The sequence below is a fragment of the Dunckerocampus dactyliophorus genome, chromosome 8 (genome assembly GCF_027744805.1).
Source record: "Dunckerocampus dactyliophorus isolate RoL2022-P2 chromosome 8, RoL_Ddac_1.1, whole genome shotgun sequence".
Classification (NCBI taxonomy): Eukaryota; Metazoa; Chordata; class Actinopteri; order Syngnathiformes; family Syngnathidae; genus Dunckerocampus; species Dunckerocampus dactyliophorus.
The window spans coordinates 11,896,219-12,008,463 of NC_072826.1; the positions used below are offsets into that span (position 1 = coordinate 11,896,219).

A 112,245-nucleotide genomic window follows, 5' to 3' on the forward strand; every position below is an offset into this window, starting at 1 on the left:
GTAAATTCGACTTGGCGTGGCGGTTGTTGTTGTCCTGTGAAAAACACAGAACAAAACACCGCGACGTTTCCCGCGTTATCCTCCCGAGCGCGCGATTTGTATTCCGAACAACCCGTTTGCTGCAGAGGGGCGGTGCTTCCGTGTTTAGTAATCACTTATCCGGCAACGTTTTTCGTGTAGTAGCCCAGCTGGAAAATGTAAGTAATTGGTATTTCAATATATTGCCTTTTAAGTTTAAAATGTTAGTGTTGGTTGCGGTAAGTGAACCACACACGAGCTCAATAGTGTCGTAAGGACTAAAATCAAACAGCTACCGTTCTACTGATCACGTGATCCGATGACGTTTTACGTAATCACTTCATAACAGTGGTGGGCAATACTATACATTTTCGTATCGATCCGTTACCGATACTTACTTTACTTCGTCATTTTCAAGCTCATCGAATGATTTTGTGATTTTTGCCTTTAATTTGTTGATCATGATTATAATCACAATAACACTAAAGGACAAAGGTTGTATAGGAAGACAGGAAATACCTATTTATCAACACACGTATTTGAGAACAATTTAACAATGTTTAATGCAACAATATAATGTAATGTAAAAATACCAGCACAATAATAACATTTTTTTCCTTATTCCCGTCCCTTTATTGCATAAAATTCTTCGAGCAAAATAAAGTCAATACTGTAGTGCAAAATAAGTAAAAACAAAAGCAAAAACTACAATTAGTACTTATTCCAATCCTTCGCCATTTCATCCCAAAGCCCCACTTTGTCCAAGAATGTATTCCCGGGCTTTGTAAATAATATAACAATATAATAATATATACAACCTACACAAAAAAACCCACATATGTTTGTGAAAATAAACGTAAAAGAGAACGGAAAAATATCAATCTCTCCACATTGTTCATGATATGAAGTAGTGAATAGTACCGACAAAAAAAGATAATATTTTAAATACTTATCAAAACACAGTCTGGCTTTTAATAGCAATTTCACAAAATCACAATTATGTGGTTTTCTGTTTGTATTTATATACAGACAATATATAGAACGTAAAATGCAATACACTGTATATGAGAGCCAAGGTTTTCAAAGTGTAAGGCGGACCTGGAGGTATCAGAAGACTTCAGAAGAGTCGCAACAGCTTCAGAACAATAAAGAAAAGCATCCTTTTGTAACCTTTCAAGCTACCTTCAGTTATGTCAAAGTCAAAGTTGATGGATTTTTAGTTACTACAGTCAAGAAGTAAAATAATTATGGGTTGAACACAAAAACCTACAAAATGTGCTCCAAAAAAATAATTTTTGTGGGGGGTAGAGGAGGACCCAACCATATTATATTATCTGAGAGGATGGTGGCACACTTGTAAAAACTGCTGTAATTATCCATCCATTCATCCATTTTCTTCTGCTTATCCGGGTCCATGTCGCGGGTTCAGCAGTCTCACTAGAGAAGCTCAGACTTTCTGGTCCCCGGCAATGTCTGCCAGTTACACCCAGGGTACACCGAGGTGTTCCCAGGCCAACTGCGAGACATAATCCCTCCACCATGCACTAGGTCTACCTTGGACATTGCCTTGTGCGTTATTACTGTTGGAATTAGAGGAACAGAAAAACAAAACACTTGGACAATACGCAGTACAAGTGTGGTATAGTTACCAGAGGTGTCTGACTCCAGTCCAAGTCACAAGACTTGAGTCACAACAAATATTCCCACAGAATCTGCTGCATGGACTGCATCTATTAACATCCAATCAGGTTTAAGAACAAATGGAGGTGTGGCATACATTTCTGTGTGCACCAGACTGCTGGAGATTGGTGGTAGAAAGTTATTTACATGCACAAACATGCACAAACACAAAGTTAATTAGCTAAAATGAATATATCTTGGATGTCTTCAGAAGTTCATTTGTTGTTCTACTGGTTTGCACTGATGAAATCCTGAATGCTATGACAGCATTTCTTTTTCTGTCACTAAAAAGTCTTGTTTAAAAAAACAATTCGAAATCCAGTGTATTCAGTGTCAAATTGAATGGATTGTTACATTGTTAAAATGGCATTTTATTTGCTAAACGCTTATGACTTGTAAGGACTTGAAAATTTCAAGCCAATGACTTGGGACATTACTCGACCATTCTTGTTTTGACTTGTGACTTGACTTGGACTTGCACGTTTTTACTTGAGACTTGCAAAACACCCACTTGCTCCCACTGTTGCCAACTTTTCAGTAAGAAAAATAGCTATTGGTTGTCCTGGAAGTCGTTATGGCGACAATATCGCCAAGTTGGCAACACTGCTTGCGCCCACCTTTGGTAGTTACATACATAGATTATTACTCCCACCTTCTGGACAATCTTGTTTTTTACTTGTGCTATAGAAACAACACAAGTAGAACAAAGTCGACATCCATCCATCCATCCATCCATTTTCTATACCGCTTCTCCTCATTAGGGTCGCGGGGGCATGCTGGAGCCTATCCCAGCTGACTTCGGGCGACAGGCAGGGTACACCCTGGACTGGTCGCCAGACAATCGCAGAAAAAGTAGATAATTCAGGTGTAAATATACAGTACAATAGTCTGGCGTACATTGTTGATTTTGATGAGTTTTCAGTCATAGTGTATTTTATTCAACTTTGCAACTTTTTTTTCTGAAATCCTCAAATAGACATAATAATCTCAGTATCGGGCCGCACGGTGGCCTAGTGGTTAGCATGTTGGCCACACAGTCAGGAGATGTGGAAGATCTGGGTTCAAATCTCTGTTGGGCGTCTCTGTGTGGAGTTTGCATGTTCTCCCCGTGCGTGCGTGGATTTTCAAGATTCAAGATTCAAGAGTTTTATTGTCATGTGCATGGTAAAACAGCAGTTATATCATGCAATGAAAATCTTATTCTGTTCATACTCCCAAGAAAAGAAAGGAAACACAAGAAAGAATAAGAACATAAGAAACATAAACACATAAACATATATACCAATAAATTAAGCAACAACAACAGAAGAGACATTAATACAAGCAAATCTCCTGGTACTCCGGCTTCCTCCCACACTCCAAACACATGCATGTTGGGTTAATTTGCAGCTGACATAGGTGTGAGTGTGAATGGTTGTTTGTCTACTGTATATGTGCCCTGCGATTGACTGGTGACCAATCCAGGGTGTACCCGAAGTCAACTGGGACAGGCATAGAAAATGGATGGATGGATGGAAATTCAGTATGGAGACTATATTGTAATACTGTAATTTCGATATGTCACGGCATTCAAGGAATTGCTACAACTAGTGCATCGGTCTGCAACGTACTACATTGACATACATAAATGTACATATTTCCCTGGAAAGTCCAGAGGGGCTAATTGCCGCCTAGTAGTGGTATGTGCAGTCAGGTGCTGTGTGGGAAGGATTTATTCGTTCCTGGACTCCTCTGTTAGCACATGAGGAGTCACATGCAGTGTTGCCTCAGAGTCTGGCTAACATGAGACTTTTGAGAATGAGAAGCTGTGAGGAACCACCAATCACTCTCATCTACTACGAGAAAAGTGTATTGTGTGTTACTTTGTGAATGTTATTTCTCTAATATGTGATTTAGTGCTATGTGCATAATCTATATCTGACAGGGGCATCCAAACTTTTTCCACTGAGGACCACAGACAGAAAAATTAAAGGATGCAGGGGGCCACTTTGATATTCTATCATTTTTTTATTTTGTAAAAAGGCGGAAAAAATATCATATATATATTTAAAGGCAAAGCTTTGTTATTGTTATGATTAGTTATTAGTATCAACATTTCAGCTTTTTCTTCAGCTTTGTTTGTTTTATTTCCACAGTGTGCCACTAATGGCCCATTTGTTGATCATTTTCTTCTATTATCAATATATAAAGTTAAAGGCATTATAGTTTACTTCAGACAAATCACACTATTGCTCTTGCATTTCACAATTTAAATGAATTAAAGTAATCTACATGTGATTGAAGTATAAACAATCAGCTTTAAGTACTTCAAATTATGATGATTATTTACTCAATGTAATTTCTTTCAAATATCCCCTGAAATAAGGCTGTTATTCCAAAATGGTAAATGCCATACTTTTGTGAATAATAATTTTGGTGTATAAAGGCAAAATTGTCTGAAATACTTCAGATACTTTGTATCTGAACAATTTCAGAATGGGATTTTAGTATAGTGACTTCCAGCATAAATGGATGCTTGTTGTCATCTGAATGTGACTGCATAAAAAGGGGCAGGGAGGTGGACTAGTAAACGAAGCACGGGTCCATCCATTCCTGACTGACGATTAATTCTAAGAGCAATCACAGCCTGAGGTGGACATCGAGGATGTCAAAGAATGGTGGATGAAATAAAAGGATGCTATTGAGTTGCAATCTGCCCTTTTTATCTTGTGACAGGCATGCACACATAGCTGCAAAGTCACACGTCAGACACAGGCATGAGATCCACCCTAGGTCCCAATTCAAACCATCCTAAAGCATATTAAATCATGAAATTAGATTTTAGATTTCCTTTTAATTGCAACATTTTGAAGAGAGTAAAACCGAACGCCCTGATGTGGTACAATTTCAACCAATGTTTTCTGGAAGAATGTGCCCCAAAAGGCAAACGAAACTTGGAGTTGAAGCCATCATCATGCTTGACATCGGAAAATCCAGTGAGAAAGTCACCACAGAAGGGTACCAGTGAATACAAAGAGAGAAAGTGTGATGATAACCACAGAACCAGAAATGGAACCTTCTGTGACATGGGTCCTGTCTGCTCAGCAGAATATGAGCAATACAAATAATTACAATTAATACATGAATGTGCTGATTTTACACAACACTTTATTCCCAATTTAAAAACACCTCCCTGTCTGTTCATTACTTCATTACGTGTCTGCCTGGTATCTTCCAAAGGTGATACTTACTGTGCAATGAAACCATCCATCCAGCTATCCATTTTTTTATGCGGCTTATCCTCACTAGGGTCGTGGGTATTTTGGAGCCTATCCCAGCTGACTTCGGGCGAGAGGCAGTGTCCACCCTGGACTGGTCGCCAGCCAATCACAGGTACAATGGCCTTATTTTTAGTCATTTGTTTCAAAAAGTATGAAAACTACAAAAAAGTATAAATTTTTCCCATTAAAAAGACCAAATAATCCTTTCCAGAAAGCCAAAAATATTAACACAAATTTTTTCATAGAGAGTAATTATAGTATTACATAGAGAAAACAATGAGAAATAAATATGAATGACTAATGAAATGGATAAATGAACATTTAAAATCACTTTTACCTTTATTGAAGACTCTTTGTACTCTCTTTTTTCTTCCAAAGGCTGGCACTCACAACTTTCTTTTGCCCCATGGTGAGTTATTTATCAGTCGCATTTAATAAAAAAGTTTCAGATGAACGCACTGGGTGATGCTTGCTCAATGAGAAACAAACGAGAGACTGAGACACCAACGTGCGGGAGGCTTTGTTTGGGTTCGCGATTTCGTGAAATGATACACGGGAAAATGGCCCGTCTGGCCATACGCAAACCGAGACTGAAACAGAAAATTTCATCAAAAACTGTCATAGAAAAACAAATCGGACGAAAAGTATAGCATACACAAAACAAAATTTGGCTCTATTTGAGTTTTATTTTATTATAGCTATTTTTACACTTGTAAGAGGATTGTGGATGTTCAAATATGGCTTTAAATGATCTGCACAGTACTGTTAATAAATGTTTCATGATGGCGACAGTTTGAGCCAAGAACAAATGAATTCACTTGACATTATTTCCTATGGGAAAAATTGTTTTGAAGTCAACTTAGGAGTCAGCCAACCACAAAGAATGGATTGTGTTGGACTTTCTATCTGTATCTGCGCTAAAAAAAATACACAGTGTAACTTTAAAGTATTTCATCATCATTTAAAAAACAAAGTGAATTAATTTCTGTACAATTAAAAAAAAACACTGCGTATGTTTATCAGCAAAGAGGGCGGTGCCTCCTTGCGGACTGGCAGTGATGTCATGAAGGGGAGAATAACTTTTATGTTAATTCAAGTCCAGGAGCTTCTTAAAGAGGGCGAGGAAACTTTTCCAAAGTCTCTCTGGGAGTTGTGCCGGGGTTTAGGAGCGGCTGGTGAGGTTCAGGGGATCTGAGAGAGGAGACACACCACCAAAGACAAGATGAAGATTTTGCTGCTGGTCGTTCTGGCCTTGGCATCTGCAACTGCACAAAGTGAGATGGTCAACATTGTGTTTTCATAGTTTGTCCTTTTGTAAAGCTACTGAATAATCTGATTAATTTAGATGTGGTTTTTAACTAAACAAGTTGAGTGTTGGTAATTGCCATGACTAATCTGATTCTGCATGTTGCTTTTTCATTCAGGCACGTCTGTCTTTTTGACTTAATGATTGTTTGCGCAACTAATCGAGTGGGAAATTGAACAATTTATGCTTGAGGTAGATAGATTTATTGAATCGGTATCTCTAAAAGTTTCTTTAGACACATTCATGAAGAATATTCAACATTTTCATTGTTTTCTTGCATTTTGAAAACTATTGCTATCCCTATTTACGTCGGTTTACAGTACATACAGTCTTTTGCCAACGTCTTTTCAGCCAGAAGACACCCGTTCAACAAATACAAATTCACTTCAACTAAATGTAACTACATTATGCCAAGAAATGAACAATTTTAAATTCAACTGTAAATGGTCAGGGCGCCAGCACTTCATTGAGCAGGACACTAGTTTACATCATTGGATGGAACTCCATCAGTTACTACATGCACCTACTAAAACCATAAAATCAACACACACACACACACACACACACACACATAGACGTAGGGGTGTGGGATCCCTCATTCCTGCAGCTAAGATTACTGATGTTGCTACTCAGCTGATGGTCACATGAAAAGGATTGAAGGGGATTGGAGGTCGTGTGACTCACGGCGCCCAGAACCCCCACAGTCCTCAACTACAAAGTCATGGAGCAGCAGTAGACAAATTACTGCTTTACTTTACTACATCCTACTAATAACTAGTTTTCATAAATATTTTTTTTGCACCTTTTGTGCAGTAGGTGACATAGGGAAATGGTACATAAGCATCATCTGGTATGCTATAAATTACCTACAATTGTTTTCATTTTTTGCTTTTTCAGAGCCCCGTAGTCAATTCACACGTTACCGCTCATGGAACTCACGCATGTACCCTGTGTGGAGAGATGGAGACCCAAGATTTAGGAACTGCTGGGCTGGTGAGGACAACTCCCCAATTGAGAAAATCTACTATTAATTCTCTCAACCAGTATAACCCATAGAAGTCTGTTTTTTTTTTTTTTTTTAAGGTGGTGAAGTCACATTTGATCTGAAGAACGACGCCCCCACGCTGGTTGGAGCAAAAGCAACATTTAATATTAATCTTAATTTCCCTTCGAATCAGACAGTGCTCCCCAATGGGCAGGTGGTCTGGGCCCGTAACTGCACTGTTAATGGTAAGTTCACAAATAAATAGGGGTGTTATGACACAGGAAAGCATAGATTTGGTGAAACCATCTTGTACATCATGCATAACTGTGAACATTATTGATGTACAGTAGTTTTCAGTGGTGTAGAACTACATCTCATCATATCAAGAGCTGTTTGTGAGCTGTTTTTTTGGCCATCTGTTGAAACAAATTTAATTTACCAAGCTATAACTCCATTTCCAGGTCAACAGTATCAAGCGGGCCAGTCTGTGTATCCCGACCAAAATGAGGAGCGGAGTGCGGTTTTCCCTGATGGTACACCTTTCACCAGCACCCGGGACAAGAAACCTCACTATGTGTACGTTTGGAAGACTTGGGGTAAGACGACTTCAGTTCTACAGTAATAAATATAAAAAGCAAGCCATTTTCCAAATGCTATAATGAATAAGTTATAATGCATTAGTTAATTTTTATAGTATATAAATAATTACATAGGAACAAATAGCTCTTATAAAATATTATATTGTGATGCTGGAGAAAATGTAAAGTTAAACTTGTGAGAGCGTTTGACTATACAAGCACAAGGAATTAAGTTAATTTCATTATTAACCTTACCAAAACCTTGGTGGAGTCTTTGCTGTATGCTCAAATTCTATGTAGGAGTTTCTGAAGGTGGTCAACGGCATCTGTACTTGAAATCATTGTTAGCATGGTATTATCCTCCATCAAATACATGGGAAAACAAGCAATAGAATACAAATGTTCTCCTTCTTCTTCTTCTCCAAACAGTTCTCCTTTCTTCCAATTGACTCATGCATAGCTACAGACAGATATTTCTGACACTAGGAATGCATTCTTTGATGTCCCTAGATCAACTTTATTATTTAGGAACTTTGGGCATGTCTTTTGGGGTGGTTTTACTTGTCATCAAGACAAAATTAATTATTTATATCTTTTTCCAAGACATGCATAGCCAATGTTCCTCATTGGTAGTTACTTTGAATGTTGTAGATTGTTAGATGTTACCAGGATCTTTCAAAATGGTGCTAAAGATAGTGTTTCCTCAAAATTGATGAATGAAAATCGTGAATATTTTTCATTATCATCTCTTAGCACAACCTCTTAAGTTGTTCCTACAGTGGCAATTTCGTGTGTCATTTCCAGTCAAGAAGATACCAATTGAACAAATACACCGTTATTTTAAGTCGAAAGTTGTCCAGTGTATGAATAATGTAGGACTTAATTGTGCATTAAAAATGGCTCCATATCTTACTCAGGCTCAAGTTTAATCAGTTTGTGGTAGTGTTATGACTGGATATATATTAATTATGCTCTATCCTGCAATAGTACCTCTTTTTTCATCAGTAGTTGAGTAATTTTTTTTTTTCTATTGGTAGTTGAGCGAATTTCAGCCTGTTTTGTGATATCAAGTATCTATCACTCCAAATCTGAAAATACAGCTGTTATGACAATGGCCAATTTGTTCTGAGATAACAGTTTCTTTAAAAGATATCAGTAATATCTCGATAAAGTGAGTTCGCAACGTCATTTCTGAAAAAATGTTGTGTTTCAGGGAAGTACTGGCAGGTGGCAGATGGACCCTCCTCCTCCCTCACCATTGCTACAGACAATGTCGCCCTGGGATCCTACAACATGGAGGTTGTCATCTATCACTGTCGTGGAAAAGACAAGTTCGTCCCACTTGGCTATGCCTCCACAGTCTTCACCATCACAGGTCACCCACTAAACCATGGTTAACCTTTCTAACAGTCGTATTTACTCACATTATGCTCTCCTATCTCTCCATCTTCAGACCAAATTCCCTTCACCGTAGCCCTCGCCCAAGTCAATGACATCAACCAAGACGACTCAAACTTCATCCAGAACCGGGCCATTGCGTTCAGCGTGAACCTCCACGATCCCAGCCAGTACCTGAGCGGTGCTGACATCAGCTTCAGCTGGGACTTTGGAGACAGCTCTGGAATTCTGATCTCCAGGGAACGCACCGTCACACACACATACCTCTCAGTGGGCACCTTCAATCCTCAGGTGGTCCTGATGGCGAGCATCCCCAACGGCTGCGTAAACCCCTCTGCTGGTAAGATTTTATATATGGAATTGTTAGGTTTTACACACATTCAAACACATGACTCAGTGGGAGAGATTCAATGTACAATTTCAGACACATTTTATGGCATATTCATCAGCTCCATTAAAAATCATGTCTGGCCAATTCAAAGTAATGGCCCAGTTAGAACAACAAAATGCTTCTGTTTCCCACTTACTGTATAATATACACATTCTGCCATTTAAATTAACTGGTTTTGAGGGATAATTGACAAAGGAGCAGAAGTGCTGCTGGCTTACAATGTCACAATATCTACCATCGTACTAGGAAGCGTTGTTATCTTTTTTATTTCCTTTCCTTTGTCTTTGTGAAGAGTTTTGATTAAAAAAAAAGTTGAAATCGAGGCAAGATTAAATATCTGAAATCATGGTCAACACTTCTTATTTTTTACACTTTTAACCTTAGACCCATATGCTTATCTTAAGTTACAGTATATGTGTACTAAAATCTGAGATATTAGTATTACATGCAAACAGATATATGTAGCAACCTCGATCTCTACCAAGAAGACCAAAATCCTGCACCAGTCTGTCCCAGACGCTCCCTACGTAGATCCCCACATCATTGTCAACGGTCACAGGCGAGCAGTAGGAGAAGAAGTTTGTCTACCTTGGCAGTGCTCTGTCGCGCTCCGTCGCCCTCGATTAGGAAGTTGCATACAGAATCGCTAGAGCCAGCGCAGCCTTCAGCAGAATGATGGACTCGGTCTGGAATTGCAGAGGACTGAGCCTTGTCACCAAACTCAAGTTATACAGAGCAGTGGTTCTCTCCCTGCTGTACGCCTGCGAGACATGGACAGTGTACAGTCGTCAGGCCAATCAACGCAATGCCTTCCACATGAGACTTCTCAGAGCTGTGCACCCAATATTGGCCAGTGACTGTAAATTCATTCACAAAGTCACACTTTCATTAACATTTCTTGATTTTACAGTTATTTACATTTATTACATCCTTGATTATACATTTTTGCCTGTCATGGATGAATTGAGTTTACAAAGTACATTTTTCAAAGTTGATTTTCACTTTCTCCCAGTGGTTCCTGTTGATGCCTCTGCTGCCTCGGTTGTAGTTGTGACCCCTGCAGCTGATCCAGCAGCAGCAGATGTTCCTGCCTCTGACACTGACCTAGCAGCAGCAGATGTGCCTACCTCTGACGCTACCCCGGTGCAGCCATCTGAAGCAGACACCAACACAGATGACACAGAAGATCCAGAAACAGAAGAAATAGAGGCTGCCTCTGTTGCACCTGCAGGAATTGACACAGCTATCGTTCCAGCAGAACAAGATCCAGCTGCCACTGCTGCTACGGCTGCAGAGGTCGCTGCAGAAGACACAGATGGTGAAGCTGCCACTGCTGAAGAGACATCAGATGCTGCTGTGGATGGAGCAACAGAAGAAGCCGTGCCTGCAGTTGACGCTGCTGCTTCAGTGGCACCTGTCGCTGAGGGAGAAGAAGCCACAGTAGATGTGGCAGCTACAGTCCTCCCTGAGGCTGCCGATACTGTTACCACCTCCCCAGAAGTTACTGTAGCAGAGGAAGGTGATGCTGTGGCTGCTGCTGAAGATGCTGATGTTGCTGCAGAGGTGGTCCAAAATGAAACAGAAGCCCCTGATAATGTTGTAGTTCCTGCAGCCACTGAGAGCACAACTGTAGAAGAAGCAGCAGAAGAAGCAGCTGGTGCTGAGGTACCTGAGACTGACAACAACGTTGATGCTTCCATAGCGCCAGCAGGTGTGTCAGTTTTAGACATTTTATGGATGGCTTATGGTCATGGATTACTAAAACCTGGATGACTGAAAATCTACACAGTGTTAATTTATTATTTTTTAGATTTTTATGTGAAAAGATTGCATGCACACAAAATACTTACCAAAAAACTACAGCACTTTAACGCTTTTTTTCTGATTCATTATGTGTAGCCGTCTATTTCTTCGTCAAGTTTCGCCTGAGCATTTGTTGCCAGGCAGAATGGAGCACAGATACAGAAAAAAATTAGAATTTGGAAAATTGGACAGAAAAATAGCGTCATAACTGCATGCTCTAATTTTACTCAAAATGAACATGGTGCATGTTTTTTGCGGCAGGTGATGAGGCGGTTCCAACTGAAGGAGAAGGCCAAGCTGAGGTAGAAGCAGATCCAGCGCAAGTGGTCCTCGTCGTCAAAAGACAAGTACCAGAGGTGTCAGCGGACTGCATGGTCTACCGTTACGGCTCCCTCTCCACCTCTGTTGATGTCATCCGTAAGTCACCACACGTCATGCAGTTGGCTCTTTAGTATATGCCAACAGAAACAGTGTGGTCACATGATCTTTCTCTTTTCACCGTGCAGAGGGCATCGAAAGTGTTGAGATCGTACAGATGTCCAATGTTGTGTCACTGGCAACTGATTTGGATCAGAATGCAGTGGATGTCACCATTAGCTGCCAAGGAAGGTGAGCGTGAAGCTTTTAAGTATGGCCTGAATCGCTCATACTGAGCAGTAAATCAAATATTTTAGCCCCTTTCATGAAGATAATAAAGTGTAAATAATTTTAGAAGCATCTCTCATACAATACAGTGCAGTTCTACAACCACAATAATAAACTTTTTTTTTTATTATTAAGAAATCCTAGGGACATTTTGTGCCATTCATGTTTTACCATGTTGGCTGTGTCAAATTAATATAAATCAATTTAGCTCTAGGATATTTATTAAAAACTTCTCACCTTGTTCTTTAAATTAGCCTAAAATGGCAAAGCTACACTAAAGCAGTATTTGTTCTTAATGACAAAAATATTGTATTTGAAAACCATTGAAAATGGGATTTTTTTGGTCCTATATTCATATTAACACAAACTAATGTCATCATTTATGTTCAGATTTCAGATCGGACTACAGGCCTTCAAGTTTTGTATTTGTCCACCAGATTATGCTACTTTTTCCAAGGCAAAGCATGCAATTGTTTCCAATAAAAACAGTGGAGCTAAACAAACACTGTAAACGTACTGGCATTTAACAGGTTAAAACAGCAGAAATGCAATTAGTATTTGTGTAAATTTCAGGCTCAAGTCATTTTAAAAGATTGACTAGTTTAAAATTGGAAAATTAGGAATAACAAATATTTACAGTAGTTTTTGGAAGGTGACATTTTTTGCCATTAGGACGTTGCAGTCAATCAGTCACTACTTCCATCCAACCATCCATCTTCTATGCCGCTTATCCTCACGAAGGTCGCGGGTATGCTGGAGCCGATCCCTGCTGACTTCGGGAGATAGGTGGGGTACACCCTAGGCTGGTCGCCATCCAGTTACTACTTGTACATGCACAAACAAATCTGAATTATTGCATGAATTCAGCTGAAACCAGCTTTTTAAAACGCATGTAAACACCTTAATTTGATCGTGTTTGATGTTTTAAGGGACGACGCATAGACGATTGGAAACCAGATCCTTCTTGCATGTATGCACTTTGATTGATCGATCATCGGCGCAGACGTTCTATGTATGCGCCAGTCTCCGTGGAGGCTCTTGGCGCCGCGCTTAACAAAATTAAATCCACAAGAAATAAGAGGAAGCCGGAGAGAGATAGTCTTTTTGCACCAACAAGGAAACAAATTAAAGCTACAGAAGCTGAAATAAGTACAAATTGATCAACTAATGTTTACTAAACGTTAATTAACTACAGTATTATTTGTGACTTTTTCGGAATCCAACTGATTTAGTGCATGTAAATGTACTGATGGACCCATCTCAGGGCCAAATGAATAAGCAATACTCATGAGATGTATTTTGTGAAAATGTATTTGTTTTTTTAGTAGAACAATGTAAAAATGTGTGAGTTAAAAAAACCCTAAATATAAGTTTTATTTAATGTGTAAAATTTCAGGCTGAAGTTGTTCTGACTTGTTTGAAGTGGAAAAAAATAATATCATGTTGTTATAAGCAGCAAATGAGTGAAGATATTTAAAGGACCTCTTAAGGGATAAATGAATACATCTTTGTGTCTCAGCATCATTCAAAACTGAGCTTTTGTAAAAGCATAATGTTTGTCGTCCGTGTTTTCTACCCCAAACTCTTTCCCTCAGTTTACCAAGCGAGGTCTGCACAGTCATTTCGGATGCCGACTGTATCACACCAGTGGAAACTGTCTGCAGCGTGGCCGCGCCCTCTCCTGACTGTCAATTGGTCCTTCGCCAGTTCTTCAATGACTCGGGAGTTTTCTGCCTCAATGTCTCCTTGACCAATGATGTCAGTCTTGCTGTGGCGAGCGCTCGAGTCAGCGTGGCAGTAGGTGGGTGAATGAAACGTTCATGAAAGACACTCATTCATTAGGTCATTATGTTCCCTCCTCATTAGTATAATTTGCCTCCCATCACAGCCTCCAGTGGTTCCCCAGCTGGAACTGCTGCTACAATCCTTGGTGTGATGGTTCTGGCCTGTGTGGTCTGTTGTATTGGTTTGATGTACAGGTGAGTTTTGGCTCATTTGGAAAAGCTCACCCGTGACGCAATGTGATATAGGAGTCCAAAAATCAACAAAATCTCCAGGGCAAGGGAACAAAATGTAATATCCTACAAGCACAACGAATTCAATAATATACGTATATAGCGTATATAGTGTAATATACTGTACATAGTCTCTGACCCTCCACACATAGCAAATTTGAATAAAATCAGATGCAACAAAGGTCTTTCCAAAAAGGTGACCTCGTTTTTACCGTGGTGGCGTTATGTTCTGGAAATCAAGGGTTCTCCTGTGTGGAATTTGTCAAGTCCTCCCTGTGCTTATGTGGGTTTTCTCTGTGTGCTCCAGCTCCCTCCCACATTCCAACAGCATGTTAGGTAAATTGGAGACTCTAAATTGTCGATAGATGTAAATGTGAGTGTGATTGTTGATTTGTCTATATGTGTCCTGTGATTGGCTGGGGACCAGTCCAGAGTATACACCGACTCTTGCCCATAGTTATCTGAGATAGGCTTCAGCTCACTCATGACCCTAATGAGGACAAACAGTATCAGAAATGAATGAATGAACCTCATAAAAGGGCCATTGATAGTCTAGTGGTTTACATACCGCTAACTGACTCAATTCGCATTCCACATCCCATTGACAAGCATTCGGAGACTGAGTCAATGTGTCATCAACTAGGATAAACTCTTGCCTTCCAGCAACCTTGAACAGGATAAGCAGTGATTTATTTCATCATGACATAAACAAGGCCTTGTGTATGCTTCACTGACGCATTTTTTTCTAAATATGAGAGCCAGAGCAGACTTTAATCCAGTCAGCAAATGCCAGAATTTTACGGTCCTATTCTGCAAATGACTGAAAATATTTTACACCGCTGATCAAACAATGCAGTGAATGCACATTTCTTAATATTAAATTACTACTTCTTATGAAGGAGTGTGGTTCCACCACATGCACACTATAAATATAAACATATAAGTCACCATCTAGGTTCATTCCTTAAATTCACACTCATATCACATTTAGATTATATTTTTAATGGTTATTTCTAGCATGTAATTGCGCATCGTATTTTATTTTGGAGAGGAGGAAGTGTTTCATCTCAGTGACAGAGCTATTTTTGGTCACTACTTTATGGTAACGTTCAAGAACAAATACTGTAGTCTTACATAGCAGTCAACATTCTTTAATTGAATATTACACAAAATACCAGCTGTAAGTATTTTCTTTCATTATTGATTGCGTGGTAGCTTGTCAAATGCTGTCGGAAGATGAGTCATTTTGACAATATAAGCTCCAAGCAACTCTTTGCTTTTCATCCGGACATTTGACAAAATAAACATTATTTAAATAGCGTGACTCACACTGATCTCCCTTTTTTATTTCTTGATTGGAGGTGTGACCCTTGTGATGTAATGACACGGCTCCCCAGTACAATGGAAAATGAATTGGGGTGTAGAGCCTGTTCATGGCCAACACTGGTTCGACTCCAGCTCTGAACTAAATCTGCACCAGCACCAAAGTTTGCTGCAGTGGAAAGGACCTTCATATCAGTCCAGGGTGTAGTCCACCTTTTGTCTTCAGTCAGTTTTGTCTTAAGTCAGTTAACCTTAAACAAGACCAGCAGTAATGTATTTTGTATGTAATAAACACGGCCATTTGTGGTGTTGTGGTTCACAGAGTGGACTTTCATGCAACTCCCCATTCGCAATTGCCCAGAAACCAAGTTAGGTTCCCTCCTCCCGGCAATCCTAAATAGGATAAGCATTATAGAATATGGATGGATTGGATGGGTGTCATACATGTGTGGAAAATATGATCCTTGGTGTGATGTCTACCCATCTTTTTAAAGAATAACAAACACTCAAACCGCAACTTAATGTTCTTGGTCGATGTAATAAAGCGACCTTCAAGGGGCAATAGTTAATCCTGCTTGATGATTATGATTATCAATATTTGACTCTCATCTACTGTAAGTTGTTTTCTTTTGCCTCCCATGTATTTCTTATATTATATATAATATATATTATACAATATTGTTGATTATATTATACATTATATTATATATTATCAAATTTGAACAGGATGTACACAGACATTGAAGCCCTTCTCTTGTCTGTATGATGAAATCTCATTATCTTCTGGCTTCAAACAGGCGCTTCAAGCAGTACCAGCCGCTGAGAGAAGACAATGATGGAAGCGGCACGTCAGTAACATCCGTGCCTTTGCTCCTGTGGAACTTGCTGATGCGACAGTCGCCTGGAGAGAGCCGCCCACTGCTTCAGGGGAGGGTCGTGTGAATATTAACATCATAATGCACTAAATGTCATTTTTAAATAACATTTACTGTAATTATATACTCTGTGATCATCGTGAAATGCACAACAGAGCCCACACTGTTTTGAAGGATTTATGCTAAAAAAGACATGATTTAAAAAAAAGATTGCTCCAACAATTTAAATTACGTTGATATTTATTTTGACCTCCAGTATTTGTTAAATTGGCCTTTTTTGTATATTTAACCTAATGTTAATTTGTTAATTTGCTTTCAAATGTAATCAACTCTCCCATATCACAGACCACATTTGTGTTGTAACATGAATAAAATGGAACTTTATCACCTTAACATGTGTTTGTTTCCTCACTATTTTTCTTTTTCTCATTTGTCCCAAACGACCAAAAAAAAAATTTGGGGGATAGCTGTGCTGTGAATACAGGTATATCAATGTTTTTCCACTCAAGCCACTCTTATACATATCATATGTGTGTACAGTATTTTAAACCTTTAAAGGTCATTATGTTTTAAAAAAATAAATAAATAAAAATAATGAAAATACCACACAAATACACACACACACACCTGTAATTTCAGTAGCAAGGCACCCTTAAAGAAAACTAAAACTGAACTTTTTCTGCATGCTTTGAATTGGAAAGAGTAGCACTATTTAGTAGATGAATATAAAAGCTAATGTAAATTAGTATAAAATTGTATTACAAAAGTATTTTGCAGTGTGTAAGTGTATTTTGATACCCACATAGTCTGTATGGTACAGCCACATTGTGTGTTCCACATTTACCACGTGTTATTTTTGGCTGCACCGTGAGTGAGGTAGGTATTTGCGTTGATAAGCTCCTGGTGGTTAATATGCAAGGGATCCAGTGTACTGTGGTCCAAATTGAAATCTTAACAAAAAGGACTAGATAACCGCAGGATCAAAAACAGCACATTCAATGGTTTTCAGTACAATATGTCTTGTTAGGGCAATGTGTCATTTTTGTCGAGCTTTGCCAAATCAGGCAAATTTAATGAACAAAGATGATTTTTTTTAAGTGAATATCTTCTACCAAATCCAACTTATATTCATTCAACACAACCAAAATTGCTTGAAAATCAAAAAACTGAATGGCACAAAATGTGTCTGGGAACTCTTAACGTTACTACACCGCAGAGTATTCCAGGAATGGATTTCATAAAATATGCAGAGCCATATCATGGCCAGAGGGCTCCACACCGTCTGGGGATGCATGTCTCTGACAGCATGCACAAAGACCTGCATGCTGGTAACATGCATGTCACATGACAAATTGCAGTGCTGGAAGACAGGCTGACGTCAGTACAGGAATAACATGAGGTCAGCTGTGGACCAGCTCATTTTAATTACATTGCAAGCATATAACGTGAATCACTTTGAAGCATGTTGTGTTTTGTCCCCATGTCTGATATGATTTGAAATGTATCGTGAAGCATCTCTTAGGAGGCATTTTCATAGTGATGCCTTTCTCTTTCCGTCGCTGTATTACCTTGCTTTTATTTCCCAATGCACTCCATGTATATCTTCCTGCACTGCGGTATTGCATTACTCTAATTACCAAACACTGAAGCTATTGATCACTGCTGGCTGATGATAGGTCTCTTGGTAACTTGTTTCCATTTTTAACTGCCATTTGCAGTTCAGGAAAGAACCGAGGACATAATTTTTCACAGCCAAGACCACAACATTGGGTTGTTTGGACCTGCAGAAAGGTTATCCTCAGGTGATGCCATTTAGGCATAGAATGTGTCATGTTGCAAATAAACTCTCCCTTACGCAACATCCATAAGTGTTGCTTTATGTTCACTTTGCCCTTGGAGCCTCAAAGCCTCTTTATATGCCCAATTTGCTGATATCAAGATATCCATTTAGATATGAAACCCGACACACACTTTGTGGAGTGGAAATGGAAACAGACATTCTAGCTCGATCCTGTCGATGATTGGATTTATGGTTCCTCTGGGGATTCTCTGAGAAGAAGAAGGATCAATCCTTAATGGTAACATCTGGCAGTTGGTTTGTATTATTGCCGCAGCTGAGTCCAATAAAAAAAAAAAAAAACATAAAATTCTGCGGTTTTTGAATGACTGTGAGCTCCTGGCATGCCAAAAGATAATAGCCCAAAAGATCCATACGTGCAGGTCTGAGTTGGATCTTCTGTAAAAAAAAAAAAAAAAGGCAGAGCAGGAAAGGGAGGAGGGTAGTGACCATAACACAAGTTGATTAGATTACAGAAGACGAAGATGAACATGGGCAATTCATGACACACAGAACCTGACCTCGGCAGTAGCAGGCATGTGAAGAGCAAGATGGAGGAAAACTGAATGTAGGTCTGTTACATTTGGATAACGTATGATAATGCTGTTATTGTGTAGACGCTTCAGTGGAAACCCGTTGCATTTAAAATGCAAACGTAGATTAGATGTAAATATAAAAAAAGGAGAAAGCGCTGCTTATGCTGCCAAGCCACACCCAATTGCCACTGACCGTACCCAGAATGATGTCATCTTTATGTTCTAGAGGTAGTCTGCCTGCAGAGCACAATTAAAATTATTAGAGAGCACATACCCTGCAGCAAGTGTGTCCATCACTTCAGTGGACTGTAAGCCACAGCCTGAACAAACCAAAAGGTCAAAGAAAATGTAATAACTGTTATACAAACACTAGTACAATTTCACAGGATTACATTTTAACTTACTACCCCACACTGTATTGGTGTGCCAGTGTCTTGCTGCATGTCTTAACATCAGTTTAACTCAGCTCACATGATTTCAATCAGTGTATATATATTTTTAGTAAGTACTACATAACAAATGCATGCTGCAGAAAATACTTCAATAAAAACCACAAGATATAATCATCCTATGGTGTATTTGACTAACATGGGAGACTGTACGTAGAGCATACAGGCTATTGAATAACTGCAGAGTCATGGCGGTGCCCCAGACGCGCAGCATATCCATTAAGAATCGAGTTACTATAAAAGGAAAGACAGTGGAGAGAGAGAAGAGAGAGGGAGGGTGAAAAGAATGCAACTATCACTGGATTCCAACATTCCTATTACAGTATTAGCATGTGGACACACTGATGTAAAAGTAAATGACATCACAAGTGACTGGAATCATGCATAGAATGTGGATGGCAGTATTAAAACTAGACAGGAGCCAAAGAGGACGTAACTCAGATGAGAAGACATCTTTAGTCATTAAAGGGGTAACGTGAGGTTCTCTCGTTAAAAGGGTGGAGCTGTCCAGCCAGAGAGTGGTGCTGGAAGGACAGAGAGGCCGTCTCCATCTCTGAAGGATAGGGAGTGGCCAGAGGCGACATGCTGAAGAGTGATGGAGAAAGGAAGGGGTGGGGTGAGGAATAATAAGGCAGCGTGTGAGTATATAAAGCTCTGCACTTGCTTGAGGACAGTCTCCAAGCCTCAGCACTCTTTTCTCTCCTCAGAGATCAGACCAAGACACCAACCATGAGCCATTCTTCCATGCAAACCTCCACTTCCTACAGGCGCACCTTCGGAAGCCCACACCCTATCTCCATGTCCTCTTACTCCAGTGTGTCCTCTCGTCCGCCCATCTCCGGTGGTCGCTACATGCGCTCAGTGTCACCGATGGTGTCATCCCGCTCCACCACCTACCACCAACAGCGTTCCCGTCCCAGCGTCCAACACCAACGCCTGGCCTATGACAAGGTGGATTTTACCATGGCTGAGGCCATCAACCAGGAGTTCCTCGCCACTCGCAGCAACGAGAAGGCCGAGCTGCAGGAGCTCAACGACCGCTTTGCCAGCTTCATCGAGAAGGTGCGCTACCTAGAGCAGCAGAATGGTGCACTGCAGCAGGAGCTGAGCCACTTCAAAGGCCAGCAGCAGCACGGCCAGCCCAACCGCGCCTCTGAGATCTTTCAGGACGAGCTGAGGGAGATGCGGCGCCAGATGGATGCCATTGGCAAGGAGAGGGACCAGTACCAAGTGGAGAGGGACAACCTGGCAGAGGACCTGGCCCTGCTTAAGCAGAGGTTGGTACCAACATAGACATAAGCTTTGATACAAGCATACATGAACACTTGGATAGATACCATACATAGGTTGATACATAAAGACAGAAAATCGATACCGAGACACATAAGTCTAACTATCTGTATGTGTATATACAGTATGTATACAGCACCAGTCAAAATAGATGACCGACCAACAGACACACATACATACATATACTTATGTATGTGACTGTTACTGTAGATACACACAGATGGACTGACGGACGAATTAAATGACGGACAAAAAAACAATCAATAGAGAGTAATGATGCTGTAGGGCGTGGCTCGGCAGACTGTATTACTACTACTGAGCATTGTATTGCTGTACAAACAAAAAATAAAACAAATTTACTGTATAAGTTCTTTAATGAGTTTCCTCTCATGATGAACATGGGTTTCGTGTTAATCGGACGCACTGGTGTCAGGTGCTAGTATTTTTGCGCCCTCCAGGGTCGCTACTGAGCAGGTTTTGGATGGAAGTGTCCTGGACCCCTAAAATGCGAGACAGTATATACCCTTTCTCCAGGATTCATCTGCTGTCAAAATTTTGTGAGTTTTTGAGTATGTTAAGACCCTCAAAAAGGGAATTTAGTTGCAGGAAAAATAATAATTATCAGAATATTTATAACAAGAGGAATTTCAAGAGGGTCCTTGCCCTAAAACTGTCAGGGATGGGTTTGGGGTCATGGGCTGAGCTCCAAAATACAGACACCTTAGTGTGAGCAGAGGACGTGAGTTTATTGATATTCAGAGCACATGAATAGGTGTGGGCTAAATCCTCGGTGGGCAGTGCGGGGACAGCTGGGACGTGAGCAACAGCAGCAGAGTCAGGCAGAGAAGAAGGTGAATTCCACTGCAAAAAGTGCACCAAAAGCAGGAGGTCAAAAGGAGTGTCAAAAAACACAAAGAAACAATCTTACTTGAACATTGAAATGAGCCCGTGTTACCAGTAGAGAGTTACTAACAATCTGGTGATGTTTCCTCCTCTGGGCGAGCCTTTACAGGATTTGTCATCAAAGAAGATGTGGTGATCACTTCAAGGCCTTCTAAGGCAGTTGTCGACAACCTTTACAGTCAAAAGACCCATTTTGCCCCCTCCCCCACTAAAGAAAAATAGTCTTGAGGCGCAATTCATCAGACTAAAACATCTTACAAACTTTTAAAATATATTAATCTTTCTTAATTTTACCAGTTATAACAACAGAATACAACAAATAGAAGTGCAGTGTGCATTTGTAACGGATGCCAACTAGTAGGTTGGTGATAGTATCTTGGTTAAACCTCACAGCCTGATGCCTCAACAAATGTGCAGCGCAGTGAATGGACAGCCTCTTTGTTTTAGCTCTCCGGCTATGGCGACAAGGAGCTGTGGCCAGCGACACCGGTGAGCGACGCGCTCGCATCCAGAACGAATTACAAGTCTCACACGTTTTTCAAGATTCAAGATTCAAGAGATTCAAGAGAGTTTTATTGTCATGTCATGATGCTTGTGCATCCTCTGACTTGCCGTTTTTGTCTCCTCTGAACTACTTTGATACCCCCAAATGCCCTCCAAATCTGACTGCCAGTCAAAATGACATGACATGACATATATTCATATAAATATATTCATATATTATATTCAAGCATCGTGAAGGGAGCCACAGCAAAGAGGCTGAAGAGCCACAGGTGGCTCTGGAGCTGCGGGTTGCCGACACCTGTTCAAACGTGTTATACATCAGGATGCTGCAACAAGCGGATGAAAGGAAGGGGAGAGGAGAAGAAGGAGGAGGGTCTTGACAAAAACAAGTGAATCTGTGCAAATGTTATGGGTTTCAGAAGACTTTATCATGTGTTGCAAATTAGAAGGTGTTTGGTGCAATATTATCTGAAACACATATATTGAAATAGCAAAGCCTATTCTTAAAAATGAGGCCTATAACTCCTTGGGCCGACATCATCCTCCACCCCCTACATTCACATTTTAGGCAAACAGGAATCTCAGACTAATTTAACTCCTCCAATTGCTCCCTGTGTGCTAGAAAGCTTCCGAGTGTGTCACTACTATTGTAGGCTTCCTGTATTTACTGTGGGAACATTCATCTTCATTTTAAATCACATGCATGATCCGTGCGTAGAGGAAATGAGAGTGACTAGACAAAGGGTGGGGTCAGTGGAGGAGCAGGGAGTAAATGGAAGCAAGGAATCTCAGACTAACTTAACTCCGCCAATTGCTCCCTGTGTGCTGGAAAGATTCCCATTGTGTCACTACTGTTCTCTGCTTCCTGTGTTTACTGTGCACACATTAATCTTCATTTCAAATCACATTCATCATGCGTGCATAGAGGAGATGAGCATGACTTGACAAAGGGTGGGGTCAGTGGAGGAGCAGGGAGTAAATGGATGCAGCAGGAAAAAAAAAATCAATATGACTCTGTGGCTCCATTAGGTGAGTTTTCAGTGTCCCTTTACACTGATTAAATGGTGCCAGAGACCCCATTAGGAGAAGAGGCCCCCTTGTAACATAACATGAATTAAAGATGAGAGATGTGATGCTTTCCCGTTAATCTACTTAATGTCCAGCCAGCCCTGTATGACATTAGCTGGACAGAACAGATGGAACAAGAGACATTGATCACATGGACAACCAATCAGGTTGAAGAATTAGCAAACTTTCATCACTGGGATATACTGAGAGATGTCTCAGGAATTATAACTACTTGCTGCAGCTTTACACAACACTTCAGAAATGAAATAACACCATCTTTATGCCACTTTGATCTTAGGGCATTTTGTTCTTAATACTAATTTTGATTAGAAATAGAAGATGGGCTGCATGTTTAACCTTCTAACAAGAGAAGATGACCTTATTGAACTGCATTAGTTGAAAACAGCAGCTGGTGTTCCCACTGGGTGCACTTCCAAAGCTTTTTGCAGGACAGTGAATCAACAAATTGATTATTGAGAGTGCTTTTTTCCCCAGCTGATACCCTTTGTGTAGAAAGATTAGTGGTGCATCTAAAGAATGTGCGTGCGTGTGTGTGTGTGTGTGTGTGTGTGCATGTGTGTGTCCTCTAGACTGGATGAAGAAGCCCAGAAGAGGGCAGATGCTGAGAATAACCTGGCAGCTTTCCGCAAGGTAAACACACGGTTCTCTATTCGGAAACAAACAATCTCTGTTGTCTGCATGTCTACAGTATTGTTGTAAGCAATACAGATGATCTTATATTGTAACTAGGGATGCCCTGATCAATCGGCCGCTGATCAGTATCAGCCAATCTCTGTGAAAAAGCACGTGATCGGCATATGCCGATAAATGCCTTTCAACACTGATTAGAAAAGCCAATCGCCTGTGGCTCATGCTATTGCAGCCTGTAGCAATCTCTCTGTGCAGCGTAGTGTCTTGGGTAGCATCCTCATCCCACTTTCCTTCACACTGTACAGGCGTGCCAAAACAAAAACAAACATGTCTGCCATGTGGAACTTACCTGCCAACACATGCCATGAAAAATATCTTTCATAGGTAGCTTGTTAAAAAGCTTTAATTTACTACAGCATTTGAAGAATAACACTTGACGAAGTATGGTGAGTCTTCAAGGGTCACGATGTGATCATCAGTCAAACAGCAGCTAACGCAGCCATGTGAGCAACACTCGCCTGTATGTGTGATATGGCGAGGGGGTAGGGGCATTCAAGTTCTGCTTTTTCTTACTCCTTTTTGGGCATGTGGAACTGTGAACATGTGACGTATTTCAGTATAAACTTGTACCCATGTTGGAAATGAACTAAACTAATCTAAACAAAAAAATATATATATATTATTCTGGCAAATTTTTTTTATATTAATTAGGGGTGTCGTAAGAGCTCGTGTCACAAGATCTTGCGGGATTCAAATGTGAAAAGTTTTCTTGTTCAGAAAAAAACTGTCTCGTGGGCACGAGGCCCGGGACGATAATAAATAAATAATTCATCAAACAATAAATGAAAATGAATTTGTTATTTTTGCCGGCCTCAATATATTGTCATGTGCACTCGTGTCTGTTTTCCTCGTCTCCCGCCTCCAAACAGGCAGGAAGAGAGTTCACTCTGTGCATTGATTTCAGCACTTTGGCACGTTTGTTCCATAGAATAACGCCATGAATGGAGTGAGCCCTTTTGTCAGTCATACAGTCTCTTTGTCTCGTTGGGTGGAGGCGGGGCCGCTAGCATACACACAGAGTGCAGAAGAGTGTAGCCTTGTGAGGAGCAGTGCAACGTATTGTGGTAGAAATTAAATTAGTAGATCTAAATATATTGTCATATATTTTTTAGATTTTTTCATTGTACTTTTATTAAAAATATTGTTAATTTCATGTCGTCCCGTAGACCCAATCTTGTGTATCGTCTCGTCTCGGGACACCCCTAATATTAATTCAACCCTTGCAACAGGTGTGCATGTTAATGGTTTGTCTACATGTGCCCTATAATTGACTGGTGTCCAGTCTAGGGTCAGTTGGTATAGGCTCCAGCTCACCTGTGACCCTGAATAGTGTTAAAAGTGTGAGAAAATGAATTAATTCATTAATTCATATTTTGGATAGCACATGAAAAATAAAGCCAAATATTCTCTATTGTATTCCAGGATGTGGATGATGCCACATTATCCCGTCTGGAGCTGGAAAGGAAGATTGAGTCTCTGATGGATGAAATTGAATTCCTCAAGAAGATGCATGATGAAGTAGGTGCAGATTATAGATAGGACATTTTTTAAGGAATTAAAACTACAAAGTACAAGTCAGCACTGGCATATTTGTTGATCCATGCAGTTTGAGAGTAATATGTGTTCATAAATATCAGGAAATCCAAGATGTTCAAGTAAGTGTGCAGACACAGCAGCTGAGCCTGCAGGTGGACAACAGCGCCCGACCGGACCTCACTGGTGCTCTGAGGGACATCAGGGCCCAGTATGAGACCATTGCCATGAAGAACATGCAAGAATCTGAGGACTGGTACAAGTCCAAGGTTGGCAACCACAAACACAAAGATAATTACAAACAAATGAAACAGACAAACAGATGCACGCACTTATTATCTTTACCTGTGCAGTTTGCAGATTTGACTGAGTCTGCAAAGCGCAATGGTGATGCTTTGAAACAGGCCAAGCAGGAGGCCAGTGAGTCCAGGAGGCAGATCCAGTCCCTTAACTGTGAGATTGATGCTCTGAAGAACACGGTCAGCAATCAACACTTGATCTTTTTTTGGGTGATATCATCACCCAACCACATACCACATGCATCAACCTCTAAACCTTGATGTTCTTTCACTGCACCTTTTTAGAATGAAGCACTGCTCAGGCAGATGCGTGACATGGAGGACCAGTTCAGCAATGAGATTGCTAACTACCAGGACAACGTAGGCAGACTGGAGGACGAGATCCGCCACCTGAAGGATGAGATGGCTCGTCACCTTCGGGAATACCAGGACCTCCTAAATGTCAAGATGGCTCTGGACATTGAGATTGCCACTTACCGTAAATTGCTGGAAGGGGAGGAGAGCAGGTGAGGGAGACGTTGTCTCATTTTCAATAATATTTCACTTTGTCCAAATATTTTTGTAACATTTCTTGTTCTTGTTTAGGATCACTGTACCTATGCTCAATATTGGTATGACAAATCACTTTGGTGAACGTGGTGAGTTATAGTTTTCTATTCAAATAATTATATCGCTAGGGCTTAGAACATATGGTGACGATACACTATCTAGGTGACATTTAGAGGACTCGAGAACTGAATAAACACTCCAATTAATACTAATTAACTGTCTCCTATAGTCGCCTAGTGTGTGGTCCACAAATGCAAATAACTGTGCGGGTCTCTAATGAGCATCTGGTCGGAAAATATTGGCATCAACAGCTGTGGCTTCCTGATGTAGTGTTTATTAACTCCACAAGATGGCATGAAGCAGCTTTATCTATCTCTGCATGCTCTTTAAAAATTGTATTGTGTTTGGTGTAAAACTTATGGATGTTACACTTGCCATAATGTTGTTAACAGTGAACTCATCAGTCGTATTAATGCTGGCCGCTATTACCGCTATTATTATTAGTACAGCATTGTTTCTGCTGCTGCTATGTTGTTACAAAATGAACTTATGTCTAATGAGTTCTGAAATTTCACAAGCAACGGTCTCCCTGTGTTGTTTTAGTTTTAAAATTCCAATACATTTACTGTAAATGCAAAACAGAATCAAGCTGTCATTTTCCAGATTATGAACCCATGCCAGACACTAGCACCAAGAGGACCGTTGTGATAAAGACTGTTGAAACCAGAGATGGAGAGGTATGCTTTTTTAGATTTTAATTTAAAACAGCAACTTTCAGTAGGAATATTAACATATTTTTTTCCACCAGGTGGTGAAAGAATCCAAGAGGGAGAAGGAGAGAGACTCAGGTCACTCTGACAAAGATGACAAGGACAACTGAAAAGAATCGGATTGGATAATGTGAAGGCCTGTGCCATGACAAAAAAAGCATATAAAAAAAAAGTCCTTCTGTGTTTCATTGTCTAGCAAACAGTAACTGGATGCAGGTGCAAAGTTAAAATCAATAAATTTAGACAGTCTGTCACTTTGGTGCTAGTAAAGCCACCCAGCTGTTCCAAAACACAGCTGTGTCATCTGGGGGACAAAGCAGAACTGCCCGATCAACATACCAGTTGAGGCCTTTATTTGCAGTGCAATCCCGTGGAGTCTCTTTGATGGCCACATGTTTGTAGCTTGCTATATGTTTAAACAGCAGTCGAAAAACAGTGTAACAGCAGCAATTTGCAAAACAGCTATACATATATTCCTCAATAAAAAAAAAAAGATTAAAACACCCTTTCAGAGGCTTTGCCTTGCCTGCCTAAACCAACCATATCACATGACAATAAAAACGTATGTAAAATGGAATGGAAATAATGGTTTGAAAATGATTAGAAAATTGAAATGTTTCGCATTAAATGGCTGTGTGTATTTGCCGCATTAATGAACGATCAAGTGCAAATAAACTTGAAGCAAGTCTAAAGTGTCACTCCTCATTGCCCAGTTTGAACTAAGAAGTAAGAAGAGATACTGAATTTTATTTTTCTATTATTTTATTATGTGTATCCTGCATCTTGTTTGATGTTAGGGTTTCAGTACCACCCATCCATCTACAAGTACATACTGCATAATATTTCATGCTGACACATGTGAACACATCTCTAGTCAATCACAGGGTTGAATGAATTGAGAATTTTTCCAGGCTTATTTTTACCACACTAAAATACAATTACTTTGTTTGTGACATGAATTGATAAAAAGTAAGCTAATAAATATAATTTAATCTTAACAATATCCAAATAGCTTAACTAATATATGTTTCTTATAATCATTTTTAGCAATTACATTAAAGATAAATAGCATACAGTATTACTGAAGTTAGATAATATTCAAATGTTATTCACTTAAATGTGGATAACGACTCCCAGCACTAGATGGCAACAATGCGCTCTACATGCCTCTCATATTAAATTGCAAAAGAAGAACTCAATGACGACATTCTACATCCGGTTCTGTTGGCGCCAGACTTGTCAAGCTGATGGAGAGTGGTTTGTCTGCGGTTGATTTTTTGGAAAAACAGCACCCTTCTGTTGTCAATATTTTTGTACTTTGTGAACCTGGACCGCTATAAACCAATCTGAACTATTACTTTTGATAACGTAAGTAGAACACGTGTACCTTCCTGGTATAGTATTGTACTGTTTAGATGTACACATTCAGCAGCCACAACATTAGGTACTACTGCACAGTATGTATGCACAGTATGTCGAAGATCCCAAATTAAATCCACTTTAAGAGTGTTATGAACATTGTTGCCTCTCAGTTTTGACTAACGTTTGGCTGTATGGCAGGACAAAATATTAGAAACACTCCTCAATATGATGCTGTGCAGTGTTACACTACCAACATAGTAAACATTGATAAGTAAATGTGTTTAAAACACTTAAATTAAACATTATTTATCAATGTAAGGATATACTGTTCGTTATGTAATGTATTAGCTGTTTCGTGTTAATACCACTGTGTAGACAAGTAATAGGCTATTTAGGAGAAGTCATGATGTAAACATGGGCTCCTATTTATTTAAATTGCACGTTTGTCTTTAACAATCTATTTTCAAGTGTCTAAAACATTTAAAAAGCAGTTAATTAAATTATTTATCCTGTATTCTCTGGTGACATACTGGACCTTGGCCCTGCAGAAGTGTGTGTGAAGTTATTCAGGATGAATTGTGAACTTCTGGCAACATGCAGCGCTCTAGGATACCTGGAAGGAGACATTTATCACAAAGAAGCCGATTGTTTAGGTGAGTGGGTTTTCCAGCAGTATTTGTACAGTATATTGTGATAAAGATCTTAATAAATAAATATGTATTTTGTATCTCAGAGAGTGTGAAAGACTTGATCAGATACTTGCGCCATGAAGATGACACCCGTGATGTCCGCCAGCAGCTGGGTGAAGGCCACATTGTTGAGCATGACCTTCTGCCTATTATCACTCAGCATGGGCAAGACAAGACCCTGTTTGATGCCTGCATAAGGTAAACGCTCAGAAACTTTTTTTGGTGCCTCTAGTCTTGTAATGGGCCGCACGGTGGTCTAGTGGTTAGCACGTTGGCCAACACAGTAACAGCTTGGAGATCGGGAAGACCTGGGTTCGATTCTCCCCTGGGCATTTCTGTGTAGAGTTTGCATGTTCTCCCCGTGTGCGCGTGGGTTTTCTCCGGGTACTCCGGCTTCCTCCCACATTCCAAAAACATGCAGGTGAGGTTAATTGGCGACTCTAAATTGCCCATAGGTATGAATGTGAGTGTGAATGGTTGTTTGTCTATATGTGCCCTGCGATTGGCTGGCGACCAGTCCAGGGTGTACCCCGCCTGTCGCCCGAAGTCAGCTGGGATAGCCCCCGTGACCCTAATGAGGAAAAAGCGGTATAGAAAATGGATGGATGGATAGTCTTGTAATGTCACTTTTGCTCCATATAGTGGACAAACTATGGATCTTGATCCTGTGGACATGTTTGTTATTTTGCAGGCTTATGGTCAATCTAACACAACCTGCTCTGCTTTGCTTTGGCAAAGTTCCTGACGACCCCGTGTTTAGACACCACTTTCTGAAAGTGACCTCTCATTTACAAGCTTACAAAGAGGTACTACTTTTCTATCATTTTATGTATTACCAGTTTCCTCACAGGTGCAAGTTACTTTGTAGTTAACATCCACTTTATTTGTATTGAAGGCATTTTCGAGTGAGAAGGTGTTTGGCAGTTTAAGTGAGACGCTGTACAACCTGTTACAACTGGTATGTGATCGACCGGTAAACATCTGTTTTGTCACACACCTGCTGTTATTTATTGGAGTGTTTGCTTTTCTTCTCCCCTTCCGTGCTTTTCTTTCAGGAGTGGGAGCAGAGGGAGGAGGAAGACAACCTTCTGATTGAGAGAATTCTGCTTCTGGTCCGGAATGTGCTTCATGTACCTGCAGATCCTTCGGAGGAGAAGGTCAGCATGCTTGTCAGTGTGGCAAAATTTAAATTGGTTGGACTTTGTTGTATTAGGGATGAGAATACTGATTACTGCTTAATCACACAAAATTGGGTGCACTACTTCGCTGCGACCAGCAGAGGCGATTCGTTGAGTCGATCTCAACCAGAAACCAAAGACACTCGAATTGAATAGGACTGCCAACTTGGCATCCACTCCCGTGGTATGCCTTGCGCGGGTTTGACCGCCATGATCGTGAGCAGAATCCAGAAACATTGCATTGTAAACATGTCCTCGGCACACTGCTCAGCCATTAATTTCTCTAATAGACGATCCAAAAGGCCAGATTTGTAATTTTTCAAGTTCCCCAAAAACAAAGACAGGTGTGTGTCGTAAAAATGTTGTAGATTTATAACACTGGTTGTTGTAAATAAACAGGACAGTGGACAAGACTCTCAAAGTGTATATTGTGTGGGACTCCCAAAGAATATTATAAAGCTTTAAGCTCATTTGTTTCTCTGGGTGATTAGTTGAATTCATGACAAGTCAGTGATGATAATGATTTACGCTAGGGTCTATCAAATGTATTAACAATGCCATTACTGAAATAAATGTTGCATTGTGTAAATACTTCTAGTTAATTATCCATTTAAATATTATTCTTTTGTATGTTGATTAAGCATTAGTAACACTGTAAGGAAGGAAAAAAGTCAAATAAAGAAGGAAAAAGTTTCTTTCATACTGCAGCTCAGGTTTTTGACATCTACATGTAGGTCATACTTATGCAGTATAATGGATTTTTACACATTTATGTATATACATATATATTCATTGTGTTCAGTAAATAACATTCATCCATTTCATCAAAGTGTACGCACAGCGTATAATTTTTTTTATATACTCGGCTCAGAGCTAGTGAATACATTGTACACTCTCTTGCGCACCATCATGGCGGACTTTCTGCTCCATGGTGTACTACACTCTGTTCCATTCATTTGCGGCCGAGTCGACAGACGTATTAAATTTTAGTATGGCATGACGTCAACGATGAAGTTTAGCAACATTCACGCAGACCTCCGCTATGGCACAACTCCTCCAGGCCGCATTTTACTCCTCAAACCAGCCTGGAAATAGGAGTTCAGAACATTCAGAGAGCTTCTCCCATCCCCTTAAATGTAATATTTAAAAAATTATGAATTAATTAATTGATGGTTCTTTTCCCCTTATGGCTCACGGAAATGTATACTTCATTTTAAAGGGGTTGAATCATTGGTTTCACAGGAGGCACATCTGATCTGAGTGTTCTTGTCTCTCCCTCCCAATGTAGAAAGTGGATGATGACGCCAGTGTCCACGACAGGCTGCTTTGGGCCATTCACATGAGCGGTTTTGATGACCTGGTCAAGTTCTTGGCGTCAGCCCAGAGTGAGCAGCAGTGGAGTATGCATGTGTTGGAAATCATCTCTCTCATGTTCAGAGACCAGGTAAAGCCAAATCACTTTTCCTGAGTCATTCATGTGTACTGTATCTAAGTAGCTGCTTTGTCTTTGAGCTTTCTTTTGGCGTGTTGCAGACACCAGACACGTTGGTGAGTGCTGGGCATGCTCGCTCTGCAGAGGAGAAGCAGAGAGACACTTCCGAGCTTGAGGGGCTGAGGCAGAAAGAGCAGGCAGAGAAACGATATCGTACACTGCAAAGAGGAACCAGGTACATCAGAGGAAAGCTGTGCCAGTGTTTAAAGTTTTTCATCCATCAGTTTCACGTGACATTATACCAGCCACACTGAAATGTACAGTTTATCATCTATGTTTTTTTTTTATTATTATTATTTCAGACATTCCCGCTTTGGAGGCTCTTTTGTTGTGAAAGGCCTCAAGGCAATCGGAGACAAAGATGTGATTTATCACAGAAATATTCACAATGTGAGTATAGTATCTGAAGTGATACTCACAAAAGTAATTTAATTAATGATCTGTTTACGGTGTTCCTTTCTTAGTTCAAAAACTATACTCATGACACGGGTAAAGCTGTGAGACGTGTTCCTAGGCGAAACAGACAGGCCCGGGAATGTGTGGACAGAAGGCGCTCAGCTTTAAATGTTCGACTCTTCCTGCGTGAGTTTTGTGTCGACTTCTTGGAGAACTGCTACAATCGTCTCATGTACCTTGTCAAGGTCAGCAGCAAAGCCATTTTTGAAATACAGTTGACTTATTTATAATTCATAAAAAAAAGTGTTTGTTTGCCTCCTCCTCTCCAGGAAAGTCTGATTCGAGAGCAGACCCAGCAGCATGATGAGACCTACTACCTTTGGGCGCTCAGCTTCTTCATGGCCTTTAATCGTGGAAACAGTTGCCGTGCGGATTTAGTTTCTGAGACCATGTCCAGTCGCACTTTCCATTTCATTGAGCGCAACATCACCAACTACTATGAGATGATGTTGACAGACCGCAAAGAGGCCACGTCCTGGTCGCGCAGGTAATTGGAAAGCAGCATTCTCAGATTGCTTGAAATATGTCAGTCCTTATGTTTCTCCTTCTTGTTCATGCTAGGATGCACCTGGCGCTGAAAGCATATCAGGAGCTGCTGCTCACTGTGAACGAGATGGACCGATCACAAGACGAAAGCATCCGTCATAGTGCCAATGTTATCAAAAGTATGACCCTAATCCATAGTTTATAATGCAGTCAGCCTCTACAAAGATAATAATGCTCAAAATAATATTAATAGTTAACCAAAACATGCAAAGCACCTGGTGTGATGCAGGGAAGTTCTACACTGCTGCTAACTATAAAATAAACATACATTGCATTGCTAATTAATACATATGTCACTGTCAATCAAAACTGACTACTAATATGTTTTTTCTATTTCGTTTTGATCTTTAATTAAATTTTTTACAGGTATCTGCAGTGAAGAGTGAACTGTTTTCCATGCTTTGCGTAAAGCGATAGACAGCTATAAAGACTATTAGTATTGTTGATGTGTAACTATAATTGTTTGATCTATACCTTCTAGGTAACATATTCTACCTAATGGAATATAGGGAGATATTTCTGACCTTGCTACGAAAGTATGATGAGACCAGACAGCCACAGTCCTACCTTAAAGACTTGGTGGAGTCAACGCATCTCTTTCTACGTATGTTAGAGCGCTTCTGCAAAGGACGCAAAAACTTGATAGTGCAGGTAAACTTGAATTAGTAAATTTGTAGTATTTTCTCCCTTTAAGTGTGTGCTTGAAGTGTTTAACGGTAGTTGTGGTCAACTCTATAGAGAAAACGTGTAAGGCGGAAAAAGTCCAAAGGAGATAAAATTCAGCCTGTTGTAGAAAGGAGCCCAGAAGCTCTGGCAGAAACCTGGAGGATTGTGGAGGACGAGCTGAGGGGAATACATTTTCAGGTCAGTGTCTCCTTCTTTGTCAGGCTTTATTTTATTGTATGCACACAATTCTACATTAGTGAACTGAAGCTCTGTGAAATATTACTGCAGAAAAACTCAATCACAGGGTACATTTAGACAAAAAAAAAAAACATTCACACGTATGTACAATTTTGAGTCTCCACTTAACCTAACATGCACGTTTTTGGACTGTGGTAGGAAGCCAGAGAACCCGGGGTAAACCAAATGTGTCATGACCCTGACCATTAACTTTAGGTAATAAAGTACTTAAAATAATAAATACGTTAATGCAACCTTTCTAACCTTGATCTACAGTTGCCAGAGTCTTTAACTGAGCACATCGTGCCTTTTGATGCCACATCTGAAACACCGTTTGAGGATCAGCGGACTGAGGCCATGGTGCGGGTACAGGACGCTCTACTGGCCCGAGTGGGACCAGAGGCCTTGGCTCTCCTGCGGGCAGCCAGGTCAGTAGTTACGCTCCAAACTGTTAGCATTCGGCACCAATCCAACAATTCTACCATGAGTAATCTACTACGTATAAGAGTTGTTCTCCTTAATGCATTCAGGGAGGTGTGGCCTGAGAGAGACGTCTTTGGCTCAGCTGATGTGGAACCTGAAGAGGAATTGGAACTCCTCAAGCAGCTCTTGCATGCAGACCTGCCAAGTATGCCAACAGTATTTGCACGACATCAAATGTCACAACATATGAAGCATTCACTTTTTATATTTGATTTCAGGGCCAACGCCTCCTGAGACTCAAGTGGAAGAGGATGATTATGATGTAGTTATGGAAGAGGAAGAAGAGCTGGAAGCCGTCCAGGTTTCGGAAACAGAGTTCAAATTTCTGGACTTCATCAAGAAGTGAGGAAATAGTTTCTTTACTCGTCACCGAAAGAGACTTACACACTCATTGACTACAACATTAGGTACAGCTGAGCAATGAGACGTCCAGTACGGTTCCATGTATTGTACGGTACTTGTGTCACTGCTCATCCTCTGATGCCAAACCAGCTCCATACCAACATACAGTAGCTTCTGCTTAGAGCAATCTTTTAGTCAGCTATGACATTATATGACACCTCGCTGGTCTTCTGTTTTTTCTCAGGTTTGCCAACCCCAGCATTGTGCGGCCATATTTGCTCTTACTCAAATCATACTCAAAAAACACACCTCACACAAACCACTGTGTTGCTCGAATGCTTCACCGTGTGGCAGTTGACCTCAAAATGGATGCATTACTATACCAGCTGTCAGTCTTCCATCTCTTCAACAAAATCCTGAGTGATGCTGCTGCATGCGCTTACAAGGTTGAGTATTAACGTGGGTTATGGAATGAGTAACAAGACCACAGTGGTGGTAAGAACCTCCTTTCTGTCCTTCACAGGAGCTGGTCACCTTTGCCAAGTATGTGCTGAACCGTTTCTTTTCACTGGCTGCAACCAACAATAAGGCTTACGTGGAACTGCTGTTCTGGAAAAATGTTGGAGCTGTGCGTGAGATGACAGAAGGTTACAGCAAGGACGGGTTGGTGCTTTTTGTTTTGCATCTGCCTGTGTTTGAATGTAAAGCTGTACATGTAGATGCAAAAACATTGTTTTAAAACATCTCAATCTCCGATGTTATCAGAGTGGGAAAGAAGCCAGCATGGACTGAAGAGGAAGAGCAGGAGTTGCGCAGGCTCTATGAAGAACATCGTCATTCTGAAGGTCTGTTGTTTGCAGTCATGTTTGTAGTTTAAATAATAACATGTAGAAACTGTGAGAACTGTCCTTTATTGATTACTCTCGCCAGTGCCAGACATTGTGGAGACCCTGTTGCCATTGCTAAGCAACAGCACACGCACACGGCGGCAAGTAGTGACACAGCTTGTGCATATGGGTCTGGTGGAGAGTACTAAAGAGCTGAAGAAACCTAAGTATGCTCTCTGGATTGGCTGACTTGTTCTTTTGTTTATATAGTTGGGGATTTATGACTGATTGTTTTTTCTGCAATACAGGAAAGGTACTGGGATTGTTCTTTGGACAGAAGAGCAAGAAAATGAGTTACAGATGCTCTATGAGGAATACAAAGACTCTGATGGTAGGCTTTGGGTGCTTTGTTGTCATTGAGTGACCGAAATTGCTCATTTTGTGAGATAGTCAAACTGATTGTGCGTCTCTCTGCAGATGTGCTCGGTAACATTCTGAAGAAGCTGACACACAAGCGCTCCCGTGCACGTGTCGTGGATAAGCTGCTCAGTATGGGCCTGGTTTCTGAGAGACGAGAACTTTACAAGAGGAGGAGTCGTGGTGCTCGTCCAAAGAGTTCTGGCACTGAAATGGCAAGTCCTACTTTAAAAGTAAGAACAGTTCTTTGATGAACACAGCAAGGATGAGTGAGATTTTGGGTTAATTGTTTGTATAGACCGAGGAGGACTTCCTAGCTGGACTCACACAGGGCTTTCCAGATGATGATCTGAACAGAGAGGATGAAGAGCACGACTCGTCAGAGAGTGAGGATGATGATGATGATGAGCTGGAGATAGAAGAAACACAGAATGGCGACAGGAGGAACCAAAGCATTGTGCCTAAAGGGGAGAGGCGAGCTGACGTAGGCGCCATGGTGAATGCGCTGCATCAGGGAGGTCAGACAAACTCATTAAAGGAGAATATTGAATATTATTGTACAGTATGATGTTAACACCCCATGTATATTATCGGTTTTGATTGACAGAAGTATTCATTTCAAAATCTACGTATTATTTTGGTTATACGTAACTGAAATAATATGAACAGCCATCAGTAATATACTGTACAGAGGAGAATGTTGCTTTTTGCATGCATTCCTAATCTTATGTTTTAAATGTGAGGATCACCTTCATTTTGTTTGTTGTTCAGGCATGTCTGAAGCCCTTGCATGGTTGCAACGCTCTCTGGTCCGAACTGCACGTGACCGTATAGCAGATGGTAAGACGTAACTGCAAGGGCTTGTACTTATTTAAAAATCTGCAGTATCCACTTGTTTGAATGTGCTACTTTGGTTAGGTTTCTCCCAGCCTGTGGCTCTTGTCCCTCTGACTGAGGCTTGTGAAGAAGCCATGGAGGACAAGAGCTTCCAGAGGCTGCTGCGCAAACTAGGAATGAGAGCGCCTGCAAATGAACAGGTAGGCTTTAAATGTATAAATCTAGCAACTCTGGCTCTTGCTTGAAATAGTTTTCAGGTAATAAAACCAATGTTTGTACAATTAGGAGTCATTTTGGAGAATCCCAGCAAAGATCAGCGCATCTCAGCTCCAAAGTACGGCCGACTCCCTTAGTCCAAATAATGAGGAGTCTAAAAGTGAGAAGGTCCTTATGGACGTCGGCAGTCCCCCTGAAGAACCTCAGGAGGAGAACGAAGAAATGTTTAGTGAACAGCGAACAGAAGCTCTGAGAGCACTGCTGCTTGCACGCAAGAGGAAACGGCACAGCATTGAAGATGCAGGTATATGAGGACGCTATATGCTCTGTCACGAATCACATTTAATTACAGGTACATGATGTATTTTGCTTTGTCAAATAGCAAAAAGAAGCTTGTGGGAGTCGCTATTGTTGCATTCTAAGCTATTAAACATAATGGGAAATCACACCCCTTTTTTTTGTCTACCCTTATTTTTTCAGCTCCTGATATGAACTCAGACACTACTGAGGATCTAGAAAGTTCATTTGAGAGGTGAGGTCATAGAAACATGTGGGTCAATCTAATGAGCCCAATCTATTCACGGCTCTAAAAGTACGTGGTAACTTGTAAAATTCCTCAATGTACTTTTTTTTTCTACCATTTATAGTAGGCGCAAAGAGAAGACTGCCAAAAGAACCAGAGTTATGGACGACGGCGATGAGGGTATTGTATTCTATTTCATGAATTTCTTATTTGAACTTGTTTATAATAGGTTTACAGTGTCTCAATATGACTAAGGCACAGCTGTCATTCCAGATGATAGCTCCACTACTGTGATGAATCCAGATACAAATGGCGATGCAGATTCAGACAAGGAGGACATTGCTGCTCCTGTGAAGCGTCGACGAAAGATGGTGTTGATTGATGAAGAAGAGGATGACGATTAATAGACAATCCTTTATGAGTGCAGTCTGTATGTGTAAACAATTCCAGAAAAAGTACATCTTCTTATAGGCATAGGTGAGTCTTATGAAACATTTTCCTTAACATTGTATTCATAAGCAACAGATATGCAGTTCTAATGTTATAAGTGAGTTGCAGTTTTTCCTCTTTAGAAATCTACAGGCAATCAGCATAACATCTTGTAAATAAATCTGAAAGCTGATGTCTTTTATGTATGAAACATTTTTTGTTTATTCATGATTTCAAGTTGATTTTTAAAAAGTTATGCGTTCTATATTATTGGTCCGGTCAGTGTACGGTTCTACCATAATTGAACACTAGATGGCACACAAGCAGATTGCTGCTGATAGAGCTGTGAAAGTGGTGCACTCTTTTTCTTACAAGTTTTTTTTCCCTATTACAGTTAGAAATAAATATAAAAAAATATGAAGAGGCGGTTCAGCAGAGCTTATATCACTTGGCATGATCTATAACTTTCCTTGATGTTGGTCTGATTAACTCAGTATTTCAAAAACACCACATTGATAGATTTGGCCGATGTTATTTGATATAAGAAGCTATAGTATCTGTTGCATTTTTGGAAATCATTCAAAGATTATGGGCAGAGGGGCTCCATCAATGACCTGTTGGTGGCACATGAGGGTTCCAAGAAAAAGTAGGCCACAACTATTAGGATCACATACTGCATCCTACCAATATAAAGGATAGTATATTTCAAAATGTGAGGGTATGCTACAGATCCCTTACAAAGCAGAATAATGACCACAATGGGAGAGACACAAATAAGACCTCTACTTGACACACACCTGCAAATGTCACATTCCATATTAACTTTCTTCAAAACAAAGAGTGTGTGTGTGTGTGTGTGTGTGTGTGACAGCAGTTGCTGCCTTTGGTCATCCTCATATTCCAGCTGTGTGAGAGGTGGTATCTTGTACTCACATCTGGAGTATGTTAGCAACTTCCTGTCACAGCATCTGCTCTGCCCCCACCTCGCAAAAAGCCGGAATCCAACCTGATGATCCGCAGAAAGAGTGTGTGTGTGTGTACATATGTACAATGGTGGGTGGAGCTGTGCAGTTAAGTGCCTGAGGTTTTTGTCACTTAATTGGTTGGAACAAAGAATACATATGTGCCCATTAACTGTTTTTCTGTCTGTTATACCATCAGGATGAATGGTTTTGTGTGACCCTAACATAAAAGTAACTTTTATTGCATACATCTGAGTAGCAGATGCAGGCAGGGTGATTACCGTACATGTTGCATAAACTTTCTGTGAAGAGATGCCAGATTTTTATCTCTCAAAACAAAGGCTGGCCTTTCCATTGGAAACCAATGAGGACTATATTTAAGTTTGTTTGGGACACAATGTTCATTTAACTGTTGCTCTCTCATTTTGAGCAGAACAATTTTAGGAATTCAGGCACTTTCATTGCCCATTCATTTCATCAGCAGCTTGCTTTACATTACATTTTGCATCCAACATTCAAAGCACTCATTTACAGTGGAATAGTGCTCTTGGAAAGGCAAAGGCAGCGGTTGACAGCGACAAGCCTGGGCATAAACCTACCAGCCATGTCAAACACTTACAAGGTGTAATCTCTTCCATCTGCTCAGTCAAGTCAAACCTGATGGAGCACCTCGTATATGATCTCTGTGTGCACACTGATTGGGGAAAATGGCTAATGTATAGTTATCAACTCTTATATACAGTATTGTGAATATACAACTTTTACTTTTGTAAGTGCATGGAAAGCACATGCTATAAAACATGAATTACATGATAGGTGTCGGAGTGTGTGTTAACAAAATACATTAATTGTGTTATTGTAAATACAAGTTGATCTAAAAATAACCCAATGTATTTCAATTGAAGAATTAAGTCTAGCTATCTATTTTTCAATCGACCTACCAACATATTATTCACTTTAGAAACAAATCAAAGTCCAAATTACATTTCTCAGTGTAAATGAAAAGGATGGCAATGCTATAAACCGAAGGTCACTACACAGAAGTCACTTCTGATATCAGACAACATAGTCCATATAAATACTGTATTGATCCTAAAGGAAATTATGGATTTATCATTTATCCACATTTTATTGTTTTAATGAACATTTTTCACATCAATGTTTTGGACCGAAAGGACAACATAATTAGCAGGATTACACACAAAAAAACCTAAACCATTTCCACCAAACTTTGTAGGGTGTCACATGGACAAAGGAAGCAGCCAGTACGTTTTGGTGAGGATCTGGGTAAAGGTGCCAATATATAAGTATATATATATTGTAAGTTTGAATATATTGTAAGTTTTGAACTTGTAAAAAATCTATTATTACGCTCTTAAACATTTAAAACATGTATCACAGCAGCTCTTGGCAACTTTAGCTTTAGCTTAGCTATCGACATTAAACCTTGATCCCACATGGACAAATGAACACAAATACATTCCACCTTTTGTTTTTTTTTCAATGTTGTTATTTATTAAGCCTTGGTGAATGTCTGCACTCCGCTAAGTGACATTCTAGTTACAGTATATGTGGTCATAAAATTATTGGACGTCAAATTGTGTACTAAAGACTATTGCACTTTGCTCTATATTTATTTATTTTTAAGGTTATTGTTAAATCTTTGCTAAAGTGTTTCAACGCAGTCTTTAATGCAAGAAGACGTAAATTAGATCAGTAGAATTATGCAATCACATTTAAGAACTCAATTATTTGGTCCTTAAACATTTTATATGTAACTTTATTACAGCAGCTCTGGGCAACTTTAGCTGATTTATTAGCATAAAATGGAGGTCTTCCTCAGTTCAAACTGGATACCCCGTCGCTCGACCCCTCCTCCTGCTTTCCTGCCCTCCAACGGATTCAGTTCACTACGACGCCTGGAGGTGGGGATTGAGAGGGATTTGCCTCTGACGGGGGAGGGAAAAGTTTCCTCCTTTTCGTTTTTAAACTGCCGTTTATACAGAGAGGGACGGGGCAAAGGGGTGGCGCGTAAGTGGGGAAGACTTTCCAGAGAGACTGGTCCAAAGTGGAGACAGAACCCCCCCTAGTCTCCACTTCCACGGCTAACCAACCTTCACAAAGTAGTTCGACTTCCATTCTTTCTTTTGGACCATTTATTGTTAACCTTTTGTCATTGTAGCCTTTGCTTAAAAAGTAGTCGAAGTAAAAACCAAAAAAGTTAGGGAGAAACCGGTTTTCCCTGGTACTACACCACCGCTTTTGTTTGTGAATGGTCTTTTAACTCTGACAGCACCAATTGGCCCGGAGAAGTGAACGTTCCAACTGGCTCGCTCCTAGGTAAGTTTCTTTTTTTTCTAAGTTTTTTTTTAAACCATATTGTTCAAGCATATGTTTACATTCGAATGGCCACTCTTGCTTATAATGTGATCACAAAGCTGTGCTTTGTTACACTTTGTGAGTGGACATTTGGTGCCTGCCTGGAAACAATATGGTAATTGATTCAGCTCCTACTCATGCAAGGGCCAAACTCCACAGCTGAGAATGTGAAAAGATGTGCCAACCATTTAACAAAAACCACGTTAAACTTGACATGTAATTGAATATAAATAGCAAGACTGTATGAAATAAGTTGAGTAGGAGTTTACCTCCAGCTTTTTACTAAGGAAAATAAGGATGCTTTAATTTTTATTCCTCATCTGCATTCAACAGGTTATTTATTTATCTGAACATATTCCATGAGTACGTAACACTATTGAAATGACAGTAGTGGACAGTGTCATAACAACAGACGAAAGTCACATCAATGCTATATGAAGGATTTTCAATGTGTGGCATAGTGAGCCCCCCCTCAGAAAATATAATATGGTCTATTATGGAGTAATATACACCACAAACCCACACTGTTTTTCTGAACGTATTTTGTGGTGCTTTCTGCTCACCCCAGTCTCTGTTTACTATCCACCATTGAAAAAGTAAAAAGCAGTTTCCTCGTCTTTAAACGTAACTGGTAAACATAACTAACTTCTTGATTTTTCTCAAGCTGCTGCGCAATAGTGAATGGGCTGTTTATTCTTTTTGACCTCCATCCTTTTTGTATACATAATAAACAGGCATGTGCATCGCTGTTGAATGCAAATAGGAGTGTTTTAATGTGATATGTTATATTTTGCTTATTTGTGTGCTTCTTAGATGTGTGTATATTTTTTTACACATCTTCATAATATAATTTCTGCTGATATATTTTCTTAATTTAGAATTGGTACATGTTCATAACTTTTTCTGTCCTGTCATGCAGCCGTAACATGTAAATTTCCCTGAGAGAGTCTCATCTTATCAGTTGTATTAAAATGGTAATTTACAATAAGTCATTCTGTACTCGCCTATAAAATAGCCATCTGACTTGATCTATTTAAAACACTCAATTTTAGGTTTCCACATTCTATGCAAACCATAAATACATTCTTCACTTCACAAGGCCAACATTTCTCTTTGTGGCCTACATGGCGTGCAGGGAACTCTGGGCCCTTGCGGTTGTGTTCTGTGATCCAGGGTTGGGAGTGCCTCTTGGTTTTTTGGTTCAGTCAGAAGACAGCCTATGGTCCTGTCTTTACCAGCATCTGAAGGCTGTAGTTACTAACAACCCCCCCAGTGCACCCCTCCATATCCATGTGACCTAGTCTGTCAGCCTGCACCAGATGGTTATGCCCCTTTCGAAAAGGAAGAGAGGAAAGCCTTCCCTGCTTTGGGGTAAAAGAGACGGCAGGAAAAGAGGCAAGACGAGCTACAGGCAATGAGAGTCAGACTACGCATGTTGTTTTGCTCCCCACCTTTGAATTAACACAGACATCTTATATCTTAACATTTTTAGACTATGTAACATGCTTACTTGTTTTCACGAGTGGCTATATGCCTATAAAGAAGTATTATACAAGTCATAGGATGTTTAAAATAAACTATGTTTGGTGAAGAAAATGTTTTAAACTGACATGGTAACTTTTAAACTACTACTGTTAAACAAACTTGGAGAGCGCTGAACTCTGCCAAGTGCCATAGTTCCCCCCATATTGTGATTCACACCAAAATAATAATCCTACATTTTTTGGATCAGTCTTTGATATTTTGTAGAACCTGTTGAAAATTTGCCTTGTATTTTTTTCCCAAGTTCTATGACCATTTTTTGTGGAGTTATATGCACAAATGCGGAAAATGGTCTTATCTCGCAATGTTAAAGAATCCTTTAAAAAAATTCCTGGATCCAGACGGTGATAAGGATCACCCCCAAAATTTTACAAGTTCTTCCTTATCCTATTTCCGACAATTCCTGAAAATTTCATCCAAATCCAATCAGAACTTTTCATGTTATTTTGAACACAAACAAACAGACAGACAAACAGATAAATGGTGGCAAAAACATAACCTCCGCGCTGCGCTTGCGCTTTGCACTGCGCTTGGCGGGGGTAATAACACCTCCCTAAATCCAAGAACCTAGGCTACTCCTGACTCTTAGTTATTCATTTTGAAAATTATATACAATGTCTACATCTTGTAGTACATTATAGCAGAAGACCTGAAGATGATGTAACTACAATGTAACTAATGTAGATCTGTACATATTTGAGTCGTCATCCGTAAGCAACTGCCTGGTCTCTTGTTACAAAGGGACACAGATGTCATTCAGGATTGCAGTACCTGCAGTTCTGATACACTTTTGATGAATAATGAAATTAGGTGTGTGTTAACCTGCAAAGGTGATGGGGATGCTGCAGTGGTTGACTGCATGCTCAGAGGCCTGTACTGCGAAACCGGCTCACCATACCTGGTCTTTGTACTCATGATGCAGCTCAACCAAACCTAAATTCCCCAAACAAAGTTAAACGGTACCGTGATGGTGGTTATCAGTTTACTTTGGCAAGTCCTCAAGTTCTCATCTTTGTGCTCAGTGTTCGTTCACATAAAAGGGGGCGTATGACGTTCTTTCGTATTTCCTATTTTTTCCTTCCATGTCTTATTCATATTGAATCTACATGTATAGCTTTCTTGTGTTTTCTTTCTTTTCTTGGGAGAATGAACAGAATAAGATTTTCATTGCATGGTATAACTGCTGTTTTACCATGCACATGACAATAAAACTCTCTTGAATCTTGAATCTTGAATAATTATCGAACATGTACGTCACATGGTGTACCTAGAGTTGACCACTAGGTGGCAGTGTTGACGTGTTTTGTGACAAGTTTTTTGTCACAAGTTTTACCTGTTTGTTAGAATAAAGTGTTTTTTTCAGTTTCTAGATGCCAAGGAGTACTTATTCTTCCAGAAAATATTCTAATATAAGACCAAAGGGCGGAGTATTCACGCAAGGACTGTTGCGACATATAAGTCTACTAACATGGGCCGAATACATTTTTCATATTGCATCTTATTCCTGGCACTCGGCTCAGAAAGTCAGCAAATATAGCGTATTCCCTGCCTATCTATATCTCTTACAGAGAATTTCATCAGGGAATCCTGGTGTGATCTTGCTGCACGAATTATTCTTGCTTCCAGGTCCACAAGGTTCTCAACAAATTGTGACACCATCACCAAATGAGTTAAGCAGTGGAACAGCAGACGATTTTAAGATGAAACTCTTGACATAACATGGTCGGGACCAGGTTATGAGCTAAGCCTCAGTTACCATGGTGATCTAGCCAAGTTAAAAGAGAGCCACCTTCGTAGTACAGGCAAGCCTGGTTTCAGACTCAACAAACCTTGCTAACCCACTAAACTTGCTTTGCAAGTGACCTCTCAGACCTCCCCATTTTGTGCACATGCAGAGCACATGGGCACATCTAAAGAAAGGAAGTCTGAGTTTCTTTGTGAACATTACAGAGTGGTGGCTGTTCAAAGAGTGTGTGCAGTACATCATTTGCTACAGTGTATTAATTGAAATATGAGTACAGTATTGTTTTTTGTGTGAGCACTAGGCAGCTAAGCACACAGAGAGGTGATTAGCAAAATATAGTGATTGATATTCACAAGACTAAAGTTGACACAGACTTTCATTTTCAGCATTTACTTGGAAATGTAATGCTGTTGTTTAAAAAAAAAAAAAATCTCCATTTTGGCACAAGCTTTTTTTTTAATGGTTGCATTTTACATCTACAGTGGTTCTCAACTGGTTTGGCTGTGGGACCTACCATCACTCTTCAATGACAAGCAGCGACCCAAATTATGGACGTTTTTTAACGTAAACTTCTCAAATATCTTATTTATTTAGTAAATTACATTTACTTGCTCATATTTTAAATGTAAAAAGACTGTTGGCAATAGTTACGGGACTGCCTAGAGGGTGCCAATGTTTGTGTTTTTGCTGCGCCCCAGGTAACACACACATGTGCAGGAGCCTTTGCTAAGTGCTGGCAGTGTCATTTTGGTCCAGTTGCCACAGTCCTTTTAATGAAAAGACATTAAAGGAAAACTGCTCTTTTTTTGGGAATTTCACATCCACAGTCCTTATGTAAAACGTGAACACATATGTCTTTCTCTTTTCTCTGCATTTTAAAGATCTAAAAACAGATTTAAAAAATGCAATGCTGAGAATGGCCGAAACACAAAATACTGTAAATATTACATGTTATCATGAATGTACCTGTTACTACATGGTCACAGCATGTATATAAAACCATAAAACCTTGTTGGAGGTCTTTGCAGGCGGCATACTGTAGGTGTATCTCATTACATGCACTACTGAGCTGTCGGTTTTTATCTGTTTTTACGTCTTTAAAACTCACATAAAATAGAAAGACATGTGTGTTCACGTCTCACATAAGGATTGTGGATGATGGGCAAAATTCCAAAAGTGCAGTTTTCTTTTAAAGTACAGTTTGAATTTGAGGTACGGTAGTCCAAAATAATACGGTGGTGCCAGCACAAAACAAGTTTCATGATCAGTTCAGCAACAATATGTTTTTATCCACAAATTCAAAAAATTATTTGAGAAAATTAGTTGACAATCACTCATCTGAAACACTGTTGGAATTAGAGCCCGACCAATATGGGATTTTTGAGACCGATAATGGGGCCAGAAAAAAAGCCCATAACCGATATATTAGCCAATATATGAAAAGAGAGCTTTGATATACACAGTATATATACTGTACATGAACATAAATTCTCCTAATACCCAAAATACGATTCAACGCAAAGAAGCAGAAGACTACTACGTAAATGAAAATAAGGAAGTTGGAATTAATAAGACTGTCAACACACGGACATGCCTCTTTGTGATTTACTTTTAGGTGTTGCCACAAATTTGTAGTGTTTTTTGCTTTGCTGGTGATGGTTGCCTGGCTAACTTGCACACTGCAGATTTTGCATCTAACGTAACACCTCCACACCTTACTCTTCCCCTCTGCCTGTCAAATGAAAATATATACATTTAGTGCATTTTGGTAGTTAGCCTAGAATTTGATACTATAGTTGAGCATTTTAAAATAAAAGGTGGCTGCATTGGGCTGAAAGTGATAACACGTAGGCTAATGTGCGGTGTTTTTCACATGCTGTGTTTTTAAAAGGCATAGCGCATAGAAAAAGGATGGATGGATATTAATCAAAAACATGTTACCAATATCAGTCATACTTACTAGCTATTGAAAAGTTCCATCTGCAGCCACTGAGTGTTTCAGCTCAAAAACAGCTCAAAAACAAAAGCTGAAGTAAACATTATAAGTGAAAAAAGTTGATTATGAACAAAGCACGCATCACGTTACCAGACTTAATACAAAGGACTAAACTACCGTACATTGTATGTTACAACGTAGCTGCTTTCAAAACATGCAGTATATGAAACGACAACTAAATGCATTACTTGGAACATATTGAAAATGATTTGCATGAAGACATTAACTTGTGAATGTATGAGCCCCTGGAAATCCTGCATGGAAGTATTAAGTGAAATGGGATGCTGTGTATATCTGCATATATCTTTATTTCACTTTAAAACACTGTATAATACTCTTAGATAATGATGGACATGTGAATTAACATTTGCCATCTATGTTTATCTCACAGAGATGCAACTTGTACGACGATAAAGCGCTCTAATACGCTCTCGAACACTGATATACACAGATATACACAGCATCCCATTTCAGGATTTCCAGGGGCTCATACATTCACAAGTTAATGTCTTCATGCAAATCATTTTGAAAATGATTTTCCTACTCCTCCCCCGCCCCACCCAAGTCCAATGCAGTTAAACTGCACATTGTGGAGTGTTTTTTTTATTGTGGCCTACCTGAGGGAAGCACACCTGTGCAATAATCATGTTGTCGCATCAGCCTCTTGATATGCCACACCTGTGAGGTGGACAGATTATGAATCATGAGTGATGCATGCGGTCTGCACGGTGGCCTAGTGGTGAGCATGTTGGCCACACAGTCACAGTCAGGAGATTGAGAAGACCTGGGTTTGAATCTCCGTTGGGCATTTCGGTGTGGAGTTTGCATGTTCTCCCCGTGCGTGCGTGTCTATATGTGCCCTGCGATTGGCTGGCGACCAGTCCAGGCTGTACCCCACCTGTTGCCCAAAGTCAGCTGGGATAGGCTCCAGTATACCCCAGCAACCCTAATGAGGAGCAGTGGCATAGAAAATGGATGGATGGATGGAATGAGGAATGCTCACTAACACAGATTTAGACAGATTTGTAAAGAATATTTGAGAGAGATAGGCCTTTTGTGTACATAGTAGTAGCAGCACAGTGGTTGGGAATCACTTTTCTAAACCATTTCTTTCAAAAGACAATTGCTTGTCTCTGAAGAGTGATCCCAAATCACATAAAATCACAAGTCATGTCCAATTAGTGCTTGTTTCATAGTAGTGGTTTGGGCGAGTGGATTTAAGTGGCTTGTTATGCAGCAATAGATACTGAAATATGACGTAACGGACACCTTCTTGTTATGTGAAGCTCTTTTGGTGGAACAGCGAAACTACTCTCTCAGGAAAAAAAGGAAATAGAAGATTTAAGATGTTCTACTCAAATGAAGAAGGTGCTACACCCAGCTAGTATTCTAGCCCTGCTTGTTGTTTTACATTTTAATGTACATTTGGTAGTTTTACTGTGGATATGTTTTGCCCCAAACTGTCTGTTCATTTTAATAACCTGGATGTTTGGATTAGAGGTTATTTAAAGTAAATTGATGCTTTATTTTCCATGTATGCTAACTTCGGAGTAAGTAATTGTTGTGTTGTTACAGTTACAACCAAATGAGAGGTTGGCTTGGAAAACGTGATCTTTGGCATAGTTATTGCCAGTGGTTGACATGCAGTAATTCTTATTTGAGGACACCTTTGAAAGTGGTGAGCTGCAAGAGTTTACAACACTTTAATAATATACATTCTTGGCTTGTTTCCAACCTGTAATGTTAACCTAATTTTGCACATAGCGTTTTACTGCCACACCCAACGTAAGAGAGAAGCTCATCCCCACCGCTACTGTTATACACATGCCCAGCCTTAATGCGTACACTACGGCGTACACAGCTTCGCTGTGAACATCACCTATCCTACTTAGGCTGAATTTGAGGGTGTTAATGACCATGTGTGTTTCTGATGTACAGTAACTATGCATGCATGCAGACTTGCAGACATGTGACTGCCCTCTTAAGACACCTCTTTGTGTTTCTGTTTTCATGCCTCTTGAAGTCAGTCCTGGATTGAAAGGCCTCTATTGTTTAAACTGAAGTCAGGCAGGCTATAATTTGGTAAGATTAGATACTGTATACAGTATGTGGGGGTGTGTTGGGTGTGTAGCTAATATAATCTTGCCAAATGAATTAGAATGATAGATTTAATTTGATGTTTTGGAGATAAAGAGTCACTTAATTAGCTCCCAGATATTGCAAACTTGGGTGATTTCAAACTAGCACCCTTTGAGCCACTTTGTAAAGAAATTTGTTTTACTCTTGGTGGAGCTGGTTTGGTCGGGTGTAAACCAAATAAACCAGTCCGGCCATTTAGGTCTTGGTGCGATTACGCTGTAGCCTGCTCCATTGTACATATTGTAATTATTGGTCAATTAGCCATGTTTTGTTTTCTGATGTTGTTTCGCTCACTACTCCATACATCAAACCTTCTTCCTCATTTTTGCATTGCAACTAATAACCAATAAGATAATTACTTTGTTATGATTACGATGTGGTTCTACTGTGTTTTTTTTAAGGTACAAAAAGAACCCAAACCCGGGAGAATTGGACCAAGTTTAGAATCCCTTCCCAGAGAACGTGAACCCATTGTTTTTGTATCACTTCAACCCTAAGGCCCCAGGGTAGCCCAGACATACAAGAGCGTTCCTCGCCGGTTGTAATTGATCACCTTTTCTAAAATAAATACATAGAAAGGCAGCAAAATTATCCACAAATAACAATATGTAAAATAATGTTGTGTGCAATGCAGGGAGCAGAAATGTAGAACAGTAAACATGCAACCATGTAGAGACAAAATGGCATGCCCTGGATTAAATAAGATGAATAAAATAAGGCTATTTTTCTTTTGTTAAATAAAAAGGATAAGGTATCAACTTGTTCTATAGGAAATGTAAATCTATAGATGAGGGGTGCCGTCCAAAAATATAATCGGAGGGGAAACACTGTTTTTTTTTTTTAATTTTCTGTCACCGTTTTAAAACCATTCTGTTTTCACGCATTGAAATGCCGTTCTTGTGTAGACAGACAGCCCAAAATGCAACACAACTTTTCAATTTTCACCCAAAAGCGCTAACAGGGCCTATGTATACTTTGTAAATGATGGGAATAGATTTATTTTGGGAATAGATTTTGTTAGCCGTGTCATTTCAAAAAGTGTCCCAAATGTAGACATTTGTTTCGGATCATCACTGTCCTGGAGTCACTGCTGGGAGTTGAACAGCTGATGACGAGACCACATGAGACAGCTGAATGAGGACAAACACAACAGAATAACTGGCATTTTTGGCATGTCAGTTGGACAAGGGTACAAAAAAATTCTAGGTGTGTTGAACAAGAGGCTATGCTGCCAACTTGCCTTCAAATGGAATACTCCATAGGTGTACTTTGGTAGTTCATTAAGTATAATTGCATCCTTAACCAATATCCTTTAAAGAAAAGACCAAGTCAAGCTGTATACTGTATATTTTCACATTTCCAATCAATATGTTGTGTTTTCATTGCATGAGGGTTGACCTGTCAACTTTGAGCATTAAGAATTTGGTAAAAAAAATCTTGAGAACACCAAAACTGCTAGAATAGCAACATGCAAACAACCTCCATCATGTTAGCAGGATCACTTGGTGACGTGTTCACTCGCAAGATTAGCAAGTGATCCAGAGAGATTGTGGGTTACATTTTTTTTCCTGCATACTTCAAGACTGTTTTGAAAGTTCCTTTCTGATTCTGACATTCATCCCTTCGGAGTGACAGTGCTAATGTTCTCAGCAGTTTGTGGTACAAAGCTTGGCTGGTGTCAGTACTCCATGTCACAAAAACAATGGTAAGCCCCCCTGCTGAAGCCTGATGTTCCACTTCCTCATCAGGTACTTCCTGCTTCTCCAAAGCAGGAAGCTCAGTTGTGACCCATAAAATGCTCTGCTCAATAATCTTCAAGAGTCAAGGCAGATGTTATTGAGAGGACGGGCTGTAATTTATTTGCCAACTTTTTAACCCCCGCACGGCGTTGAAACCCATATTAAACCCCACATTGATACCACAATTTATCAAAGGCTCCTGTTGTCTAATTTGACGATTCTTTTGGCTTGGCGACGTTCTCAGTAGAAGAATGCATGATTTATGGCTACAGTACAAATGCAGAAAAAAGCTTGCATTCTATGGTGGCTTCTTCAATGCAGGCAAAGACAGCCAAATCATAACGCTAACGTTATCTTCTCAGCTGGTCCTGGCCATCATTATGGTGCCCAACACAGGCTCAACCCTTGATTAAACACACCCAAATTAGCTATGTGGGGAACTTGTAGCCAGCCCTGCATTCTCAGCAGCTGAGCTCTCAAGTCTGCATTACTCAGCCCCCCTGCTGTGTTTGTTTGTGGGGAGTATCCTCCTTAGCAACGTTGCATTGTAAGAGTACAATAATATATCGATCGGACTATCATATGCTGTCCAGTCCCTGGTGGTGTAATGGTACACACTTCTGCCTTTCATGGCAGAAGGCATGGGTTTGATTCCCGGCAAGAATTGAGTCAGGAAGTGTATCCGGTGTGAAAACTAAGCCAAAACCATTCATGTTGTGATTTGGCGACCCCTGACAAAATGGAAAAACAACATAGAGTCCATTACTGTCTGGTAACAGCCAAGCCCTATCTGACCTAGAAATGCACAACTGTACTACAATGCACCCCCCACTTAATGGTTTACACCATAAAATAACCAGTCAAACAGAGTAATCACATTCCAGGGCCATTGGTGGCGTAGAGGTTCGCATAGCTGCAGCTGGCGCAGGCTCAATTGTCACTCAATGGCCCGTTCACAATTGCCCTGTGATTGACTGACAGCCAGTCCAACCTTTCCATCTAATGGTTGAAGAAAATGGATGGATGGACAGTTAGCTTTCAACAATAGGTCCAACATCAGTTATTAACAATATACTGCTTAGTAACAATTTCCTTGTTACATTACAGCAACAAATTCTGGGTTCTGATAGGGATTTTTCTATGTAAAGTTTAAATGTTGTCTCCGTGACTGTTCCGGATGTTAGGATAATGGACCCCTAAATTCCCAGTAGTTAAGTGAATGTGAATGGTTGTCTATATGTGATTGACTGATAGCATATAATTCTGCATAGTGAACCATAACAGCTAAAAGAAGCACATCTTACAAATTTCAGTGTATTGCCAAAAATATATACATACAGTATATATACATAGTTTTGTATTCTTTACTCTGTATATTTTAATTGCCAACTTTAGACTGATGCAGTTTGTAAGTTATTCAATAAACATTTTGATCGAAGAAAGTATTTCCAACTTCATCTTTGCTACTCTGTAATCTTTGCTACACTGAAGGCAGCCTTAAATATTTGCTTGCTGACTGTTTATCTTGTTGACGCCTATTCAATTAGTTGCCAGGTGACTTGAGCAGGTTTACAAAATTCAGTGTGGCGTTCCATCTTGAAGATTGATCGTGTTAGTCCCTCCTTCCATCACTCAGCCGCCATCCGAAGGCAAACACTTGGCACCCATTTTAAAGCAAACATTAGGCCTCCACCAGTATCCCTGGTGCTCCCAACCATCGTCATTCGGGCCCCCGTTTCACGTGCATGGTTTCCTCCAAGTGCCACTAGAGGTCACAGCGTGGGCCTCAGGGTCTTTGTTATGGCCCACAATGGCTCTATTCTCCCAACAGCGGTGAGACTTTCTAAGAGCTGCAAGACATTGGACACCATTGTGGCTCATGGTAACATGAGGCAGCTGCACAGACACATGGGAGTGTCTGCGGGTGTTCATGTAGGCTTAACTAAATTACATTTGAGATGGTTTGGGAATGCTCACATGCTAAGCGATACTTGAAGTAGTAAAGCAATTGAGATATTCTATCACATTTACCCTGACCTCTAAAATGATATCACTTCAGGCACTGGGTTTTATTAGCTGGCTGTTGATTTCGTTTCATATTGGCAAGTTACTCAATGACATCAGATTTTACAAGCATTAAAAAGCCTCAACATCTTCTTTTATAGCTCACTGTAAACTTTCATAGAGAGGCCCAATCCAATGGCAAACATAGCACTTACAAGTGTGAGGTTCTTGTCCATGTATTAAATGTAATGTAATGTATTAGTTTCATTTTTCATCTCAGTTGGAGTATTGCAAGACTCGCCTTATTTATTTATTTTTGTCAGTGGGTAAGGTTGCAATTGAGGAATTGACAATGTTTCTCGGAATGTGCTAAACTCCTGCTTCCATGTCAGTGCCATATTGAGCTGCCTGGAGAGGTTGTGCCATAGCAGAAGGCTAGATAGAAGCCTTTGCCTTTAGCTGATGTAATGTTGTGCTTCTTTGGTTCACAAACTAATTGAAGCTTATTCAACAGTGCCATTGCTGGTTGCAGCCAAGTATTGCACTCAGTATAGTTCAGTATTTTCCATACATACATTTTTTTGTGGCGGCCCGCGACAAATAAATTTGTTCGCCCTCGCTCGTCGACACATTATAATGCGACTGCCTGTGAATGTAGCTTGCTGTTCCAACTCCGTACAGTAGATGGCATTGTAACTCAGCTTCTTAACACACCTCAAGCGCACAATGTCTGCCAGAGAATACGAATACGTAGCAGGCGGGATCAGTGTTGGATCAGCTGTTGCTATATTTAGGAAATATTCAGACTCCTCTAGCAGAGAGAGAATAAGAATACGTAGCAGGCGGGATTGGCCGTGCATGAGCTGGTGCATGGCAAGTCTTGCACCCAGATGCAATGTCTTTTTCGGACTCTAACAAAAAACACAGCCACACGGCTGACATCACTCCTCCTTGCTAAGCATGCTAGCAATGCTGTTGTGATCACATGGGCGCTGCATGAATACAAGGACTGCTGCTGGATACAAGTGCTGGCGTGGAGTCTGGAATGGACTGTTTGCATTGGAGCGTCAATATCGGAGATTTTAGATTCAAGCCAATATAATTTGTTTTTGTCCGATATCGGACCGGTATCAATATTGGATTGGGACACCCCTCATTTGTATACAGATTTATTTTGCTTTTCATGTTTTTTGCTCACTTTTTGTCTTCTACAGCGTCTATAAGAATTACACGCACATGCATCATGGCCAATTACGCAAACAACATATACTGTAGATCAGGGGTCACCAACGTTTTTCCTTGTGAGAGCTACTTTTACAAAATGAAAATGGCCAAGAGCTACTCATTTTTGTAACATTTATTTTCAGAGCTTATTTTAAACCCAAACAAAGCGAATATGCTTGTTTTACCAGAACATGAACAAAATGCTGGTGTCCACAACTCACATTTTGTATTTCAGAATGCATTTCTTTCTACTGTTCTTTCATTATTAACTGAAAACCTGAATGAAAAGCAGGCTTGCGGGCACCTCATGTGGTCGTGGGGGGCTACCTGGTGCCCGCGGGCACCACGTTGGTGACCCCTGCTGTAGATATATACTGTGTATAGCCCCATCCCCCACGACCAATAGCCACAAATAGATTGCAGTCCTGTGATAAACACTGTAATTGCTTATTATCTCCAACCCTAACTCATTTGACTTCAGATTTACTTCATAATATAAGTTCAGGACAAAGTTTGGCCCTGAAAATGGTAAATGGGATTAAAGGAGGCTGGTCGTTAGTGCAGTAGTACATTTGGACCTTTATCCTCCTTGTTCGTCCAGTCACCTGCATGGCTATGATGGAAATATCCCTTCGCTTTTATGTGCTATCCTTCATTTGACAGAAGTCAAAAACAGGCAAGAGAGAGAGAGAGCAAAAGTTTCCAACGAGGCCTCATTTTTTCCATGTAAAGTCATTCACAGTGAAAACACATGAAAGGTACACGTTTTGTGTCAGAAAACTTGGACTGTTGAAGTGGAATTACTTGTGAAGTGAAGGACACTTCATGAGGCCAAGAGGCAGAGGTAGCAAACTAGCATGCCTAACATCTAATAGAAATAGCCAGTCCGAAAGCCCCTGACTGATTGTTTGTCTCTACTAGAAAACGTGAGTCGATTGTAATTGGATCTCTTCTGTGGTGAGATCATGTCGGAGGCCTGCCAGTGGTCCTCCCATACGATGCAACGTGTGGCTCCCTCACATTAACCTCCTAAACGTCACAATCCTTTAAGTAGTAGTAGTCGCAGCTTTAAGTTTGCCGCAACAAAGACATTAAAAGAATGTAAAAAGCTGATTCAAGCAAGAGTAAGACATTTTCCCAAGCCTTTTTGCAGCAAGCGTTTAAGCCTTGTTGTAATGCAAATCAACCACATTTGTTGACCGGCTGATTGACGTGAAGCCAATAAATGTACATGCTCAACAACCTTGAACACAACACCTTTTTGCACTTTAAAACCATGCCTTCAAATATCCGTTTTAATGTGCGGCACATGATCGCAACACTGGAGTTGCCACGGCTTGTCCACCATTATTAGAGACCACAAAAACAGCTGAACTGTGGTTGCCAGATGCTGTTCCAGTTATTAAAACCTAGTGTGCACACAATGTTGACGTGTGTGTCAGCTATGTATCCACACCAACAAAACAACGTCACTGCTGACATTGATAGTTTTGCATTTTCTGTTTATGACTTTATTCACACTTATCCACCTTTTCTCTTCACAGCAACCAAAGCACCTCAGATGGACCTGAGATAACCTCACCTAGCCAGTCTTTGTCCCGGTCTTCTTCTGGACCCTGAAGCCCGTCAGGATGACAGATCTCGCCGGGCTGAGCCCTGAGACGGCAGGGACCGGTGGGGCCGAGGTTGACGCCTGTAGTTTGGAGTTAGAGAGGAAGTATGACATCATCCCCGCGGTCATCTGCTCCATGTGTTGCCTGTTTGGCATCATCTACTGCTTCTTTGGTGAGAACCCGCTTACGCAGCTCTACATGAACCACAACTCAACATGACACCTGACATCCATGATAGGGTTGGTAATGGCAGAGTTATGGCAATAGGAGTGCTCCGATCAGGGTTTTATGCTGCCGATTCCAATACGATCATCCATGAGTGAAAACGGCCGATACAGATGCCGATCACATAAATTAGCTGTCAAATTTTCAATTTGTTTATGGTGAGTGCTATTTGCCAGGTGCGCCGTATAGGGCAGAAAAGGACAGTTCTCCAAAAAATAGGTAATTATTAGAGAATAAAAAGGGGGGGCCCAACATGATTTATTTTATATGGGGCCCAGAATTCTGACTTCACCCCTGCTATTGGCTACATGATCTGAAAACATGAGCCATAAAATCACTTTATCCATCCATCCATTTTCTATACGGCTTCTCCTCATTAAAATCCCCTTAATTGAGACAAAAACATTTGACTTACGGGTACTTTTTCCAAGAGAACCTATATCACTTGTTAAACTTACAGAGGATGGGACGCCGTGTTTAAGGAGACTTTAGATGAGTACATTGTCTGATGGAGCTCTGGCAGGACTTCCAGGTCACACGTAGCTGGGTTCCAAGTGAGCAAGCATTGGGCGGAACCCAGTGTCTTCCCTGTTCATCTAGCATTTTTGCACAGCTGCTGAAATGTGAATTGCTCTTGGAGATTACCGTAATAACGTATCTATCTATCGAGAAATAAGACAAATATTCTTGATATATTCTTCTTTTTCAAAGTAAAATGGAGACACCCTCTTGTTCCATTACACAAGTATTGTCTGCTAGAAATGAGCAGCTACTGATTAGTGGGCTAAAATGTTTTTATTTTCCATCTTAACCCACGGCGCTGTGTTTTTGCAGATGAAATAAATCCCGTATGAAGTCACGTCACCATCGCAATAAAGTGCCACGCATTTGACAGCAGTCGTAATTGAGAGAAAGTCAGCCCTCCACACAGCTAACGTTGTTAGTAAGGTTCATTAACCTTAATCTCACTGATTTGCGCTACGTTATATCTTCTCGGGAGGAGATGATGCAACACATAAGATGTGCTGTTGTGGTATGTAAGTGCCACGTCACGGCGTTTCATTGCTTTCTCTCACCTCTTCAGTTGTGTCGCGCCTTCAAACATTAGCTTCCTTCTTCGTCCTCGCACGGGTGAGTTAAGCACGTTGGTGACGTAAGCAGTTCCTCGGGGCAGAAAAAAAATCCTTGATTCTTTCTTGTAATCGAGGTACCGGAATTATTCGAGGAATCGTTGCAGGTAAATAAACATGCTGGCTATAATTAGAGCATTATTTAATGGTGATGCATCCATGCTGAACAATAAGAGAGAACAATATGATACATTTCATGATTGATGCCTGTTAATATTCTCATTCAACTACGTCTAGGTATTCTCAGGGAATTCAATCGATCGCAACTGGACTGTTCAGTCCAGACTGAACAGTCCAGTTGCGATCGATTGAATTCCCTGAGAATTCATGGTTGACACTTTTCCGTCATTTCGTAACCCCTCTTTGCATGTGTGTTTTCCTGCAGGTTATCGCTGTTTCAAGGCGGTCATGTTCCTGTCTGGGCTGATGTTTGGCTCCGTCATCATCTTCCTTCTGTGCCACAAGGAGCATGTGCTGGACACGCAGCTCAGCGTGGAGGCCAGCGCAGGCATCGGCCTTGGCATCGGCCTGCTCTGTGGCCTGGTGACCATGCTGGTGCGCAGTGTCGGCCTCTTCATGACGGGCCTCCTTCTGGGCCTCCTCCTGGCTCTGGCGGCCCTGTTGGTTACTGAGCAGTTCTACACGCCCACCACGGTGTGGGTGCCCCTGGGGGTGCTGCTGGGATCAGGCATGCTGTTCGCTGTGCTGACGCTGCAGTGGCAAAAGATCTTCACTGTCATCTCCACGGCGGTGTTTGGCGCCGCCATCATGACAGTGTGTGCTGACTATTTTGTGGAGATGCTGGCTTTGGCCACGCATGTGTACGAGTGCTTGCGCCTCACTCCTGGACCGCCTCTGTGCTGGTACAGCTGGGTCATTCTGGGCATCTGGCCTGCCCTTAGCCTCATCGGAGTCCTGGTGCAGTGGAAACTGACAGACAACAGCTTCTCACACACCGAGGGTAAGGATGAACTCGCGATGGGGCTGTTGATGATGAAGCTAACATCCTCACTCTCCTAGTTGTTTTGAGCCGGCGTCAGAAGAGAGTGCAGCTGATGCGCATTAGAGAGAAGGACGCCAAGAAGCGACAGCAGGCAGGTGGGCAGGAAGGCACGTACCGCCGTAAACCCACCCCAGTGAAACGTTACGCTGGGGACCTTCTGGCACCGGTCAGTGTCACCCAACATGGCGTGTGCTGTGGTTTCTGTCAGGCTTGTCTTTTTAATCCTTGTCAATCTTCACTTGCTTCACATTCCAGTGGGCTCTCGGAACTCAAATGCATTTTTTCCGACACAAAGCTTTTTCAAGGAAATAGAAATAGATATTCTTTTCATTCCATTAAAACTTTTGCAAAAATAACAACCAATTATTTGAACATTAATGCCCTGCGTTGTCGGTCAAAGAAATGTAGTTAAATGTCCATCCCTAATACACAAACAAATGTCTAAAAAAAATAACAATAAAAATAAAAATACTTTGGGTTCTGAGGGTTGCACTACAAATTTCTACTATGTTTCTGTCTCTGATGTCCCAACCACTGTTGTGCTGCTCACACTATTCTGCCTTTGCGTCTTTGTCCCTCAGAGCTATCTACAAAGTCTACGGGACAGACAAATGGGCACCGGCACTTCCCTTAGCAGCCAGAGCACGGCCAACCAGACCATGATCGACTTGGACTGTGACACCAGCTCCACTGTGCCCCTCACAGCTACAACACCTGTCATCAGGGTCTGAGCAGCAACATTAAAACACAAAAAGGGACATTCTGGTTCTGCAATACCATCATAAAAAACATGTGAGCCACTTCTTGCAGTGTGTTTTGTTTCCTATCTTCATGTGGTTATGAAAGAGGGATGCTGCTTTTTACTGGGAAGAAAGAACATTTAAAAGCCACTATGAAGACACTAGGTAACTAGGCACAAGGCCCTACATTTCCTCCCATCATCTACAAGTATTCCATACATAACGGAGCCTGGCTATGTATTTCCATCAGGTAGTAAAAGCTGACATGTACTGTACTTCAAAGTTAGCCACATTACCATTAAGTGTTGCGTTATTACTGTGTGTCGTGAGAGTTTACCAGTAACGCAAATGTTTGTTTGAGTGAAATAGGAAATATGACATGTCAAAGTTAAACATTACAATCAGTTGCAAGCATGTAATAGCTTTTTTTTAGCAGTACTCTGATTCTGTGAAGAGTCTTAGTTGTGTGCGTGCGTGTGTGTGTGCGTGCGTGTGTCTTATAATTTATTTGTCATACATCCAAGTACATGGTAGTGATGGAAAAAATGGTAATCGGTAGCTGTTTTAAAGTTGTCTTGCATGTTGTTTGACTTTTGCTGGGACAATTGGACTTCTTACCTGACTGTGTAAATACCTGTTGATAGAATTGAATTAAATACATGTGTTTGATACTTGTTATTGGTTGCTTTGTTTTTCCTCTTTAGGCTCTTAGCAACTGGACTTTTCTCAGGCAATAAAGAGGTCATTGGAAGGATTTCCTATTCTGGAGTTGGTTGTAGCTGCCATGCTGTGTGCAGCCAAGATTTTTTTCTTCTTGCTCACACAAGGCAGGACAAAACAGCCTTTCATTACTACTCTTTTAATGAGTGTTTGCATCAGAACACCGTTTTTTTTGCTGCTGGCATCACTTTTGTTTAATTGTGCAAAATATCAGCAGATACAAATACAGTGCATGCTGTTTTGTAGCGACCCAGTGGGAATAATTGCACAATGGAAGCACAGATCAAACCAGCAGAAAGAGCACACTCCCATCATCGTGTTACATGCTCCTCCAAGCATCAAGACTCATAATGCAACACATATGTTTGAGAGAAAAAACAAAAGCCTCACTTTAATTTCTCCATGAGCTCATACAAAACCTTACATAATCGTCACAGTCAAGAAAATATCACAATGTGTTGCAGGTTAGTGTCAATAGGTTGAAGGACAATCCTCACTGCAGCACTGCATGTCTGGCGCAACAACCAGCGCCCTCTGATATCTGCTGCCCCCTTGTGGCCACTCCTTAGCATCGCATCCAGCGCTCTTTCTTGCTAAGCGGGTATCCTCTGTCCACAGTCAGCAGCTCATTGACACGCCAGTAGTCATCTCCCCTGAAGAAGAACACCTTGCCGTTGGTCCAGGTGAAGGCGGCGTCTGGGCTGGACGGCACGCCGCTGAAGAGCATGAAGAGTGGCCTGGGCCTGTAAGCTAATATGTTGTACTTCAGTTCATCCCACTGCCAGAAGTTCGAGCCCTGCAGGTAAGGAGGTGCCATGAAACAACATTCCTGTAAAGCAATACAGTAACGCAATGCTGTTGTAAGTTGTACCTTGATGAAGATTAGCTTTTTGTTCTTCTCCAAGTACAAAGCTGCATCAATGTTGGGAGGGATACGCTGCACCTTCTTAGGGTAGCCATAATCCAGCACAAAGCCAGTGTACCTCCACACTTTATCACCTACCGCCAGAAACAGCGCGCTCTTTTAGAACACAATGTAATGTCACGTGACAACAGGGCTTGTACCTTTCAGAAAGTAGGTCTTATTAGTCCTTGGAGAGTGCACTGCTGCGTTTAAGCTCCCAGGGAGCTCCTTCCACAGGCTGTTTATCTTTATTGGTGTGTTGTGTCCAAGATCGGTGATGGTCCACATGTAGTTTCCACTGAAAGCAAAGGTTTTCTTCCAAGGACCTGAGTGAAGAAGCAGAATGATCCTAATGTAAGATCTAGGACGCATCAGGAACATCATCAGGAAATCATTATTATCATCTCACCTTAGCACTAACCTCTAAACTTACTAACCCTTACCCCTCAACCTAATAACTTTTCTCATTTTAAACCCGTTAAACCCTAAACCCACTCTAATGCCTAACCAATCATAACTGTTCGTTAACCCTACCCCATAACCCCAACCCTAAACCCACCCTAACCCACCAGTAACTTAAACATTATCCCTAACTAGAAACCCTAACTATAGCCCTACCCCAACCCTACCTCTGCCCCTAGTATGATGGTCCATGTATTAGTTGGTTGACATCGTACCCAGCATGATGGCATCCAGCGTGGCAGTGCACGGGTTGGGGGGGCTGTTGGTGCTACTGCTACCCTCAGTAGGAAAGACAGTATGTGACGTTGTTGGACTGGATGGAGTGCTGCTGGTAGTGCGTTTGCCTGCAACAAAGAAAGTTGTACTGTTTTTGGACCCTTGGCTTTATTGCAGTAGACAGTAGAGTATGTCTATTCTATTACCATGAATAACAGTGTTTTCAGTGACTCACCATATAGTGCCTGGATGCCGTGAACATCATCTAAATGCAGCTGGAAGTTGCCACGGTAACCAATATAGACCGGTGCCATCAGCGCACTTCTAAACTGAGAGTGACCCAGCCCGAGAGCATGGCCGATTTCATGAGCAGCCACGATACGCAAATTAGAGCCATAGTACGACCCCTCTGTCCACAACTCATCTTCGTCGAAATGGACAATTCCGGCTTCTGGGGGTTCTGCATGTGCCAATACCCGACCTGCAGGGAGCAGGAGGCGTTAATGCAGGACATGAGGACGTGTTGCTGGAGCTGTACAGTGCAAATAGAAAAGCCTAACCGAGGCCATCAAATGGGACGGGACAGTAGCCGTCTCTCTTATGGAAGGAGATCCTGATGTCGCCCCTGCCATAGTCGACCTCTCTGAAGGTCAAATCAGTCACGTCACTCCAGTACTTGAATGCCTCCTGAATGGCTGTTTTCACCTGTGTCTTCTTCATGTCAGGTGTGTAGTTGTATATGCGGTAGGTCAGACTCTTCTTTCTCCAACGACCTGATACACACACACACACAATGGTTGTCTGTATTTCAAAGGTCCCCCATTATGCAGTCATTTTTATTGTGTCCCTAGATCCTGTTTATGAGCATCAACCATGAAAAAAATGTCATTTTTTGTGCCACTTTTGAGAGAAGAAGCATTTGCTTGCTTTTGAAGGAAAAACTTCCTTCCTCATGGATATGACTGCACGGAGGACAGCTTTGCAAAAAAACAACAAAAAAAACAAAACAGGCTTCACCACACATCTTAAAGCAAAGCCTGGAGTCAGTGAGCCACAGACGTCGGAGCTTTAAGTTTGTTTTACTTAACCAAACCTAGCATGAACATGTGAGTGTAATGTTAGCAATGTACCTCACATAGCCGTACGCTAGTGTTGCTAACCTTTGTGTCCTCCTGTTCCACTCCTTAAAGGGATAGTTTGAATTTTTTGACATGAAGTTGTATGACTTCCCCATCAGCATTGTAGTCCAATAACGGCGACTTACCCCCCACTTGGTCTCCTAAGTCCAGTTCTGGTCAGATTTCCGTGATGAAGAACGTAGTTCCACTTAGTTGCTGTGGACAATTAAGTCAAGAGTTTGGCTTCCCAAAACAATATGCGTTCAAAAGATGAATACATTTGCGTCAGAAAAGTGCCTTCTCAAAAAAATCTGACCTCCCAAAACGCTTGGCGTTACATCTGTTGTTATTGGACTACACTGCTGATGGGGATGTCACACTAATTCATGTAAAAAAATCTGAACTATCGCTTTAAAATGAGGTTGTTGTGTGTGATACACTGTATAGCATCTATCATGTTGGACGAGTGCAGAGTTACGAAGTTACTAAGAGCACTTTTAAACTGTTTAAATTCATCAAGGCTAGATTTTGGCCAACACACATCTAATACTCTATTGTTGAAAAATAATATGAGACCTTTATCAAGTTCTAACAAGAACTGCACCCACATATTAAAAAGTTACTGTTTTTTTGTTGTTTTTTTTTTTTTTATCTTTCCTGCATTTCTGTGCAACGTAGCCACAGACGATCATTGAGTGAATCACCCATCAGTCTGTATTTGTGATGCTTTTTGTTGAAGCGGTCCTCCAAGCCACAGCGGGGCTGCCTCATCACATCCAAGGTGGCTTCATCCAACTCTCCGCTAGAGGGTAGATCATTCACCCTTTGGAAGACCCTGAACACAAAAGTGGATCAAAACTATGCCACTCAATGTAAACAGAAGGAGCGGTCAGTCCACATTTGTGGTTGATGAGAATGAGAAATGCACGTGTGTAGCCAAGAAGACAAAACTGCATCTTTCTTCATATTGTGACAGAAAAAGTGCGGCATGGAATTGACAAAATGCCAAAACAAGTTGAAGTTTAAGCCATGGTTTTCAGTGATTTTTTCATGTATAACAAAAATATAACTGCAAAAAAGCAATACTATATGAATTTTTTACATTAAAAGTATAAGATACTGGATATATATTTTAAAAGATACTGGTGTAAAACAATGAATTTAATATTGTTACCATACCGAGTTAAATTTAGCCTGCAGACAAAACAGCATTAGCATAACTTAGTTAGCAAAATGTTAGTGTGATGCAGTGCTACCTTGAAAGTTACCTGAGAGCTTCAATGACCTCCTCCAGGTAGTGGGGGTCCTGGGGATCGGTGGGCTCATTCAGGTAGCCATACTGCTTCAAATAGGCCTGCGGTGCAAATAAACAATGGAGATAACGCTCTGTAATTGTAGGTTCAATAACATACTTTCCGTGTCCTACCTTTGCCTCGTTCAGTTCTGTCCACTGCACCAGCGCACACAAGAGGGAACCACTGCAGGTGAGCACCACAAGCAGCACTAGCAGCCAGGTGTGCGCCATCCTTGAAGTTTGATCTTTCGAATGCCCACACTCAGTCGCGTCAAGAGTGAGTAGACTGAAGCTGTACTCTCTACTCGGAGCTGCAGCGCTTTTTAAAGTGGACCCGGCGTGTGACTCAGCCCCGGGGAGGCTATGAGCCATCAGTGAAGAATGAGGATTTGGGGATCTGCAGTCAATGTGTGTGTGTGTGTGTGTGTGTGTGTGTGTGTCTGTTGTTTATCACAGAGGAGCTACAAGTGCTGTCTATACAAGCATTTGTAGAGCCCTCGGTACAGTTGCGGTCTTAAAAACCCTGGAGAGATCCTGTGGACATTTTGTGCCATTTCATTTTTTATTTTAGCTTTGTTAAATGAATATAAAGTCGAATGTTTTCAAGCATTTTAGAGTTGAATTAGAATTCCGTAACTTAGCCCGTGCGACACATATATTTGTGAGCCCACACGTGCTATCGACAGAAGTAATGCAATCCTTAATGTTCAATTTATATATATTTGTCCATCAGATGGCGCTACTTTTCCCATTCGATCTCGCTGCTAAAATAAGTGTGTATTGTTTGTGATGTTGAATAATGGTGTATATGTAAAGATAGTCTATAAGTGTGTTTTAGCTTCTTTTTTTCGACCAAATAAATAGTTATGTAAACCTCCCTTTAAGGGTTGAAAAATATGCATAATTCACATTTGATATGTACTGTATATTTCAGGCTAAAGTAGTTTTAAAAGATTGACCCGTTGAAAGTGGAGACAACGACAGTGATCCCTCATTTATCGCAGTTAATTGGTTCCAGACCTGACCGTGAAAGTGAATTTGCACAAAGTAGGATTCCTTCTTTATAAATGCAGTATTTGTGTAGTTATGGCATAGGAAACCTGTTTGAGATCTTCTAAGGACGGTTTTTAACATTATTAGAGCCCTCTAGACATGAACTACCACCCCTATAGTCACCTTTACACTGGTTTTACCCAATATCGTAGATATAATCGGAGAAAAGAAACAAAACTCGTCACCTGTGATTCAGAGTTGGGTTTTTGCTTGCCGTGTGTTACGGCCGCATCAGTTGCCCATGTTGTTATTATGATTGTTATTATTATTATTACGATTATCATGTTATTATCATTGTGCCTGTTGTGAGATCATTTAAACCTGCAATAAAAGTCTGTTCCAGCGATGCTTGTCTCACTGAACACTGAACAATTACAGCCACCTAGTGACCAAAGTAGAATACTACATTCACAATTTGAATGAGTCGTCTTAATGCCTTGTCTTTGTATTTTAGTTCATTTCTCATTTTGAAGCTTGACAGGTTGTTTGCTTTATTCATAATTTTAGCTGTTTGAAAGTTTACCAAGTCAGCAAATTTTAATAATTGTGATTTTTTAAATTAAGGGTTTTTATGTTCTCTATAAGCAGCATTATGGATTATCCTAACTGCCCTTTTTTGTCCAGAACAAGATTTGTGGTCCAGAACAAATTTTGCTATTTAGCATGGAGGTATTTCTTGCCACTTTAGGGTGTATATTTTTAATGTGAGCTGGCGACCAGTCCAGGGTGTACCCTGTCTCTCGCCCAAAATCAACTGGGATAAGCTCCTGCATACGCCCGCGACCCTAATAAGGATAAGCGGCAGAGAAAATGGATTTATGGATTTTTTTGTGAGATTTCCAGTTCATATTGTCATCTATTATGACCCCGAGAAATGTATTTTCGTTCACTCTGTTAATGTCCACGGCGTCAATTTGTATTTGCGCATGCACATCCTTTGTGCTCTTACCAAATAACATTAGCTTAGTTTTACTTAGGTTTAGGGATAGCCTGTTTTGATCAATTTTATATAAATGTTTTAAATAATCTGTTTTTTTGTTTATTAGTTCTTGCGTGCTATCACCAGAACAGAATGCAGCTGTATCGTCTGCAAATAATACGAGCTTTAGGTCTTTCGTGACTTTACAGATGTTTATATATAGATTGAACAGTTTTGGTCCCAGTATTGACCCCTGGGGTACGCCGCAGGGTATATTTAAGCTCGGAGATGTATATTCTCCTAGCTTCACATATTGCCTCCTGTCTTTTAAGTAGCTTTTAACCCAGTTCAAGACTACTCCTCTGATTCCATATATTTCTAGTTTTGGTAATTAGGATGCTGTGATTGTGTTGAAGGCTTTTGTTAAATCCATAAATACTGCAGCTGCGCACTTTGACAACTATAGCGTTTATAATTTCCTCTGTTATTGAAATTAGTGCCATGGAAGTTGAAATGTTAGCTTATCCGTGTATCCATATTGGCTGTCCGCGAGTAATTTATTGTTATTGATAAATTTGTCCAACCTGTTGTTGAATAGCTTTTCATCGATTTTAGAAACCTGTGGTAAAAAGGAATTTGGTGGTACTGGAAATTGGAAATGAAATGGTGGTATATAAAGGTAAAATCATAAAAACTGTTTTTATCCTTAAATCACCTGTGACGGTTTATTCTCAGCAGCACACAAACACACTCATGACTGAGTCTGTTTTCACCCTAAAAGCAACAGTGTTCATTTTCATTTATCAAGTGGCTGCACCCTAAATTTTCAGTCAGTCATGAGTAAGAAAGAGAGATCAGACATGATTTGTCGCGGTTAATCGGCTTCAGACCCAGCCGTAAATAGGATTTCTTATTTATAAATGAAATATTTTCATAGTTATTGCATTAAAGCTTTTTAATGCGGGTTTCAATATCATTAGAGCCCTCTAGACATGAAATAACACCCCTATAGTCACCCTTACACTCGTATTACCCAATACAGTAGACATAATCAGAGAAAATATACCATTTGTTGCAATAAATGTGTTACAAACATGTGGAGGCCAGGAAGTGACGCCGGTGGTTATGATGATTATTATGTTATTATTATTGTGCCTGTTGTGAGATAATTCAAACCTGCAACGAAATTGATCAAGCGATCAAGTCTTGTGTGTCCCACGGAACATTACAGTAACATTACTGACATCTAGTGGCCAATGTAGACTACTGCGTAGAATCATGTCTTTGAATGCATCTTCTGAATGCCTTATATTTGTAATCACATTCATTTTATGCTTGAAAATGTGCCATTTAGGCAAAAAATATGTACAATTTGCTTAAATATTCATGTATATATATATGTATACACTGTATATATTTGACCAATAATAGGCTGTATTCAACCACAAAACAGCCTGATTTATTAAATATATTTTTGAAAAATAGAAAATAAAAAAAGAAGCTGCAAAATGTAGAATTTTTTCATAATTTTGAAACCATTTTATTACATCTTCTCAAGGAACGGAACTACAGAAATGAAACAAGGACAGAAGTAGTCAGTGTACACTTTCAGCTTCCTCTGCAAGGCAGTTGTCATCTTGGAGGTGTGGTTGGGCTACGACTAAAACCATTTTCCTTCCCATCATGCTCTGCTCCACATTAGTCACACTACATGCTGAAATATGTTTCCCTCAATGAACAGCAGGTCCTCAGTGCTGGCAGTTTTCATGCAGCCACAGACGATAATGCTACCACCAGCTATTTATCCAATAATGGCTGTGTGTTGACTCTTTTTTTAGTGGATAGGAACTATAGACCGCTACACAAGCTGCACTGATGACTAAAAAAATGTTTGAATAATAAATACAAGTTTCATTTATCTGTGTCTGCTGTAAAATAAAGTCAACCGGGTGATGGAACTTTCATGATGAGTCCTGCGGAACATCAGGAGAAACAGATGGTGATGTAAGCAAGAGGTTGTACAATCCTGTACGTGGAAGAGACAAGAGTTCAGACAATAGAATATTGCGAGAGGCCTCAAGCCAAAATGACAGGATTCACCAAACAGGATGTGGCAGGAATTCCCAGAAGTTGTCTTGAACCAACGTCATTAAATATAAGATTGTGGGGACAGCTTTCTCATAAATGACGGTCAAAATCTTTCAATCTGGTGTTTGTGACGGGTCGCAAAACTGGAGGGCTAACTTTAGCAGAACCAGATTCAGCTTGTAAAATGTGTCACCAACATGTGAGTGCTATCTCATTTTTGAGAACAGCAAAGAGGCAACAGCCAACGGTCATCATGTGGCTCACTTTCTTATCTCATGATCATGAGGTAAATGCATGTGGATATTTTCCTCATGAAACTAAAATTAATCTAATGTGAAAATATATAATTATTACAGTAGAGCCCTGCTCGGAACGGTGGTTACGTTCCAAGCCAAGTTCCAAAACATCACAACGAAAACCAAAACGTATGAATGCAGCTTTATATGCAGAAAAGAAAGTGAGATAATTATACTTGATGTACTGAATGGAACTTATTGTTGACGTGGACGTCCCCCACACCCCGGCAAGATCAAACTCAATAGCGTTTCTCACCTTCTTTATCAACTTGTTGGCACTCACAACTATTCTTTGGCCCCATGGCAGGTTATTTAGCAGTTGCGCTATAAAAAATGCACAGAGTTGCTTTGTTCGGGCACTTGGTTTTGCTCAGTGATACAGAACAGGGCAAACAGACTACTTTGTTTAGTGCACTGAACGAAAATGAACAGAGTACAAAAACCGAGACAAAATTTTAGCAACAATTTTCAACGAAAGAGGAATCATACAAAAACTGGGATGCATTAAAACTGAGGTGTGTATTGTACGTTCAAAACATGTAGTTACACACAACTTGTCAAAGTATCTTCCTGCTGGCAAACTGACTTGTGCTGGATTCTGCAGCACTCTTTTTCCCCCCTGCAGGTAGTTCCATCAAACCACTCTATTTTTAAAGTTACCATAAAAAAAACTATTATTTACAATTTAAATCACAGAAAAGAAATCCACGAATATGAGAATGCTGAAGCGCAATAATAAAACAACCTAGCTAGAATACATCGAAAAGCACCCTTTTAGCTCTAAATCTCAAGATGCAAACAAATCACAATGACTCAAGTACAAAATTGAAATGATTTATTCATTATTGGCATAATAATTTCCCACTAAAAACACAGCTCCCAGTGCTAACTGGTTTGTTATTCCACAAGTCAGCAAATTGTCTTTGCAGGATAATTGTCATATCAATAACAAAAAATAAAAGAAAAAGTTTAATAATGAGCATATATCGAGCTTTACTATTCCAATGCGTTTTGTCATGTTCTGCTCCTACTAAATACTTGCATGTGAGATCAATCCAGACAATTGTACTACATCATAGGTTCCCAAAGTGGGGTACGCATACCCCCATAGGTACACCAATTGTCATCGGGGGTACATGAATAAAAATAAAAACAATTACCGTGTAACACTCACAATTATGAGTGCGCCTGAGTACGTGACTGTAAAAAGTTTGGGAACCACTGTGCTACATGACTTAACAAGTGGAAATGCTAAGAAGACACAAAATGACCGGTAAGCCATGTCTTTTTACAATGTCATTACATTAGTTCAATTAAATCTTACTACTAGTACATTGTTGAAATTCAAGTGCTTGGTAGACCTTTCTTTGAAAGAAATAAAAATAATAGAAGCATAATTCCATTTAAGTGTGGCTGACATGTTTGGCTTAGTCGCTTCACTCCTCTAAATACTGCGGAGAACGTAACTGCACAACGCACCTTCATCATTTCGCGAGAGATTTATGAGGTTTATTCCTCATCGTCACTGATCTTCACCTTCACCCTGTGCCAGGCATTACTCAGCACCCCTCTCAGGTTCCAGATGGGAGCAACCGTGTCAGGCTGCATGTTGTAACTGTTGTCCACGGCCTTGCAGACTATTTCCAGCTGGTGAGCCTCTGGAGGAAGCGGGGCCGTGAGCTCCCAGAGCTTCCAGGCCCAAGCTCTCCCAGGAGGGGGTGAAACTTCTGGATCTTGCCCCTTGTCGCTGACCCTCAGCTGGGCCACCTGCCACGTCTTCCCTCCATCCAGAGACACGTCCACACGCACCACTTCTCGTCCTCCGCCGCTCCAGGCGTAGCCCTTCACCGTCAGCTCCTCGCTGCTGCGGGAGATCACAGTGCCATCTGTGGGTGTGGTGATAGCAGACTGAACGGGCAGCTCTTGGATGGCCGGAGCTGACTTGAAGTCGACTGTGTCCCAGTCAGTGGCGGGGGAGAAGCCCTTATAGTCGTTCTGCTGCCAGTGGCTGCTGCTCTCCTCTGCGCTGACTGTGATCTTGGAGAGCCACTTGACGTTCCGGGCACCCACCGTTCCCGGCACCACGACCCGCACAGGGAAGCCATGGTCGGCCGGAAGAGCCTCGCCGTTCATCTCATAAGCCAGCAGCACGTCACCTTCCTCGCTGACGGCCTTATTTAGAGGAATAGAAGCACCATAAGTTGTCCCGGTCAAGTCTTTGTCCAGTCCCTCAAACTGAACATGCCGAGCCCACTGGGCCACATCTGGACTGTAGCCAGCCGCCTGCAGCACATCCCTGAGGCGAGCACCGCCCCACGTGGCGTTACTGATTGCAGCGATGCCCCAGTTAAGTCCTTTCACCTGCTTGACTGTGTTCATCTCAGAGCGCCGGTTTCCAGCGCACTGCAGCGTGGCTGTGAGCGTGTGCTTTGGGAAGCGGCTCTTTAAGTCCTCCAATGAAAGTCGCAGAACTCCTCCAGGGAGTCCCTCCACCTGCAGCTCATATGACGCAGGGTCCACCTGAGGAACGGGCAAGTGGTTCCTCTTGAAGAAGAAAGCAGAGGGTGTGATGTAGCTGTCAGAGAGGATTTCAGGAGGGGGCTCTGCGTTGAAGGGCTTCAGGCTATTGACACGCAGGACAGGATGACGCTCGGGGTCGGAGGAGTAAGGATCTGATGATGTCAAGTTCTGCTGCTTCTTCTGATCCTCTGCTTTCAGCTCGCCAACCTTGTAGGCAAAGAAAAATTATTTCATGATATTCAGGTTGATGATATTCAGGGTCGTCTTATATTCGGGTAGGTATGTTATAATTTCATGTTTTTGCAACACCATAAAGCTATGGTATATTTCCATCCATCCATGCATCTTCTTCCGCTTATATGAGATCGGGTCACGGGGCAGCAACCTAAGCGGGGAAGCCCAGACTCACTCTCCCCAGCTACTTCGTCCAGCTCTTCACGGCAAATCCCAAGGCGTTCCAAAGGCAGTTGAGAGACATAGTCTCTCTAATGGGTCCTGGGTCTTCCCCGAAACCTCCAACCGGTCGGACATGCCCTGAACACCTCTCCGGCGCGGCATGTAAGAGGCATCCTGACCAGATGCCAAGCCCCCTCATCTGGCTTCTCTCAATGCGGAGGAGCAGCCGTTCTATCTGGGTTTCTCCCAGATGACAGGGTTTCTCACCTTATCTCTAAGGGAGAGCCCAGCCACCCTACAGAGAAAACTCACTTGTACCCCCAATCTTGTCCTTTTGGTCACTACCCAAAGTTCATGACCATAGGTGAGGGTAGGAACGTAGATCGGTAAATTGTGAGCTTTGCCTTTCGTCTCAGCTACCTCTTCACCACTACGGACTGATGTAGAGTCCGCATCACCGCACCAATCCACTAGTCGATCTCACATTCCATACTTCCCTCACTCGTGAACAAGACCCCGAGGTACTTAAACTTCTCCACTTGGTGCAGGGTCTCATTCCCGATGCGGAGATGGCACTCCACCCTTTTCCGAGTGACAACCATGGACTCGGACTTGGGCCGCTTCACACTCGGCTGCAAACCAATCCAGTGAGAGTTGAAGGTCAGGGTTGGATGAGGCCAACAGGACCACATCATCTGCAAAAAGCAGAGACCCAATCCTGCAACCACCAAACCGGAACTCCTCAAACCCCCGGCTGCGCCTACAACTTCTGTCCATCAAAGTAATGAACAGAATTGGTTACAAAGGGCAGCCCTGGCGGAGTCCAACCCTCACAGGAAACAGGTCCGACTTATTGCCGGCAATGTGAACCAAACTCCAGTACCCCATATTCCCGGAGTACTCCCCACAGAATTCCTCGAGGAACACGATCGAATGCCTTCTCAAGTCCACAAGTCCTATGTACTCCAAAACATGCATCAAATTAAATTCAGGTTTATGTCAAATAGAACAAAAATCGTTTCACACCAACAAAGGAAAATAATTACCTATTTCCCAGGGGCCCTTGGAATTGTCTAACGGCTCCCCTGGACAATACCACTCAGAATAAATAAATACAGTTAATCCATGTGACCGGTATTGGTCGATCTCACTCATGGACGATCGGAATCGGCAGCATAAAACCCTGATATGAGCATCCCTAGTTTCTTGCCCTATAAATGACTGTAGCATTATGCCCACAATTTAAGCTCTTTTCAATGCCTAAGAATACGTACGTTTGAAAGCTGCATTTACAAAGCATCTAGGTTTCATACTCTGTCTCCATGTCATTACTCACAAGCGTACAGTATGTCATCTCATCCTCGAAGCATTGTCATGTTGCAGAACATGTTAGCTTGTGTCCATACCTTGTATTCAGAGAGGATGTCGAGCACGTGCTCCTGGTTGTGCACTGCATACAGAGCCCAAAAGGGTTCCAGGGCGCCTCCTGCTGCCAGCAAGATTTTATCCCCACCAGGGTGCATTGTGACAAACTCAGTGATGTCATAGACGCTGCCTTTGTAAGTGACCCACACACCATCTTGCAAGGTGCGGTGCTTTGTAACCTCCTCTTGGCTGAAGATGGGAAGAGGAGAGGTCTGTGCTTTGGCGTGAACGCTAATGCCGTCTGTCTGCTCCGCCTGCACAGGAGACAATACACAGCAGAACTTTTAAGGTATGGTCGAAAAGTCAATTGCAGTGAAACCTTGGTTTTTGTCATTAATCCGTTCCAAATGGTCCAACGAAAACGAAAAACACAAAAAGTGAATCAATTTTCCCCATAAGAAATAATGTAAATCCAATTCATCCATTCACACCAAATATTATAAACCCAAAGAGCATAAATATAGTGGTATATGCAGAAAACAAAGTGAAATACATATAAATGATGACTTAAATGGATAAATGAACATTTAGCATGACTTCTACCTTTATGGAAGACTGGCAAACACAGAGATGAGTGGAGTGAGGATGGGAGGGGATGCAAGAGTTTTATTATATATATTATATATATATATATAATAAATATATATTATATATTATATTATATACAGTTTTATTCTAGTCTGTTACAAACTTGACTTCAAAGAGTGGACGCTTAGAGCTGTATACTTGCACACTTGAACATTATTGTAAACTTCAGCAGCAGGTACAATCATCATTATACACACTCGCCCAGCTGTTATGTTATGTGTCTCTGTTAAATCATTCCCTGTGCAACCAGTGTTAACTCGGAACCTACCTTCATACTTCACTGTGATTTCTTTCATGAATTCTAAACTTTTTCTCACATTCTTTATCAAAGTTCTGGCACTTGCAACTTGTTTTGCAGCCGTATTTAATTTTTAAAAAATTTTTTTTTTAAAGAGATTCCTCTAACACTCAAAAATACGCAGTTCACTTGAACGCCTCATCAGCACACAGCACAGTGCTTGAAAGGAGTGGTTTGTCGTTCCGTTCTATGAACAAAAAAGACACACAATAAAGATGATTTTAAAAAATTCCCTGTCCAGAATCTTGTTCCAGCTTTAAAAAAGAATCACTGTCCATTCTTCAAAGTGACTGAGTCACCTACGTGTGAATGTTTTGGTTTGGGCACTTGACTAGTTTGTTAGGGCGCACATTGTTTGGCCGTACGATAACCAAGACAGCGTACGAAAACCGAGACATATTTGTGGCAGTGATTTTAGTTAAAAATCAAATCATACAAAAACAGAGGTTCCTCTGTATTTAGTTAGAGTTTACGTAAAAATACAAGGTGATGGGCCCAGTACTGAATCAGTTCTCATCAGTTTAGAGTCACCATCAGTGATCCAAACTGGGATTTGTACAGTCTGAACTTCCTGTGACTTTAAAGAGATCAGACAGGGAGGCTGAGCTCATGGTGTGCATGCTGAGTCACACTGGAAGTGAGAATCCAAATCAACAAATATGCTGAGTCGGGCTTCTGAATCACTGTTAGCAAAAACAGTATTTAGACGGTGGGTGTGGCAGCTAATACAACTATCTATTCTTTCTTGGGCTTGGTATATTATCCTGGACCTCTTTTCAAATCAAACACTCAATGCCATGTCTTCTAACTGCTTTATGATTTCATTGTCATGGAAAGCAGACCTTGTGGTGGTGGAGACCATAAGCCAGTACAGCTCCTGTGCCGGCCAGCAGACCCGCTAAGGCTTGCCTCCAGCTGGGACTGTGTCCAGGGTGCTCCGACCTCTGGTCATGGCTGCTACCGCTCGCGAGACGAACCGCACTCAACGCCGCTGCAGGTGACGCTTGAGCTCTGTGGAAATTAGGAAAAGCTTATTAGGCTGTAAAATAGGGATACACAAAAACGCTTCAAATCTTAAGCCAGACTGAGGTAAAGGACAGAAACTATTCTGATCAGCACAAGACCGAAGTACCTTTGAGGAGTGAGGCAACCACATCCAGTTAGACGTTGGCAGCGTCTAAGCAGCAGCATGGCATTGGTGTTCTGTGGAACAACCAAATTGAGAATAGTGTTTTAGTCAGACATTCCATATATCCTCAAATAGTCGATGCATTCTCAGAGATGCCCTGCCCCAATTAATCGTAAATTGTACCGTCCACTTGAATGCCACACCTCAAATAGCCTCCTGTTTTCCACTGAAGTAAAAAGATAACAAGGGAAGCCACCAGATCAGTGGTCGGCAACCTGCGGCTCTGGAGCCGCATGTAGCTCTTCAGCCTCCTTGTTGTATCTCCCTTCGCAATGCCTGAATATTTGTCCAACACCCACATGGGGAAAATGCGCATTTGCCAAAAATAATTTGTCAAAACAAAATGTAGTTTTTAATTCTGACAGACTCCTTTGTCTTCTCTGCCAACGATGCTGGCTTACCTATATGCTTGATATGTGGCGAGATAAACCAGAAAACGACATTTTCAAAACAAGCACTCAACACTTTCTGAAAAGTAGTATATTTATTTCAAAGTAGACCTACATGTGTAAAAGTGGTCATCCCTGCAGTCCAGCCCTGCACACGTTGGGCTCGTTACTGGTAAAAGTAAGAAAGATACAAACTTTGTTTATAAGATGCTGTTTTAAGCTGATGTTTTGCGGCTGCAGACTATTTTTCTTTAGTGGGCAAGGGGGCAAAATGGATCTTTAGATAGTAAAGGTTGCCGATCCCTGCACTAGATGCGGGCAAAATGGCTCTTTTGATAGTGAAGGGTGCCGATCCCTGCACTAGATGGATGTAATTACTGTACCTTTACTACATCTGACATTGACATATTTACCAAAATACACAGCCTGCACAGCAAAGGTGGCATCTGTAAAGCTTACGTTTAAAGAGTATAAGGAGAAAGAGCTGCTGTATTCCACAACAAAGGCTGACAAACATTTCAATGTTGACCCTAAAATAATTTGAAATGCAGTATTGAATCCATCATTATAGTTCAAAGACTGTAATACGCAGTATTCAGTCTAATAACATAAGACAATTCTTGTGCATTTTAACAAAACATGTACAAACTAAGTTTAATGTTTTACTTTTTTTCAGGGTTTCACTTGCAATGAAAAGGCATTTTTTGCACACATTGAACATTTGTGAAGCTCTGTGAAATCCCTTATAAAATCTACATCCGTTTGAGTGTCTTGTTGGCATTTTGATAAATACATGTTTTATTTTTCAACGTAATTTACTGTGCCTAGGACATGTAGTTACTCAGATATTCATATTTCAAATTAGGTCACATTTTTTGGGACACCCTGTATCAATCATTTACGTTCAGTCTATACTGAATGTGCCCTGTGATTGACTGGTGACCAGTCCAGGTGTACCCTGCCAAAGTCAGCCGAGGTAGAGTCCGGCTAAGTGGCATAGACAATAATTGAATGTATGTATATGTGGAAAAAGTATTAGAAACATACATCAACTCATGGCCACTATATGAGAAACTATGGTATCAACTTCAAAGGTTTTCAACTTCATTTAAGAGACATGAGTTTGTATTATCTGTGCAGCGACAGTTAGACATTTGGGATGAGTGGTTTAAAAAAAAAAAAAAAAAAAAAAAAACACAGCCTTACACATTGTAAATACTCATCAACAATGATAGTGCTTCATAGCCTGTACAATATATACAGTATTCGTGAACCCGAACCTTTAAACTGTTTACCTCCTCCTGTATTGACCAATCAGCAGCCACTCAGCTGACCTCCTCTACTAAAATAGATGATGTAGTAAATGTATAACTTTTTATGTATAACCCGAAATGTTCATTTATCCTGGCCTTGGTACTTTTTGCAAAACTAAAGTTGTACAAGAAATGTGTACAAGTATGATGTATTGCAACATTTACAGATGTTTAAAGCCTTATGAATATTGGCTGTTAATACATTGCACAGCAACGAATTACACAGCTAGGTAAATAGCTGTGTAATAGCTCAAATGCCACAGTCCCAGACTACACATCGAGATCCAGGGCCTGCTCAACAGAAGTACTGTAATTAGGAACCCATGTACACTAAGTCCCCTACTAATGAACATCCGACGTGCGAACATTCGGAGATACGAACACAAGCCGACTGGTCTATTTTTTCATGTGTTTTGGCTTATAAGTCCATATTTATACTGCTACATGCTTGACGGGCAAACCCATATTTATACTGATACACGCTTGACCAGCAGAGGGCACTGTGACACTGCTAATGGGACCAACAGATAAAGGAAGCCGAGGAAGAGGAGAGAGGAAGGCTAAGAGTTTTATGATACAACCTGGACAGAGCGTGTGATTTTAGTTTATGAAGAGTTAATAGGCCTGTTTAATTCTACACCACCCACAGAACACTACGTCTTTTAGAAGAGTCTAACGACGACGACCATTGTCCTTTTTTTCAATAACTCCTCCTCCTCCACCGCAACGACGTATGCTCGACCATTCCTCTTCAAAGGTAAATAACATTTATCATTACCTATTATTATATCATTTTTATTATTGTTTTTTTCATTAATTATCCTCGTTTAATATTACTACTTCATCCAAACTCATATTTACATACATACACATATACTGTATATGTATACACGTACATGTAGTACCTATATCATTGGTAATATTACCTTTTCCCCAACTTAAAAACAATTCGACTTAAGAGCGGTCGTCTGGAACCAATTGTGTTCGTTAGTTGGGGACTTAGTGTTTCTACATTCAAAGACTCTCACAGTGCAACACGAAAGACAGCAGGACAGGAAGACCTGGAAGTGGATCCAGACAACAGAGGAAAAAAGAGGAATTGTTTTTTTTGTTTAAAAAAAAAAAAGTACTATTATTATAATAACTGTTTTGATTGTATGGAAGAATAATGTAAATAGTGAATTAGTGCATGTTTAATAAAGGAAGTGAACGTATGTATTAGCAATTGATGTGATACGGAGAGTGGGTAGGGTTAAATAAACTCTGCTTCTTTCTACTCCTTTTCGAACATGTGGAATTGTGAATTGTAACATGAAGCATTTAATGTAAACTGTGTGCATGTTTGCAATAAGTTAAACCATAACCACTTAATCATTTCTACCTGTCTTATCAGCTTTTCAGTAGCTTTTGAGATTACAACCAGCCTTATCTTGCAGCAGCTTTACCCCACCAGCAAAAACCAGTCATACCAAATGCTACAAAATATCCCCTATTTCTACTGAAGCTCTCCAGTTTTGCGTTGATACATTAAATACTACTGAAAGTGCATCGCTTAAGGAGCATTTCACTGTGCAATATGTAAGCGTGGAAGATATACACCTTCCCATTAATCTGCCATAAAATCTGTTGGTGTCACCATCTTAATATTATAACAACCTCTATTATATGACTCGTACTGTAACGAAGCTAGCAATACTATACTATACTTGCATACCTGGCAGAGAACTTATTTGATTCCTTCGTCTAAAAAAAACATGCACGGGCAATGAATAGATGATGGGGGGCACTAGATTGTGACAGTGAAGTGCTATGACGGGCTGCGTTTCCTACCAATACACATGACGATGATAAGCATGTGGATTATAACACGTTACACCATCTATACATCTAAAACTGGCATTTCCTACGCGTTTTCTGTAATTTGAACTTCAAGTGGGGTACTTTTAACTCAAAAGAAACAGTAAGTTATGTATTTACTCACATTTAACTACATTGAGTATGCATATTGGCACTATAAGAAAAGGCTGGGTAAAGCAAGCGTGTGTTTCGTAACTTGTTTGTAGAGACACGTCCTGCTTACAGCTAACTTTGCTAACACTACAGTTAGCGAGGTTTGCCGCTGATGCCAAAGCGAACGACATCACCCACTCGTGAAAATTTGCACACAAAGAAGACCTGTAATTATTTCTTATTTTTGCTGTAAATAAGCAAAAAATTAAAACAAACTCAAAAAACTCACATGTGCGCTGTCAGATGCCTGCTTGTATCCCGTGTCACTACAAAAAATGTGAAACTCAGCCGTGGCGATGACATGGTAGCCCGGAGGCGTTCAAGATAACAAACGTGGTGCAGTGTTGTTAAAAAAAAAAAAAGTAACCTGAAGACGTCTGCTGCACGATCAAAAACATTTTTGGTCTTGACAAGAAATACATTTTACTGCGAGTATGCAGAATATTCTGGAATGTAAAAAATGGGACAGTTACAGAAAAGTAATTTGGTTTACGTTGACTACAAAGCTGAAAAATACGCAATTTTTATGTATCCTACATTGAACACAACATTAGGTACAGCTGCAGATCATCACGAGATCCAATATAAGAGCTACGTGAATACTCTGCCTTAGTCGGTTTCATAGTTAATATAATTGCACTTCCAGTGTGCAGCATGACGATGTGGTACACATTGCAAAGTACAACCACAATACTGAACATTTTTGAAGTGATGCCTCTCTGACAGTGTCAATCAAAACTACATGTTATCTTTGCAAACATATATTTTTCAGGTTTAAGTACCCAGGTTAGTCTTTGTGGAAACTGCCTGAGGCCAGTTTTTTGCCTATGTTTGGACTCCATTATTGGCCGTGCCCCATTAGGAGAATCTTTAAATATATATAACATGTAAATACAATGTTGTAGCATTTACACCTGATTGTCTTGTCAAAGGTATCCCGAAAACATTTGAAATAAAAAGATGATATCACCAGAGGTTAGCTTGTTTCTTTTATTGTATAGGCCCATTAACTTTTATTATGACATAGAGCATTCATTTCCCCCTTTCATTTTAACATAAAACTGTAATATCATAATAGAACTATTTCCCCTACCTACAGTATTTTAGATATTGCAGTTCTTGCAGCTTGTATTCTTAGATCCTGCACATGGGTTGCCTTTTATGCATTCATAGTTCTATTCTTAGATGATGCCTCCTTTTAGTCTTACATTTTGTAGTTGTTGCTGTTTTTATTCTTAGACACTGCATTTGGTTATCTTTTAAATCAGCGGACATAGGCCTCCACAACAGTATGATTTTAAATATGTTGAGATGGTATGGCGGATGCAAATTATGAAAGTTTTTTTTTTTTTTTTAAGTAAATTAGGATTTCAAATGGTCTGGAAGAAGTTTTGCTTTGTATACCTTACAAGCATTACCCAAATGTGTGCCAAGTGTAGAAAAAAATTCAGGAAATCTTGTGTGTATTCTGGTTTATTTGAAAAAGATTTGCTACACAATTTAAATAAAATAATCTGTTAAAACTGGAAAAAAGGGGGCTCCACCATGTAATTGTTGACAGCACAACACGGGAAATGCCCCAAACAGACCATCTTGTGACATCCAAGGCAGCAGGACTGACTTCCATTTGGCATCAAGTGTTCACTGCTGTGTCATCTTGGCTGCTTCAGCTTTTATCAGGGAGATGAGCTCCAGGTTTATTAGGAACACAAAGCGAAGACCTGCAATCTGTAGAAACATTCACTGTATTACTTTGAATTTCAACCCGAGACAATAACTGCAGATTATTGCCAGTTTCATCACTCTGTTTTATTGCTTCGTAGTAAGGCAAAAGTTTAATTTTGAGCACTCCCCATCATTTATGGTTTTCTTCCTGATAAAAGGGAACATGGTTCTCTACAATACAAACAACTTGGGTGACATCTACCACGCACCTCCACCACTGAGTTGTTGTTTAGTTTCCACTTATTGCCCGACAGGACTGGTCTGCCATCAATGTAGATGGGTCGTCTTCCCTCATTCGCGATGAAGAAATCTCCATTATTCTTTAGTTTAATAATTCCTGCAAATACATCAATTTGAGGTTATTGTCAAGCAGCATCACGTTAATAGTTGCTAAGACTGCTTCCATCATCATCTTGCGTCACCTTGTTTTCTTGAGATTTTCCAGGCAGGTCCCTCTAATGACAGATCCACATCTATCTGTTTATCTTTGGTTGCCCTGCCCAGTGTAATCTGAGGGAACATAAATAAAAAGAAAATAAGCATCATACTTTAAAATTCACTAATGTACACACTCTGCCTCACTTACCTCCCGCGATCTCATCAGGTAGCGTACCATTCGTCCTCTGAGAGCCGCCAGCGTCTGATTGTCAAAGTCAGGCATGCTCATCCCTGGTGACCCAACACCAACAAATTCATACAAACACAGTGGAATGTCCAAATTTGAATAACCCAAAATTCAACTAACATTTCACGTGAAAAATGGCTTCAAAAATCTCCTGTTCGTCTACGTCTACTGTTACAGCATTTTTTCGTATGTACTGTATGAAAGTGGAGTTAAGACAGTCTTTAAAGAGATTTATTGCTGCCATGCATTAATATTACAGTGGTTAGCTTACTTTCACACTAACAGTTAAGTTTGTCACACTTAAATGTTTCAGATCATCAAACAAATTTAAATATTAGTCAATGACAACACAACTGAAAACAGTTCAGTTCAGTTCAGTTGTGTTGTCATTGACTCATATTTAAATATGAGTCAGACAACACAACTGAACACAAACTGCAGTTTTTAAATTAAACTTTTATTATTAAAGGAGAAAAAAATTCTAACCTACATGGCCCTGTGTGAAAAATTGATTGGCCCCCGTTAAAACATAACTTCGAAAGAGTGCAGCAACGACCCATCCAAGAGGTCACAAAAGACCCCACAACAACATCCAAAGAACTGCAGGCCTCACTTGCCTCAGCTAAAGTCAGTGTTCATGACTCCACAATAAGACAGACACTGGGCAAAAATGGCCTACATAGCAGAGTTCCAAGACGAAAACCACTGCTGAACAAGAGAAAATTAAGGCTTGTCTCAATTTTGTCATAAAACATCTTCAACCATGAATTTTGCTGTCTACAAAAAATCCTGAGGAAGAATGTCCGGCGATGTGTTGGTGACCTCAAGCTGAAACCAACTTGGGTTCTGAAGCAGGACAATGATCCAAAACACACCAGCAAGTCCACCTCTGAATGGCTGAATAAAAACAAATTGAAGACTTTGGAGTGGCCTAGTCAAAGTCCTGACCTGAATCCTATTGAGATGCTGTGGCATGACCTTAAAAGGGCTGTTCAAGCTCGAAACCCCTGCACTGTGGCTGAATTACAACAATTCTGCAAAGATGAGTGGGCCAAAATTCCTCTACATTGCTGTAAGAGACTCACTGTTAAGGGTGGCCCAACTAGTTATTAGGTTTAGGGGGCATTGTTGGGCACTTTTTTTTTGTACGCAGGGCCATGTAGGTTCGGATTTTTTTTCTCCCTTAATAATACAAAGTTGCATTTCAAAACTACATTTTGTGTTCAGTTGTGTTGTCACTGACTTATATTGACATTTGTTTGATCATCTGAAACATTTAAGTGTGGCAAAAAATAAGAAATCAGGAAGGGGGCACACTTTTTCACACCACTGTACTATACTTCCACTGTACTCATTTATAAGCCATCGATTTAGTATAAAACTTATTGATACCTGTAATACTGTCCACAAGAACCTGCCAGCGGGGCAACTCCTGCTCCAACTGTCGAATCTCCCTTTTTTGGTGACGATCAGATATCATCAGTTCTGGAAAGGACAAGAAGGAATTGATGTTTTCAAAATAAACACAATTGTTGATGGAAAATACAGACTTTAAAATTGACTTTCTTACCATGTTCTAGTACTTCATCTCTGCTCTCTCTGCGTGTGAGAAAAAATGACAAACAATAACAAGAATTCAGGCATTATCATGTCATCTCAATCTTTCTTCAAGTTCCATACAATATGATTTAAAAAGCTGTCTTACTTTAACTTGACATCATCAACCATCTGCTCAGCGTCAGAAAAGTTCAGGACTTGATCGCCCTTTGGGAGTGGCTGGACTGCAATTAAAAAAAAAAACACTATTACCGTACTAAACATATTTAATTATTTGCTAGATTAACTTTCTTCTTTTGTTTGTTCTCTGTTCTGAATTAAAATGCAAATGTTTATCATAAATAGTGTCATTGTCATAAATTGATTGATTAATAATATTAGAGCATGTTAAGATGGAAGTAAGCCGCATTGGTGGCCGAGTGGTTAACATGTTGGCCACACAGTCAGGAGATCTGGAAGATCTGGGTTCCAATCTCCGTTGGGCATTTCTGTGTAGAGTTTGCATGTTGTCTTTTCTCCGGGTACTCCGGTTTCCTCCCACATTCCAAAAACATGCATGTTAGGTTAATTGGCGACACTAAATTGTCCATAGGTATAAATGTGAGTGTGAATGTTTGTTTGTGCCCTGCGGTTGGCTGGCGACCAGTTCAGGGTGTACCCCTCGCCCAAAGTCAGCTGGGACAGGATCCAGCATACCCCGCGACCCTAGTGAGGATAAGCGGCATAGGAAATGGACGGATGGAAGATGAACGTAATAGTAATAGCACATCGATGCTCAGTCTAATGGACTATAGAAACAATATTGTAAAACACAAACAATATTAGAATAATTCAAGTAGAGAACATGTAAAGGAAGTAGGATAATAAATAATTTGGGGGACAATGAACATTTCAAAATGAACCTGCATTGTTTTGTGACTCAGCCATATAAGTCTGTGTCCAGTCATACATTTTATGTTAAAATCGTCTCGTACTTGTAGACCCTGTTTCATTGATCGTCTTGTCTCGTGAGGGGAGTGTCTCGTGACCCCCCTAGTAAATAGTGTCAATTCATTGTGTCCACATAGCTCAAACTCCACAAATAGAAGTGTTGGTATAGACGTGTGAGCTGACTCACCACTAGGGGGGTCCGTATACAACTTTTTCTCTTCTGACCGATACCGATTTTGCAGCCTTGAATATCAGCCGATATCGATATCAATCCAAATCATTCATACTTTTATTACGTATTTGTATTTGTACCTAGTTAGAAAAAGCTTCATCTTGTGATATTATTACTCAGAGAACAATAATCAGCAATAGTAGGTATGAGAAAAACTGACCCATTTACTACTTTATGCATGTGTGGTATAGTTTTATCAACAATGTCATGGCAGCTAAGCAAAATACAGTCGTCCCTCGTTACATCTCGGTTTGAACATCCGTCCCTCGCTCTATCGTGGTTTTTAAAAAATTTATTAATTTATCAATCTGTGTTTCGTGGTTGATTATGGCCTATTATTAGTAAAAAAAAAAATAATAAAGTCATATGTAGTATTCTGGTCACTAGCCATCAGTAATGGTATGTTGATGAGACATTACAGTACCTAGATACAACACTGCATGAAGTCAGCCATGGCATATCTGACATGATGGTGAAAGATGTTCTCCTCCCATTCCATGTGGAAGTGGTACATTTTTGGCTTTTTACTTTGTCCTTCTTCCCTACTCCGTTTGAAACACTTCTAAACAAGTTTAGAACAAATAAATTGGAGGCTAACTAGTTAGCTCAGTAGCTTGCTATATGCTATGAGCAGCAGCCGTCCCTTATGTCCCTGCAGTGATTCCGTAGCCTGCGCAACAGTGTTGCACAATGTAGTGTAAACAGAAAATAATAGGAGTGTAAAGGTGACTATAGGGGTGTTATTTCATGTTTATTTCATGAACTTGACTTATCGCGGTCGGGTGTGAAACCAATTAACCACGTTAAACAAGGTAGAACCGCATAGCGAGGTTCCAGGTGCTAAATTAAGCGTTTAACCCCGACTTTACTCACTGACAGCGGCTGGTCAGCTTTTCTGTTATAGCTAATGACTTCATGTCGTCCCGTGGGAGTTTCCTGTGTGATGCTGCTTCAAATTCACAATGAGTTTCGTTGTTGTAAACTTGCCCTGTTCTGTGCCACCTCTGGAAACTTGCGCTTAACAACTTTTGCACTCAGCTGCAACGTCTTTTTCCAGATAAAAAATACACACAGCCGACATCACTCCTACTCCCTGCTACTACTCAAAGATGGCGCCCTCCGTGGCAGACGTCTCTGTGACACTCTCCCGTGTTTTTCTATTTTTTGCTATTTTATTGTTCATTTTGGACATTCAACACACTCACGCAGTACATTACAACAGAGAGACACTTTTGAACATCGGCAGGGTTCACCATGAACTTTCATTTAGCCTCACAGACTTTGCCTTTCTTCTGCGCCGAGAGAACGCAGCAGCCTGCGGGCCTGGTGAGCTGAATACCCGGCGAGCAAAGCATCCGAGGCGTAAACGAGGCAAGCGAGCCGGCCTGCATGCTAGACTAAAAGCTAGAGCGACGAGGCCACCGCTACCAAGCCTGCTGCTAGCCAACGTCCGCTCTCTTGAAAACAAGATGGACGAACTACGAGCAAGGATTACAGCTCAACGTGAGATCAGGGAATGCTGTGTCCTCACCTTCACAGAAACCTGGCTGACGGAGGATATACCGGACTCGGCGATCCAGTTGGAATCATTTGCTGCTTACCGGGGAGATCGGACTTTAGCGTCTGGTAAACACAGAGGTGGCGGTGTCTGTGTTTACGTAAACAAACGGTGGTGCACAGACGTACAGACGATGGAAAAGCACTGCTCGCAGGACATTGAGCTGCTGATGGTGAAATGCAGACCTTTTTATTTGCCTCGTGAGTTTAGCGCTGTGTATTTAACTGCTGTTTACATCCCACCACGAGCTAACACTGCTAATGCACTAGGCCTCCTGCATGACATCATTGATAAACACGAGACCAAACACCCAGACGCTGTATTCATTATATCTGGCGATTTCAACCACTGTAACCTCAGGACTGTTCTCCCCAAATATTACCAGCATGTGAGCTTTCCCACAAGGGAAAATAACATCCTGGACCAAGTCTACTGCAACATGAAAGGTGCTTTGAAGGCTGTTCCAAGACCCCACTTTGGTAAGGCTGACCACATCTCTATATTCCTTTATCCAACATACAGACAACTTCTTAAAAAAGCTCCCCCTGTACGTACAGCAGTTAAAGTATGGAATGAAGAAACTGATCAAGTACTTCAGGACTGCTTTGGCTGCACAAACTGGGATGTGTTTAAAACTGCAGCGGGGAGGGAAGATTGTACTGTTGATTTGGATGAATATGCTTCTGCTGTTACTGGCTACATTAGCACATGCATAGAGACTGTTACCACCACCAAGTATTACAGAAAATACCCTAACCAAAAACAGTGGATGAACTGTGATGTAAGGGCTAAGCTACGTGCTCGTTCGACTGCATTTGTCATGGGCACCGCTGATGACTACAAAAAGGCCAGATATGACCTGAGGAGGTCCATACGAGAGGCCAAAAGACAGTACAGACAGAAGCTGGAGGGCTACTATTCCACCTCAGACCCTCGGCGCATGTGGGCGGGGCTCCAGCACATCACAGACTATCGACAGCAGAGTAGCGTAGCCACATCCAGCCATACCACACTTCCAGATGAGCTGAACGAGTTCTATGCCCGCTTTGACACCCAAACTCCTGATGAGCAGAGAGGGTGGCTGAACCTGGGGAGCACACAGGACTCACCTCTCATGGTGACATCAGCTGATGTGCGCAGGGTTCTAAACAAAACAAACCCACGAAAAGCAGCAGGCCCAGACAACATCTCAGGACGTGCACTTCGGGTTTGCTCATCAGAGCTAGCTGATGTGCTTGCTGACATATTTAACCTGTCGCTTGCACAAGCATCTGTACCGACCTGCTTTAAGTCCACCACCATAGTGCCCGTACCCAAGAAGAGCAACGTGACCTGCTTGAATGACTATCGCCCTATAGCACTCACTCCTATTGTTATGAAGTGCTTTGAAAGAATAGTCATGACCCACATCAAAAAGAGCATCCCGGCGGCAACTGTGGACCCTCTACAGTTTGCATATCGCCAGAACCGGTCCACGGATGATGCAGTCAACACTGCCATCCACACAGCCCTTTCTCACCTACAGGGCCAGGACACATACGTCAGAATGCTATTTATAGACTATAGCTCTGCTTTTAATACAGTCTGCCCCCACAAACTCACAAATAAGCTCCTCACACTTGGCCTGTCTCCCTCCCTCTGTAACTGGGTGTTTAACTTTCTCACAGGCAGGCCCCAGTCAGTCAGAGTCCACAACCGCACATCCAGCTCAAGAATTGTGAGCACTGGGACCCCACAGGGGTGTGTGCTGAGTCCACTCCTCTACACGCTCTTCACCTACGATTGCGTGGCCTCCCAGAACAACACCAGCATCATTAAATTTGCGGATGACACTACAGTCATCGGACTGATCACTGGTGGTGTTGAAACATCATACAGAAGAGAAGTGGCGGACCTCATAGCTTGGTGTCGTGATAACAATCTCCTTCTCAATACAGATAAGACTAAAGAGATGATCATTGACCCAAGAACAAGGGAAAAGGAGCCGCATAGACCCCTGTTTATTGATGAGACTGAGGTGGAGAGGGTGAAAACCTTCAAGTTCCTTGGCACACACATCAGCGAGGACCTCACCTGGTCTCACAACACCCAACAAATTATGAAGAAGTCCCAAAGGAGACTGTACTTCCTGAGAAGACTGAGGAAATTTGGCATGTCCACCACAATCCTGAGTTGCTTCTACAGATGCACTATCGAAAGTGTCCTTACCGCCTCCATCACTGTTTGGTACGGTAACTGTACAACACGTGATAGGAAGGCACTCCAGCGGGTGATCAAGACCTCACAGAACATTGTTGAGGCAGCCCTCCCCTCACTGCAAGACATTTATAAATCTAGAGTCCTACGCAGAACACACAACCTCATCAAGGACAGTACACATCCACAACACTCATTATTCACACTCCTACCGTCAGGCAGACGCTACAGGAGTTTGAAGTCCAGGACCACAAGGCTGGCAAACAGCTTTTACCCACAGGCCATCAGGCTTCTCAACGAAGCACTCGCACACGCCGCACGCAACACACGCACACACTCATAGCACTTTATTTATTTATTTATTTGTATTATTTGCTTGTATTAATGTCTCTTCTGTTGTTGTTGCTTAATTTATTGGTATATATGTTTATGTGTTTATGTTTCTTATGTTTTTATTCTTTCTTGTGTTTCCTTTCTTTTCTTGGGAGTATGAACAGAATAAGATTTTCATTGCATGGTATAACTGCTGTTTTACCATGCACATGACAATAAAACTCTTGAATCTCTTGAATCTTGAATCTTGAATCTACTTTGTTAACAAGTTAGCACACAATGTTGTGATCACTTGGGCCCTATCCGTCCGCTGCTGGATAGACGTACTGAGGCAGAGTCTGGAATCCAACTCATTTTTTGCTGATATCGACCCAATATCCGATATCAATATCGGACACCCCAACTCACCACTTTGGTCATCCAGTAGGTAGTACTGCTTTAGAAGCTGCCAATGGACCAGCAGACTTTTAGGGGTGCGGGACTGGTGGAAGACGCTTGGGTGTTTACTCAGAAGCTCCTGGAAAATGTCTAGTTTGGGTTGACTTGTCTGTTTATGGACAAATAAAGATTAGCTTACTGTGTAACATGCAGGACACACCTGAAAGAATGACTTGTACTGACCGAACCAATCTTGGCCAGCAGCGCTTCTTCAGCCTGACTGAAGAGTGCTTTGCTCTGTATCGCTGCTACGGCTTCTGGATGAAGCTGCCTCATAGCCTGCCATGCTAGTCTAGACCACCAAGATAACAGACAGCTGAGTGAAGGGTGTCAACACAGCAAGAAGGAGAGAACATTCTGCTTGCCTGGCATCTTACTTTGAGATAACAGGATCATAGAGGAGTGCATACCACCTCTCTTTAATTTCCCGCAAAGTGAAACGACAGCTGAACTTGACCCCCAAATGAACTGATGTGAGGTCTGTGGTCTGCAGAAGAATAAAAACGCTACATTAGCACTGTGTTGATACACCTCACTCTCAACATCAGTTTGGTTCATTATAGGTACAGTAAAGGAACAAAAAGAAAAACATACAGTTACAACTGCTTAGCTTTTGTGTACATATCTTTAATGATTTTTAAATGAAACAAAAAACTGCAAAATGCTAGAAGATAATGTTTCTTTTGTTCACAAACAGGAGAATTTAACGAAGGAAGAGGGTTTTCAAGCTCTGGCTTTCCTTGGCACTATCGCTCCACTAGTGAAAGGAAGGACTGCACAGTATTTGTTTACTCAGTGGACGCTAGGTGTGGGGGAAACAATCGATTCTCAGATGCATCGTGACGGTTATGAATCGATTCATAAATGTCAATAATCAATGATGATGGAACAAAAAAACAGCACACAAAGATGGAGAGCGGAAGTGCCGCCAGGACAGTTTATGGTGGTGCACCTAAGTGTAAGACACTACCAGAATGGCTGAGCGTGAACGCCGACCCGCACCCGCTGGATTTAAAGAAAACGTCTGGAAGCACTTTGGCCTTCACGAAGTTGATGGTAAAAATGAGCTGGACAAGAGTCAGACATTATGCAAGCTTTGTTATACAAGCTTAAAATATTTTGGGAATATGACAAATACGAGAAACCACTTAACACGTTTCCACCCGAACCAGGTGGAAAAAGTTAACCAGAGAACCATCGAGCAGGTGATAACTAATTTTCCACCCAACTCAGATTTCATAACGTTATAGAGCGCTTATGTGCATATTATTCACACCATACGTTATCTTCTCTTTGAAAATAAACTCCAGGCTCATGCTGATGTTGGTCAGTATTAATTTTGTACTTATAAGTATTTCTCACTTTCATAGAATCCTTGTAAAAGTATAATTTGGATGCAGCTCTTCAGTATTAGATGAATAATAATGTGGCACGTACCTGCAGCACTGCATTGATAAGCAGCAGGTCATCAGTAGGTTTCCATCGACCCAAGTCTTTTGTAATATGTAGAGGCTGTTTACTTTTCTTCACTCTTTTAGTTATTGGGGAAGGATTTAGCACCATTGCTAGAGGGGGCGTTAAAGCCGTTCCTGCTTTAGCCACCTATGAGAGAATGACAAACGTGACCATCAATCCTATGATAGTGTGACCTTTCGGCTTTTCAGAAAGAATCTTCAGTGATTTTGATTTACCTTCTTTTTCTCACTGGATGAAGGTTCACTACCTGAACAGCGTACAGGCTCGATGAGAGGGGGACCTTTAACACGACTTGATGATTTGACAAGGCTGCTTTCCACCAGCTCATCATCAAACTTCTTCCTCTTTATTGATCTGCGGATGCATTTAGGCAACATTCACACAGCAGCTCTTCGACTAAACCTACATTGTAAGCAGCAACAAGTCATTTTGCACCCAACAAGGATAACCGAGCTAGCATACACCTCAGACACAGAGTGAATCAAACCTGGAGGAACTTCTGCGTTTGGGAACACCACTACTGCTAAATGCTTGTGTTGCGCTCCTTTTCACATCTTTCACGCCAAGCGTCTCTTCATCTTCTGAGCGGCTATGTGAACCTGCTACTGCCATGGGTACACCAGGTTCACCCGCTTGCATCTGTTCAAACACAACACGAGACAGATCATGCCCTTGCTGCCTTCTCAGAGAACAATCAGGTCTCTTCTGGAGAACAATTTCTTAGCAGTGTAGCAGATTACCTACAGTGAAATCGTAAGAGAACAATGTAAAAGTGCTTTCCTTTTGTGATATCCTCCAGTGGCGGCCTGCCACACACAGATTTTGCAGTAAGGGGCCCCAACCAGAAGCAGGGCACCGGCAGGCCGGAGGACAACCAGCCCCCGAGATTGGCAAGAGCCCACATCCCACAAGGGCAGATGGGCACCGGGGGCCACACACCAGTGGGCCCAGGAAAGAAACCCACCCACGACCGGGAGCACCAGCCCCCCACACCCCCACCCCCAGGGAGCGGGGCCCAGCTCGCCCCGGGCCACCCCGCCCAAGGCCGGAGGAGATATCACACCCCATCCCAAGGAGGCCCGGGTGGCATGTACCCGCCATTAAAAAAAATAAACATGTAAAAATAAATAAATAAATAAATAAATCAATGTACGCGCACACACACACCACCACCTGCACAGGCCGCCCAAAGTACAGAGGGGTAGGGGACCATGACACATTTTTGTGTTTATAAAGGTAGAAATTAAGTGTTTTTCTAAGCGCATGTTTAACCAAGGTGGTTTTGGTTACTTTGTTAAGATACATTTTTAAGATACTGAAAAAAACACATGAAGACTTACAGCTTTTACTTTTCGACACAAAATGATGAAGACAGTTGATGCAACAAATGCCTCAAGATAAAGAAATGCAAGTAGAGATAACCTCGGCATTGTTTTCTAAAAACTTCAAGAGTAAAAAAAAAAACAAGATTATGGCCAAGAAAAAATACATTTTCAGCTTACTAGGAGGATATAAAATTATGAGACGAAACTTTCCAGAGATGCTACAAAACACTTGAACGTGTCCACACCCCTAACTCCAATGCTAAAGACAATATAGGTTACTTTAAGTACCTGTTCAGCAATAAATGTGGAAACGTTCTGAAATAATTCAAGTAGAAGAGTACATCTGATTTATTCACTTTACATGTATATACGACCCATTAACAGGTTGTCTTTTTGACATTCTAACGCTTGGGGATGCTGGATTCCTTCGGAGCTTGTAGTTTTGTTTACATGTGAGCATTAGCCACAGGGCCGAACAAACCGCCACATTATACACTTCAATAGCTGTGGTAACAAATGCAAAATATCACATTTTGCTTCCGTTATCAAATGAAGAAAAAGCTTCTTTAAGTCGACTATTTACGAGATAGTCGACTTAAAGAAGTCTAGTATTAGCCTAGCTTAAGTATTCGAACGATAGCTAGCTAATGTTGATTAGCTGGCTAATGCTAGCTGGACGCACTTTTTTGCGACTCACCGTTCCTTGGTGCATTTATTGTGGTATTAGATCCGTCACCTGTAGTCTATATAGTGTCTCAATATGTATTTATTCAAAACAGTGTTTAGCAGGCGCTCGATGTTACTACATAGCGAGACGGGCATGTGAATTTGACGTGTGGTTAGCATACGCCTCTTTGTCGATATGTTTTCGTTTGATTCGGAAGTAGCGTGATCAGCAAACAGGTTAAGAGCAATTGCGACACCTTGTGGCCTGGAGGTCGTCAGTAGCATTTCATATACTGTTAAAAGCAACTGCAGTATATTAATTTTAAATCACCATATTTGGGTTATTTCAGCATTTTACTATATCTTTTTATGTATATATAATTGTATTTGGCGTCTTGCTCATCTGTGTAACGGGCAAACATTATGGTGAAAAATTATCGACTCACTGTTCATTGTGCAGTCCACACACATGAACTTTGATACCCACTGTCATATTTCTTAGAAGTTTCTGCCTACTTGTTACTGACTAGTCAGTTCAAAGAATCATTTAGATTTTGCTGAAATAGTGGAGATGATGATAGAAATAGAAATCAAGACAGATGTAAAATTCATTCATTCATTGGCAAACACACATAAAAACGTGACACTGCACATGTACCCTGGATTTTAATGACAATTAAAACTGTTTCAAAGTTCCATATTAATTTAGAATAAATACAGACACTAATGTTTACAAATTGTAAAAAAAAAAAAAAAAAAAGTGAGCATAGCCTCTACAGTACAGCCAGATTTACCAAGTCCTTGTGAATTAAAAATAGATGTTTGCACCATGTTTGAATGTGCAGAAATATTTACAGCAGCTGCCATTTGGTTGCGGATTCTTTAAAGGTACCCGTCACAAAATATTTACAACATAAGCGCCTTACGACAAACATTTTCATAAACACAGTGGTGCATCAATAAGGCCTGGAGATGGTCCAATCGCTGCATCCTTTTACCATTGCTAGAGCTCTACTAACAATTTTCTCCATGATGCTGCCCTATCTCAAACACTGGAACAGCACGCACTACATGTTTGGATAGTGTGCTCGATCAAGATGTGCGAGGTCACGTCCTGAATGAACACATTTCTTAATCACGCTTGCATCATAACATCTAATACAAAAATGAGCTCCAAAGGCTTAACATGTTGAGTCCAGTTCTAATAAATGAAACCATCTGAGGACATTCAGGGTGCTCACGGCTTTGTGCATGTATGAGCTCTCATGGCTGTTTTAACATTACAGTAGCTAAAGGCTTGTCACTCTGCTGTGGAGCACCTCAGCATCTGTACTCTACTCCACAGGCCTGCTATGGGCGTCTTCTGACATGATCTGCAGCAGGTTCCTCCCCGCCCGCGTGCTCTCCTCTGCAGAGAGAGTCGTGGTCACGTTCACGTAACTCAGCACCCTCACAACGGTAGGTCATCGTTCAACAAACTGCAGGTTAATGACATTTTCAGGAACGAGTAGTGTCCGTGTCATGGGCTTCACAGAACCCCCTTTTGGGTCTGGCCTCACATCAAACTCTATCAGGATCTAACAGGACCAGAAACAGAGACATTATTTACAACATGGTGTCATAAACAGAGGTGTTTGTAATATGAAAGTATGAAATAAATCTACTGCGACTATCTTTGTAAAGGCATAAATGGCATCTTATTCAGTACCAAAATAGAATATTTTTACACACTGTGATTCAGTGCAGTTCTACACAACTGCAATCTCATTCAATTATGCAGACCTAATTTGTGACTATTGCATATGGGAGCGACAGAAATGCTCACCCTGGAAAGAGCAAGGTAAAGCTCCAACTCAGCGATACGGCGCCCTATGCAGCTTCGTTTTCCCACCCCGAAAGGCACGGATGCATATGGATGATGAGTCTGGTCCTTGTTCAACCATCGGTGTGGTAGGAAGTCATTAGGATTTGGGAACACTGTGGGATCCCGTGATGTTGCAAAGTGGCACAGGGTTATCAGAGTCTGGAGGGATGTTAGTGTTAGATGCTGTTTGATGATAATTCTACATATGACTCCTTAAGCGACTCACATTTTTAGGTATGAGGTAGCCCCCAACCTGGATGTCTCTCTCAGTGATGACTCGTGCATTAGCAGGAATGACTGGATACAACCTGCAAAAAGTTAACATGAATAAACTTGTAATCTCAAACATGACCTCCTTTACGAGGAAACCTACCTGAGCACTTCTTTGACTATGGCCTTCAGGAGAGGCATGCGTGCTACATCTGCTGCCTCGGGCACGGTCCTGCCTTCCATAACTGTCAAGACTTCTTCACGCAGTGAGGTCTGCACGTCAGGGTGACGGGACAGCTCGTACAGTGACCAGGACATTGTGCTGGATATCTGAACAGAATAAGAAACAACATTAAAGATCCTCTATTATGCAAAACTGACTTTTTATGGCAGGGTTTAAGATGAGGTTCCAGGTTTTCGTGACATTATTTATGGAAAAACCTCCTTTCTCATTCAGCTGTCTCTAGCTTGAGGACTCCGCCCTGTGTATACGCCCACCACTTCAAGGAGGACAACTTTGTAAAAAAAAAAAAAAAAAAAGCAGGCTTCGTTACGCATCTTAAAATAAATCCTGGAGCTCTTCCAACTATCATCAGTCAGCTACGGATGTGGGAGCTGTGAGTTTGATCATTTTATTTTTCTTCAACAGATAAGCAAACCTAGCAGGATGTTTCTGTTAAAATGAGTGTAATGTTAGCACCGTAGCTCACTTACTCTAGCTATGCTAGTTTGTGTCCTACTGTCCCACTCCTTGATGTTACGTTGTGGTACGTGACATATAGCATCTATTACGTTGGACAAGTGCAGAGTTACAGTGTATATGTAAAAAGTGGATTAAGTCTACCTTGGCGCTTCTTCATTCATTACCATTAAAGCTGCATACACATACATTCCAGCTATTGTGGGACCTCTTGAGACGTTTTTACAATAGCTGAAAAATAGTATAATATGGGATATCTTGTGTTTTTTACAGTAGCAAAGCTGATGTGTGATCTTACAGTGTCGACGCCTGCAAGCAGCAGCTCAGTGACATTGCTGTAAACAGTCTTCATGGGCAACGCCGTCTGGGACAAGAAGTAGGCAAGGTAGTGGCCGTCCACTTTTCCCCCACTGCTTTTTTTCTCTGCTTCCCTCAGGCGCTGGTCAATTTGGCCTTTAGCTGTGGAGACACAGTACAATGACACAGCCTGTAAACACAGTCAGCATTTATTCATTAGTATTCTACCGCTTATCCTGCTCAGGGTCATGGGTGAGCTGGAGCCTATCCTAGTTGACTTTGGGCAAGAGGCGAGGTACAACCTGGACTGGCTGCCAGTCTATCAATATTGCAGCATAAGAGCCATAACAGTAAATCTGACACTGTTAATTTTATACAGAACAGCAAAGCTTTATATTTAGCCCTTTTCCCGGCTATTTTCCACTATCTGAGGTAGTATCAGACTCGTATTCCACAATGCCGGGATTGAGGTGTGAAGCTTGACACTCACTTCTCCCAACTTGTTGAATTGAAAGCAATAGCAGCTGCCTGACAAGTACTGTACTGTATATGGTACTGTATATGGTGCTGTGTTGTGCACAGTTCTAGCAATATCTTGCTATGCACAATTCTGTATAAAAGGCACAGGTGAATAAATACAGATTCTTATGGTACAGATCTGATTTTGTGGAATGCATATAATGTGTATAAGAGCCTTTGGATACTCCCTCCCAAGGCGGAAAATGGTGGGAACAGGCATATGGAATAAAAATGTTGGCTTTTACAGGCTATGTAAAAAGGGTTAATACGAGAGCGATGTCAAAATTGCTTTCATAATACTGTATAATAATGCTAAATTTTGATTGACATTGACATCTCTTTCATTAATTGCTTAGTGATTACAGTATACACAAACTCAAAAACTGTACGTCCAATTTGGAGGAGAATAACATGACATCATGATTCATAGTTAAGCCTTTACATTCCAAATCTTGTAGTGCGTGCGGTTTAAGGGATATAATCTCTGGTTTCTTGATTATTCTAAACATAGTTTGATTTTCATGTTTGGACTACTCATATGGTCACACTGTACATGTGTAGGGTGAAGGGGGGATAACAACCCAGCTCTGAGTGGAAACAAGCAACAACCAATAGGAGCTGAGCAGGAAATAATTACAGGAAGTAAAGATGTCATTTTCCGTGTTTGGTTTGCGCAACTTCATTCGGAGGATCTACTGTACATCCTGATTTTGATCACATAACATTGTTTAAGAACATTTTGGAGATTACATCATCTAAACACCCAAAGGAACCTACCAAATTCAAACATGTTGTCCCAGCACCGACAGAAGTGTTTCCAGGGTATGGGGAACAGCCAGTGCAACCATCTTGGCATAACCATGGTAGGGAGCGTCATTACAAACATAGTATTGATGGACTGGATGAAATTTTCTGTTTCCTGAGGGACCACTGGGTCCAGGCAGCCAAGTCTGGATTCAAACAACACAGAAGAGATTCCTGTCCAAAATTAAAAAAAAAAAAAACATGAGGCAGAGTCTGACATGATAGAAAGTCAAACAGCATATACATGCAATTTAATTTAATAGAAAGCAGTGACGAATGGTTTGATGTCCACTTTAAGTTGGTGGAACATAAAACACAAAGTATTTAGTGAGAGATTTAGTCGTGAGTCTTTCCATAAGAAGGGACATGACAGCGTCTGCTTGACAAGATTCAACATGCAATCAGTCAGTTCTGCAAATAAACGACAATTCTGTTGGAGTCCGTAAAATGATGCTACATGGGACAGAAAAATGTGGTGAGTCAGGCATTAACATGTACATTGCATGTTCAAACAACCTGGCTTCTTCATCAAAGTTACTCTGCCACGGAAGCTCACCCTCAAGGCCGAAGTAATAGAACTCCTGTGTAATGTTGGTGACGAGGCCTTCGGGATGTCTGCGCTGGCGAAGTTTGGCGATGAGGTCACTGACCACGTTGTTGATGGTTTTGTCATAAGCTTCCACCGCCTTGGGCCGCAGCATGTGCTTGGCCAGGAGACTCCTCACCTCTTGCCACTCTTCTCCCTCACTGAACAGAAACAATCTTATATATGTTAGCAAGCAATACAGTCTACCTGTGCATAGCTTAGTTGTCGTATTGTTCCTCAAGTGAGTGTGAGTGAGAGTGTAGTGGAGTAAATAATTAAAGGTGAAATCTCATCTTTACAGCACGGCTAAGTGCTTTTTAGGAGTTGACTTGGGCACCAAGAGGCGACAGGTTTGATCCGCAACAGAGATAGGAACTGGAGAGATGTTATTGAGCAAGGCACTAGACGCCCTAGGTGCGACACAGTTTGCACAGCCTCCTCCCTTTGACAGCTCTGCCTAAATGTTCATACATTATGTTTGTGCATGCTTTATATCTTCAAATAGTGGCCGGACGTTATTTGAAAGAGGCATATATTTGAGAGGAGGCTTTTATTTGTACAAATGCTTGTGTAAGGGTGGAGCTAAACAATGCAAATTCTTATTCATGCGTCCATTTGCTTCGTATCAATAATGGAGTGCAGTTGGAGGCGGAACTTTGCTCCCTGCTTAATTTTCTACATATTGCGGATGATAGACACACCTGAACAGCACGTCCAAAGCTGAGCAAATATTTAAGTTTGAGCTTGCTGCACAGCTGTAAGACCTTGCAGATATCTAATTTGTTTTTCATTTGTTTTATTCCCTCTCTCCTTAGCTCCAAATTACACTTTTTTTCACCAAAAAAAAAGAAAAACAAAACTGCTATCGGCTAGTATATACTGTATCACCAATAGTGCTTTCAGAGAAGAGATTGTACAAAAAATGTCTGTTATTCACAATTACAACTTAGACTGAATGAGATTTGTCGTTCAGCCCGAAAAGGGGGAGTGACGTTAAAGGCTGTCACTCACTCGCTCACTCGGCTTGTGCACAGGCTCATGCACTCACATACACATACACATACACATAGTGTCAGAGAAGCTATGGACAATTAGCAGTCATGGCTGAAGTTTTTTTTTTTAACCAAGACTTGGGGACACTAAATAATGGGAAGGAAACAAAAGCACGATTTAGAGGTTATATTCCTGTTTCTATGATGCAAACTGCTAAAACTATATTTTTTTATCATGTTATGACAGAGAAAACATCCGTGCTTTTGAAGTTTTGTTTTCACGACATCATGAAGGAAAAACCTGCTTCGTCCTTCCTCATGGACACAATACTACTATACTACTATCTCTGACCCTCCACTGGTGAGATGAGCTGACTTCGTGTATACGCCCACAGAGAGAATATCTTTGGAAAGAGACAAAAAAAAGAGAGGCTTCACTACACATCTTAAAATAAAAACCTGGAGCTCTGCCACGTATTCAGGCTGATGATGTTCTGACACATCTTTTACCACTATAATAGGCAAACTACACATGAGAGCAGTTACAAAGTCATATGTCAAAGGTCAAGGTCGTCTTGTGGCACAATCTTAGTCTGGGACGTGAAAAGGAGAAAGAGGACACTCACGAGGTCAACAATCCATAGTGGTGACCTCTGAGCTTCCTGTAGTCCTTCCACGAGGAAAGCTCAGAGCGGCAGGGGTGCTGCCCCTCTTGTCTAAGCACCTGCTCGATAAGTGCTGGATGAGCCACGTGGACCGTCAGGATGGGGCCGAAGCTGGCCTTCCACATGGGGCCGTACCGCTGCAGTCCCTCCAGCTGCAATATGAAACACACACCTCATGAAACAAGGCATAAGTCAGTCCTACCCCACTATACGTACATTTAGCTTTGGCTTTTGACTGCACTTTCAAAATACATTGCGGTGTTATTCCATTCATAGAGAGCCCCCAGCGTCCTGTAAGGAGATGTTTGTATAATCTCCCTAAAGCGTTAAATCGCTGCTTTTAAAGGTACAGTCGCACAAGATGAAAAAACCACCACACTTTTGCAGTTTCTCGTGTGTGTGCTCCTGAACAACTGTAAAAAATATATTTTTGGCTTCTAAATGAGGAAATTGGTGTGGAATGGATGCGGTGAGATGGAGAATGAAAACACTTTGTCTGATTGGCACGTCTGGACCTTTATTCTTGCAAGAACAGACAGAGAGTACCACTGCAGTCTGTAGAGGACCTCAAAGCATCTTACACTAAAAAACTTTCAGAGACTTTAAACAATGTTAAACTTCAAAGATTACAGACCAGGGATGACTCAAATGTTTCACATATATTTCATAGTATACACACACTGGAACAATAGGCACACCTGCACAATGGGTCCACTACAGCTGAATGAAAATATTCTCCCTTACACGGATAGCAGCTTTTAGCAAACATCTAATCTAATGTAGCAACATGTGTGTTAGTTTGCAGTGGTGTAGACCTGTATTGCATCACTATGATAGGTTTCTTAATAACACATAATGTGCATTAAATGTAACATTCCTAAAAGGTGCTATTGTCAGTCAGTCACTAATATAATTTTGTTATATAATACTTGTATAACAAAACTACTACAAAACTACTATCATGCAATCACTTTTCAGAATTGCATATAACTTGTTTCTACCTGTAGCTGGTGCAGCTTTGACAGCCCCCTTCGTGGGAATAAGTCCCAGGTGAAACCGAGCACCGACGGTCCGGGCATGTTATCTAGCGTCTTCGATGCCGTCCCGGCTGCTGCGCCCTCGGCCCACCTCTCCATCCACTTGAGCAGGGGGAAGGCGCTGCGGCCGGATACTCTCATAGCTTGCTGCAACATCCTCCTCACAGAGATCATGGAGCGGTCGCCGGATGCCGATGCTCATTTTCTCTCCCCCGTCAGCTGGAGGCTCTATTTATAACCCCTGCAACCTGGTCCTCGAACCCGCGAAGATAAAGCTGTACATTTTCTGATTCAGGGCCAATCATGGGTGTAAATGCAGCTCCAGGTCCCGCCCCGCCTGGATGAGACGATGGAGGAGGTGTGTCCAATCAGAGGGCAGAACATGGACCATCCCAGAGAGGCAGCACACGTGGAGCTCCAGGATAAATAATACATGACTTACTTGTGTGTGTGTGTGTGTGTGTGTGTGTATGTGTGTGTGTGCGCGCGCGCGTGCGAGCGAGTGAGTGGGTTATCTCTTCCACCTTGAAGCACTTTGCTCCCTCACAGACCTGCAAATTGACACATTCATCACACACTTTTGCATTGTGTCTTGAGTGCCATTCAAGGCCAATGCTATTAGTTTGTAAAAGCAAGACTACCTTTGTCTTACTCTGTTGCACTTTGAGATTGTTAAAATGTAAAATGCAAGACAAATAAAAAGTATTATTCTTCTTATTAAAAAAACTACTGTACAAAAAAAACACTTTTATTGTTCAAAAATTAGCTATCAGTGTAGCTTGTTCTTCTGGGGACGTCTACAGTATCCCTATTTCTATAATAGAGCTTAAAACAACAAGCAGAACTTGCTCCCACCTCCACACTTAAGCATAAATCAGAATAAACTACAGGGGAATATAGTGGCAAACATTTGATCTCAATTTAAGGTTAATAACAGGCAGGTCTGGTGCTTGACTATTTGAAACTGCATAAGCACAGTTGTTTTTGCTGACTTGCTGGTTTTTCCTAGCCAAGGAGAAAATCCTGACCTGATTTAATTTGAAGTGGAATTTGTGTAAATCGTATAACAAACCCACGGCTTTACTTTCAATCTGCCTCAAGCCCCAAGGCTGACACTTAGCGGAGGCGCTAACCAGAATTCTTAAATCAGGAGTATTGACCGCTAATCTCTGTTTTGCGGAAATTAGGATTTGGAGGAGGACTGCGCTTAATCTTGGCACTAGCGGTGAAGCATGGGTTGCCAGCTGGGTGAGTAAGTACTGTATCTGGGCCCCCTAACCCTCTGGTTATGTAGCCTGGGCCATCAGTCCCGTGTTGAGCCTTTTTCACACCTGTGGGCCACTGCATTTCAGTTTGTTTCCTGAGTTGCACTTTAAATTTACCTGTGGCATTGCAAATTACTGTGTCCATATACTGTACATACTGGACAATACACATACTGTATATGCAAAGTTCAGTCAATGACCATGCTCCAGATGTCAAAGCTCTCACTGCCAAGGTGCCTGCTGGAATTAAACACTACAACTTCTATACTATATAATATTACCTACATAGAGTAGATCCCCAAAAAACATAATTGAGACACCCATAAAAATGTATATTTGGACACTTTCACACAAACCACCAGGAGGTCATCAAACCAAATGGCTCCCTCACTCACAGTGCAACCAAAAATAACACGTAGTAACATGTGGAGCATACAAGGTAACTTCACTAGACACTTACATGCTAATATACATGCAAAACAATACTGTGCTGGGTAACTTCCTGTTGGGGAAGTGTACACCTAGCATGCCTTGCGTGTTATAAATTAGTGTAAAAAAGAATTATTTTGGTTGCACCGTGAGTGAGGTAGGCACTTGGGTTGATGAGCCCCTGTTGGTGTGTGATGTATGAGTAAGGGTGTAAATGTCAAGGTGATTCACTTCATCTAAAAGGGTGGGTTTTCAACCAGTAAACGGCCTAATTATGGAGATTAGAAGAACAAAATGGCGGGTAAAAATGGCAGTTTTTACCAAAAATCAGCAAATGTGTGGGTTTCTACTGTATTAAAAGTAGTCTATATATTAGTTGATTAGATAGTATATTATTAATTTTACAATAAAGCTTCAATAGAGTATAATGGCTCACCCTTTGAAGACTCTTGATCGTTGTTTTCAGAGTACTACGGTGACCTAGTCGTGTTGTGTAGGTATTGCGGGAATTAAGAAGTATTGAATGTTTGTAAGCAAGCTTTGTCACTATCATCATTTGAGCTCAAGTCTCACGACATCACACGTGACTCTGTGATGAAGTTTTGTTTGACTTTAGAGGCGTGCTTGTCCAGGAAATGTCTGAATCTTGAAATCAAAATTATAGCACTTTAGGGGCATAAGACGATGGATCCTAATTGTTCATAAGTAAGGATTACTGAAGGAGTAAGTAAAACAAAAATACACATTTACTTACCCACGTGTTAGAGGTTCTGCTCGGCATTGACCCACAACTTCTTGTTAAAAGCATATTATGTCAATAGGTAAACTTGAAGAAAGACAACTTTGAGACAAAATAAATAGGAGCAAAGAAGATGTTGACATAACAAAGTCAGGTATTATGTTGCACAATGATTACGGACACCAAAGCTGCAAAAACTGGAATCAATCAAAAACATTGATAATATTGGCAGCTGGGAAGGAATATTTTCAAAAACCCACATGCGTGACCCTGATTTTTTAGGGTCACTGTCCTTGTTGCATTAATGCAGATTCTGTTTCAAAGATACCAGTGTTCAGAAATGAGGACAGAGGAAGGACAGAAGGCAGAATGTGGAGCAAAGCAGTCGAGGGAAGCGTCTGGACACGGGACATGTACACGAGACTTCCCAAGTGGAAAGCTTTGCATTATCTTGAAGGTGAAAGATAAACTGACCTCTGAAATTTATATGAACACATCAACAACTTTTAAACAAGGTCAACAGAAAGGGTCTTGCTAAACACATTGCAAACACACCAAAACCTCAAGTATCATGGTCAAGAAAGACACAATCTAAAGTCTCGTTTACACTTGCACACACTTTGTCCCTGCAGTGGTACGCAATTTTGCGTGCCAATAGCGTGCCAATGAGTAAATTGGTTGTTGACAGTTTTGAAGTATGTGTAAACTGTGTGGTGCAAAGAAAATTTGGAAATGTAAAAAATTTGTGGCACGCATACTGTTCGTGAACAATTCATGAGTGTGACGTGAACGCACCGCAACATATGTGAAAACAATGCGGGCGGTGCATATCAAAGGGTGCCTGTGCGTGTCGCATTGAATGGGTCAACTTTTCCACCACCTCTTGGAGCAATTTGAGGGGGAATTCTCAAGTAATTTCTGTAGCGACTTGGATCTTCCTTGTGATTTACTGTTAATAACTAATCATAATGCCCAAAGTGATGTTCTAGTCAGCAATTCCTTCTCCCACACTGTTCGTGTCTCTCTTTTTTTTTCTAGTTTATTGCCTCCTTCCTGCTCTTTGCATATCCTCTACCTGCAGCTGGGAGAAAATATAGACATACCTTTTTTATTGCATGAGCTTCTTCTGTGGACTTCAACATCTTGTAGGTTCCTTGCAAATAGAGGAATGAATGAATCTGGGGGTGATGTCTGCTGTTGCTTGGCGTCATGCGGGACACAGCGGGACCAAATAATGCCACGACTGCTTCATGGAGTAGTGGTGACAATGCATACCAGATACATAAACAGTATTTGACAAGGTGTCGCGTGGGAGGGAGGTCATTTCGTGCCAATGCACACCATTTTTGCTCACGGATTGCGTGCCAAGTGCGTAATTTATGTGTAAACAGAACGCAAACAGTGCGCAAACTGACCTTTTGCGAGGCAATGTAGAGGCAAAATGCGTGCAAGTGTAATCACCGCTTTACACATGAGTGTGCTAACTTTTTATACAGAAGAAACGAAGGGATCCTTTTTTTTTATTATTGTTTGTGCAGCCCCATATCAGAGTAGCCAGTGTACAGCTGGAATAGCAGTATAGATTTACTACCCACTAGGGGTGTTACGGTACATGTATCCATATAGGATTTTCCAGTCTGAAGTCTTAAGTTCTGTACAGCTCCGTGCCGACACTGTACACATTTCAAGTGAGGGATAGGAAGTAGTCTGCCTAAAAGTCAAACAAGGCTAGGCATGTGGCGTGGCAGTGGAGACCTAGTACGGTGTCCCGCCTCTGCCGCTTGGCCTTGTGCACATCAGCAGAGGTGCCCCGCTGGCTGTGCACAAAGGCGGATGCGGTGGAGTGTCAGTGTCGCTGGAGCCCTTTCCGCAGATCTCCTCAGCTACGCTTAACACAAAAGCTACGTATAGTTTTATGTTTTGCATTTTGTTCCCTCACTATAAAATGAACCAAACTGTGACCTTAACATGGAGGTACGTACCGAACCGTGAGGATGCCATATCGTTAAATCCCTGCTCTCCACTGAATGAGCCAACACAAAATATTGTAGCTGGCATCACAAGTAAGTACACCTCACGGTGCCCATCCATCCATTTTCTATGCCGCTTGTCCTCACTAGGGTTGCAGGGTTGTGCGGGAGCCTATCCCAGCGAGCGGCGGGGTACACCCTGGACTGGTCGCCAGCTAATTGCAGGGCACATATAGACAAACAACCATTCACGCTCACATTCAAACCTATGGACAATTAACCTGCATGCATTAAAATACATGTTTTTGGAATGTGGGAGGAAACCTGAGTACCCGCAGAAAAACCCACACATGCACGGGGAGACTTCTCACAGAGATGCCCAAATGGAAATTGTGTTCAAAGTGTTCTTATTCAGTGTGAGCATCATTGTTATCGCTGTTATCGCACTGTTAATCCTCTCGGGCATGGAATTCACCAGAGCTGCACAGGTTGTTGCTGGAATCCTCTTCAACTCCTCCATGATGACATCACTGGTGGAGATGGTGGACGTTAGACACCTTACACACCTCCACCTTCCTTTCACTTGAGGATGCCCCACAGCGCTCGTTTGGGTTCAGATTTGGAGACATTCTTGGCCACTCCATCACCTTCACCGTTACCTTCCTCAGCAAGGCACTTGTCATCTTGGAGGTGTGTTTAGGCTCCTTATCGTTTTGGAAAACTGCCATGTGGCCCAGTTACCCAAGGGGCATCGTGCTCTGCTTCCCAATGTCACAGTACATGTTGGAATTCATCTTCCCCTCAATAAACCGCAGCTCCCTGGTACCGTGCTCATGCAAGCCCCCAGATCATGACACTACCACACCACGCTTGACTGTAGGCAAGACACAATTCTCTTGTTAATCACTTGTGTTGCCAGTTATAGTAGTGACCCTTGCGAAGATATAATAGAATGGTTCCTGAAGTATGAAGGATGTACTAACATTTGTGAAATACTGTACAGTACATTGAGAAATTATATGGCTTTTAAATTGTGCAAGTGTATCCATTGTGCATCAACGGCTTAGATGTTCATCTTTGCCCACTTTATTTTACTCATTAGGCTGCTAATTCAAGTTCGCACAAGAAGATTAAACTCTGGGCCAAACATGATATATTTAATAAATCAAGGGATTTATATGGATCATGAAAAATATAAGGAGTGCCGTGAAAGAAAGGCCTCTTTGTGCCGTCGTGTGGTGGGAACTGATGTGGTCCAGTTGTAGATCATGTTCAAGAGCTCGGCAGGGACAGCCATGAGGTATTTTCCCTCATTGTGTTGGCTGGCTGCCCAGAGGGGAGACGGCTGTATACTCCCAGACTTGTATGTTAAAGTTCATGGCTGCAGTCTGCCTGTCTGCTGGTTTTCAGAACAGTGTCTTTGTGCACACGCATGCATGCACACAAACACGCGCGTGTGAAAGTGTATGTGGCAGTCTGTGTCTAATCTAGTGTGTTGTGTTCCTCCCGCCACAGAAAAGGGATGACTTTGTATTTATGGTAGTGAGGGCAATTCCAGCAACCCCCACCCGTCCTACCTCAACACCCTTTCTATATGCTGCTCTCTGTATTCACTATAGTCTACCCTGCACTAAAAGCCATAAATATATATATTTAAAAAAAATAAATGTTACAAGTAATATAAGTATAAACTTATACTTGCTGTCAGGTTGTCCAAACAATGAATGTTGTAATAAATAAATGTTATGATAAATGTTTTGTCACATTAATATTATCATCTGTAAGTGTAGTTTCATGTGTTTGTGTCGGTTCCAGAATTATGCAAAATGAAAATTTATAAGTTTTTAAAAATATTTAATAACATTTTCAGATGAATCTCTCTCTCTCTCTCTCTCTCTCTCTCACTGTCTTACAAGCAGTAGCTAGCTAGTTAGTGTCAGACTCTTTGCTTGGGAATTTTGACGTTTTGACAAAAAGTACCACTTTATTCCCGTGAGATTACACTTTATTCTTTAACACGGTGTTATTCAAAGTTAGGGGTCAGGCCCCAAATGGCTCCTGGGTCAGTTTTTAATTGGCTGCCCCGGTTGTCCGAGTAAAATGCTTTAAGCTATGTCATTGATCTTCAAGCTGGCACATCATTTCCTGGCAAAGCCATCATGATTTGTGTTTGTTGTAATAAATAACATCTGTTGTGTTCTTTAGCAGTCAGTACTGTGCAAAACTTTTTTTGAAAGCAATAATTTGGACACATTTATCAAGCTTAAAGTACAATGAAGAAATACAGATATATAACAATTATGACAATACATTGCAATCTACTAATTTAATTTTTACAACGTTACACTCTTCTGCACTCTGTGTGTATGCTAGTGGCCCCGCCTCCACCCACCCAGACAAAGAGACTATATGACTGACAAAAGAGCTTGCTCCGTTCATGCCGTTGTTCCATGAAACAAGCGCACCAAGGTGCTAAAACCATCGCATAAATTCACACGGTGAACCCTCTTCCTGCCTGTTTGTTTGATACATTGAGGTCCATTTTTTGTTGAGCTGTTTAAGAAAACAGAAAAACAGTTTAATAAATAAACATTTACATAAAGCAAACATATTATCCATGCTCATGTTGGTAGGTGTATTAAAATCTTTAAAATGATCTTTCAAAGGTACACAGACAAAAACTTCTATCTGCGATTAATTGCGATTCATCACAAGTTAACTGTGGGCAAAATGTAATTAATCTCAATTAAATATTTAAAATCGATTGGCAGCCCTATTCAAAATGTAAATTCTTGCAATTTTTTATTTGTGATCAGGAGTATATACGGAGCAAAAGACAAAGCAAAGGGGGGCATTAGGTATTAGACTGAGGGTGTCCAAATGGGGCCATTTGCGGCCCACAGCCCATTTTTTTCTTTTATTTGCGTTTTTAGCATAACGGATTGGTTTTAGCCTTTTTTTAAAAAATGCAAAATAGCTAAATCATCCCTTGATTTGTCAGTATGGAGGTATTAGACTATGTCACGATGTGGTGCAGAATGTGATTAAGATATTCTAAAGATACAGAATATCAATATTAAAAGGTGCTTCCTGAGATTGCTCTGCATCAACAAGTCTAATACTTCTACACACGCTTACTTTGGTGGAGAACATCACAACCAATCCAGCAACATGAAGTCATTTTTTCTTTTAAAAGTGTTGCAAATAGAGAGATTGGTTAATAATTACTATGTGCATGAGGTTAGTACTCTATTTCCAAATGTAGTTTGACTGATGTCATTTCACTCACTGACAAACTGCTCTGTGATGGTCCGACACAAAATGAAACAAATTGGGCTGTGGTCGAGTCCATGTTTAAAATTGTTTTTGGAAATCACGGCCAACAAGTCTTCTGGGCTAAAAAGGAAAAGGGCCACCCAGCCAGCATCTGAAACGGTATGGGGGTGTGTCGGTGGCCATGGCATAGCCAATTTGTACCTCAGTAAAGACAACATTACGACTGAAGGGAACCTCGTGGCCATCCAGATGACGGCTTATTCAAACAACACCATGCCAAGGCACATTGTGCTGTGGCTTTGTGGTGCAAGAAAAGAATGTGCAAATCATTACCTTCTATATTTATTTTCATTTTACACAACATTCAAACTTTGGGCCAATCTAGGTTTGTAATGCATTTCTTTGAGCCAACTTTTGCAACCTTTCAGGGAGTGTCCACCAAATGTATTTTTGCACTGCCAGTTTATGCAACTTCCAAGTCCGGCCTCTTTTATTTTGATTGGACGAGAGACATTGAAGCGCTCATGTGATTCTCCAAATGTATGTTTTTAGCTCAAAAGGCAATGAAGCGTTAGCGTCTTTGACTGCCTCGGAAAGCGCTATAGAAATGTAATGTATTATTGCTATAATTATTACTACTATTATTAAATACAGCCATGGAGTAACGCACACGGGTGTGCACATAGTCAAGCTAAATTTGGACTCAATTCAATTTTGTCATTCTTTTTTCAAATAAATAAATAAAACTCTTCTCTTATTACTCTTAGCAGACTGTGTGCAACTTTTTATCCAATTATTTAAATGATGTGATCACGATTTACTGGGAAACAAGCAAAAACACCATAAAATGCAACAGTTAAGTCATAATATTAAGAGTCACAGGAAAAAATACTTTACATATATATACATATATATATATATATATATATATATATATATATATATATATATATATATATATATATATATATATATATATATATATATATATATACATATTGTACATACTTTACGTATGTACAACGATTCTATGAATATAATGTATTACAGTATTTTAGTGACTATCAAAATGTAAACACAGCAGTCATGAAATTCGGTCTTTATTTCCATGAAATGAAATGTTTGTCTTGTAATTACTTTACTTAATTTGTTTCTCATACAATTACAGATTTATTCTCTTTGTACAATATTAAAATGTTTTTCTTTCCAGTGTACCCCAAACATTTCAAAATGACATTACATTATATTCCTATTCAAGCAATTGACGTTTTTAACTGCCATCTTTATTTCTTTATTTAATATTTTGGGCAAACTCAGCTTGTTATATCACTTATTATTATATTTATTTATCACATTTTATTTATTGGTTGTGCTAATCTTATTTTTAATAGTTTTAATAGCTTTTAATTCAATTACCTTTTGCTAATGTTTCAAACATTGCACTGCTTAGGGACTTTACTAGTTTTTTTTGCCTTTATTTGTCACCCATGTGCAGCTTTTTAAGATGTGGCATCTGTTGAATTAAGCGCATCTGGACTCCATATGGTCTCATACGTGAATTACTGTTTTTTATTGTCTGCATACTGAATGTTCTCAACACTTGACGATCAGCTTTGCTCATTCTGCCATATGAGGTGAATTTCTCTGGCTAAGATGTGGTATAGGGAATTGGTTGGCCATTGTCAAAAAGTTTTACTTGCCTGTATTACATAATAGCTGACTGACATGCGTTTGAGCGCTCGACTGCAGTCCTGCTGCTACACATGTGGAGCTCAGTTCACATGCAATAAGAAATACATCCTACAGATTTCTAAATAAAAGCTTTTAGTAATGGCGGACACTCTCTAACAAGTTTGCCAACCGCTGTGAAAAAGTTTTGCAATGGTCTATTTTGCGCCTTCACTTGGTCTAATATATACTGTATGTTTTGGACACAGAAAGGCAGGCCGACACACACATGTATATTCAAACCTCGGACCTTATAGTGGTGGAAAATGAAAACAAGCCAAGCATATGCTACAAATTTCACAGACACATCATACTACTACTACTACTACTAATAAAATTAAAGTAGTGATATAACTAAAATAATAATAAATATACCCAAATCAGATTACATATTATGGCAAAAATTGTTTTTCTTTGTGTTGCCAGATAACGATATAGAACTAAAATGTCACTCAGCAGAGCATATACCACTGCCAGGGGTTAACTATTGACAAAAGTTAAAAAACATCTTGTCTGCATCTTTATAAAGATCCTCACCAAATTTTATTATGTTCTCTTGGTCCATAAACCTTGTCTACAGGACCAAGTATTTTATGTGTAATTATGTTAACTGTACTACTATGTACAGTTACTACTATGTCAAAATGTCTTCCTATGACTTTTGCACAGTATTGTCATATGGTGGTCACAAAGGAATAGCTAGTCATCTCTTGTACCAACCTGGCATCTTGTACTGTAGGTCGAGAGAGACATTTAAATGCATATCGACTGCCTGGGGCCCAGTTCAATCTCTAGCAGACATTTATTGCATCATAAAAGTGAAAAAGCACAGATCAAGCCCACTTTGGTGTCTTACTTGAGTCATGTGATGCAAAGTCAATTCAATAATGAGGCAGTCATGATGTCATGAGCTACAGGTTTAAACAGTTAGCGAGAGGCTGCAGTTGCTCTGTTTGAAAACAATTACTGGCGCCCAGCAGCAGTTCCCACTTCCGAGTGTTTATCACTTACATGTGTTGAGCCGGGCCGGAATAGACCTGGTTTTCATTTGATACTAACAACAGTGGGTCAAGATGAGGGCCATTTATGGATCGAGGAAAAGGCTTCTTGAGACGTCATCTGTACTTCTGTGAAGAAGGTGTCGGACGTTTCGCTCCTCATCCGAAGAGCTTCGTCAGCGAACTAATAAGTGCTGGTATCTTAGGCCTAAAATACAGTAAGAGTGGGCGGAATTGGTGTGTCAACACCCTCCCCCTATTGGTTCGTTACACTAAGCCTGGGCGGAGTAGTGGTATAATCCTATCCTGTTATTAACACCTCCGATAAAAGGGGAAGTGTCGCTCCCTGAATAGGGTATGAACGACTCTGATCCTGGCTAGTTAGCATCTATTGTTCTGGCTCGGCCCTGGCTTCACCTCATTTGCAAGACTAAGAGCTGTGGGTGCCTGGTTAAACCCACAGCTCTTAGTGGGTGCCTGGTTAAACCCACAGCTCTTAGTGGGTGCCTGGTTAAACCCACAGCTCTTAGTCTTGCAAATGAGGTGAAGCCAGGGCCGAGCCAGAACAATAGATGCTAACTAGCCAGGATCAGAGTCGTTCATACCCTATTCAGGGAGCGACACTTCCCCTTTTATCGGAGGTGTTAATAACAGGATAGGATTATACCACTACTCCGCCCAGGCTTAGTGTAACGAACCAATAGGGGGAGGGTGTTGACACACCAATTCCGCCCACTCTTACTGTATTTTAGGCCTAAGCTACCAGCACTTATTAGTTCGCTGACGAAGCTCTTCGGATGAGGAGCGAAACGTCCGACACCTTCTTCACAGAAGTACAGATGACGTCTCAAGAAGCCTTTTCCTCGATGGACAACTCCTGTACGACTGAGAGCCTACACAGAGGCCATTTATGGAGCAATTATGACCTGAAATTTAAGATTAGAGGGAGCAATGTTAAATCCTATAATCCCCATCAGGACAAAGGGTCAAATGAGATAAATGACTGAGGCCTGACGGTGGAGGTTACAGGTTATTTTAAATGAAATGTACATGATCCACATGTTATTTCCTGTATGTGGATAAAGTAAGTTACAGAGCACAAACCATGGAGGTGATTCAAGTTTGTGGAAAATCTGCAAGAGACGAAGTGTAAAATAATTGACATGGATTGTACTAAAGCTTCAGTATTTATTTGCATTCTTCTGTTGAAAGGTTTTACGCCATGAATCAGAAGTTCTTCAAGGCCCCCTATTATGCACAAGTGACTTTTTAAAATAATGTTGTAACAATAATATGTGTCCCTATACGCTGTTTACTCCACTTTTGAGAGAAGAGGCGCTTCCTTTTCATGACGTCATGAAGGAAAAAAACTCCTTTCTCATTGACATGAACGTGTGTACTCCCACTACGTCATGGAGGGCAACTTTGTTTAAAAAAAAAAAAGAGAGAGAGAAAAGCAGGCTTCGCTACACATTTTAAAAATACTGACTGGAGCTATTGGTCAGTCAGCTACAGATGTGGGAGCTGTAAGCATGAGCATTTTGTTTTTCTTCAGCAAATAGGCCAACCAAGCGTGATGCTGCTGTTAAAATGGGACTGTAATGTTAGCACTGTGGCTCACATAGCGATGCTAGTGTTGCTAACGTTTGTGTCCTCCGGTCCTACTCCTCAATGTTACGTTGTTGTGATACTGTATACGCCATCTATTACGTTGGACAAATGCAACGTTGGAGAAGGCGTGGACAAACACAGCTCATTAGAATTAAAGCTACAGATACACACAATGGCGCCACACGTCTAATACACTACAGTGGAACCTCTGAGACAAAAAAAAGTACAATATGTGACCATTCAAGGGCTTGAAGTTGTCAGCCGACATGCAACCTTTAAAAACAAGTCACAGCTGCCTTCGTAAACAATACCAGACTTTTAATGATGACATCAGCAACAGTCTGAGAGCCAGATGTGACACATCCTTTGCAAATGAAACAGAATGCAACATACGTCACCACTGTTCATTCTTCAACTTCAGCTTCCCTTCAAAGCCCTTTATTACATTTATTTGATCACCTGGTGGTGCTAATATCTTACATGGATGCTTCAAACAGCTTTGGACTAGCCACTTAATGATTTTGTACCATAACAGAAAAGCATCTGTGGGTATGAACAAATCATCAAGTTGGACAGAGAGCAGCACTGGTGCATGCTAGTTTTCAGTCTCATATCACCAAGTATCAATTTTGCAAAAGGCAAATGAACTGAGATAGTGTTTCAAATGCATTAATTTATTTATGGCAGCCATCCATGAAAAAATGTATGTGTACCAGATACATTGTTGAAAACATACATACTTAAAAAAAAATTTTCATTTGTCTCTACCTGTTTGCCCTCGTTGGTGAACACATTGTAATGGGACTGGCTGTTTAGCTTGTCGTTCCAGCTTCGTACAGTAGATGGCATTGTAACTCTGCTTCTCTGCATGTGCCAGAGAATAAAAGGATGTAGGAAGAGGGAATTCAGTGTTGGTGGTTTAACGACTTAGCAGTTCAAAAAAGCGACTACCGTAATCTAGTGACTTTTTCTGGTATTATTTGAGACTTTTGGAGACTGTACACACAAGTGTCAAACTGAAGGCCTGGGGGCCGGATTCGGCCAGCCATATCATTTGATGTGGCCCGCGAAAGCCTGAAAATATTGCTCTAAAAAAAAAAAAAACACTTCTTTTATTATTTTAATATTAATTTGTAAAATATTTATTTAATTTTATTTCGACTTAATATAGTTATACTTTTTTGTTTTATTTATTATTTTTACATTTGTCTAAAATAACTTTTATTTGTCAATATTTTTTACTTATTTATTTAAATATATTTATTAGGGGCACTCCGATCGATCGGCCACCGATCAGTATCAGCCGATTTCCGTGAAAAAGCACGGTAAATGACTGGATTCGTCGGACTGCCTGGAGGTCCTGCTGAAGCGCAATCGAGCTGATCTCCCATACAAATTCTCCTTAAAAAAGGCACCTGATCCTCTAAGTTTCACCAGTGATTTTGAAAAAGTAAGTCAAATATGTGTTTGTCTGAATTTTATGCTTCCCCTTTAATATCATACAGTATAGGCCAGGAGTCACCAACGTGTATGGTGCCCGCAGGCACCTGGGGCCTCCCAGGGAGCCCCCCACGATCACGAGGCGCCTGCAAGCCTGCTTTTCATTCAGGTTATCAGTTAATAATGTGAGAACACTAGAAAGAAATGCATTCTGAAATACAAAATGTGAGTTGTGGATACCAGCATTTTGTTAATGTTCTGGTAAAACAAGCATATTTGATTTGTTTGGCATGAAATAAACTATGAAAATAAATGTTGCAAAAATGAGTAGCTCTCATTTTTATTTTTATTTCACTCATGGATGATCGGTATGGGAGTATCCCTAATATTTATATTATATAATGGGAAAATAATAATAAAAAATACAATATTTCTGTAAACATCAAAGACAATCTTCCTTGTCAAATCCAATTTAAAATTATTACTTTTTTATTATAATTTTATTAATGAATAATTAATATAATTATTTTATTTATTATGAATACAATTAATATTATTAGAATTATGCAATAGTTGTATATAGGGATCGGATCGGGATCAGCTGCCTAAACGCTGTATTTTGAAGAACGGATAATGTCGTTTTTTGCCACGAGATCGGGCCGATCCAGTTGCGGTATAACGTTCGTAACTCTCGGCCATACGCCATCACGGTAATGTAGGTGCGGTCATGCGCCTCAAAGCTGGTTGCCACTCGACTCCCGCCACCCGCAAGAAGAAGAAAACGCAACACCACCATGCAGACAAGTTTCACGTTGGATCGTTGCATATTCGGCTCCGTAGCTACAGCGGTAGTTCCCCCTCACTGTGCCCGGACTGCTGTGTCATAGTGCGGGGAGTGAATGTCAATGAAATGATGTCATCGTGACAAGAGGGAAAGTTCGTGTGGGGAAATATTTCCCCCGCGAGCCGCTCAGTCATGGCAGAATCTCA

The 112,245-nt window shown here is 40.9% G+C and overlaps 9 protein-coding genes across 13 annotated transcripts in view; 4 read left to right on the forward strand and 5 right to left on the reverse strand.

The window, feature by feature from the left end:
- Positions 1–295, reverse strand: part of cdk2 (cyclin-dependent kinase 2) — a 3,604-nt gene extending 3,309 nt beyond the window's left edge. The window contains exon 1 of the mRNA XM_054784217.1: positions 1–295. This exon is cut by the window's left edge and continues 377 nt beyond it. The gene's annotated coding sequence lies outside the window, so the exon portion shown is untranslated.
- A 5,760-nt stretch (positions 296–6,055) lies between these two features.
- pmela (premelanosome protein a) lies at positions 6,056–16,660 on the forward strand. Its single transcript, XM_054784585.1, has 12 exons — positions 6,056–6,232; positions 7,162–7,257; positions 7,348–7,494; positions 7,711–7,845; positions 9,041–9,202; positions 9,281–9,565; positions 10,629–11,327; positions 11,681–11,836; positions 11,926–12,028; positions 13,660–13,865; positions 13,953–14,043; positions 16,200–16,660. Exons 1-12 carry the CDS (start codon positions 6,181–6,183, stop codon positions 16,342–16,344), a joined length of 2,277 nt encoding a protein of 758 aa, XP_054640560.1. The 5' UTR covers positions 6,056–6,180; the 3' UTR covers positions 16,345–16,660.
- Positions 16,661–19,692: 3,032 nt separating this feature from the next.
- prph (peripherin) lies at positions 19,693–27,400 on the forward strand. Its single transcript, XM_054785497.1, has 10 exons — positions 19,693–19,737; positions 19,807–20,376; positions 23,455–23,515; positions 24,998–25,093; positions 25,213–25,377; positions 25,462–25,587; positions 25,693–25,913; positions 25,993–26,045; positions 26,620–26,693; positions 26,765–27,400. Exons 2-10 carry the CDS (start codon positions 19,829–19,831, stop codon positions 26,834–26,836), a joined length of 1,416 nt encoding a protein of 471 aa, XP_054641472.1. The 5' UTR covers positions 19,693–19,737; positions 19,807–19,828; the 3' UTR covers positions 26,837–27,400.
- Positions 27,401–27,949: 549 nt separating this feature from the next.
- timeless (timeless circadian clock) lies at positions 27,950–37,628 on the forward strand. Its single transcript, XM_054785496.1, has 30 exons — positions 27,950–28,094; positions 28,637–28,741; positions 28,822–28,975; positions 29,469–29,583; positions 29,673–29,735; positions 29,833–29,934; positions 31,244–31,399; positions 31,489–31,622; positions 31,750–31,837; positions 31,912–32,088; positions 32,173–32,390; positions 32,465–32,568; positions 32,931–33,100; positions 33,188–33,313; positions 33,629–33,780; positions 33,883–33,980; positions 34,054–34,177; positions 34,422–34,623; positions 34,701–34,840; positions 34,943–35,022; positions 35,108–35,231; positions 35,313–35,395; positions 35,482–35,636; positions 35,720–35,939; positions 36,193–36,261; positions 36,340–36,458; positions 36,544–36,778; positions 36,955–37,006; positions 37,122–37,177; positions 37,271–37,628. Exons 2-30 carry the CDS (start codon positions 28,660–28,662, stop codon positions 37,399–37,401), a joined length of 3,729 nt encoding a protein of 1,242 aa, XP_054641471.1. The 5' UTR covers positions 27,950–28,094; positions 28,637–28,659; the 3' UTR covers positions 37,402–37,628.
- A 2,776-nt stretch (positions 37,629–40,404) lies between these two features.
- On the forward strand, positions 40,405–58,517 carry LOC129186422 (transmembrane protein 198-like). Of its 3 annotated transcripts, none has more exons than XM_054784684.1 (5): positions 40,405–40,728; positions 54,700–54,940; positions 56,509–57,084; positions 57,144–57,292; positions 57,708–58,517. In XM_054784684.1, exons 2-5 carry the CDS (start codon positions 54,787–54,789, stop codon positions 57,855–57,857), a joined length of 1,029 nt encoding a protein of 342 aa, XP_054640659.1. In that variant the 5' UTR covers positions 40,405–40,728; positions 54,700–54,786; the 3' UTR covers positions 57,858–58,517. The 3 variants fall into 3 exon arrangements, with proteins under 3 accessions (XP_054640659.1, XP_054640660.1, XP_054640661.1); XM_054784685.1 differs by having other exon boundaries at positions 57,144–57,233; XM_054784686.1 differs by having other exon boundaries at positions 57,144–57,221.
- A 257-nt stretch (positions 58,518–58,774) lies between these two features.
- On the reverse strand, positions 58,775–63,101 carry mmp19 (matrix metallopeptidase 19). Its single transcript, XM_054784644.1, has 9 exons — positions 62,713–63,101; positions 62,555–62,640; positions 61,991–62,121; positions 60,729–60,941; positions 60,404–60,649; positions 60,168–60,296; positions 59,652–59,816; positions 59,458–59,585; positions 58,775–59,382 (listed from the first exon to the last, which is right to left on the reverse strand). Exons 1-9 carry the CDS (start codon positions 62,950–62,952, stop codon positions 59,152–59,154), a joined length of 1,569 nt encoding a protein of 522 aa, XP_054640619.1. The 5' UTR covers positions 62,953–63,101; the 3' UTR covers positions 58,775–59,151.
- A 4,655-nt stretch (positions 63,102–67,756) lies between these two features.
- On the reverse strand, positions 67,757–77,384 carry suox (sulfite oxidase). The gene is made up of 5 exons (XM_054785865.1): positions 77,294–77,384; positions 73,296–73,366; positions 73,006–73,174; positions 71,259–71,531; positions 67,757–69,663 (listed from the first exon to the last, which is right to left on the reverse strand). The coding sequence occupies exons 2-5, from the start codon at positions 73,352–73,354 to the stop codon at positions 68,446–68,448; spliced, it is 1,719 nt and encodes a 572-aa protein (XP_054641840.1). The 5' UTR covers positions 73,355–73,366; positions 77,294–77,384; the 3' UTR covers positions 67,757–68,445.
- Positions 77,385–78,531: 1,147 nt separating this feature from the next.
- On the reverse strand, positions 78,532–90,335 carry mcrs1 (microspherule protein 1). 3 transcript variants are annotated; one of them, XM_054785378.1, is made up of 14 exons: positions 90,157–90,335; positions 88,622–88,773; positions 88,350–88,488; positions 88,096–88,260; positions 87,036–87,145; positions 86,842–86,950; positions 86,629–86,767; positions 81,120–81,195; positions 80,985–81,013; positions 80,807–80,899; positions 79,376–79,458; positions 79,212–79,299; positions 78,999–79,126; positions 78,532–78,792 (listed from the first exon to the last, which is right to left on the reverse strand). In XM_054785378.1, the coding sequence occupies exons 1-14, from the start codon at positions 90,169–90,171 to the stop codon at positions 78,706–78,708; spliced, it is 1,413 nt and encodes a 470-aa protein (XP_054641353.1). In that variant the 5' UTR covers positions 90,172–90,335; the 3' UTR covers positions 78,532–78,705. The 3 variants fall into 3 exon arrangements, with proteins under 3 accessions (XP_054641353.1, XP_054641352.1, XP_054641354.1); XM_054785377.1 differs by having other exon boundaries at positions 90,142–90,335; XM_054785379.1 differs by lacking the exon at positions 88,622–88,773 and having other exon boundaries at positions 90,157–90,322.
- A 455-nt stretch (positions 90,336–90,790) lies between these two features.
- On the reverse strand, positions 90,791–98,044 carry LOC129186773 (25-hydroxyvitamin D-1 alpha hydroxylase, mitochondrial). Its single transcript, XM_054785376.1, has 9 exons — positions 97,764–98,044; positions 96,724–96,914; positions 95,076–95,266; positions 94,493–94,693; positions 93,198–93,358; positions 92,363–92,529; positions 92,216–92,297; positions 91,951–92,148; positions 90,791–91,702 (listed from the first exon to the last, which is right to left on the reverse strand). The coding sequence occupies exons 1-9, from the start codon at positions 97,971–97,973 to the stop codon at positions 91,589–91,591; spliced, it is 1,515 nt and encodes a 504-aa protein (XP_054641351.1). The 5' UTR covers positions 97,974–98,044; the 3' UTR covers positions 90,791–91,588.
- Positions 98,045–112,245: the final 14,201 nt, after the last annotated feature.

What these genes read in the sequence shown, in the direction of transcription:
- LOC129186422 (XM_054784684.1), top strand. Translation starts at nt 54,787, where the DNA reads ATGACAGATCTCGCCGGGCTGAGCCCTGAGACGGCAGGGACCGGTGGG. An exon ending in CAGCTTCTCACACACCGAGG is followed by an intron (nt 57,085 to 57,143) that starts GTAAGGATGAAC and finishes TCACTCTCCTAG; the next exon opens with TTGTTTTGAGCCGGCGTCAG. An exon ending in CTGGGGACCTTCTGGCACCG is followed by an intron (nt 57,293 to 57,707) that starts GTCAGTGTCACC and finishes TTTGTCCCTCAG; the next exon opens with AGCTATCTACAAAGTCTACG.
- suox (XM_054785865.1), bottom strand. Translation starts at nt 73,354, where the DNA reads ATGCTGCTGCTTAGACGCTGCCAACGTCTAACTGGATGTGGTTGCCTC. An exon ending in ATGGTCTCCACCACCACAAG is followed by an intron (nt 71,532 to 73,005) that starts GTCTGCTTTCCA and finishes TCTCCTGTGCAG; the next exon opens with GCGGAGCAGACAGACGGCAT. An exon ending in ACATCCTCTCTGAATACAAG is followed by an intron (nt 69,664 to 71,258) that starts GTATGGACACAA and finishes TTTGCCTACAAG; the next exon opens with GTTGGCGAGCTGAAAGCAGA.
- prph (XM_054785497.1), top strand. Translation starts at nt 19,829, where the DNA reads ATGAGCCATTCTTCCATGCAAACCTCCACTTCCTACAGGCGCACCTTC. An exon ending in ACCTGGCAGCTTTCCGCAAG is followed by an intron (nt 23,516 to 24,997) that starts GTAAACACACGG and finishes ATTGTATTCCAG; the next exon opens with GATGTGGATGATGCCACATT. An exon ending in AAATCACTTTGGTGAACGTG is followed by an intron (nt 26,046 to 26,619) that starts GTGAGTTATAGT and finishes GTCATTTTCCAG; the next exon opens with ATTATGAACCCATGCCAGAC.
- mcrs1 (XM_054785377.1), bottom strand. Translation starts at nt 90,171, where the DNA reads ATGCACCAAGGAACGGTGAGTCGCAAAAAA. An exon ending in CATCCAGTGAGAAAAAGAAG is followed by an intron (nt 88,261 to 88,349) that starts GTAAATCAAAAT and finishes ATTCTCTCATAG; the next exon opens with GTGGCTAAAGCAGGAACGGC. An exon ending in CCTACTGGATGACCAAAGTG is followed by an intron (nt 81,196 to 86,628) that starts GTGAGTTGGGGT and finishes TTTTAATTGCAG; the next exon opens with TCCAGCCACTCCCAAAGGGC.
- LOC129186773 (XM_054785376.1), bottom strand. Translation starts at nt 97,973, where the DNA reads ATGATCTCTGTGAGGAGGATGTTGCAGCAAGCTATGAGAGTATCCGGC. An exon ending in CTATTACTTCGGCCTTGAGG is followed by an intron (nt 94,694 to 95,075) that starts GTGAGCTTCCGT and finishes AATTTTGGACAG; the next exon opens with GAATCTCTTCTGTGTTGTTT. An exon ending in TGCTTGCAGGCGTCGACACT is followed by an intron (nt 92,530 to 93,197) that starts GTAAGATCACAC and finishes TATTCTGTTCAG; the next exon opens with ATATCCAGCACAATGTCCTG.
- timeless (XM_054785496.1), top strand. Translation starts at nt 28,660, where the DNA reads ATGAATTGTGAACTTCTGGCAACATGCAGCGCTCTAGGATACCTGGAA. An exon ending in ACACTGCAAAGAGGAACCAG is followed by an intron (nt 31,623 to 31,749) that starts GTACATCAGAGG and finishes TTATTATTTCAG; the next exon opens with ACATTCCCGCTTTGGAGGCT. An exon ending in GCTCTCCTGCGGGCAGCCAG is followed by an intron (nt 33,781 to 33,882) that starts GTCAGTAGTTAC and finishes TAATGCATTCAG; the next exon opens with GGAGGTGTGGCCTGAGAGAG.
- pmela (XM_054784585.1), top strand. Translation starts at nt 6,181, where the DNA reads ATGAAGATTTTGCTGCTGGTCGTTCTGGCCTTGGCATCTGCAACTGCA. An exon ending in CTGCGTAAACCCCTCTGCTG is followed by an intron (nt 9,566 to 10,628) that starts GTAAGATTTTAT and finishes ACTTTCTCCCAG; the next exon opens with TGGTTCCTGTTGATGCCTCT. An exon ending in TGTATTGGTTTGATGTACAG is followed by an intron (nt 14,044 to 16,199) that starts GTGAGTTTTGGC and finishes GGCTTCAAACAG; the next exon opens with GCGCTTCAAGCAGTACCAGC.
- mmp19 (XM_054784644.1), bottom strand. Translation starts at nt 62,952, where the DNA reads ATGGCTCATAGCCTCCCCGGGGCTGAGTCACACGCCGGGTCCACTTTA. An exon ending in CAGAACTGAACGAGGCAAAG is followed by an intron (nt 62,641 to 62,712) that starts GTAGGACACGGA and finishes TTTGCACCGCAG; the next exon opens with GCCTATTTGAAGCAGTATGG. An exon ending in TCACAAATACAGACTGATGG is followed by an intron (nt 60,942 to 61,990) that starts GTGATTCACTCA and finishes TGTGTGTATCAG; the next exon opens with GTCGTTGGAGAAAGAAGAGT.